General features: G+C 30.3%; 10 protein-coding genes and 1 long non-coding RNA gene across 19 annotated transcripts; 6 read left to right on the top strand and 5 right to left on the bottom strand.

Annotated features, from left to right (window-relative positions):
• Positions 1-36,957: 36,957 nt before the first annotated feature.
• On the top strand, positions 36,958-48,481 carry LOC126839038 (paramyosin, long form). 2 transcript variants are annotated; one of them, XM_050573962.1, is made up of 18 exons: positions 36,958-37,261; positions 37,674-37,730; positions 40,103-40,189; positions 40,282-40,448; positions 40,518-40,596; positions 40,911-41,030; positions 41,092-41,217; positions 41,293-41,489; positions 41,568-41,700; positions 41,789-42,005; positions 42,091-42,218; positions 42,282-42,394; positions 45,789-45,984; positions 46,088-46,216; positions 46,311-46,475; positions 46,559-46,765; positions 46,860-47,060; positions 47,867-48,481. In XM_050573962.1, exons 1-18 carry the CDS (start codon positions 37,145-37,147, stop codon positions 48,068-48,070), a joined length of 2,643 nt encoding a protein of 880 aa, XP_050429919.1. In that variant the 5' UTR covers positions 36,958-37,144; the 3' UTR covers positions 48,071-48,481. The 2 variants fall into 2 exon arrangements, with proteins under 2 accessions (XP_050429919.1, XP_050429930.1); XM_050573973.1 differs by lacking the exon at positions 37,674-37,730.
• On the bottom strand, positions 48,125-51,468 carry LOC126839046 (triosephosphate isomerase). Its single transcript, XM_050573985.1, has 5 exons — positions 51,250-51,468; positions 50,990-51,120; positions 50,712-50,920; positions 49,799-50,017; positions 48,125-49,720 (listed from the first exon to the last, which is right to left on the bottom strand). Exons 2-5 carry the CDS (start codon positions 51,096-51,098, stop codon positions 49,514-49,516), a joined length of 744 nt encoding a protein of 247 aa, XP_050429942.1. The 5' UTR covers positions 51,099-51,120; positions 51,250-51,468; the 3' UTR covers positions 48,125-49,513.
• Positions 51,469-51,569: 101 nt separating this feature from the next.
• On the top strand, positions 51,570-53,794 carry LOC126839054 (INO80 complex subunit C). 2 transcript variants are annotated; one of them, XM_050573997.1, is made up of 5 exons: positions 51,570-51,839; positions 52,388-52,514; positions 53,155-53,254; positions 53,332-53,399; positions 53,539-53,792. In XM_050573997.1, exons 2-5 carry the CDS (start codon positions 52,440-52,442, stop codon positions 53,668-53,670), a joined length of 375 nt encoding a protein of 124 aa, XP_050429954.1. In that variant the 5' UTR covers positions 51,570-51,839; positions 52,388-52,439; the 3' UTR covers positions 53,671-53,792. The 2 variants fall into 2 exon arrangements, with proteins under 2 accessions (XP_050429954.1, XP_050429963.1); XM_050574006.1 differs by lacking the exon at positions 51,570-51,839 and adding an exon at positions 51,857-51,985 and having other exon boundaries at positions 53,539-53,794.
• A 1,450-nt stretch (positions 53,795-55,244) lies between these two features.
• On the top strand, positions 55,245-58,607 carry LOC126840956 (protein DDI1 homolog 2). The gene is made up of 6 exons (XM_050577061.1): positions 55,245-55,681; positions 55,743-55,934; positions 56,246-56,733; positions 56,797-56,986; positions 57,306-57,391; positions 57,467-58,607. Exons 1-6 carry the CDS (start codon positions 55,420-55,422, stop codon positions 57,545-57,547), a joined length of 1,299 nt encoding a protein of 432 aa, XP_050433018.1. The 5' UTR covers positions 55,245-55,419; the 3' UTR covers positions 57,548-58,607.
• Positions 58,608-59,501: 894 nt separating this feature from the next.
• LOC126840964 (uncharacterized protein C34C12.4) lies at positions 59,502-68,242 on the bottom strand. 5 transcript variants are annotated; one of them, XM_050577074.1, is made up of 6 exons: positions 68,108-68,242; positions 68,021-68,037; positions 61,750-61,829; positions 60,564-60,612; positions 60,212-60,390; positions 59,502-59,930 (listed from the first exon to the last, which is right to left on the bottom strand). In XM_050577074.1, the coding sequence occupies exons 3-6, from the start codon at positions 61,816-61,818 to the stop codon at positions 59,892-59,894; spliced, it is 336 nt and encodes a 111-aa protein (XP_050433031.1). In that variant the 5' UTR covers positions 61,819-61,829; positions 68,021-68,037; positions 68,108-68,242; the 3' UTR covers positions 59,502-59,891. The 5 variants fall into 5 exon arrangements, with proteins under 5 accessions (XP_050433031.1, XP_050433056.1, XP_050433047.1 ...); XM_050577099.1 differs by lacking the exons at positions 68,021-68,037; positions 68,108-68,242 and adding an exon at positions 62,244-62,383; XM_050577090.1 differs by lacking the exons at positions 68,021-68,037; positions 68,108-68,242 and adding an exon at positions 61,939-62,223 and having other exon boundaries at positions 61,750-61,864.
• Positions 68,243-68,540: 298 nt separating this feature from the next.
• Positions 68,541-87,818, top strand: LOC126842563 (sodium-dependent dopamine transporter). Its single transcript, XM_050579606.1, has 13 exons — positions 68,541-68,602; positions 72,235-72,496; positions 76,940-77,074; positions 77,827-77,981; positions 78,077-78,171; positions 78,309-78,447; positions 78,523-78,657; positions 80,773-80,876; positions 80,996-81,233; positions 82,627-82,855; positions 84,980-85,080; positions 85,195-85,362; positions 87,204-87,818. The coding sequence occupies exons 2-13, from the start codon at positions 72,304-72,306 to the stop codon at positions 87,333-87,335; spliced, it is 1,824 nt and encodes a 607-aa protein (XP_050435563.1). The 5' UTR covers positions 68,541-68,602; positions 72,235-72,303; the 3' UTR covers positions 87,336-87,818.
• LOC126842574 (uncharacterized) lies at positions 79,622-83,286 on the bottom strand. Its single transcript, XR_007686357.1, has 3 exons — positions 83,043-83,286; positions 82,618-82,929; positions 79,622-79,875 (listed from the first exon to the last, which is right to left on the bottom strand). It is a non-coding gene; the product is annotated as an uncharacterized LOC126842574 (long non-coding RNA).
• A 2,043-nt stretch (positions 87,819-89,861) lies between the features above and the next one.
• On the bottom strand, positions 89,862-95,905 carry LOC126846372 (amyloid protein-binding protein 2). Of its 2 annotated transcripts, none has more exons than XM_050585725.1 (13): positions 95,423-95,905; positions 95,193-95,330; positions 94,928-95,110; positions 94,071-94,178; positions 93,471-93,591; positions 93,265-93,400; positions 93,012-93,183; positions 92,695-92,949; positions 92,498-92,622; positions 92,293-92,423; positions 91,748-91,920; positions 90,939-91,104; positions 89,862-90,864 (listed from the first exon to the last, which is right to left on the bottom strand). In XM_050585725.1, exons 2-13 carry the CDS (start codon positions 95,322-95,324, stop codon positions 90,617-90,619), a joined length of 1,950 nt encoding a protein of 649 aa, XP_050441682.1. In that variant the 5' UTR covers positions 95,325-95,330; positions 95,423-95,905; the 3' UTR covers positions 89,862-90,616. The 2 variants fall into 2 exon arrangements, with proteins under 2 accessions (XP_050441682.1, XP_050441691.1); XM_050585734.1 differs by having other exon boundaries at positions 89,865-90,864; positions 91,748-91,914; positions 95,423-95,903.
• A 294-nt stretch (positions 95,906-96,199) lies between these two features.
• Positions 96,200-97,892, top strand: LOC126846598 (neuferricin). The gene is made up of 4 exons (XM_050586221.1): positions 96,200-96,650; positions 96,949-97,089; positions 97,166-97,355; positions 97,431-97,892. Exons 1-4 carry the CDS (start codon positions 96,344-96,346, stop codon positions 97,615-97,617), a joined length of 825 nt encoding a protein of 274 aa, XP_050442178.1. The 5' UTR covers positions 96,200-96,343; the 3' UTR covers positions 97,618-97,892.
• A 1,366-nt stretch (positions 97,893-99,258) lies between these two features.
• On the top strand, positions 99,259-101,924 carry LOC126846602 (mpv17-like protein). Of its 2 annotated transcripts, none has more exons than XM_050586237.1 (4): positions 99,259-99,700; positions 100,297-100,571; positions 101,141-101,272; positions 101,407-101,923. In XM_050586237.1, exons 2-4 carry the CDS (start codon positions 100,317-100,319, stop codon positions 101,575-101,577), a joined length of 558 nt encoding a protein of 185 aa, XP_050442194.1. In that variant the 5' UTR covers positions 99,259-99,700; positions 100,297-100,316; the 3' UTR covers positions 101,578-101,923. The 2 variants fall into 2 exon arrangements, with proteins under 2 accessions (XP_050442194.1, XP_050442203.1); XM_050586246.1 differs by lacking the exon at positions 99,259-99,700 and adding an exon at positions 99,744-100,148 and having other exon boundaries at positions 101,407-101,924.
• Positions 101,925-105,287: 3,363 nt separating this feature from the next.
• On the bottom strand, positions 105,288-140,839 carry LOC126840515 (uncharacterized). Its single transcript, XM_050576315.1, has 12 exons — positions 140,614-140,839; positions 130,127-130,263; positions 125,376-125,676; positions 120,955-121,232; positions 117,556-117,771; positions 112,296-112,606; positions 111,273-111,473; positions 111,020-111,205; positions 109,331-109,760; positions 109,045-109,260; positions 108,842-108,963; positions 105,288-108,064 (listed from the first exon to the last, which is right to left on the bottom strand). Exons 1-12 carry the CDS (start codon positions 140,837-140,839, stop codon positions 107,737-107,739), a joined length of 2,952 nt encoding a protein of 983 aa, XP_050432272.1. The 3' UTR covers positions 105,288-107,736.
• Positions 140,840-144,179: the final 3,340 nt, after the last annotated feature.

Below are 144,179 nucleotides of genomic sequence, written 5' to 3'. Positions count from 1 at the left end.
TTCTAAAGAAAAATCGATTTTCTTACATTTAAATTAAAATAAATCGTATACTGGTACTGTGATGGAGAAAACAATACATTTTACCTACATATATTACTTATTAGTTAAATATTACTAACGTGTATAGCCACTAGCGGTCGGCTGTTGCCTGTTATTTACAATAACCTTTAATGGAGATTTTAAAAATTTTGTTTTTTTAATAATAGCATAGGAGCAGTATCATGATGTTAAATGCTCACGAGATTTGATCTAGTCATAAAATAAAGTATTATCATTTATGACTTAATTATTATTAAAATTTATCTTAATAGTAATAGTACATAGTAATAAAATAATGAAATATTTTTTACAAAATTAGAGCTACAAGTTGATAAACTAAAAAAATAAAATTAGCACGAAGCAGATTATCTAATATTAGACAGTTTAAACAATCAAGCGTGAATCTCTTTAAATGAATAACAGTATAATTGTGTAATAAAAAAAACATTTTGAGTCGGTATACTGCATAAAAACAAACACTTAATCTGAATCCAAAAAACAACAGTCCTCTTCATTATTTGCAGGTAGTTGGACATTAAATACTCATAGTTAACCTTCGGAAAGGTTATATATCGCAGGCTATAAAATAACGAGATAACGACAGTGGTTTTGTCGTATCAGAATCATTAAGTGTCTTAATAAGTACACGGACAGGTTTTTTTCCCAATAAATCGAGTGTCTACTATAATCAGTTACACAATTTAGTCGCCTGTGATATCATCTAATAAACACAATATTATGATACCGATCATTGGGCCCTAAACTAATATAACACGGATAGACGTTACCAACTGATAGTTTTTAGTGTCTGTTCGTTTCTCACATCTGGTACACTGGGTTTTTAATTAAAAAAAAAAAAAAAACTTAATAGTATCATTCTGCATAGATATAAATAAAATTGTTTTAATGATTTGATCAATTTTTTTTAAAGATTTTAGGCGTTTTTGTTAAAATATACATAATCTGCGAAAACACAGTTTCCCGGCAATTAAAAAAAAACTGTAGTGCCGAATTTTTTTCCCGTTTAATATGTTATGGGTACATATGAGTTTCAACTACTGGCAAATTTTCAACCCAAAAGTTTTAAAATTACGGCTAAAAACCCCGTAAAACAAAAAAACTTGTAAAACTTATGCATATATGTATAGTATATGAGTACTGAAAAATGTATGGTATTATTGAGTTTGCAACAACATGTTTTTATGTGATTCAGAATAATAAACCAACAAGCACCAATGCATACGGTGTGAATTTTTATATATTATATATAATTATAGCACAAAACACTTGTATAACAAACAAATCGTTTTTATGTAAACAACGTTGAACCCTTATTAAAATTAAAGTATAAACCTAAGACTGACTCTTTAAGTGTGAGGGGTAAAAAACAATAATGTGAACAATTGAGATCACATTCTTATTAAACCCTATGAAATATACAGTAATTCACGATAAAATCATTACCCTGAATTGGACATTATTTGACATTGGTCAAACTTTTTTTCCTAAGGGGAAAAAAATCTGAAAATTAATTTTGACGGTAGTAAATTTTAAGTTTAACCAAACCACAACAAAAATTAAAATATCTAGTAATAATTTTTATTTAAAAATTAATTTCGGACTGATGTGTAAGAAAGGTTAAGAATATCATCATTTGATAAAATAAGGCAAAAATAGAGAGAAATAAGGTCCAGTGTTTACAGATACATATACAAGTATCGATAAAATCTTTGTAGCTAATGACAATTATTATTTGATTGAAAATTTTTTTTTAATATTAGGTTGGATTCGTTTAGGGTTAATCGTCTGTCTATGAAAATGTATTACCATAGATACCCATGTATGGTAATTAACAATATGATGACAATATTTTCAATTTCTGTGAGTTCATCACTTTGTCAGTAATACTTAAGTAATCATTTTAGGAGCTCGGGGACGTTACTTGTGGGGTTCATTTTTTCTGAGTTTCAATTTTCTGTGGATAATTTTTAGGTGTATTTTGCCCGGGGATACATTCAGCGTTATAGCAACGTTGTACGTTTATTTACAAAGCTGTTTTTTAGCATCGATACCGAGCTGGTATTCCTATGATGTGTGTTTTTTTTATCTACAAAATTATATGTGATTTTGTAACTTTGGTGGTTCAAAAGTAAAAAAAATCAACTTCTTGAACTCCAGCACCGAAATAACCTACAAAAAGAATTGGCGGTTTTGCAACTTTCAACTTTAACTTTCTATAACTTAATAAAAAACTGTCGAATTAAGTAAAAACTGTAATAGAATGTTTAGCAGGCACATCCCTATACACCAATATCCTCAAATCAAATTTTCAATATTTCTACACTCCCCCACAGGATTTATTTTCTTAAAAATGGTATTTTTAAAGATTTGAGTAATCGAATAGTTGTATAATAATATACACTTCGAATTAGATTGTAATTTCTACTTTTATCATGATCCAATTTAAGGACAATAATTTAAAGATAGAAAATAAAATTATAGAAATAGTAGGAATTGTAAATTATAATGTAGAACAACAAATCGTTAGCAATTTGTAATTACATAAGGTTGAAATAAACTCTATAACGCAAGTTGAATGCATATTATATTAATAATTAAATTTATAAGGGTTCTGCATGCATTTGTATGACTAAAAAGGTGAAATAACATTATTTACACTGGTATGTTATGTGATAGTACAGGGGTGATTAGCTTATCTTAAACCACTCAATATATTACTAGGTTTAATAAGAAATTATATTTTTTCTTTACTAATGTTTTTATGCAATGGGGTCTCAATTTTTCCTTACTTTTTTTTTTGTTTTAACCCCCTTCCAGCTCACGTTTTTCTGATAACAAATTTTAAAATTTAACGCATATATTTCAAAAACTTTTCAAATTGAGAATAATGTACTAACATTTTTCTGAAGTTCAATTTTTTGTGGATTATTTTTAGGTGTATTTTGCCCGGGGATACATTCAGCGTTATAGCAACGTTGACGTTTATTTACAAAGCTGTTTTTTAGCATCGACGCCGAGCTAGTATGGGAATAATGTTTGTTTTTTTTGTATCTACAAAAACGATTACATGTTTTACTATAGCCCGATTTACTTTAGGTATCCAAAATTATATGTGATTCAACATATAATTATACAACATGAATTATGTTGTATAATTCATTGAAAATGTCATACATTGAATGGACAAGCGATACTACTATTTGTTTAGTTATGTTCAATTTATTCAAAATAATATGTTCTGTGCTCAGATAATATCCATGTTAAAAACAGTGCAGTGGGGTCAGGGCATAGTGAGGACGGAGCATAGTTGGTTCGGGAAATAGTGGGGACGGAGAGGTTACAGTTTTACAGGAATTTTTAAATCTGAAAGTGATAAAATCACTTTCGAAAAAACGCTTCGATGCGAATCAGTAATTAATATTTTCAAGCCAGTAAAGTCCAAACCAAGTACATTGTAAACCAGCAAAATTAGAAAGTTTTAAATGAAGGTTCTGTATTTACAAATGAACATCAAAGCGTTTATTTGAAAGTGATTTTATCCGAGAGGACTAGTAGAGTATAGGCATAATGTAATCAAAGCAATGAGGAAACGGGATCTACAGTAATTATTACAAATAAAAGTGATAAAATTGAATAAAATCACTTTCAAATCTCTCAACTGCATTAATGTCACACTGTAATAAGTAAGAGTCATTAATTGATTTAATTGATCCAAGTAATTTGCAATCATCAGCAAAAGAATATAGCTTAGCAAAGTGCTGGTTAAAGGCTATGTCACTTATACAAATATTGAATAAAAGTGAGGGTAGTTATATATATATATATATTTGTGTTTTTATTTTGCAAAAAGAAAATGTTTTTAATTATTGTAATCATATTACATTGTTAGAATTAAATTGTATTCTATTAACATTTCTGTATAACTAAATATTTGACGCTTAAAATTTCATGTTATGTTCGAATAATAGGTTTATTTATCAAGATGGTTTATTGGTTTATAAGGAATACGATACAAATTATTATGACCATAAAAGCTATGATATTGAATGATTAAAATAAACCTTAGTTTAAGTGTTTAATTACACAGTATATAGGTAAGAAAAACTTAAATCAGTGGTTTTTTTTTTGTTTCAAAATTTAGCTGTTCAAATGAATTATTACACTCGATGTTTTGTAAAAAATGCGTGACTAAAAGAATACAAATCTAGCGGTAGGTAAATAATTAAAAGTTAGAAAAAAATTGTTGAAAACAACATTTATGTTTAGTTTTGGCCGAAAAATAAACACTTGAACAAACTAGATGACGACTTGTGCTTAAGATCCGTAGCTTTTCGCATGAAAACAAATAACAACAAAATATGTTTTCGGCCACACAACCATAATGTATTGGTGTTTTTCAGGCCTCTTTACAGCAACTATGTAAACAAAATGAATCCCAGAAATAACGTCACCGAGCTACTAAAATGGTTACTTAAGTATTACACTGAAAAAGTGATTTACACTGTATGCATTGGTGCTTGTTGGTTTATTATTCTGAATCACACAAAAACATGTTGATGCAAAGTTACTGTTGACACAAACTCAGTTATACTCCGCTTTAGAATAATGTAAATATCGAATGTTGCTTGTGTAAATAAATTCGCATAAACAATTTTGAAAAACATTTCTAGATTTTATTTTTTTGGACGACACGATAAAGGCCATTCGGCAAGTCGTAAGTAAACCTTCGCAGCAGCCGGTTTGACTATCGTTGCAGTTTTTTAAGTAAGTAATACTACCAAAATGTCAAAAATGGTAAAACTGTAAACTTTTAATATGTTTTAATAAATTTTAATTATTTTTCCGCATTAGATCTTCGATAACATTTAATCAACTATTCCAAGTAATACTATCAGACTTCAAAAGTTGTAAGTATGCTTTCAAACAGAAATAGATGAATTTTAAACACGTTTGTCTAATAATAATATACAAAATTATAATTTATTCTTGATATATTAAACATGTAAAACAAAATTTCTTTAAATTTTTTTATTTTAAATTAGTTTTAAAACTAAATGCCATTTTTTTTAAAAATTAATCATGTAGGGAGTGCAGAATTATTTAAATTTGGATTTAAGGATATCTGAGAATAGGGACATGCCTGATAAACAATCTATTAAAATGTTGTCTTAATTCGATAGTTTTCCGCTATTTTATAGAAAGCTAACGTCAAAAGTTGAAAAACTAATCATTTTTAGCTTCGATGCAAAGCGAGAAGGTATTGGTTTTACTCTGATGTGGGCTTTTTTTTTCGCTGTATACACTGTAACTTTTTTAATACTTGACCAATTCCTTCGAATAGCAACTCTATAAATCACAAATTTTGTCTAGTTTGTGTTTTGGGGGAGAAAAAGTTGAAAAAGTTTAATTATTTACAGACAAAAGTTGAAAAAACAAAAAAAAAACCGTACGAGTTTTTAAGTTAGAACTTTTAATGGCTATAATTTCGAGAAAAAGAGTCGGATCGAGTTGAAATGTATAAGAAATAATTATTTGGTATGCCCGCACACGTCAGTTGTGTCAAACTTAAACTATACCCATTTTCCGACCCCCTAGGGGGGGTACAAGTTTTTTTGTTTTTCGGGGTTTTTAGCGGTAATTTTAAAACTTTTGGGTTGAAAATTTGCCAGTAGTTGGAACTCATATGTACCCATAACACACTAACGGGAAAAAAATTCGGCACTACAGTTTTTTTTTAATTGCCGGAAAACCGTGTTTTCGCACATTGGTCGCACAGGTTTAATCTTTAAATTGAATTTCCTCAAAAACATGATTCGTACTAATCGTGTGCAATAATTATAGGCTTATTTTAAGTACTTACATTATTGCCTTCACAGTGCTTTTATCAATACCTATTTCTTCATATTTCTACTAAATAAAATATACTATCGGCGGCAACGTCACATTAACATTTTTATGCCTTTTTTATGAATATTATTTTATCAATCAGCAATTGTTAAGTTTAGGTTAGGTTAGGTTAACTGAGGCCCTTTCATGATGTCAATGTGGATTTTGTTCGGTTATCTTAAACACGGTCTATATATTAATTCTAATAGATATTTTAAAACTCCATTTTTTTTGCATAAATCATTTTTGAAAATATACTTACAAGAAGGAATACTTAAGTTGCATGAAATTAAATGATTGTTGGAAAATTTAACCATGTAATTTGCATTTCTCATAAAGAAGAATATAGTATATTAACTACTATATGTAAACTGTAGGATATCTCGAATTTTTGGATGAAATATATTATGTATTTACTTAAACACATAATAGTGATAGGCTGTTTGTCAAAATTCCAAACATCAGTATTGTTACTCTTGTACAAGTTTCTGAACATACTAATGAAATATGTATAAAACAAATTATTTGAGTGTATAATTAGGTTTAGATCCTTCGTACTATGTGCACTATAAAATTCAATTACGTTATACAACGAACTAGAAACTGTGTTAAAACCAATAGATATTTGCACCGATATTGTTACTCATTAGCATAATTATTTTCATTCTGCATACAGGAACAAATTGGTTTCCATGATCAATGCATCAGTAATAATTGTGTCTAGGAAGGGGGGGGGGATTTTTGCTATTTGAAAAATTCCAATTATTCACTCTTAAAAATAGAGACCACCCCTCCCCCCCCCCCAAAAAAAAATGGACTGATCGAGTAGACATTTTATTAGAAATGCCGCTTTTAAAAATTACCCTTAGATCAAAATAATATCTTCCCACTTCTTCCCTAGAAGAGAGATAGAATTTTAGTTTATTTAACGCGTTTTTGAGATTTATGAGCTTAATAATATTTCTACTAAAAATAGGCCATACCACATTTATAAAAATGTATTACATACTATAAAATTAAACTAAAATATAACAACAAATTCATAAATAAATACTAAGGAATTTAATATTTTGTGTGTAACGCTCTCTTATATCCCGAATTTTCGACAGGCGAGAGATGTATGAAATGTACACCACCCCATTTAAACTTTATTTAAGTGCTTTTAAAAATCTTGCGAATAACGCAAGGTCAAGAATTGTATGTATTCTATATCTCGCTGTAGGGAGCGCCTTAGAAGGAAACGTTTAGCTATTGATTTTACTACGATATAATGATTTTATTTTTTTATTTTTTTGCCTGCACTCACGAAGCAGCTAAGACACATAACTAAAAACAGGAGATATTACAGTGTACAGTAATAGTAACAGTATTACAGTATAGTTATACTTTTATAGGTCACTCATTTTACATTATATTTGATTTGGGAAAAAAACAATTATATTTTTATAATCAGGTTTAGCTTTAAACCGAAAACTACTAATTTTGATTATTAACAGTTTTTCTCAAATGAAACCGGCAATATCACTCAATTTTTGTCAAATTATTATTTTAAAAGAAGATTAGCGTAGGACGTTAAAAGAATCACCCGGTATATCTTGAACAAAGTGTTTTTAGCAAAACCGTTGGTACAAACTGTGTAAATGTTTTTCGCTAGAAATGTTAGGACATAATACATGGTTACTAGTCTCCACAAAAGTATATTATTGCATTATTATGAATAATATACTGAAATTCGTTTTATTTTCATTTTGAAAAATACATTGAAAATCATGAAAAACAACTTGTTTTGAAAAAAATCCCTTATGTTAGACAAAGGAAATAGATTATGTTAAATATTTCGATTCAAATAAACCTTTATTTTAACGTATGAATAAAGCAGCAGACATGCTGTTGCTTAATTATAAAAAAATATAGCATATTATATCAAAAACAAAATAAAAATTATCAATTATATGGATATTTTGCCCGCAATGACATTAATATTTATGTCATTTAAGCTAAAAGTTATGAATACAAAAATATAATCGTTAGTATAATAATTAACCTTAATATTTGCGTTTTAACGTGTTGTTAGGAAAAAATAATTTTAAATACTGCTACGAATATCGATGCAAGTTCATCTTTAAAAATTTAAACCATAGGTTAAGTGTAAATGTAGTGCACTCAATTAAGTAAACAGATTTTGGATACAAAAATATAGCTCATGTTTTGTTGTCGTCTAAATGTTTTTGATACGGTAGTATATAACTTGTTTTCGATTTTTAGATCTGTATCTTGTTTTGGACCTATATATATATATCGATATTGGAACAATAAATCTTGTAGCAGTTATTAATGATGGCATTTAAAACAAATTTTATCAGGATGTTTGTATTGTTATTTTTGGTTTTAACAATAGTTACAGGTAATATTATATATTTTGATGTAATTAAAACCTTATTTTTAAATATTTATGTTGTATAACTTTGATCAGTTTCAGTAACCCAACCAGCTGCCGTCAGTAAGTTTACATTTACAAAAGAATAGTTGATAATTTACATAATATTCGTTTTTTTTTTATAAATCATAATTTAAGTGAATTTTGAATTTTTATAAAATTATATAAAAATATACATTACTGTACCTATCCAGAATGAAATCCCTAGATTATTTTAAATGTATTATTTTCTAGAACCACCACTAGGATATCCGGTCGGTATGTATACCTTTCTGTAGATAATTAAATAATAATAATAATTCTAATGTACAATACAAGCACTCATTAAATGATTACCCTCATATTAACGCAAACACATCTCAAAAGCAGACATGCTCAAATGACTTGGAAGTAATCCCTTAAAAAATACAATTTCTGCACCAAAATCGTACATAAATAAAGTCATGACATCCTTTCTTGAAGATCTAAAGTTTCTTATCAATTCTATTACTTCTAAATCATTACTAAAGTAATTAACAATTAATTAGACAAAATATATGGCTAGTCATCCCTCATTATATTTTACAATATAATAAATAGACATTTACATAATAGTTTTAGTCTTTCATCATTCTGGAAACAATTTTTCTAATTTATGTAATATATTTCTATCCATTTTCAAATTAATTCATTATCATATCTTTTTGTACCCAATGTTATTTATTTGGTTTAAATATACATTTATTTTATTTTATTGGTCCTTTTGACCTATTATTAACTTTATTCCTTTTTAGCAACCCCGCCTGCAGCTGTCAGTAAGTTTACATTTATAAAATAATAAATTATAATTAACATAATATTTTTATTTTTTAATAATAATACACTTATTTCGATCATTTTTTAAATTAATTTATAATTCAATGTTGTTATGTAGTGGCGCAACTAGGTGTTCTAGTGACTTGGTGTAATACTAAATATTATGCCTTCAGCTCTTGGAGTTTACATCGTTGTTTTTACAAATGACCATAGAGGGATCACTCGCACATTACTTCTCTAAACAAAATTTATACATACATTTACTACTAGGTACATCCGTACGTATAGGTGATTGATTTTACATGAGCTTTTTATCATTATCATGAATATCATACTTAAAAAAATTCAAACTTTTAGAACAAAATAACAAATTTTTGCTACACTATCTTTAGTAAAGTATAAAAAAATTAATGTAATCAATAAGTCATGTTTACTTATACATGCGGGCGTTACGTTATCTTAATATAGGTACCATAAATATGAAGTCGCTAAAAATATGTACCTCTTAAAATGGGGTGCCCTGTTGTAAGTACCCCCCTATACCCCAGCTAATTGCACCACTGTTGCTCTGTACATTACTATTTATATTGACTAATAGTAACTTTACATTTACATAGATAAGTAAATAAAAATTTAGTTGAATTTTGCATTTATTATAATATTGTAAAATTAAACCTTACTGTCTCCAAAGTTTAATTAATTAAAGGTTTTTACTTCATTATTATCTAGAAATGGAAACTTCCGGTATGTACACGTTTACGTAGATGAATATACATTACTGTATCTATAATTGAATTAACTGAATATTATTTTATAGAATCGGAAACTGGCAGTAAGTATACATTTACGTAAATAAGTTAATAACAATTTAGGCGAATTCTGCATTTCTTTCAATACATTATATATATTCAATAATTTTTAATTCGATGTGGCTATGTACAGTCCTTACTTATTTTGGACTGTAAATATTCTCCTAGAAAATGAGTGTCTTATGTTTAATTGATCACCCTCTATATAAATACAATGTACTCACGGCTAATGAAAATAAATTTCCAGGGAGAGAATTAGAAAATGTAGAAGAAGACATAGAACAGGGGCAAGTAAACCAAGGGGGACCAGTGGCCTTTAAAGCACACAAACTTATAATCAACAATGAGGGACAGCCAGAAGTTATACTCGGAAATCAAGATATAAACATTGAATGGAATGGTAAAGATAGACTAGTGATCAATAACAAATCAGTTACACCACACAATGGATACGAGGATATAAAAATCAAGTACAATCCAATGGGAGGAATAACAGTGAATAAGAGATATATAGAAGGATTCGAAGGGATAAAAGCTACAGGCCAAACTATTTTGAGATTGCCAAGTAATTAATAAAAATATACTATTATTTATATGTCTTAAAAAATTGATTTATAAAAAAGTATTTCTTACAAATATTTTACTATACAGTGTTGGACTAGTAAAAGTTAAATAAATAATCACATAATAAGTTACTGTGTCCAAAATTTAATTAATTGAATATTATTTTCTAGAAATAAAAACTGCTGGTATGTATAAATTTATGGCAGATAATTAAATAATAATTAACCCGACTGTGCCTGGTATTAATTTTATTGATTGTTATAAATTTATCATTTTCTAGCACGTGATGATGAAGGTATGTATACGTTTACACAGATAGGTAAAAAATTATTTAGGTTAATTTTGCAGTTTTCTCAAAATATTTTACGTTATTGTGTTGTATATTTAATTCATCAAATACTTTGACAAACTTTTTAAATAATTTGCTGAACATTTTGAGACTGGTCGCTAACCAGTTTTGGATAATTAGTATAAAAGTTATTAAAGTTTACATGTTAAACTGGAGGGGAAGTGCGGTTAAGTGAATGCGCTCAGATAAAAATATATCTGATCTCTGTCCTTCCTTCCGCCCTAAATTTTAAACTCATATAACTTTGAAGATAATTATCTAAACGGTTATCAACCAATCACAATGTTCAGCAAATTATTCTTAATTTAATAAGTTAATCAAATATATTAGTTGCCTTTAAAAACCCCAAGTTTATATGATTTTAACATATAAGGGATAGGGTTATATTTTTTAAAAATATAATGAATTTGTTCCAACTTATAAACTCATAAAAGTATAAAAAGAATAAAAAAATCTAATTTCTTCTTAGTTATTGACTGGGTCATAGTTAACCAGTCTATATACATTTAGGCATTAAAAATTATTTTAAATTTGGATTTTTTTATAATATGTTGTAAATATTTCATTAGTTATTAAAAAAATGAATTTGTTTTAATTTCAGCTTGTCCGTGTGAGTATACTTAACTTATATTACTTTTATCAAATTTAATAATATACTATCAAAAAATATTTAAAACAAACATTTTGTTTTAATTTCAGGTTTTGTTGTGCGTAAGTATACTAAACTTCTATACTTATATGAAATTTAATAATTGATTATTAAACAAATATTAAAAAAAAAAAAAAAACATTTGTTTAAATTTCAGCTTGCAAAGAATGTGAGTATACTAAAATCGTTGTACTTTTATCAAATTTAATCCTTTATTATTCAAAAATATTATTAAAAAAACATTTCTTTTAATTTCAGGTTGCGAAGGTGAGTACACTAAATTGATTTTATTTTTATCATATTTATTTATTTATAGTTGAAAATTGTTTAAAAACGTTTGTTTTCATTTCAGCTTGTGAAAATTGTGAGTATACTAAAATTGTTTTACTTTTATCAAATTTAATAATTTACTATAAAAAAATTAATTAAAAAACATTTGTTTTAATTTCAGTGGGAAGTTGTGAGTATACTAAAATTATTGTACTTTTATAAAATTTAATCATATTTTATTATAAAAACTATTTTTTATTATCATTACAAAAAAAATTTAAGTAAAAACCTAGCTAAAAGCATTGAAATCAAATTGATACGATATTATTTTTTTAGTGGGCTGTGGCTGTTAAATAGTATAAAATATGTCAGATGTGAATAATTACTTGAAGTCTTGTATAATTAGTTTTGTGCTATAATTTCATACTTTTTAACTACAGTATGCTGATCTGTAATTCATCTTACTCAATTTAAAAAAAAAACATATTTTCACTATGAAATAATACATAATATTATTGTGATTATGATTTTTTTATTTATATCTCACATTTTTATGTTGCTTGTTCAAAATTCTAATTATCTTTTATGCGTTACGCGAATAATTTTTGTTTTAAAATATATATTATGCATAAATTGTTTAAAATCTAGTTTTCACATTTTTGGTTGTGTAATAAATTTCATGCAATTATGTTTTCGTTCAAATGACCATGCACTTAACATTATAAATAATTTTCTTGATTAAAATATTTAATTGATGTCATAACATAATGTATTTATACGTCATATAATTATACCTACTACATATATTAATTTGATTGTGCTTTGATTTTTTAATTCCTATTAAAGTTGACCAGCCAAAAATCAGACATTACTCCCTGACTAAAATAAATGCAAAACAATTAAAACCTATTTGTTCCGAAAAAGCTCCTGTGAGATTAACTCATTAAAAAAAAAGTATTTTATAGTTAAAGCCTTTTTTTGTTTACTTATAATAACTATCCCGTTCTAAATAGTATACTTAATTTTTAAATCATTTATACTCATTTGCGATTTTCATCTTAATAATTATTCTCTCCACCCTATACTTATATTTACCAAAAAATATTTTTCGTCATTTGTCTACAACTTTTAACACTTATAATTCATTTATAAATTAAAAAAAAATTCTTCTATGGGGTACCTATCTATTTTATGTTTCGAAAATTATAAAATATGTGACTTTATTTGTGGTTAAAATTTTTTCCTTTGAAAATTTCAATCATTTAATTTGCAGCATTACTGTAAAATATAAGTATTGTAGGTTAGCTATATGAACTCACACAAAAAAAGCTAATAGTTTTTATAAAAGTTTAAACTACCTATACTTTATTGTAAAATAATTACACATAACTATTTTACTTATTTTTAATCCTGTAGACATGGACGTTATTGAAATATTTTTGGTTTATTTCTTATAAATAAATACTTATAATGTATGCAATTCTGTTTTTTATTTTTAAATATTTTGTAAACAAATATTTAGTTATCTATAAAAAAAAATTAATATATGAATAAATTTAAATAGTTTAATTATTATTAAAATAATCATCAAAAATTTCGATCAAAAATATCTTAAAATTTTTAATTATTTACTCCTCGAGCTACATTGTGTGCTTTAAATTTGTATACATTATTGACAAAAAAATTGTATGTGTTCATTCCTCCCTAAAAAGAAACAACTATACTATATTATCTAGGTAATTTATTTTAATAACATAATACATTACACATGTTGTGCTATTGTAATTATTTCAGTTTTACACCCTGGACTTGTAATACTCATACTTTGATATACCACCACACCTTAAGCACTTGCGCATATTATATACCTTTAATGTTTCATGCCGCGTGTACTTCTAGCGATTAAACTTCAAACACTGAAGCCCGACACTTGGTTATTAACCAAGTCTAACTTCTAGACATTTTATTTGATATTCTTCTCCTTCTTCTTTCCAGAATTTCCATCATTTGTCTAACGGGGAGAGATCTAATTTCTAACGCCAGATTGAAAAGTACAGGGGAAAGCGCATCTCCCTATCCTAGGTCAGCTCTAACTTCGAAACTTTCTGACAGTTTATTCGGAACTTTTACTTTACAGTATGTATCGGTATTGCTCTCTTTTATTAGCTGGAGTAATTTGGTCGGTATACCAAATTCTTCCAGTGCCGACCATAATTTTTTTCTCATAATACTGTCGTACGCCTGTTTAAAGTCCACAAAGCAAAGATGCACTTCTCTACCATACTCATAGTACTCTTCTAACAATTGTCTGATAATAAAAATGGGGTATGTGGCGGATTTCCCTCTCATAAAGCCGCTTTGACAGTCCCCAATTATGCCGTCGGCATAGACTTGCAGCCTCGCAGGACTGCCATCGACAAAACTTTATAACGGGTGTCTTTAAATTGAGAAAAAAAAATTACCATAAATTTCAAACAAGCAGCAACGAACATTAGCTTTTTTTTTAATATTATGTAGAATCGTACTAACTTTTACGAGTGCACACTTATATTACGTATAAGATATGAAGATAAAAATGTTTTAAGTACTGAAAAATATAGTAAAATATGTATCTGCATGTATAATCACCCTGTACTCAATAAAGTAAACAGCTTTTGGATACAAATAATAGGACACGACTTGTTTTCGCGTAAAAGTTTGGTCGGTACAAATAATAAAATTGTTTTCGCGGTTTCTTTCTAATAAATAATATTTCAGTGGCGAATTTCACTGTAAAGTACGTTACACCGTTTTAAGCCGCACTCGAACCGTAGAAGCAAAGTATAATTTTTTCCTCAGAGCAATAGCGGATTTTATGGATGGCGTTCAAAGAAAGTCTTATCAGAATAGTGGTTTTGTCATTTATTGTTTTAGTAATGACTACGGGTAATTTATTATAAATTTTTACAAATATATTATTGTAAATAATGTAACAAACAATCATTTTTTAAATATTTATAATTTTTAGTCTAATACGTATTTATTGTATTATAATTTTAATAATTTTCTTAGTGAAACTACACATGATTTAAATAAATTCAAGCCTTTGGTGTCCAACTATGGGTGTTAATTTAAACGAGTCATAATTTACATAATTTTTCATTCTGCCTCGCAGTGATAATTCTTTATAATTTTCAAACTTAACGTTCACGGTCTTATTAAAGTCCGTAACTTGAGTTTTGTAATTACCAGATTACAGAATGATTTTTCTGAACATGTAAATTAAATTAATTCTAAAGCTATGGGAAACGTGGGATTTTTTTGAAACGTAACTGTTTGTGAATACTATATGTATCCTTGGTAAAATTGGCCCTGACATTTTTGTTCAGTTATTTGAAACACTTTTTAAGTCAGTCTCGAAATTAAATTTAAAAGTACAGAGGCGATCCTGTGCCTAAAAAAAGTTTTTGAAAAATTAAAAAAAAAATTAAAAAATTTCTAGGGTAAAAAAATAAAAATAAAATTATTTTCATAAAATGTGGTTAAAGCACTCTTAATTAGAATTTTAACTGTGCAGGTTTCATGTCTATACCTCTATCGGCGGTTAAATTACAGAGTCGGGAACATGGGGTGTTTTTGGATCATTTTTTTTTTGAAAAATTGACCTACCTAGGTCCAAAAAATAATTTAAAACATTTTTTTTCATTTTTTTTGTTATTAAGGACCTATAAAGAATGTATGATAAAAATTTCAAACATTTTCTAAGTATAGTCGCACACCCATTAGGTGATTTCACGTGGAATGACCCCTAACCGATTCGCGTGACGGAAAATTTTTTAGTGTGACGTGATCTACCGGTGGTTTTTTTACCACTAGATTGCAACCTCTAAAAACATATAAAAATATGATTCAATGTGTTTTTCTGCGGAGTGGAGAAATTTACTGTGTGCGTGTGTGTGTTTTCTTTTAATCATTATTGTTGCTGTTATTATCTTTATTTTTTTTTTTCAGTCATAGCCGGAAGACCCGGAAATCCTGAAGGTGTTTATTAATACATTTTGTTTGCACCAAAACGAGCCTAAATAGAGCCTCACAGAGATAGAATATTTTAAATGTCTTTAGAAATTTGTAATTATTTTGTTTTACTCAATTCGAATAGCTATCTAAACATTTGTTTAAATATAACACCTAAATTAAATGTCCTTATATAAATGACATTAACAGGCTCGTACAGCCATGGATTTCTGCCCAGAGAAGTCAAAAGATCACTAATAGTGTAGTAGAATAGTATAATAGTATAGTACATAGGTCACAGTGTTGGGAAAGTTCCTTTTTAAACGGAACTCGTTCCGTTCCCCGTTCATTTTCTAAAATAAGAACTCGTTCCACTTTTCGTTCCTTTTTGCTAACCAAGTTATTTAAGAAATTATTATTATTATTTTGAATTTGATTATCAGGTTAAAATTATCTTGTGATTTCAAGATATTACGTTTTTCGTCAAATTATTTATTTAATATCATTGGAGGCATTATATTAATATCATTAATACCAGATGAATATATTAAATCATTTTTAATTTTTAATTTTAAATCTAATTCAAAATTATAGGTAGATCAATAAGTCGAAAATATGGGACATTGAAAAATAAAATAAATAACTATTTCCAAAAAAAAAGTAAACATAATTTGTTTTATTAAAATTTAAATATACTAGCATCTATTCAAAAGGCATCAATCTATTATCTATATAATATGTTTTATAACTATATACTATAACATAATAAATAATAAATATCAGTTATAAATATCAATTGCCAGTAGTGGTAATGAGATCATGAAAACGGTCAACAATAATCTTCATCAAAACAAAACAAATTTGTGGTATTCCTTATTTAAAAGTATTGGAAAATAATATTTTAGCAGGCAACTGCTGACGACTTGTGTCAACGCGACCGATGTCTATTGTCTACAAGAAGCAGTTCCAAGACTCCAAGCTTCGTTCCTACAAAAATAACTATACAAAAAAGAAAGATTTTAATATAACGTATTATCAGTTATTTTAAAATATGTCTATTAAATAGTCATTTACATAATATTTTTATTCTTTCACAATGATAAAAACACAAATGTCTCGTTAAACGACGAGTTGTAAACCATTTTCGCCGTTTGATCAAATATTTCTACCTTCTTTTAAATGAATACAATTTAACGTCATGTAGGGTAACAGGGCCAGTGAATAAACAGGTCCATTAAATGAACACTTCTCCAGTTTTCTTGAAATAATAAGGCATACATCGATTTAATACAGTGATGTATTTAGCTTAACACTATTGAACTTATGATAAAGTAACACTGTAAATTATATTATCATAGGTGCATTATTTGATTACTGTTCATTTGCTAGCAAAACTTGTTTTTTTTTTTATAAACATGCTTTGTTTTAACACAATAAATATGTGACTTTAATGTTGCACAACATTTTGATGTATGGTACAAATATATTTTGAGTCTAGAAATTCTCTATTACATAAAGTTATGTAATTAAAAGATTTGAATATCCTTAGGTGTTCATTCACTGGCCCTGTTACCCTACCTATATGTAAAATAAAAAAAAATGTTTAGACTATAATAATTATCATATCTTATATGAACCCAACGTGGTTTTGTTTGATTTAATTGTACATTAAATTTTTTGTATTGATCACTTTGGATTATTTTAACTTGATTTTTTTATTTAGCAAGCCCACCACCAATCCAAGATATGTTTACGTTTACAAAATAATAAACAGTTAACATAATATTTGTATTCGTTTAATAGTAATACTTTTACTTATTTTTTTAATTTTATGTACAATAATAATTTAATTTTGACTAAAATACTTTACGTTCATACGTTTACGTAGATAAGTAAACAATAGTTACTCATTGCTTAGAATATAATATAATTATACGTTACTGTATCTATAATTGAGTTAACTGAATATTATTTTCTAGGATCGAAATCTGTCGGTATGTATTCTTTTACGCATTTAAGTAAATAATAATTCAGATGAATTTTACATTTGTTACAGTATTATAATTATAATTACACGTTATTGTATCTAAAATTTGACTAACTGAATATTATTTTCCAGGATCGGAATCTGTCGGTAAGTATACATTTACGTAGATAAGTAAATAATAATTTTTTATGTTACTTATAGTCTGATAATAATTCATTAAATGTTGTAAATTTAATAATTTTTAGGAAGCAGTGCCGGTATGTATACGTTTACGTAGATAAGTAAATAACAATTTAGGCGAACTCTGCATTTTTTTTTCAATATATAATACGTTACCGTGACAGATATTATTTAATTCAACACATATTTTGATTAAATTTTTAAATAATTTGCTAAACATTTTGACTGGTAATCTAAGACTCATTTTATATATGATTAAAACGTTATTAGTATTTAAAAAAAAAACATAATTCATTCTTACATATTTAAGACCATTACTTTTTTTTTTTTTGGACTGTAATAACTTAACGTTTATACGTATACAAAATAATAAATAATAATTTACATACTATTTTCATTATTTTAATAGTTATAATTATATTTCTATTTTTAATTAAGTTTAATGTACAATACTAACTTGTTTTTGATAAAAATTACGTTCACCTATATAAGTAAAGAACAATTTTGAATTTTTTACAACATTATATAAATATACGTTAATGTATCCAAAAATTAATTAATTGAATATTATTTTCCAGGAAAAAAACCTGCTAGTATGTATTCTTTTACGCATTTAAGTAAATAATAATTCAGATGAATTTTACATTTATTACAGTATTATAACTTTAAGAAAGTTACTTTTTTGTTTAGTCGTTCTTGTTCTTAGCTTAAACTATAGTTAACCGTATTTAATGAAATAGACAATAAAACCATTCCAGATTTATTTAACTATTTACGTTAATTTTGAATTTTTACAATATATAATTATACGTTACTGTGTCCAAAATTAAATTCAATGATTATTATAAATGAATTATTTTCCAGAAAAATTAAATCGTACTCCTTCCGGTATGCATACTTTTAAGTACACATATTTTATTTGCATTTTTACAATACATAATTTGTTCATAATAATATATATGTGTGTTTGTGTGTGTTTCACTGGGAGTATACTAAAATGATTTAACTTATATCAAATTAATTTTTTTTCAGTACTGGAAACCCCAAGAAGTAATACAAATTGTTTTTTTTTATTTTATAATAATCAATCTAATTTTATAAAAACCAAAATTTTGTTTTCAGGAACCTTGGATAAATCTTGGAGGTAATATAAATTATTTTAAATGATGTTATTTGTATTTAATAATATTTTTAACGTTTCATTAGTTTGAGGAATAAAGGGTGTTTTTAATCGTGAGTATATTAAAATTAACTTTTATAAAATTAAATAATGTACAAAAAAAAATATTATCATTCTCATTTTATTTAAAATGATAAATTAAAGATTGAAAAAATGATAATTTAAAGATTAACATTTATTAATCATTATTGTAATAGCTATTTTTATTTAACTACATAAAATGTTTGACCATTTTCATTGAAGTTATTTAAGGAATTCACATTTTTCATTTAAACATATTTTTAGTGCCAGTTAAAAGAAAAACATTGTTTTAATTTTAGTGCTTAGTAGTGAGTATACTATAATGATTGTACTTTTATCAAATTTAATCATTGATTACTAAAAAATATTTAAAATATTTTTTATTATCTGTTAAAAAAAATGAAAGTAAAATAGTAACTAAAAGCATTGCAACTATATTGATACGATATTTTTTTTTAGGTTACGCCATAGTGTGAAAGAGGACAGATGTGAGTAACTAGTTTCTTGTATAAATAAAAATTTTTTTTTTGTTATAATTCCAAATGTTTTAATTACAGAGAATGCTGATCCCTAATTCATTATCACTCGTTTTATTCATACTTTACATACTGATATTGATTGTTTAAAGTGATAATAAAATTTTTGTGTTACAAAAATAACTTATATTATAAAAAATGTATCATCCATTATCCGTGTTTTTTTTTTAAATCAAGTTTTAACAGTTTTCTATGTAATAAAATTTCAAGTTATTAAGTTTCCATTAAAAATGTATTTTCACAAACTATTTTTAATAATTTCATTTATTATAATATTTAATCGATGGCATAACATAATGTATTTATGAATTTTATTATACTACATATATTCATTTAATTATGCTTTGTTTTTTTGATTCCTATTAAAGTAAGCCAGCCAAAAATAACACATAACTTCCTGACTAAAACAAAAGCAGAACAAATAAAATCTGTTTCAATCAGAAAAAATATTATATAGTTTATGCTACTTTTTTAATACTTATAAATGTTGTACTACATCGACTAATACAATTACTCAAATGTTAAGCGTTAAAAAAAAGTGTGCTTTGATAGTTGAATTTGTATAAGCTAATTACATATTATGTACTGCGATTTGATGACTATCAATCGCAATAGTTTATAATTTATGAAATTGAAAATAATATAATAATATTATTACAAACCCTAATGTATAAAATACATTGTCAGAATTTTTCTTTTGCTCTAAGAGTTAAGTGACAAATTAGGTACAGCACAAGGTTCTCGTCCCGGTATGCATACTTTTAAGTACACATGTTTTATTTGCATTTTTACAATACATAATATTTTCAATACCTAAGCTTTAAAAAAACCATATAAGTAGAGAACTTTAAGAAAGTTTTTTTTTGTTTAGTCGTTCTAGTTCTTAGCTTAAACTAGTATACCATAAGTTTTTTCTAGAATGGGGCACATGAAATTTACTTAAAAATCTGTAGTGAAGCTTATTTTATTAGGGAAAAACCAAACTAAAGGGGCGAATTACGATGTTGCGGTAGTAGGCTTGTAAGGTTGCAATGAGTAAGGGTGAATCGACAGACAACAGCTGGTATCTGAAATATATTTGCATTATGGTGTAGGTTTTTTTTTTTGGTCTGTATAGACTGCTACTTTTTTAGGGGTGCAAAGTTTTTTGTGTTTTTAGCCGTATTTATAAGACCTAATAGTTGGAAACATTTTGTGTGATGTATTTATGAATAGTACGTTTTTATTTTTATTTAATAAATAAAAGATAAGGGTATGGTATATTATTCTTGAAAACTTATTTGTCCAAAACATTTGTGCATGTTTTTATATATTCTACGGCTGTTTTTTTTTTGTTGGTTACATCGAGATGCAAAAGTCAAACTACGGTAGCGTATCGCATGTGTTTTGCGTATATTTGATTAAGCCAAGGTTAGACGACAAAAGGTGTTCACACCAACGGTAAAAATAAAATATAGTAGATAGTAAACCTATGTGAAAAAATGTCTTACAGAAATATTTACTTCAAATATTATAATATTTGCAAAACATCCATGATATTCAACATATTTCATCTTGCTTCCATTTAAAGTATTATAACAATTTACCAAAACTCATTTTCTTCATGGCAATAGCAATATAAGTGATTTATTATTTAAATAAGCCGTTGTCCAATTATACTGATTTCATAGTACACCTATATAATATACAGAGTGACTGGTTATTTATGCCCCAAACAATATTATAAAAAATGAAGTACTTTTTTAAATTATTCTTTTTCATACTTTCATAGTTAATACTGTTCACTGTACTAAGAAGTACGGTGAAAACCTAACAAAATACCATAGACCGTTTCCGTTTTCCACTTCTAGACTAAACAAGATTTTAGTTTCGATGCGGAGCGGCGAAGGTGTTGGTTTTACTCTGATGTGGGTTTTTTTTTTTTATCTTTATACACTGTAACTTTTTTAATACTGGACCAATTCAGTCGAATAGCAACTCTATTAATCACAAATTTCATCTAGTTGGTACTATGGAGAGGGGGGGGGGGGTAAAAGTTGAATAAGTTTACTTCTTCACAGTCAACATTTGAAAAAACCATACGAGTTTTTAAGTTAGAACTTTTACTGGCTATAATTTCGAGAAAAAGAGTCGGATCGAGTTGAAATTTATTAGAAATATCTATTTCGTTACAGGGATCACCCTGTATATTATACTATGCCCCGGCCCAACTATGCTCCGTCCACTATGCCCCGACCCCACTGTACTGGTTTTTTTTTTTTTTTTGCAAAAACGTAGTGGATATAAATAACACATATACAATGTCTTGTTATATTTTGTTGGAATAGTCGACGCTTCATGTTTCAATGGTTTGTACTCCATAGTTTAAATTATAATCGCTTATTCTCAATAAAATTAATATTTATGTATTATATACTTCCATTAAAGCAATCTCACACAAACTATTTATACTTCACAGATTATATTATTTCAAAGCTATATTATACTTCTATTTTACTAGATTGACAATGTACAAAATAAAATGCAACTAAAAAAACCTTTTCATAGATCCTTAAAATGTAAAGGGTGGGATAGTGAAACGGGTTTTACCATTTAAATACATTAGAAAATCGCCGTTTTACTGCCTCATCCTGTATAATAATTTCTTGTTATTTTCTAAAGAAAAATCGATTTTCTTACATTTAAATTAAAATAAATCGTATACTGGTACTGTGATGGAGAAAACAATACATTTTACCTACATATATTACTTATTAGTTAAATATTACTAACGTGTATAGCCACTAGCAGTCGGCTGTTGCCTGTTATTTACAATAACCTTTTATGGAGATTTTAAAAATTTTGTTTTTTTAATAATAGCATAGGAGCAGTATCATGATGTTAAATGTTCACGAGATTTGATCTAGTCATAAAATAAAGTATTATCATTTATGACTTAATTATTATTAAAATTTATCTTAATAGTAATAGTACATAGTAATAAAATAATGAAATATTTTTTACAAAATTAGAGCTACAAGTTGATAAACTAAAAAAATAAAATTAGCACGAAGCAGATTATCTAATATTAAACAGTTAAACAATCAAGCGTGAATCTCTTTAAATGAATAACAGTATAACAATATACAAAACATTAGTTTTCCTTTAAAAAAATTGTGTAATAAAAAAAACATTTTGAGTCGGTATACTGCATAAAAACCAACACTTAATCTGAATCCAAAAAACAACAGTCCTCTTCATTATTTGCAGGTAGTTGGACATTAAATACTCATAGTTAACCTTCGGAAAGGTTATATATCGCAGGCTATAAAATAACGAGATAACGACAGTGGTTTTGTCGTATCAGAATCATTAAGTGTCTAAATAAGTACACGGATAGTTTTTTTCCCCAATAAATCGTGTGTCTACTATAATCAGTTACACGATTTAGTCGTCTGTGATATCATGTAATAAACACAATATTATGATACCGACCATTGGGTCCTAACCTTACCTAACAGGGTAGACGTTACCAACTCACAGTGTTTAGCGTCTGTTCTAACTTAAAAACTCGTACGGTTTTTTTTTTTGTTTTTTCAAATTTCGTCTGTGAAGAAGTAAACTTTTTCAACTTTTTCCCCCCCCCACCCTCCTAAAGTATCAACTAGATGGAATTTGCGATTTATAGAGTTGCTATTCGAAGGAATTGATCCAGTATTAAAAAAGTTACAGTGTATACAGATAAAAAAAAAGCCCACATCAGAGTAAAACCAATACCTTCTCGCTTTGCATCGAAGCTAAAAACATGATTTTCTAAAAAATAGTAAAATAACCTTTTTTGTAAATACACTAAATATTTATCTTACACTTTAACATAATATAGAAAACTTTTTTTTAAATAGTTGTAACTTAAATAAGACATTATATTGCAAAAAGGATAATATGTCATTATCTTGTTTTTGCTTAAAAACATCATGGGCTATGGTCTGAATAAATTGGATTTCCGCTTAGCCAGGTGTAAAAACTGACTACCTATGCGGAATGCATCTAAAATAAAGGGTAAACGTCTTCTTAAGGTTTTGTCGATTTAAGGACTTTTTAGCTTTATAACAATCTTAACGTAAAAAATAAAATCTATATTTCAGGTAGTTGTTGTAGTAGCTAAATAGTTTCAGCCTGATCATGGTCAATATCATTTATAAATTATTTATAATGATAATATAATTTTATTTTGTGTTTAGAAGAAACAATTAATTTTTGTATGTATAAAACTTGGGAAAATATTTTTTTTTTATAAAAACCTTAATTAAAAATTGGAAAATAGGTATCTGTACAATTCTTAATATATGTATAATACAAAACGAATTTAATTAGGTTAGGCCTTGGTAATTATTTAAAAACATATTATATAATGAATTTATAATGCACACAAACAAATTTTATATGTGATGTTGTTAAGAATTAAGGTCTTAACTCGAAATACGTGATGTCTGATGATAGTTCGTTTATTTCTGTTTGCTATTTTTTTTCTTCAAAATTCCTTTCTCCATCCATCTACTGACTCATTTAAGCTAATGTTTATGAAGGAGTCAGCGAGAAGTGTTAAAACAAAAAAATTGCAAGTGTAAAGAATAAATTTCATCGAAATTCCAGATGAAAAATGTTAACGTTGATCTAAGATGTTATAAATTATATACTAGTCGGCGAAAGGATTTATTTATAATAAAAAGTTAGGTTATACACATTATTATCCAACAAATTATTGTAATTTTAAATATTCCATAAGAGATGAAATGTATTTTGTTAGTCCTAAAATATATTTTTTTTCTATACATTTATAAAACTAAATTCGGAAAACTGACAATTGCCCTACAATTTTAATTACTCAAGTAAAAAATTATCGGACCCAAAATATAATAATTATCAAAATCGTTTTAACGTTGGAGAGTTCAAATACGTATTTGAATAATACGTAATACGTAAAAACGCATTTAATAGTGCGAGAAATCTGAGTACATCTCCCATAAAGGAGCTTTTGTATGTGTATTATTATGACTCATAATTTTTTCATACCGATACGAATTTAAGGTAAATAAAACGCAAAAAAAAAAATTACTAACCGTGTGTTGTTTACGCATTTATAACATACAACGGAAGTTAAGAGCATAAAATAAAACCTTACATATTATGTTGGAACCCTTTAAACGCTTTTTTGGTAACACTTTTTACGGTTATGTGCCAGAGCTAAATCCCCCCCCCAACCCCATTCTCGCCCCCTATCTTCTATCCCTATCTCCTTCCCCTATATACTACCCCTATCTTCCACCCAACCCCATCCCATCCCCATTCCCCCCCAATCCCATCTCCATGTGGTAATTTTTCGTTACGCTTTTTTCGGTTATGTGCCATAGCTAAGACGTGAAAATGTCAAAAAGAAAGCAGAGTTTAAACATTATGTTATCTTTATAAATTGGTCACAAATATAAAATAGGTTCTCTCTATGTAAATGTATTGTTATAATAACCCATCGTTATTAACAATATAATGAAATATTTTTATTGTTTATTTACACACTCACACATAGCAACCTGGAAATTGACTACGGTAAAAGTGTAATTTTCCCCTTTTTTTCGGGGGGTGTCTTTAATATAAAATAAGTTTGATCACAGTTTTTATTTTTTTATGAGAAAATTGTATATGTTATAGTTCCATTCTAGATAATATACCTTCGGTCTAATTTTCACGACCTAAATCCCTAAAACTTTGCTTCAAAAAGTGAAATAAGAAAAAAATTCTATCTTTTCTAATGGAAACTGTACGATAATATGATCTCACTGTATTCAATTAATAAAAAAAATATATTAAATAATTTTAAATCGCTTCGTAATTATCACGTATTATGGATTAAATTTTCAAAATTAAGCGCCGTCTTATATTATATTAAATTCACTTTTAAGCAAAGCATATTTGTTTTGAAAAATAGTGGGATTAATTAATGTTTTTTTTCTTTATTTCTAGTTTTAGGAATTAATTTTATACTTAAAGTAGAGGTTACCAAGGTATACTGTATTGTGTAAATCTATTTGGTCTATGAAAATTGCTTTTATATGTATTCGAACAAAAAAATAATACGCAGGGACAAAAAATACTTTGGAATGTTGAAAACAACAATTCGCATAAAAATATAAAAACTTATAGTAACGACCTATGTAGACAAAAAAAAACAAGCTGTTTTTCAGTGAATGAAACATTTGTACAAATAAGAACAGTTACAACGACAACAACAGCAGAAAACACAATAACAATTTCGTTTTAACAGCAAATGAATAGATTTTTATTTGAAACGCTCGATAAAATATCTGTTTATATTTTGCATTGCCAATTGAGAACAATTTAGAAAACAGCCCGCTAGGTTAGGTTAGGGGCTGATGCAATGGTTGAAATTATTATTATACTTGCTGGAATTCGAAAAAAGAACATACTATGCAAAAGCTTTTTTACGATATTCATATATATATATATATATATATATATATGTATATATGAGAGTTTTTATACTAAAGATTGAAAATAATACATGGACAATCTTGATTGAACGTGTATTGGGAACAGCATGCTTACTTATTAGACATTGAAGAAAATGCTCGTAAGTCAGAATTCAATTGTAGCCAAAAACTGTTGTGAAATGTATAAATTTGATTCCAGTGAACCAATATGTGTTGACCCATTTTAAGGAGGTTGAAGTGGCCTGTTTGTTGGACATTTTAGGCCAACTCAGGATGGTTAGATAAAAATTATGTAAAAATATTTGACTAAATCGGCCACTTTTCTAGGCTAATGTAGAAATCGATTAATGGTATTTCATTTAAAATTATGTTCAAGTCCTATTTTTATTTGCTCAAATTTGTCTTTTCGAAGTAAATGAATCAGTTATTCAACAATCGACTTCCACAATAACACGCATTCCTGCATTCAATCCCTTTAATGTAATCGTTGAGCAATTTATTTATTTATTTTATTTTTAAACGGGTTAATACCCAATTACAAATAAGTGAAAAATAGCAACATAAACATTGAATTTACACAAAAATAAAAGTAAAAAGATTAACAAAACAGCTGACAAATACAATGGATTAACAACAAAAAATAATAGATAAAGATCAACAATATTTACACAATTGGACTATTTAAATAATTAACAAAAGCTTCTAACGAATTTTTAACAAATAAATCAATATTATTTTTATTTACTAGTCGCATTATGCGATTTAAAGGGGCCTCATGACAATAGTTCGAGAAAGGTCAACAGTCTTCTCAATGCAGTAAATTATTTAAATGAAAAAAACGACAATAGATAAATTGTTACAAAAGTTATATTACTAATTATTATCTAATTTTCCAAATTATGAAAATATCCAAAAGACACATAAGCCTTACATCTACTTTTTCCAACGAATATTTTCTATGGATATTTTAAAATTGGAAATATTGTTGTAAGTGTAAAATCTAACGACCAATAACCACTTTTTCCAATCTATTATTTTTCTGTTTGGAACAAGTGCTTAACAGAAAAACAGGTCTTTCGAAAATAATGTTGATTAGGAAAAGTGTACCATGGAATAACATGGTTTTTGGTAAAAGTGGTGTCATCCCCATTCAAAATAGTATGCCATCACAATGGCAACAGTTGGGCGTCATGTGTTGCTTATCAACTAATTTTACCGTGATAACCGATTTTTGATTTAAACTGTTACTTATTGTTTTTTATTATTGTAGTTTGAAAATATTTAGGTATTTATAAGTATTATGTCACGAAAACGAATCCGTGATCATGACATTTGGAATTGCTTGGTAACGGCCGTGACTCAGATTTTTGTTTTGTACCCCAACCGTTGTTGCCGATTGCCATCCTAATAGCATCACAAAAGTTAACCTTTAACGCCAATTGCCATTACAACGGCATGTCTCAGTACTGAGCTAACAAACAAATTTTGTAAATCTCTTAGTTTGAATAGTATTTAAATGAATCCGTGGGCAAACCTTTTTTTTTTTCATTTGGATCATAATTCGGGTCTGGAAGGGTTGAGGACTGAGGGCATAATAATATTTAGTCTTACACTTGGGCACCTGAACATCTTGATGCACTCAAGTATGACGTGATCGTGGTTTCTCGAAGCTGAAATATGTTAAACCATGTTAAGGAGTACCTTGTCACTTCACCTTGTCAAAACTAATTAGACAGTTGTACGATTATGTTTATCGAGAAAGCGTTGTTCAACGGTGTAGACTTGAATGAAATAATCCATAAGGCGGCTAATAAAGTTAAGTGGCGTCCAAAATTGTTATTTAAAAAAAAATATATAATGATTTACATATTTATATAATTTTTTTTTTTTTAACAAGATGATTTGTATTATTATTACTGTATAAAGTTTCTCATATTTAATTTATTTTTTAAGTTTTAAGTTAAATGGCTGTATTATAACGGATAGGAACTAATAGGAAAAAAATGTAAATTCTACACACAAAAAATAAGAAGATAAATATTGCTTGTCTTAGCTTTTTATTATAAGAAAATAATATATAAGTAGTTAGGATTTCATACAAATGCGGTATAAAGTCAGCGCGTTTAGATTTTATAACGCTTAATTTTCAATTTTTTCTTATCTCTTTCATGCACAAGAGATTTCAAATTTCTGTACCCAAGATGCACGGATACTTAAATTTAAATTTTAAATTTTTTTTTATCGTTGATTTGTACTTAAATATGCATTAAAAATAATATTAAAAAAAAAAAAAATTAGTGGCAAAGTCTAGGAGTTACAGTATGTGGGATTACGTATTTCCCACCGCACATACTGTGCGCACAACATTCGCATCAAGTATTTTTTTTTCATATCAATATACTTTTATACCATTAATTATAAACATAACCTAATATGGAAACGAACAAAAAAAAGAACATTTAAATCGGTTGATTATTTCCCTCACATAAACAAAATAAGTTTTGAAAATTTTCTGGGAAAAAAAATATGTGTATATGCCGATGCCTTTTGTTCAATACAGACAGGACAAATCGGCGTTACTTTTTAATATTCTATAGACACACGGTCGTATGAAAAATGCTAAAAATAAACCAAAACGAGATAAATAAAATTTAGAAAAATAATATAATAATGTGGTATATTATTTGTCCCACCATGCCGCAAAGGTGAATTTTTATGTGGACAACTGTAATCCCACCATGCCGGAAAGTCGATTCTAAGCTCGTTAGAATGAGTTTGTCAAGAAGATAGAAATTAAGAAAAATTAATTTTTTAAAAACAGCTTTCTTTAATTAGGCGCAAGTCAGTAAATCAGAAATCTTCTTACGACTTGAAATAGAACTTTATTGGACCACCAACTATATTTTACCCTTTTCCCAAGAAGGGTTGGAAACTTTTTCTTTCTTTCATTTTTTTTTTAGATGTAGTTTTAGGGCTTGAGTCTTGTACTCTTTTGTACATGACAAATTTAAGTTACGCTTATATAAACAGAAACGGACCGTTTTAAACGGTTAGGTCTAACTAAACCAGCAGTGTTAGAAAGTTTTTAATTAAGGTTCTGTATTTACAAAAGAGCATCAAAGCGTTTATTTGATAGTGATTTTATCCGAGAGGCCTAGTACAGTAGAATCTATATTCTACTATATTTTCCATTATGCCTATGCATAATGGAATCAAAGCAACGAGGCGACGGAGTGGTCACAGGTCTACAGGAATTATTATAAATAAAAGTGATCAAATTGAATAAAATCACTTTCAAATAAACGCTTTGATGCTCATTTGTAAATACAGAACCTCAATGCTGTAAAAAAAAACCAATGATAAACGCCAAATAAGTTTATTTTCTCAAAAACGCCTTACTCGTTAAGTATGTATGCAACTTAATACACACAAACGTTTATATCTTGGCTTTACAAATCGTATAACAACATTCAATACACATATAATAAACAATAAACAATATAATAATTTAAGGTTGAAATTTAAAAAAAAAAAGTATTTTTTTAATACAACTATCATTAATCCTCCGTTGTTGGTCGTTTTACATGATAAATCATTGACCGACATGGACAACAGCGTTCTGGAAAATGTAAGAAAATAATAAATAATTTTTTCACCATTACCGAGTAATTATTATTTTTATTTTCAAGTACGAGAGAGCCAAAACGGAAGAACACAAAATCTTAATGACCATGCCGGAACGTCTGGGTGACTATCTGATCGACGGGTGTCATAATATTAACAAAAACAGCAAACAGCCGTCAAAGTTATCGCCGGACAACCGACCAAGAGTCAAGTTGGCAGCGACCAAAACTGACCTGTACAATCCTGTGCAGAGCACTCTGAGAAAATACCAAATCGACGATTCCCAAGGAAAACTCAGCGACGAACACTGCAGGAGCACGTTACCGCCCGAATTAGGTTTGCAATATGTTCAGAAAATAATTTTGATAAGTATTTTCTACCGTGGAACACGCATTAGCCTTGGGTCCCGGCTCGAAAACGACACGAATAGCGTCACGAAAGTAGCGCGAAAGTGACGTGATCTAGCGGATGCTTTTTAAACAGCGTATAAACTGTCACAACTGTGATACCCAATTTAAGTGTAAGTGTTTAACTTATAAATAAGTATAAAATAATATCTCAAGTACTTGCTGTGGTTTGTTTGGCGGCGGCGGTGTCCCATAATATATTACATAATATTATTTAATGTGTGTTATGTCGCCTAAACGTTGACGGTAAGGCGTTAATGATACAACTGTTTATTAACGAGAATTAATAAAAAAACGCGTAAACCGGTCAAAGTACAACATTTTTTTAATTGTTATATTATTACAATAGACATTCCACTAGATTGGCTGTATTTTCCTCGTAGAGTTATATCCCATTTGTAAACGTTAACAAATTTGCAAAACAATATCATATTACTTATATTATTTTACTAGCTGCTTTTAAATACATCTTTACATTTTTTTTTTTATTCTTAAATAAAAAAACAATGTTTAAGTGCGTCAATAAATTATATTAAAACTAAAAAAAAAATAATAAGAACAAGTAAAATATTTGAAAATAAAACTAAAGTAATATTAAACGACTAGCAATTGATTTGGTTTGTTCTAAAGACAGACTTAGGTGGTATACCTTAATAATTTTAGTTTTTTAATGTATATACGGTTAATCAGTTTCCAAAATTCTAGACAGTTTGCCAACAAGTAAAAAACCTATGTTCGAACCACCTCAAGTTGTTTTCCCAGGATTTGACCTATTGCCTTTGCCCCATTACAAGTGGTATCAAGAGAGAACTGTTGACGAACTGTCATTCCTCAGAAACAAGGACCTATCGGATTCGTGGAAGAAATTCATACACAGCGTGCCTTTGTCCGAAATAAGAATTATCCAACTGCCAAAAAACAGGTAAAGTTGAGTTAAAAAATGTGGGCTTTGTACATACTAATACAAATATTATGAGCATAAATCATTATGTTATAAATAGTAAAAATTACACTCATTTCGAAATAGGCACTCGATATAATAATTATTATTAATTTTTTGCATTTATTATGTTGTTTGCTGTGTTAGTTTACAAATTATTATATACTACCATAATATAAAAAAAAATGCTACAAATAAACTAATTAGTTAGGATAATAGTCAATTAAAATTTTTATTGTGAACTTTGAGTATCAGATTTTTTATCTACTAATAAAACTGTTGGTAAAATTAAAGGTAACATTGATGTTAAATGTTATAGTTATCTGTTTATATGTTGTTTCAGAGATTTTCGTTTTCACAATTATGTAGTGAAATATATGAAAAAAGATGAACCGGTATCGAGACCAGAATGTAAACGGAAGTAAACTTAAATTTTTGCATATTTTAATTACAGAAAAATATAAATAGTAATAACAACAACTACAAATTATTATTATCACATTAATATTATATAGCTTATTGTACTGGGAATTATCTAGATTTCATTTTTTTTTATTTACTACTTCCACTTATCACTATACTAAACAGAGATTAAATTTGGCAAATAACCAATATTATGAAATAGTTTCATAATAATAATAAAATATTATTATTACTACTTTTTAATAATAGTAGTATTATTATGTATCCCAGCAAACCTTATTATTCTGAAAATAGATATTACTTTGTTAACGTCATAAAAGTTGCTGTTTGAGCGAAAAAAAAATTCTTAATAATAAACATTAAATATTTTTCACAATACTTTGAACATTACAAAATTAGCTTAATGTAACAGACAACTGAGATTATTTTTGGAAAAAAAAGCATACTCATAAAATATTGAAGAAAGCAAAGAAATGAAATTCTGATATTGTTAATGTGCTTTTTTTAATATTAAACTAATAAAATACAACTATAATTAAAGTGAAAACAAAATATGTTTTTTATTTTAGAACATAAGTAACATTTTTTTTTCAGATGATATTTGTTTTGATATTTTAATAAAAATGACTCATTTTGAATACAATAATAAAACATTTTCTGTTTAGTCGAACATATTATTATTATAATGTAATACCCCCATAAACCATTTTAATGTATGAAATATTCTAAAAAAAAAATCCTCCACTTTAGAAGATTAGTCACGAAAAACAAGCGACTTAATGGATCGTTTCCAAGTTATTTATGCTACATAATAATAGTAACTAGACGAGATTGCTGGGCGCTGAATAATCATTACAAATGTATTTAATTGAAATATCAATGTTTTTGATGGGAAAAAAAACTACTAAATAATAACCAACTTTTAAATTATTATCACATACTCTATAGATCTAAAATGTTTAATGTATACTATATAGTACAACTGTGGTTTAGAATGACAAAATTATTATTTTTAGAAACGACCCAAGCTCTACAGTATTACCTGACGTTCCTTTTTATTATATTTTTATACGGGTGTTCTATATAAAACAGCCATTACTCATCAAGTCGGTCGCATGTCAACGTTTGGCCTATGATCTATACGCGTTAATATGATATAATACTACATTGCATATATTTTATATTATTTACACAATAAATAATATACAGTATTTATATTTTTTTCAATTCGGTTATCACTAGAAATTTACACGCAAGTCATATATAAATACATGTTTTTTTGTATCTAATAAGGTGGTAAGATTTATATCACAGTTTATAAAGATACATTGCAGTGTAATGTACACACTGATTGTTTATCACTTGAAACTAGTTAGCCAACTTGTAAGCCAAGTTAATGGAAAAGAAAATTTCACAAATAGTTTAAAAATGTCGATTAAATAAAAAATAAATGTCTTTAAAACCCTAGGTAACTGTCGGATTGTTTGCAATTAAATTGTGCTGAAAAATTGGAATAACAAATTGAAATAGTATGTAATACTATCAAGCACTAGCATGTTTAAAATTAATTTAACATTAAAAAGATATGACTTTTTCAGACCTTTAGAACATCTCAGATTTGATCAGGATGTCATCAATTAAAACATAATATAAATAATATAGGAAAAAGGGTACATTTTGGATATAATCACATACACATATCTAACTTAATATTAAGAAAAATCAGTTTTAACGCTGTACATCATTTTGGAACATTGAGAAAAATATATTTTCTTTAAACACATTTTTTCGCTAAATCCAATGAATACAGCTTCAGATTTTTTCTAAATAATGACAATTTTTACGCATAATTCGTACACCACATCACCTTTTTACTAGAAGTAAATTATAGGCAATTATTTAAAAACATGGCATTAAGCTAACATTTTTATTCATGTATTGATGTAGCAAAATTATATTCATATTTAATTATGTTACATATTTGTAACCAAATCTAACAGTTTTAACAGAACTTAGCAGTTTTAACGCTAAAAGAATAACTATACAAATTAGATAGATAGATGATAGATAGATAAATGATAAATAATTTTGAATAATTTTTGTTTTTAAATTTCAAATTATATTCGACCTTTTACAATTATAACCTTTTATTAGAAATACTTGTTTAAATCAAATTTGATTCGACATTATTATTTAAGCTGTTACTAAAAATTATTTTTTTTATTTTTATTTGTTACTTAAATTCGTCTAGATAGAATTTGTTTGAAATTATTATTTGGATATATTTTGTTCAAATAAAAAATACAATTTAATATTTTATCAACCGAGTTTTTTTTTAATTTTTGAAATTTTTATTCTTAAACTATGCCCAGGTACCAGGATAATCTATGTGCCATTTGTTATGTACAATATTATAACATGTAAAGCGAACGCGTCTAGTGGGTACTATACATATAGTTAACGATTAACGGTCTATATTATGATGTTTATTGCTCGTATATAAGAGAATTCCAGTACCAATGAAACGGTAATATACGTATGTATGTATTTAATAACTAATATAATATGCTGTTTTCTCGGCACATTAGTAAGCGCGACACGGTCGGATAACAGAGAAAACCGTAAAATTATAAAATGCACCGACAATAATAACACACAGCCTTACGGTTAGGTCGAGCTAGACGCCAGTTATATAGTGTGTTGTTCTAACTAGAAAAAAAAAATGCAAGGATTTGCCAAATGGGCGTGTACTACTCGAATCCGCGGCCGTCCACTCTCCAGACGGTTGTGTGTGTGCAGGCCAGGAGTGACGGGAGAGACCGGGACCGCGTTGAGCCGAGATCCCGAAATAATATTCTTGTGTGGACTACTCTACTCGGCCGGGTTCGTGTTACCTCGAGCCTTTTATAGACACCGCCCAATTGGCTGACCGCGTCCCCACCTATGCTGGCGCCGCTCCAGACCCACGGGAGTAGAGTACCCAGGGCAAGGGGGAGCTTTTTTAATAAATTATAAAATATAATAATCCCATTTCTCGGCCCGTGTAAACATTGTGGTTTTTCGAATAAACCCAAAAGGAGGACTCGGTGGTCCTGTCGTTCCTCCTCTCCCCCCCCCCCCACCAGGGCACAGAAGATATTGTGCATCGGATGAGTTACACGCGGATACTTTTCCAAAAAAAAATCACACAAAAAGCACACGAAAATGCAGAGAAAAATGTATAAAAATAATTGTGCACGGCTGTGGTGCGCGTCCCTCCCATGTTGGCGCACGGGACTTTAGTGTTGTAGAATATTATCTTAACGCCGCCTACGGTTGTCTGTCTCAAGCCAGATTAGGCCCTTTGCTCGCCCCACTCCGGTTTGTTCTATTTCTAGAGATGATGACAATGCCGGACTCGTACAATATTTCTGGAATTCTTTTATGATTGTCGCGTTTATTTTTAACGAGCACCGCAATCGTTTTTTGTTTTTTCCACCCATTACTAACCACTCGAGTACAGGTACTACCTACCCCTGTACATGTGGCGGGGTACTAACAGCCGCTGCGCGGTTTACTAACTAGGCTATTTGTCGGTCGATTTGATTTCCACCATCTCTAATTTGTCTCTCTAGCAGGCACGCGGATCACAGATGGTCTGTAACCGAGTCAAGATCAAATTACCCGTGTATACATAATATATGTGTGTTTCTTATGTGCATTTTTCGTGTATCTACTTAAATGGAGCGCTATTAACTAACTTAACCGTTAAGACGTGTAAACAAACCTAACCAATACACCTAGTTCCGGCAGTGATGAAATGTAAACCTGGGCCATAAATGACTTAGCATAAGCTAACATGTTCACTTAGCCAGCCTCAACATTCCCACGCTGAATGCTGATACCGTCTTACCTAATCAAATCAGAAAAGTAAACCGTGTTGGTGCGTTTTAGGTATAGTCCAGACCTATCTGTTCAGTCATGTCTGATATAATCCTCATCCTTGGTGGAGTTCCTCGAGGTGCACGACTAACCATATATTTACCTGCAGTTGACAAAGCTCTCTTGGTCAGAATAAAACTGTTTTATTATATTACATTATACTTATTATATTAATATTATATTATTACACATTCAGACCCCGGAATAACCTCAGACTTGCTCCACTCACACCTAACTTACTCCAAACCTGGTATAAAAATATCACTTTCACGCTCAGACCAAAAGTTTACCCCACTATAACTTTCAATAGCTTACACATCCCTCTGGAGCTCAGCCAAACCCTCAAACACAATCTTAACGTTCCAATCGAAATGCCTCTGTCAATTGACCTTAGCTCCAACAAGATGTTTAAGACAATATCGTGTAATTTTTTTTGATATTTTTCCCAATTTCAAGGAATTACTGATATACCTACCTTATATGCTTGAATTAGAAACAAAATCCCAACAGCATCTACAGGTTTGTCAAATATTGACTTGCAGCTAGACAACGTCGAAGAAAACGGTCAGACAGACAAATATAGGCTTTATCATATCCAACAACTTCTTTTTAACCAAAAAAGGTACATTTTTGGATGAAAAAAACTAATTATACAAATAAAGTAAAGTTAAAACTTTTACCACATATTCCGCCAACTCTGATTATCTAATTATTTAAAAAAGTAGAGTGCTAATGAAAAGCGATTCGACTTTAGTTCTAAGCTGTACAAGTGTTAGTTTTACAATGATGTGTGTATTTAAACATAATGTGTTAGATACAATTTAAAAATACAAAGCTACACGTTAATGTATTTTTCCTTATTGTAACTTCCACGAAGTTAACTTCCACGGTGGTATTTTATTGGTCGTAATCAAGGAAATAACTCGGTCCAGCACCGACACATTTTGTGCATCTTAAAATAAAATTATAATCAAGACAAAACAAAAAATATGTTTACAGCGCTGTGTTAACTATTTGGAATTGTATTACTCATTTATTTTTTTTTTGTTTAAATTGTAATTTTTGTTTTGTTAACGTTTGTCTGACGCCAAACTCTATTTTTAGCACGGTAGTATTTTGTGAAAAATTATCCCTTCGCGTCAGACTTTTTTAAAAAAAATATCAGACTTTAAAAAAACGCTATAGATTTTTTTTTTCGATTTTTTTTTTAACTAAAACTCTTTATCTCGATCGTGACTAGTGGCAGCAGCAGTACATTCAGCATTTTGTATCCCTTTCAAGGACACACACACACACCAGCAAGGCTGACCTCAAATTCGTTCAAGTTCGTTACTCTCCAGCCCTGTCAGAAGTAAACAAAATCCCCATGTAGGTACGTGGTGGGGCCAACTCTGCGCGGTGAGTGGGCGTGAAAACCGCGGGGCTCGCGCCGGCCGGGCGCACAGCCTTCATCAGTTAAGTACGACAGCTCAACTCGGTCCGTTCTGTGAGCGCTTAAGAAGGTGTTCTAAAAATACAATAATATATACCAGCTCTATATTGGTGTGGTTTCATCCCGCGGCGTGCAGTGATAATATATAATATACACACCGACCACCTAGTCGTTTTTTTATCCAGTGCCAAACATCATGTCGAGTTTATCCAAGACTTCCAAGTCTTACGTTTACCGGTCGTCCGGAGGAGGCGGAAACGCCGACATAAACATTGACTACAGCCACGACCTGAGCGCTTTGTCGCGGCTCGAAGTAAGTAAAAACACATTATGATTGTCTCTTTTAGAGATTCGTTGTATGATACAAAAAACCAATCCAATAGCTATATATTTTTATCCACGTACAATAGTAACAAAAAAACCAACACCAACACCACTAATGTCCCTGCTGTCAGGCCCCTGTAAAAATAGAACTCGTCACCTTTTAGTCACAAGTATAGTACAACAGCTACAAATATTCAGCTGCCAGAAGAACAAGGAATGTCAATCCGTCTTCTCCTTTTTCTCCTGGGCAGACTGTGTACAGAGCACGGTGTGAAGCCGCACTATAAATTAATGTCATTTTCTATATCCATAAAACAAACAAAATTATTAAAAGTACATTAATGGTTTTTTGACTTGATTAACCGAACCCTGCATATTTGTTTTTTTTTTGTCCCGTTTAGGATAAGATCAGACTTCTCCAAGAAGATTTAGAATCAGAACGCGAACTCCGACAACGCGTAAGTACACAAAAATACAATGTCTTTGGTTCTAGAAAAAAAAAAAAAAATACTAAAAGCATGCCGTTAAAACTCTTTTTGCAATTTGTAACCTACTGCATATTGTAAATTGTGTGATAATATGCAATATGGTCCAATAGGTTTTGTAAAAATATATATTGTTACAAATTAATGTTCAACTCCAGTGAAATAGAACCAATTATAAAATCAATAATCAAATTTTTTTTACTACAATTCCTCGAATGCCAAATGTTGTACACCTAAATCATGTTGATCCACGTTTAAGTGTAATTGTTGTCCGTTAAAGTTGGAAAAACGTTTGAAATCTGTTTATAATAGATAATTATCGCCTCGTCTACCTCTATCTATCAGCTGCTGGAATCTAAAGATTGTTGTGGGGGGGTTTTGTTTTGCCGAATTCCAGCAGCAGTAATCCGATCCCCAACATATATTGTATGTGTGTGGTGCAAAGTGTGATGAAATACACGAATTCCTTTAAATAAGTCAACACGGCGTTATAAATAACTGCGGCACATCTTAATTACCATAGTCGGCTGAGGAAAGGGCGGCGAGGAAACGTTTTTCTTTGCAGTTGCCAGAATTATGAGACAGTTCAAATCTATTTTCCCGCTGCTGTTTGACATGGCAAGTGACCAAAATATAAAAAAAAAAAATATATGCAAAAGAAATATTAACAGATCGTCGAAAGTTGGCAGTGGCGGTTCCGTTACAACTTTTAAATAGGCATTTTTATGGGAAATTCTGTGATGATCTCATTTCTAACACATTTCACAGCTTTTCTGAAATATATTTCAATTTTGAAATTTTTTTTTTTTTGAAAACCAATCGTATACCCAAGTTTCAACAACGCAGTGTTAGGTATTAAGGTAAATGTTATTAATAATTCTAAAATAACAACGTCTGAACATTTTTGTACACAAAAAAACATATCATTAGATTTCAAGATTATTCACTGAAAATCTACTTGTTATTTTTCCTCAGACACTATAAATTATAATTATTACAGTTGTACAGAACGATAAAACCTATTATATTATGCATACCTTACTATTTATTATTCCTAACCGAGTTGACAAAATATGGTTGTACACAAGTTATCAAGTACTATAAGGATGTATCCAGATATGTTCAGCTGATGTTCGAATTTGGATTTATCAAATTATTCGGATTTACTATGGATTTTTGTTAAATATTCATACATTTTTTAACTTTAATTTGTTTGATACAAAATGAAATATTCAACTAAAAAATCATTCGATAAATCCAAGTAACAAAATCATCTATTAAATCTGTTATTATCTTAGTGTGAAAATTATTCATATATATTTAAGTATACTTATATTGATAATAATTAACACTGATAAATACCACCAAAAAAGAAGCGTTTCACCCTGTAAAGTTACGGTGTACAAAGTCTTTACTAATATAATATTGATCTGTCATTTAAAACTCATCAAAGCTAAAAAAAAATGTATTCAGCTTATTTAAAATCTTATCTTAATTTTGCACTAGAAAACAATGTTTGAAATATTACAAACAAAATGTAAGATTTTTTTATGGGCAGAACGCTATATTTTATACTACACATATATTATACCATTGATGTAGGTCAAATTTAAAAATAGCATACTGTAAACCAACAAAAAATAAAAACACCTGTTTTATTTTATGACAAGCCTGTTTAGTTAAATTTATTAATAAAATAAAGTGATATATCATATATTATTATTGTCTCATAATTTATGACTAATATTATTAATGTGTTTTAAAAAAATACATTTTAATAATGTCTATTAATAAAATATAGAATAATTTATTGCGGTAGATGATTTTTTGAACTGAAATTTGACAGATTAATTTTCATCAATTGACATAACATTATAAACAGACGAGCTAACACGATAATTTAAATTTAAAAAAAATTGTATTGCGACCAATATTTTGTCTCTTTTTCTCTGTCCATCATAATTTACACATCATTGGCACAGAACTTCTCAAGAGGCACCTACTCTAAAAATAAGTGTATGGAAAGTGATGCCATATAGCCGACGACGAACGAGGTGTGAACGGCCACTAAGCGGACCGACTGGTTATATTTGTACAAATGGAATTTAGCCTGGTTTCATTGTCTCGTGTCAATCGACACTTTTTTATTCGCCTAACCTAACTTAAACGTTTATTTTTGAGTTTTGGCGAGTACCTGAGACGCAGAGCAATTAATGATCTCTACCAAATTTCCCTTTGACCTACACCGAATCGAACACACTGTGCATTAAGAAGCACTGCAGCGATATTATTATAATAATTATATTACATTTATAGCGTTTTTATCTAGCTTTTTATACTTGTAGATCGAAAGAGAAAAATCCGATCTCAGTGTGCAATTAATATCGCTGTCCGAACGTTTGGAAGAAGCCGAGGGTGGAGCCGAAAGCCAAGTAAATCTTTATAAACATTATATGAATATAATAAATCTTAGTTCTGGTAAACAAACAAAATGCTTCAATATTTTTGTTTTTGTTTTTTATAGTTTGAAATCAACAAAAAACGCGATACCGAGCTGACTAAACTGCGCAGATTATTGGAAGATGTCAACATCGAATCCGAAGAAACAGCGCATCTGTTGCGCAAGAAACACCAAGAAGTCGTCGCCGATTTCCAAGAGCAACTCGATCAATTGGCCAAGTCGAAAGCCAGGTATCTAGTCATCGTTTCACCTTAATCAACACACAGTGTCGAGCAATACACATTTGAACTTTTTTACAGAGTGGAAAAAGAAAAGGGCAAATTCCAACAAGAAGTATACGAGCTGTTATCCCAGATCGAAAACGCCAACAAGGAAAAAGTAAGACTGAATCCCCATAGTGATCTACACTCTTTCTTTCCTCGGATCCACCCTGACTAGTGTAAATTCTACACTACACTGATACAGGGTGTTTCAAACGGCTGTAGGTCGTGAAGTATTGTACCTACAGCGCTCTGGCAGGACTTAAATGAAAGACGGAGCTGTCAAGTTTCCAATGACTGCCTACAGCCGTTTGAAACCCCACCGTTATTTTTTGATACACCCTGTATGCAACTCTGCCTTGACCATCTCAATATAGTCCATCTAGTCGTATGTGGACGTTGTACTAATGTGATTGTAATTGTTGATTGCAGTTAACCTCGGTCAAAACAATCGAAAGACTCGAGATCACCATTCACGAGCTTCACATTCGCATTGAAGAAATCACAAGAACCATCACTGACATTACATCCATCAAAACCCGTCTGTCCTCGGTAAGTGTTTGCGGTGTACTTTGCAACTGCAAACATTGGCTAACTCGGTGCGTCGTTTTAGGAAAACATTGAGTTGATCAAAGAAGTGCAAGATTTAAAAGTGTCCATTGAAAACACTACTTATCTGAAATCGCAAATCGCCGGCCAACTGGAAGACGCTCGCAGGAGACTGGAAGACGACGAAAGAGTATGTAGTAAAGATGATGCTGTATGGTGTTTTTTTTTTTTTTTATTAAATACTCGTGTGTCAATTGCACCGTAGAGGCGTTCACTTTTGGAAGCTAACTTACACTCTGTGGAAGTTGAATTGGAATCCGTACGCGTTCAACTGGAAGAAGAATCTGAAGCCCGTTTGGATCTCGAGAGACAATTGATCAAGGCCAATGGCGATGCTCAAGCGTGGAAATCCAAGTACGACGCCGAATCAGCTGCCAGGGCTGAAGAAGTCGAAGAACTTAGGTATTTGACATTTTTTTTTGGACCCACTTTAACCAATTTAAACGTGCTTTAATTTTACCCGTGTCTACAAATCGACAGACGCAAGTACTCTGCCCGTATCCAAGAACAAGAGGAGCACATCGAAACCCTTTTGGTCAAAGTCAACAATCTGGAAAAACAAAAGTCTAGGCTTCAAAGTGAAGTGGAAGTTTTGATCATCGATTTAGAAAAGGTATACCTACATTTTTTTGTACATGCTTACTAAATAATTGCGAAATCCCTCAAAGCTCTAACACATATTCATATTCAATCGAAATTAGGCTAACAACACGGCCAGAGATTTGCAAAAGCGTTGCGAACATTTGGAGAAAATCAACATTGACTTGAAGAGCCGACTGGACGAGACCACACAGTTGTTCGAACAAGCACAGAGAGACTTGAGAAACAAGCAGAACGAAATTCAACGATTGACCCACGAATTGGACAAGACCAGAGAACAAAAAGACCAACTCACGCGCGAAAACAAGAAACTGGCCGGTACATATCATTGTTTTTTTTTTTTTTAATTAGTTTAATAAGACAAATCGATCAATATTTTTTATTTTACTTTTTACCCTTACAGACGACTTGCACGACGCCAAGAACACCATTTCCGAGTACAACAGACGGTTACACGAACTGGAATTGGAACTCAGACGGTTGGAGAACGAGCGCGATGAACTTAGCGCCGCATACAAAGAAGCTGAAGCAGTAAGTCGTTTACAATTATTAGTAATATATTACAAGATTTAACCGTTTTCCCGCGTTTTTTAGGGAAGAAAAGCCGAGGAAGGAAGAGCTTTCCGTTTGTCGGCTGAACTTACACAATTCAGACACGAGGCTGAAAAACGTCTGGCAGAAAAGGACGAAGAAATCGAATCAATCCGGTAAGCTTTAAACAATAACTTTTATCGTACCGGGTAGTCCTATAGTTGCTGACTTGAATAACTTCAATTCGGACCTATTCACCACAATAATTCATTCCAATTTTAAATTCCTATAAAACGGCTCGCTTTGTAAATATATTAGGGATGATACTCTAATAGTTAATAATAAAAATAAAACCATCCACGAGTATTCAATTTTACAGGAACAAATTTGTAAGGACAAATAATTTAATAAAATACCTTATTTCATGTGTAATAGAAACGAAGTACCAATAATTAGTAGTGTTGGTCAAATATTGCCAGGTATGGTTCCAAATAGCTATAAGTTATCGAGTTCTACTTCCATCTAATATTTATACAAAGCAGACACATAAATAATTTGATTTATATCAATGTACAATCGCTTACAAAGCCTCAAAATAAAGGAAAAAAGATAAAGTTGGTTAGAAAACCCCACAAATAACAAACTTGAGCATTAAATTGATTCTCCTGTTTCATTATCATTTTATTTTCAGTATAGTTATCCCTTATCAAGTCTAAATTTTAAAATATTTAAAAAAATAAGATTACATAGGTGTTGTCGCTGGATTCTTGAACGGTTTAAGTCCTAATATTATTCATTTTTTAGTTCTTTTAATGTAAATAAGAGTTAAGAAAATGTAAGTATAGGAAAAAATTGAGGTAGTGTTTTTCTTTTATCTGACTGCGGAAGAAGAAGAGAAAGTGTTGACATTCGAAGAGAGTTTTTTTTTAGGAAAACATAGCAAATAGAATCCCTCATTATTATGCTGATATATACAAACAAAAACTGTATCTAAATATAGCTTTTTTTTGTGGAAATTGTCACCTTGAGAAGCAGTAAATGTTTCGTCCTCTTAATAGGGCCTGCTACACCTGCTAATTATTTTTTAAATTTATTATTAAGAGGTCGGTGTAGGCAAATTTTATCACAATTTTAGTTTAAAAAAAAGTTGTTGTGTACTTTTATGTTAACACAGCAATCAGAGAAGTCTGTGTGTGGATATTTCTTTTTTTTTAATTATTAGATTATTATACAGTCTGTTTCTCACGTTTTTCACTATTTTTCTTTATTATGTTATTGATCAGTCTAGTGATTATTTGATTCTAACATTTTAGTGGCACCCATATTATCCACCAAAATAGGATACTTAAGTGTCTTTAGAGTTTCATGGTAAAACTGGACTTTTGATAATTCTCAGGAAACATTGGAACACTGGGGGTGGGTTGGCTCTATGATGAAAATATATTGCAATAAATATATATATTTTTTCAAATTAAAATTGCATTTATACGAGAAATGTAGTGTAGCTATTTTTATTTTTTACCAAATACACGTTATGTCACCACCGACGTTTTCTAAAATTAGCATTTCACGAATGAGTGGTTGTTCTTTTTTTAGCTCTGATGCGAATCCGACTAGATGATATTTTTAAACGTAACGCATCTATTATTCAAAAGCTTAGATTAGACAATAAGATGATGTTGAAGGACCACAGAGTACACATTATGTGTACTATTAATGATATATTTATTTCATGTGTCATTCATGTGGCATTACAATTTGCTATAAGAAATTATTATGATATTAACACCAACCTTTTATTTATTTCTAAATGACAATATACACTGTCAAGTGAATAGTTTTGAATAATTTTTTCTCAAGTTATTGGAATTTAAAAGTTTAAGCGGAAAGTACTGTGCAGTTGCGTATAATAGTAGGTGAGCAAATAAAAAATAATAGCACGTGCTGCCCTCTTCGTCCGTTTAAGATTTTAAGGTCTTATAACCAATGGAAATGAATTGTTTAAAACTGGATATCATAACAGTCTTTATATTTGAATGTATAAATTATATAAATTCACTTCTAAACACTATGCCTACACATGTGTTTCAATAAATTACATTTTCAATAAGTCAGGGGCTGAAACAATAGTAAAATTAATTTTTTTTCTTCAGCTATTATTCATAAGGCTTGGCTCTTGTTATAATTAGTTGCCTTCGACTGACATTGACCTGATTGTCAATTTCGAAATAGTATTGTACTGTGCAAAAATTACATTGTATACTACTAGTTGAATTTTTTTCATTTAATCCTTAAAATAATAAAAACAAACCACTACACTTGGGACATTATGGGTAAAATAATAAATAGGTAATAGTAAATTTGGTAAGACTCTTAGATGTACTATAAGATTATAACAGTGATAAATGGGTGGAACATAATATGGAAGCAGTACTCAAAACCGTACTTAAGTTACTTTATATTTTTTGGAAACGTAAAATTACCATACTAGAAAAAATGTGTTAAAACGTTTTAGGTGGGCTATGACACTGATTGGAATATTCATGGTTTAGCTACCTCTTGAAATAATAAAGTATTGCCATTTTGAATTTGTTTAACTATGCTGAATTTCACAGAACTTTATTGGATCCATAAACCCTTATTGATCCCTTATTGACCTTAAGTGATCGATTCAAACACGGTTTATGGTGAACCATTAAAGTCGAGGGCAACCGCACAAACCAGAGGGATAGAAAGTGCAAAATATAGTTTTAAAATAATTAAACAGTGTAAAATGTTTACTAGATTTTTTTTCAAATGACCAAAAATAAAATCGAAGGATAATTTTACAAAATAATATTTTTAATACAGACAAAGGATTTTCCCTTTATCGGTTAAGCGTCAATTGCATTTAAGGCACGAGCACTTAAGGTCTGACATGGCATAAGCTTCTTTTTTTTTTTTCTATCAAAATCGACATTGGCTCACACCGAACAAGAAGACCTTCGATCCGTTTTATAAATACCCACCGATCGACATGATGGCAATGCGTTTATAAAAATAAATCAGTTATTGTCTTCGATCGCCAGTGAACGTTACTTACATATTATATTATATTCTGTGCCGAGCATAGCTGTAGTCGATTTCAAGTTAACAACCACAATGGCGACAAACTTTCGGGGTAGATCGGCAAAGAGCATCGAAGCTTCTCTGTTGAAAACCGCGTTTGCCCACATTGCCGAAGACACGATGATAACTACCAGGCAAATGCAAACGCAAGAAAACCGCAGTGTCAAGTTAAAGAAAAAGACCGTCTACGACTTGACTCACACGTACAACGAGCTGGACGAGAAAAAAATATTGAAACCCCTGAACGACATATCCAGTGAACTCCGGAAGTTTGAAGCCAAAAGTTCTAGTTACTTCCAAGACGGAAGGTACCGCCACCAACCATTGTCACCCTTGTGACACATTGTTTTTGCGCAGCGCACCGTTATTCTATAATACAGAAATATTATGCATTGCACACACTGACATTTTGTGGGGTCAGATGATTAATGATCAATTGTTTTTTTTTTTTCCATTTTTCAGCAAACAGACGAGCATTGAAATCGAACAGTTGAACGCCCGCGTCGTGGAGGCCGAGACCAAGCTGAAGACCGAAGTGACCAGAATCAAGAAGAAGATGCAAATCCAGATCACCGAATTGGAAATGTCTCTGGACGTGGCCAACAAGAACAACATTGAGCTGCAAAAGACAATCAAAAAGCAATCGCTACATTTGACGGTAATGCCAGAATTGAACGGTCGGGTGTCAAGCGGATGTACCGTTTGAAACCACGCCATTCTTTTCGATACACCCTGTACATTGTTTCTGTTATTTCTCATAGGAATTGCAAGCTCATTACGACGAAGGACAAAGACAGCTGGCCGTGACGTTGGATCAGTTGGCCATTGCTCATCGCAAATTGCAATCCATGACCGGCGAATTGGAAGAACTCCGAGGCAACTACGACTCTGTGAGTAACCCGTGACATATGTTATTTCTGTATTTTATTCCCCTTTTACCCGTTATCTTATCCCGCCGTTTTGTCTACCTTGTTATTATCAAAGGCGTTGCGCAACAAACGGGCCGTCGAACAAATGTACGAAGAATCGCAGAGCCGCGTCAACGAGCTGACCACCATCAACGTGAACCTGTCGGCGTCCAGGGCAAAGATTGAACAGGAATTGCACCAATTGGCCGGTGACTTCGAGGAAGCATCCAAAGAACTGAGAGTAATATTAAATGCATGCCCCCGTCAATCTCCAAATCACAATTAGTTCACAATCCCCCCGGTGGTTGTCTTTTGTGTCAATAGATATCGGACGAACGCTACCAGCGCGTGCAAATCGAGCTGAAACACACGGTGGAGGTGTTGCACGAAGAACAAGAGCGAGTGATCAAGATCGAGACGATCAAGAAGTCACTGGAGATCGAAGTCAAGAATCTGTCGGTCCGCCTCGAAGAGGTCGAAGCCAACGCCATTGTCGGTGGCAAACGCATCATCAGCAAACTGGAAGCCAGGGTAAGTCAGGTCACAGAGCCACGCAGCACCTTTCATGACCACACAACTGGTGTGATGGAGATAGGACACTAACTAAGGCGTATTATCTTTATAGATCCGCGATTTAGAATTGGAAATCGACGAGGAGAAACGTCGCCATGCGGAAAGCGTGAAAATCCTGCGCAAGAAGGAACGTTCGCTGAAGGAGATTGTCATCCAGAGCGAAGAAGATCACAAGAACGTGCAAATATTGCAAGACCATTTGGAAAAACTCAACCAGAAGGTGAACATCTACAAGAGGCAACTACAAGAACAAGTACGTACAAAAATCCTTTGCAAGTGTTCAAATCCTTCTAACCTCTTTTTTGGGGCTTTGGGGGGAGGGTCTATTTTCGAATGGTAGTATGCTAAAGCTTTTGTATTCGTGCACTAAAGTTTTAGATAAACTTATCAGAGTATGGTATCTACCACACTAATCGTGATTTTAGCACAATATTAATTAGGTACTGTTATCATTGTTTTTCTTGTGAAAACGTGCTTTAAATTTAAACAAAAATATCCTTAACTTTAATTACGTCCGAGTATTTAACTTGTTAAATATATATTTTTCGCTTTAGTGCTTACCAGTGCTGCCAAGTTAGCTATTTTATAGCTAGACCTAACATATTTCAAACCACAGATAGCACAGTGAAAATACCATTTAGCATATTACTATGATTTATGATAAAACCTAGCAATTTTTAAACGATTCAAACTAAGAGCTCCCGCCAAAATTATTTTCAAAATGGCGGCTCAAAAAAGTACTCCGTACGTCGTTATTTATGTACGTATTTCGGTCTTTAAAAAATTAAAAAACAATAAGTATTTGATTGTTTATCCAAATCCGTGATTATATTTAATAGTTTTTAAGTTTAAAACACCGAAAATACGTATATAAAATATAACGGAGTACTTTTTCGAGCCGCCATTTTGTAAATTACTTTGGCGGGAACTTACAAAATTTGAATCGCCTATAGCATATTTTTTCACTGGTACTTACAGCAATCGTCAGGTCCAGTCCAAGTGGGCTACTTATCGAGAATACCTGTCTAATATGTACCTGTATTTATGTGTGGTTTACAGGAAGGCATGAGCACCCAGAGCGTGACACGGGTAAGGCGATTCCAGAGGGAATTGGAAGCGGCCGAAGACAGGGCTGACACTGCCGAAAGCAATCTGTCGTTGATCAGAGCCAAGCACAGGAGCTTCGTGACCACTACCTCTCATCCGGGCTCTCAGGTGTACGTGGTCCAGGAGTCTAGAACTTCGACATCAGAAAATTATTAATATTGATCATATATTATTTAATAACACACAAAACTTATCTGTTTTTATTAATGTAAAAGTTTATTTATTTTTTTTTTTTTAAATAATAATAATTGACAGAAATAGGCTACCTACATCTTATCTTATTCCACCAGAAAAAAAAATTAAAAGTTTATATAGCTTTCGCCGCTCTCGCAGAAAAATATTATTATAAAACGCGTTGGCACATATTATTATAATATTGTTGTTCGTTTATAATAATATGATATATGTTCATTTATTTAATATATATATGTATTAACACCCATCGCGGGGTATTAAATAAGTACACACATAGCTGTAAACGCAGTATACATTTTTAATTAAAATAATTATAAAATGTAATCTTAGACGACTTAAGAAGAAACAATGTTTTAAAGAAAAAAAAAATAATGAATTATGTCACTTAATACTAATTATCGAAACATTGTATTTTTTATAACATCCAACGTTATGCAATTAAAAATCCTCAATGTGTACTATTTTGCATATCTACCTATTTTATAAAGAAATTATTCCACAACAACACTGTTGTACAAAACAACAGTTTATTTACTACAGTAAGACAAAAGTTTCATCGACAAGTATTTTATAGGATTTTGGATAAAAAGTAAGAAATTGTAGTCAACCAAATGTTGTATTAAAATGTTTAATTTCCCCCCCCCCCAAATTTTTAATAATTCAATATAAATAAAATAATTGTACAGGTAATATAAATTTGAAAAAATTGGGCATTGAAGGATTGGGTGTGGTTTTTGGACTTCAGTTTATGTTCTCATTTTAAAAAGCTTATAATATACATACATGTGTTACCAATTAAGTTTCAAATGTTGGAAGGCTTCTAAAAAATAGACATTAAAAAGGTAAACATTTAGAGATTGTAAAATAACAATTTGTAATGGCTCTTATTTTTTTTTTTATCGAGGAAAACCCAAAAAGCCGAATAAAAAGATTTTATCGCAAAACGTTTTATTGTCTACAAAATGGTTTATAATATATTAATACATTTTTACGGTCTACAGTTTAGGTTATTAACAGAATAAATGTATAAATCACTATTTTTTTATAATAAATCCTAATTATTGTACTTACATTATAATATTGCCAGACCTACATAAAAACATACATTAATAACATAATATTATATTACTTTTATATTCAACGAATTAAATAATTCACAAAAAAAAAAATTGTGTGTACCTCTCATTCAAGATAACATTTAAAAAAAGTGTACTTAATAATTATTTTGTACAAATAAAAAAGAAAATAAACAATAATAAGTAAGCTCACGACAATTTTTTGTAGATATAAATTTATTTAACTTTTTAGTTATTTAACAATCATCGTGTGTGTAGACTAGTTTTTTTGAAACACAACAAGTACAGTCACGGTTTTATTATTTTTTTATCATAATTATATAATAAACTATTTTTTGGCATTAACAATGTCCACAAATTCCGGTTTCAACGAGGCACCGCCGACCAAAAATCCATCGATGTCACTCTCTTTGGCTATTTCTTTGCTGTTGGCTCCAGTTACCGAACCGCCGTAAATGATACGAGTGCTCTGAGAGACGGCCTCGCTCACTTCATCGGCCAACCATTTACGCAACACTTTATGCACCTCTTGGGCCTAAATTATAATTATAATTACAACAAAACATTAAAATACAATGTATTTTAAACTGCACAAATAACATTAACAACGCACCTGTTGTGGGCTAGCGGTTTTTCCTGTTCCGATCGCCCAAACCGGTTCGTAGGCGACCACGACATTGTCCCAGTTGCATATTTTCTCTTTGATAGCTGCAATCTGCTTGGCCACAACACATTCGGTTCGTCCGGCTTCTCGTTCTTCTAGAGTTTCTCCAATACAAGCCACAACAGACAGACCCGATTCGAGAGCGTGTTTAACTTTATCAGCGATCAACTGTGTAAAATAAACAATTCGTTTTGTTGTTAGTACTTAACAAATATAATATTAGATTTATATTAGAGTAAAAAAAAATTAAAACAATATAACATTGAAAGTAATACAACATATGGAAGAATGTTAGTTACAAAACAAATTTTTTTTTCATCAATTTGATGAAAGATGTTTAGTCCAAAAAGTGTAACTTCAGGGAAATTCAAAATAACTGTTTTTTTACATACAAGTTCTTGAAGAAAATAAATAAAAAATATTTTTATGATAATTTAATTGTGTGAATACCAATTATTCAAATCTTTTAACCAACAGTAATGGTTTTAAATGAACGAATTTGACCCTTTTTCATAAACAAATGAGTTACTTAATTCTTATCATAAGTAAAATTACCTAGTCGTAAACATGATTTTATGCAATAAAATTATGTAAACTAAAACCACTTTACCAATATGACTTTTTAAACAAACGCTTATAAAAATATACAAATCATTAATAGGAACTTTTGTTGTAAATGTTTGAATCGCCATGATAAAATTAACTATCATAATATGAATTTGAATCCTTTCCAAAGTATACGATCCATCTATAGCCGTATAGTTGTTAAAAAAATTAATTTTCAACAAAATCGTCACAACTTATAACCAGTTAATTGTTTTTCTATCTGTTTTGAAGGTGAAATTCATTTTAAATATCTTACTTCGTCCGATTCTTGAAAAATCTGACGACGTTCTGAATGTCCCAAGATGACCCAGTCGATCCCAATGTCCTTGAGCATAGCCGGGCTAACCTCTCCGGTGAATGCACCTTTTTCTACTTTGTAACAGTTTTGGGCAGAAACGAGAATGTTGGACGGCACTTTTTCTTTGACGTAGTCCAAGTATAAGGAGGGCACTCCAATCAATACGTCTATAATAACACGAGTTGAAATCAATAAAAAAAAAAGACACTACAATGTCTATATTTTGGTTCACGTGCCTACGTTAGGGTCCAACGGTCCTTTGATGAGGTTGGCGAGAAGATCGTCGGCTACCTTTTTTGTTCCGTTCATTTTCCAATTTCCTCCGACGAAAAATTTGCGCGACATTTTGGAAGTGGCGAAAAGTGCTCTATAGTAAAAAAAAAAAAAAAAACAAGTATTTTATCATACAAGTTTTTCGGTTATGTGCCAGAGCTTCTAATACATGAAAATGTCAAAAACCGTTTAAAAAATAACCGTTTGTTATGCAGTAACTTACAAGTATCAGCTGCGAGTTAAGTAAATGAAGTTACACCGGTGTATGTTTCGAGGTAGAATTGATGTAGAATTACTATAATATTTTAGTGTAATATATTGTGAAAAATTTTACAAAAGTGCAAAGTAATATTAACCACAGGGAAGAAACTGTTGCGACTTGTGAGTAGATTCCATCAGCAGCGATGACACGGACAGTCACTTACCACTGACAACCACACGCCCGTGTTTGACCTTTATAGAGGTTACATAGAGGTAGTTGTTATCATTATCCCAATTGATAGGGGTCAATATGATAAGGAAATAAAAACAACAAACTGTAATCAAGATAACAATCGGCGAGTTTGTCAGTAGTTTGAACTTTAATTTTTAAATATTCTAAACAATTAAACAAATAACAAGTGAAAAAAAACCGGTACCAAGTCTACTAGTCCTACTTGTGATTATTACTGTTATACTATTATCCAATAATCGTAGTTAATAAATTATATTATTATGCTATAATTAAATTGTTCACCGGCATACGAATAAACAACTTTGGACATTGGCAACGTTAAACATAAAACCTACAGATCAAGTTTACCCATTCGAACAGTACGTAGTAATTAATTATTACCGAATTAGTGCCAATAACCTAAAAATAGTACATTTAGCTTTTATCGTGTCGACTATTTAATAAAAAAACATATATTGTTGCCTGTCTTTCAATAGAAATGAACAAATTATGGTCTTAGAGAAAAGTAAAAACATTCACCTCTCATTTAAACGCTCATAATAAACTAATTTTAGCTTTTTCCCCAATTATCCTTTGGGTAACACGTAATAAATCTAATCGCATAACTTATGCTTCCTATCGGTCTCTTCAATTGTATGCTCTAAACAAGTGTGTAGAAATGTTTTAATACAATTTACATTGACTGTCCTGATGGCCTTTAAACAAATTAGCAATAAATATATTCTTACTTTTGCATCAGACGAATGTAAGAGTGCGACATTGTTTTTATTTTGTACGTTTATAAAGACTTAACAGTTTTATATTTTGATTTTACAAAATTGCTACATATAAGTATACAACAATAATTTGAAACTGAATAATAGTATATTTATTTATTTGTTTTTTTTTTATGTACATTTGTCAACAGCCAGTATATAAAATATAGATCACCTACAATTGAAAAATATATTGTCAAATTCATGGCTAACGATACCACTGAAGATTCAGTTCATAAAGATGAAAAAAAATATTTGTTTAAAAATCCTGAATTTGACGTAAGTTTTTATCAAATTTATATTTATTCGTTGTAATTACAACTGTAAGAAAATGTATAGTTTTTCTTCATTACAAAACATTTCAAAAGTGGGTTGATTTCTACTTTTTTTTTTTTTGTAATAGGTTTAAAAATAATTGATCTTTTTATTTATTAAATACAAATATCTGTAAATACATTTTATAACAGTCTTATTTTGTCAGTATTTGAACACATTTACAACACTATATTTTTTATGATAATTATGTTCCTTCCCTAAATCTAATTTAAATAATTTATAATGAAGCGTTGGCCTACAGACAAATTATTACTATACTTATCTTTTATTATTCCACATATTATGCATGTGGTAAATTGTTAATTAAGTTGGTAGTTAATAATGTAAAATAAATATCTTGTTTTTTATTTACTGTTCTTATAGTGTTCTACTATTCAATTGTTAACTAATAAAATACAGTAAAACTGAATATTTTTAAACATTAATTCAAACAAATTAAAATAGTTTTTTTTTTATAAGTTGGCCATGTTACTATTGATTAAGCTATGTGTATTTACGTTTACCAATAATAATTTTCGTTTAATGAAAATTATACTCATTAATTATACGTTGTTGTATTTATTTAATCATTTTTATATTATAGAGCAACAAAACGGTAAATGGTAAAAAAAAAATGTGGCGATCTCTAAAACAAATAATGTCTCAAGAAAGAAACCTGCCGTGGCCTGACAATACAATTAATTGTAACAGTTATTATTTACCTATGCATGTGGTTTGTTAATTTGTTAACAATATCTTTGTTACGGGTTTTTTTTTTTAGATAGCAGTATTACTGCTCCGCCGTCGTTCAAGCCAGCGAAAAAGTATTCTGATATTAGTGGATTAATCGTAAGTCTTACAGAGTTGGCCATAACCCAATTTTTTTTTTAAAAGCTCAACCCAGTGGAGTTATTTGGTGTTTCTATCTGCCAACTGAAGTAATACTTAACTATATTATTCTCAACCGTACAATGTATAATTATTGTAGGCCAAGTATAAAGATCCACAAACGTCGTTATATTATGCCGGTCACGAAGAATTCAGTACCGTTAGGAGTTTGCCGAGTGATATAATTACAGGATATTTGACGTTACGAGGATCATACAATCCTATAGGATAGGATTTATGGAGAATTTAAAAAATGCAACTGAATTATGAAAAAAAGAAAACATTGGTTCGTATTAATAGTAAAGCGTCTTGAAATGTACTATTGAACTGTACGAATTCACAATAAAGATCTTTTTGTTGTGTATAAATCAATTTTTATTTCATGTTTGTATGATTTAACCATCTTATCCTATGCTCGAACATAATTTTACTCTACTTAAAACAATATTTTTATAATAAACACATACAACGACGACCGATTTAAACTTGGGGATCGACTTTGGGTTCATCGAATTTGATCGGGGGGAATTTGGTTGGATCATCGTTGGGGCTGATGTTGAACTGCTTGCCAATTTTTTCCAAATCGGCCTTGTAACCTTTGTCGATGGAAGGGTCGAACGACTTGGAGTCAAATTTTCCTTTGTAATCGCGAATTTTGTCCAAGAACAACTGTTGAATTGGGTCGGACACGTTGGCCATTAGAACCGACGATGCGGAAATGTTACGCCTCATGAAAGTTGACGCTTTTGAAGCGACGTTCAAGCTTCGCAGAGAGTTGAAAGACAACATTTTTTTAACCTAACAACAGTACGCGTTAAGTATAGCAAAAATAATTTTACCGAAAAACATTATAATTTATTAATTTTAATGTTTTTCGGTTTATTTATAATGTTTGTAAATATATTTACTTACAGCGTCTTGTAGTGTTTGTGTGACTTGTTTTATTTTTCGGTGTAGCACCACCAAAGTTGTAAAAAGGTCGGCGAAGGGGATCGACGTTGGTTTAACTTTGATTGTAGAATTTTGGTTAAAATAATATCATATGACTTCCTTCCTTTAACGAGTCGAATTTACCAATGATAAAATAATCAGTGCGTACACTCACTACACTCTCGACTGTCAAATTGAATATTTAAAATTTTCCATAAACGTTTAAATATTATCGTGTTGACATTTTGTAATTTCATTAAACTGTATGTATTTAAAACCAACTAATAAATATAGTAACGCGTCTGTAATAAAATGATTTATTATTAAATTAAAAATATATTTTCAAAAAACCGTCAAAAAGCTAATGGGATATTTAGTATTATTTCTAATGCGATGGAAGCAGTTCTTCCAAAAATTGATAACGTGTGATAACAAATGATACTGTTGTATTCCACAGTAGACAGTGGTACCAACAGCGACTTTACCAAAAACGCGCCAAGAGAAATGTAGTATTTTAAAATCGAAAACGTTGCCTTCAGTTAGGTTGTTGTAGACCTAATAATTATTAAATGGAATTAAAGAACGTTTTCCCTTATGGTAATAATTTTTATATGATATATTAGACATCCTAGTGAGTAATGGCCAATGACGATTTTACTGAAAATGTATGTGCAGAGCAGATACATTGAGTTATTTAACTTACATAAGTTAATTCAGTTTCAAAACCTTACTGGTATTTCGACTTGCCTGCCTATATGTATAAAAAATGTATGCTAGAGTTCACCGTTGTTTGCAATTCTGTTTTAATGTTGTCAGCACTGATTTTTATCAGTTATCCGCCGCAAAACTTTATTCGTGATAAGCGTGTGGCCATGACAACAAAAACAAAGAATGACTGAGTGGTTTTCTTTATTAAAATTTTGTTATCCTTCAAATAAAATATATTCATGTTCTAAATAATTACATTTCTAACAATTATATTATAAACACCAAAACTTATATATATATATTATTCTTCTACACAACACACGAATTTGGTGAACGAGTCAAAATGAAAATCACTGTCACAACGCACGATGATAATTTATTTGTACTCGACGTCAGTGAAGACTTGGAACTGATCAATTTCAAAGCACTATGCGAAATGGAAACGGGAATCCAATCGCAACAAATCGGTCTCAGCCACAACGGTCAGCTGATGATAGACGACTTCAAAACTATGAAAACGTTGGGCGTTCGCGATGGGGACGTTATCGTAATCCAAAAGCTAACCAACAACGGAATGGGCAGCGATTTCAGCAACTCGAGTACTAGTGAGTAATATACGAGATTGGAGGTTTTTTTTCCTTCTATTTAATCTTTTGTCACTTTTAGATATCCTGCCGCAATTCGATTTCAGTCGTATTCAAGTGCCCGGAACCTCTAACGGAAATCAGCCTGCCAGACAAAATCAAATGCAAGACGCAGAATACGTAAGGAAATTGTTTCTCTCGAGCCCCGATCAGATGGCTCTCCTGAAACAAAATAATCCGAGGTTGGCTGATGCTCTTTCTTCGAATAATTTAGGTACGTGTAGTATGCTATTGTTACTAAATACTATACTTTCTTTTGTGATTTTTTGTATACCTATTTTTTTATGTTAAGATAATACGTTTAAATTTAAATACAATAAAACCAGACTAAAACTGAATCGATACTAGACAAAAAAAAATAAATCTCGTATGAAACAGTTTGCCGTCTTATTCATTTGAAGACAGGTTTTACGTCTTATTATATTTTCACGTATGATAATTGAAAAAACTGTCAAACTGATCGGTTGAAATTAACTTAAAAAAAACTAAGCTAAACCTTTGATGGACGATTAATTTGTATTGCAGAGGAATTTGCAAAAGTCATGGCCGAACAAGTGGAAGACCGCAATAGACGTGAAAACCAGAGGATTAGAATGATGAAGGCGCATCCTTTCGACTCGGAGGCACAAAAACTAATTGCTGAAGAAATACGGCAAAAAAACATAGAAGCCAACATGGAAGCCGCAATGGAATACAATCCGGAGATGTTCGGAACAGTCGTCATGTTGTATATTAACTGTAAAGTGGACGGACACCCCGTCAAAGCGTTTATCGATTCTGGAGCTCAAACTACGATCATGTCGTCGGCGTGTGCTGAAAGATGCAACATAATGAGATTGGTCGACGTCAGATGGGCGGGTATAGCTAAAGGTGTTGGCATACAAAAAATTATCGGCAGGATACACATGGTCCAAGTAGCGATTGAAAACGATTTTTTGACTACTAGTTTCTCCGTGCTCGAGGAACAACCCATGGACATGCTTCTAGGATTAGATATGTTGAAAAGACATCAAGTAATACTGAAAAAAAAAACAATAATTAAATATTAACAACCTTAAAACGTACTCTTTTTTTAGTGTTGTATAGACTTAAAAAATAATGTTTTGAGAATCGGAACGACCGGAACAGAAACGCCTTTCTTGCCCGAAAACGAGCTACCGGATTGTGCACGTTTGACCACGTCCAGCGATTACGATGTGGACAAAAAAGAAGACAAAGAGTTGAAGAAGGCGATGGAAGAAAGCAAAAAGATGTACCAAAGTGGTGGTTGGTAATCTCATATTAAGTTTACACCTTTACGATAAATTGGTTTTTAAGTGATTCCTCCAGTGATCGATAAATTTGTAATAGGAAAACGAAGAAGAGACGCTTACTTCTTTGAAATCGGCTATTATCCTTCTTCAATCAGAGGTACCTTTTCGATTCCATACTACCGTTATTCCTGTTCTTTGTGTGTTGTGCACTCTCCTTACAAGTATACTCGAGAGAGTTACAATAGTGTCGTTAAAATAAACATATATCAAAAAAAGCTTTATTATATATTTTGTTTACCATTTAAACCGTTTATCGTTGGCATGTGTTGTAGAATCTAGCAGTAGTTCTTCTCCTAGTCATTCGTACAAAGAATCCGATATCAAGGAACTAATTAATATAGGATTTTCTCGGGAACAGGTAATCATCAATATTATAGATAACTTTAAAAAAAAAAGAAGATAGTAATTTGTTTTTTTCATCTACACTTTCTAGGTAATACAAGAACTCGATCGGTTCAACGGAAATAAAAATCAAGCGATGGCATCTTTATTTGCCAAAATATTGAAATTTTGACATTTGATCGAAATCGATAATGTCGTAAATTTAACATACTCGTCACTATTAAATGTTTTTAGCCAAAAACAATTGTATTTTAAATGGAATGATAGATTTAAAGTAGCTCTAGGTAAATTTGCAAAAAAAAGAGTCCTATATATATAAGATAAGTTGTGTCTGCCTCAATAAATTTGTCATTTAAAATTGTTCTTTTTTTGCAAAAACAAAATATTGTATCCGTAAAACGGACGTTAATGTTAGTTTCGTTTATGACTTGTTTTACAAATACTAAATTTAATTTAAAAAGTTTTTTTTTTTTTTTTGATTAGGAAATTATAGTTTATTTTTATTTAATAGCGTTACATAATAGTTCTATTATCATCTTTTGTGTAAAATGTTAACTTTTTTTATACTCGCCTTCTTCATATTGTATAAATTTAGAAACTTTTATTAATTATCGTAGTAATGTCGCAGAATGAACGGTCAACTACTCTCTTTGGATGGTCCAAAGTGAAAACTTATTTCTAAATATTAATTAGATACATTGTATAAAGGTTCGGTCTAGTAATATTAAAGAGCAATATTCGAGTGTATTAACCAAATACTAATTCAATACATCTCGATTATTTATTTGTAATGAAAACGAGGTGTTCAAAATACAATTCTAATACATGATTATGTGAAAGACAAAAACTTTTTCATTTAAAACTGTTATTATTTTAGTACAATTTATTTTCTGCATTAACATAACATATTAATAGACTGTATTTATATTTAAAAAACAATGACTATAATATTGTAATACAAATTTTGGTATTTATTGTTATGATAATTCGAGGGCTATTGAATATTGTAGTTTTAGTAAAATACCAAAAAAGATATATATATATATACTGTGTAATAATAATAATGTATTAGTGTGCTAACGCAAATGAATAGGTGAATGTATTATATAAATATTTAATATATTGGATTTATCCGTTTGGTATGTAAATTACCGTAGTTATTCGACAGATGTATGTATTGGAGTAAGGACCTATTTTACTTACGTGTAAACCGAGTTTAACTCTATTAAACAATTAATTTGACAGTACTAAATTCACTTTTCAAAAAAAAAAACAGTTTTCTGCAATATTACATCTAAAAATGAGAAAGTTCCTACTTTAGCTGGAAATTAAATTGTGAAAAACAATAATTAAAATTTTTATCATCAATGCTAATTTGTGCAATAGCTTTACGACGATTTATGTGGTAATATCAAATATTTAGACTTGAACAATTTTAAATTCTTTATTATTATTATTGGTGGAATTCTGTATTAACCTAACAACTTATTTTAAATTAAAAATTGTTTAAGACATTATTCCTTGAACTTCCATTCACTACTGGCTGACCAAATGCAGACTTACAAAAATACTGCTAAACAATGTAAAGGGGGAAAACTAACTAGAAAACAGTTGTTTTTGGGTGGAAAGTATATCTTTATTATTTATATTCGATATATATATTGCATAGAATTACGCTAGACAATTATAATAAAATGCAGCTTACAGTCTAATATTAAAGTTAATACATTATAATATATCAAAGACGTACGTAAAAGATGTTAAAGAAGAAAACAAGAAACCCAATAAAAAAAATTGGTCGCGACAACAAATAAAAGATAAATAAATCACATTAAAATAACAGTAAAATAACATACGTATTATGAAAAAAAAAAAAAAAGAAATTATTTAAATTAACCCGAAACATATTCAAAATATTAAACCCCTTTTGACCATTGAAGTTTTTTTTATCGAAATGTTTGCTGTTTAAGTCAATTTATTGATTTAATGTTGTGAAATTTTTAATCGACAATATTATGTGAATATAAATTAAAAGTGTAAAGTATTACTTTACAAAAACAACAAAAAATAAAGTATTAAATGTACTATCTTAAAATTGTGTGAATAGTAATAATGAAACAAGAACGTCTTTACGCTACGTGTCACAATGTGTACATTTATATTTCTGTACAAAACAATAAGATGTATAATATTTTAACAACATTTTCTACTCGACGAATGATGGTAGAGTTTAAAATAACGTCGTAAGATTAAAAAAAAAAGTCTCCAAGTATGGATGACGATGTCTTGATTTTTGAATACAAGAAAACCGGTTTTTTTTTTATTCAATTCTGGAGCATACAGTTATTACGTCAGTCAAGTATTTAAAAACTTTGATAGGTCTTAACATCTATGAGATTATAATGATGATTTTTTTTAATGGAATAATGGAAGGGAATTTCAAAGTGAACGAGCTTAAAATAAATGCTCGGAGAATGTAAATTTTTTTTTTTTTTTATATATATAAAAATTCTGAATTATTGAGCTCCCATCGACGGCGGCGGCGGCGGTGGGTCCTAAAAACAGATATCCAACAAAATTTTACAGAAAAATAATAGGTAAAAAATTCTAAAAACGACTCGACACGCGCAAACTGCAACACAAAACGGGTTACAGCAAAACGTTACAAGACGATTTGACGTTTTGAAGACTTAGGGCCGTAGTTATAGTCAGTTCTTAAGCAATGCTTATTCTTAAGAACTAACTATAAATATGGCCCTTAATGATTTAGCCGTGACATGTTTGTGTTGCAATCAGTGCTACATCTCGTCAGTGTGGACGTCGCTTTTGCACATACATTCGATCCGCCGTTATCGGTTCCGCCAAACTGCAATTTTTTGGTTTCCTCTTCTTGTGTACGAGCCCGATTGGGACGCATGAAGTACAACACCAAAGCGACAATCACCCATACGCCTGTCAGTAGAATGAAGTTAGTGTCTTCGCCGTTCGACGCTCCTGGAGTGTCCAATCTCTGCACTGTAAAATCAAAATATGTCTCCGATCAATTACCAACTAGTAAGTCTAGTCATAATTCAAATTATCCAGTGTTCACATATTATGTCCGTTGTTTCTGATAAAATTGTTTTTTCTATGGCTCAACCTACCGATTTGAGATTAAAAATTAACATTAAAATATTCTTTGAAATTACCTGGATCCAAACAGTCGATATCGGTGCACGCCGACTGCGACTGACGAAGCTACAACAAAAAAATTAATGAACAAATTAAAAATGTTGAAAAACATACCGTAATACTATTATAACACAATGAAATCAAATATCTCGTGCGTTCATCTAATACCAGTTCTAAGAAACAATTAATATGACATTATAAAATGTTCTGACATATTTACATGTTTCCTTTAAGCAATTAAAAAATAGTCAACGTATCACAAAATATTTATATTTTTAGAACATGATTAAATTTAAGAAACTCTTCCAAGATACGTTTTATTATACTTAAGTCTAACAAAGGAATCTAACAAGGACCGAATAAAATTTGGTAATAAGCCATGTTTCATCTTATTAGGAAAAAATGTAAAATATATTTTATAAACTTTGTGGTTTACACGGTTATGCGCTTTAGTAATAATAATTATTAACGTATGGTTAAAAAAATTATGCAAGACTTACAAACTAAGCATAAATCAGGTTTACTAATGATCCTTCTATATTTCGGTTTTTACAATGATAATTATTTAAAACAAATATTATATTATAAGTGATTAAAAGTACATCATCATCAATAGGGGCAGAATTATAATTTTTTTGTTAAAATGTGCCTTAATGATTTTGTTTTTTAGAGACAAGACTTAAAAATTCCAAAACGGCAATATCAAATATCAACTTACTATACATGGGCGCCAGTTACATTGTGTTTTGTTAGGTTCGACGTTGGTTTTAAATAGGTCAAAACTATTACTTTTAATTGTAAACATGAAATTGATTAGTTTTTTGCCATTAAACAGATGCAAATACACTACTACTATAAGTAAGGCAAATGAATCAAATTAGTTTTGATAACGGCGGTTGATATAACATTTCTAAATTATATTTTTGATTTAAATGAATATCAAACACGTATAGGAACATGCAATTTTTTAGTTTTCATTTTGAAAACCATTAAAACTGCGGTCTTTAAAGATTTTCTAAAGCAGGTAATCGAGAAACTTCACGTTATATTACAAACTTTCTCTTTTGTTACCAATTATGATAGTACTATCGAGCTTGTAGTGATTAGTAACTTTTACACACTAATAATGTGTGTATGTTTAGATGATCTAGGTACTTAAAACAAAATAATAACTAAGGTTAAAATAAAATGATGGTACGTTACCAGCGATATCAGACGTTGCATCGACAACTCGTGATTCCAGAAGCATTCGCACGGATCGTTGTCGCTCATCTTCAACCGTTCTAAAGACAAACCAAAATATGTTTAAGTGCAAAACCTGACACGGATATTATTATTATTATTATTAACGTCCGGTGTGTGTGTGTCGAAAAACATCTGGATGTTACGCACCTTCTTAAGTAGGTACCGTGACGACAATATGGGTTCAGCGAACAAGTGCCGATTAGCGGATATGAACAAATTGTGGAAATAAAAATTACACTAAACGTACCTACTATAACCAATGTAATTATATTATACTTGACGGCGGGTCGATTGCAAAAAAGTAAATGTCTAAAAAAATTGTCGGTTGAAAAAAAAAACCGTAGAAATTATGCGAATACTAACGGACTAGAAACGACAATCACAACAACAACAACAATAATAATAACAATAACAACAACAACTGTAGGTAAAATATTAAGTTTTGAGTGTACCTGCCAAGTTAAAATATATTATAATATTATTATTATTATTATTATTATTTGTTGTGAGTTGGAACGGAGTACAGTGAACGTCCAACGTTGATAACGCGATAATAGTGGCAAAACGACAGAGCGGACAGCAGCTACTGTATAATGTTTGAATACACACATATAGGTGTAGTATTTATATAGTATACAGTAATAATGATTGTGGCACTGAGCACAGCAGCTGATAAAGCGACATCCACCTCCTATCTGTGCAATATTCTTATTATATGATAATATATAAAACGGTTTACGTGTCCTCTCTCCACTCGGTGTTAATTTGCGATAATAATACTGATCCAAGCCCGCGATTATTTACAAATATTCAAAATATACATACTGATGTATAATATGTAGGTCGATTATCTGTAAAAGTGGTGTAACTCGAAATTTTCAAAAACATACATATGGGGTCTATCGTCGAAATTTAAACTTATTAAACTTCTATTGGTCTAATATTATAAGCATAGGCGCAATTTCAATTTTTAACTTGGGGGGCTGGAATTTGTTTTAAATTATATATATATAAGTAAATATAATTTTGTATTTTAAAATTGTAGGTATGCATAACCTATTTTTTTTTGGTGGGGCTATGTCTAGCATTGGGAGGGCTAAGCCCACCTTAGCCCCCCGTATTTGCACCTATGATTATAAGACCTTGATTTTTTCAAAAATTTCATCACTCGTTTTTATCCCAAAAACAGAGCTTTTGTTTAATGTTATTTTTCACGAAAAATCTATTTCGACCCGTTTTAAAATACTGAAATTTTTATCATAAAATCAGATACACAAATCAAATCTTTTGGTCTAACAACAGGAGTATGAGCCGAGATTTATTTCTATTTTTTTTTTTAAATCCGAAAAAAAATGTATAATTTTGGTTTTTTTATTTAAAAAACTAAATTAAAATAAAACATGTCTCGGTATAATTTGATTTTTTGCATATTATGGGAGTAAACAAATGATAAATGCGACTTATACATTTTTTTCAGGTTTAAAAAACAAAAAATTTTCATTGTTGAAAAAAATATATAAATAAATCTCGGCCCATTCCCGTTATTAGACCAAAAGACTTGATTCGAGTCTCTGGTTTTATGATAAAAATTTCAGAATCAGATTTTTTTTTAAAAATTACTTAAAAACCTCTATTTTTGGGGCAAAAATTAGGGTTACAAATTTCACAAAAATAATAGCCTCACATTAGACCCAATGAAGTTTAAATGCAAAAATATAGAACACGCCGAATGAATATTTGAATATTGTTTTTCGTACACATTAATTCAATTCAAAAAGGTTGTTATTTCAAAATGCAATTATTACAAGCAGACAATTGGCTTATACAATGAACGACGCATAATATTACATTACTATTATTATTGATAATATTATTACACACACACTAGATACGCCTGATTTTGGCCGTTTTGTCGATGACGTTAGACAAAATAATAAAGACCCCTTGTGTTGTTGTTCTGTTAGGTTTAAATCTAATTTTAATGCATTTGCGCACTACTTCAAAAAAAAATAATAACTCGGCCAGCTCTTTCTTTGTCGGTATTTACTGTCCGAATTTAACGGATGTGTGCAATTTATACCTAAATATATATATATATATATATATACGGATATACTCACAAAGGACTGAGACCTACACGAGTATACGACGTAGAAAATATATTATATAAATAATAAAATATGTTCACATGAAAACAATATATATAAACAAACAAACCGCGTCGTATTAACGTCCAATTTTAATTATGCGTTATTATGCCAATTTTTCCAACACACGTTTTATTCATTTCCGCCAGTTTGATAACCAACAGCGCATAGGTTACCAACAGTAACCAACCAAGTATAAATAGTAACTAATATTTTAAATAATTATATTATTTAAATTCACCTGACAACGCAGTACCATAAGTAACCAGTAACCATGTATCTACCAGTGTTACCGCAAATGGGAGGAACCTTTCAAAGGGAACTGAGTCCAGCCCTCCCTTAGAAAATATTTCAGGCCACAGTGATATTTACAGCAAAAAATTTAACTTTTTTAAGGAACAAAAGCCCTATTACAATTATATTTATTTATTTTTAGTTGAATCCAAATCTGGTCTCGAAATTATTTCTCTGGCACGTTTCATCTTAAATGTACTTCAAATAGAGTAAACTCCAAAAAAAATATAATAAGAAAATAAGCGTATCTTTTCCTCTCTGAACATATAATTATTAATGTAGAATTTGTAAAGTTTTTTTTTTTACACAAAAGAGAATTTTAAATTTCTGATTTCTGTTTTGTTAGTTGTAATTTTGGAGTTGATTATGAAAATAATAATTGCGTGTGCTAAAGAAAAATCGAATTCAGATTACAATTCAGCGATTAAAGTCCAAAAAAATATAAATTTTAAATTTAAATATTATTATTTCATTAAATGGACATGTTATGTTCAACATTTTTCTCTTTAAATTGTTTTTTTAGCTAGAAATTAAGCTTGTACAATTATTTAGAAACAAAAAATTGTTTATTCTTTTTATTTAGGTTTTTTTATAAATTTTTACTTTGCTTGTTTAATCGACAGTTTTTAATTTGATGTAATAATTTATGCTATAATTAAAGAGCTTGGACCAACAACCTTACAAGTCCATTGTTTTTTTTTATGGAAAAATTATCTAAACTTTGGTGTAACATACAGTGGAATTGGATTATTACTATAAAAATACAAAACGCATTCCCCCCCCCCCCAAAATGGAAGTAAATCAGGTAAAGAGATTTATTTTAATCTACTTAAACAATTTTAGAAACTGGACTTATCTGGTTGTTTCTTTACTAATTTTTGTATTTCATAGCAACAAAAATGTATGCAACAATATACACTCAGGTAGTTATAAATATTATAATTGTCGGCATAAATCTTGATACATTTTTTTTATACTTAGTGAATATTTTTTTACTTGGATATTATAAGGGTTTTACATGTTTTTTCAGTTATCGTTACAATCAACTACTCAGTGTTGTTTTTCAAAATGAAATAACTGTTTAAAACTTATTTTACCCCCCCCCCTCTTCTCCAAAAAAAATGTATGTTATGTTTTGTGCTTAAGATGCTGCTGACACAAGAATCTTACAACAAAAAACTAGCAAAAAATACAATTCAACTAAAAATGTATTCCTATGTTATTATATTACATTGTTAGCACTTTTGAAACTAATGGGGAAAAATAGGTCATGTTTAGACAAGTGCAGTGTCTTAAGCTTAAAAATCTCATATGCGAAAAAATGTACATCCATTTTCCAAACATATACCTACTTAGTTTATACACATTTGAAATAAAAAACAACTTTTTAAGTAGTCTTTGTTGAATTTCGAGGTTTAATTAATTATTATTTAGTAGTTTTAGAATTAATTTTAAGCTAGTGTGACCAGAAAAATCTGAAGATAACACTGCTTAGTAAAAAAAAAAAAATATATATATATATATAAATACTTGAGGGAAAAATTAAAAACAAATTGTTTAGCCTACAAAATAAATTTGTTTAAAAACTAAGTATTATTATTATTAATATATATATTTTTTTTATAAATCTGGGAACGAACAAGTGTCCTTTATAAGGAAAGGAGGATAAAATGACTTATAGAGTGAACAAAGCATTGGAAGTATATCTTTTATAAAAGGAACGATAAAAACACTGTCATTTACCAAATAATTTGCAAACCAACTGAACCTATACTAAACCAGCAACACTCAAGTCCTTTGTTTAAGTAGGTACTATATGCCATCAAAAATAAATAGTCGTTGGTATTAATATTATACCTATTAGTACCCAGGGCTTATACAAACTACAATTTATGTGATTACTAGATACATCTTGAAATCTAGAGACATTATGTTTTATTACTTTTGTCAAGGCTGGACATTAACGTATATGTTGAATAATAGTTCTTTCCGACATTGACATGAACTAGTCACTGTCAATTGACATTTGATGTATTGTTCCATGTAAAAAGAAAAAATTATAATTTGTCTGAAACCGCAGAGGAAACCAATTGAATATTGATAAAACAATATCAAAAAAATTGTATTCTTGTGTAAACCCTGTCAGTCAGTGCGGTCTGATCGTTTATTGAAATTATTCATAAATCATACCTACTAGTTATTTTCATGGCCATAGTAAAAAGTAGGAAATTCAAAACATTATTCGACAAATTTTAAACGAAAAAAATAATATATATATTTTGTCATAAGTATTAATTAATTATACGTCTACCATTGTATCAATGATCATTATAATTTTACTAAAATGAAAATAATAAGTTTATGTGTGAGCTTATTTAATCGGACCAAATTAGTTTAAATATGTACCTAATCCGTTTTTAAATATTTGTGACTTGTAATACTAATTTAAATCAACTATCTATCTAACCTTAAAGTGTGGCTATAACTGTATTATATGTTTTCTATAAATATAATGTAATGCCACAGACTTAATGACTAACTATTTTCATATAGTGTGTGATGATACTCATACTAGCGCAAAACAATCTAATATATATATTTTTTTTATATAAAATATAATAAAATAATGTGATAACAATTATTAGTAATGTATTTTTTTTTATAAAGCAAGCAGGAGACGACACCACCGCCTTTTAAGACATTTTTCGGGGTTACCGCAGGAATATGATTAGAAGAGATTAATGGTATTTTTATTCTAATGTTGCTACTTAGTTTACAAAAAAAGTTTTTTAAATCTGTAATGGTATCATTTGATACATAAAAGGGTGTATTTATTATTTAGGTAGGTACGCAAGACTTTTGATAGAGTACAGTTTAACTATCTATATAAGAAACGTATGTAAGAAATCGATTTGGGACTAAAAGCTGGTCAAACAATTCTTTGTATAACATTAAAGACTAGGAAATGTTATTGTAGTAGATTATTTGTGTAATATGGTATACTACATTATAGAATTTTTCACCTTGAAATTTCAACTCAAAAACAACCGTTTCACCAACAAATACACGTCACCAAAAAAACGGTACCGTGTCTATGCTATGTTATATTTGTTGTTTAATTAAATACAACTTTTAAATGATTATTTTACTGGTCGACTAAACCTCAGTCGTGTTACTTATAAGATAATACAATATAATAGATCTTATAATATTAAAGCTAGTGTAATTAATATATTGATTTTGTTTGTTTATCAACCTATACAATATGGTACTTGTATTGTTGCTACAGATTTTTTTTGTTGATTAAACCGTACAATTAAAAATTGTGATGTAACTGATAATGTTGGCAAATAAAATGATTAAAATCATTTTCCCCATTACAAGACATCCAAGTATATTGCCCACACGACACTATAATGGTTGATCCATTAATAATACATTTTTATATTTTCCATAATATCTCATTAAGTTATCTAAACGTATAACAGCTAATGATCGCATTTCGGAATTTATAATATATTATTAATAAGAAAAATTGTAGTATTCAAATATATGAAGTGTTCTAAATTGTGCGGACCGAAAATTATGGATTCGCATAAAGTCACTGATTTGTATATTGTAATATTGTTTTAATACGAGTTAACGATTAAAACTAAAGCTTATATTATGCACATATACCTATATCTAATTAATTGTGTATAGGTATATGTCTAGACTATACTTTACCGAATATGTTATTCCAAGTGCACGTTATTTATTCGATATAATTATAAAAATATATTAATTACCTCGACCCCGGTGGATACTGTCAACAAAAATAATCGTTTCAATATAATGTATATTATTATTATATTAATACAAGTAGGTATACCTACATATCAATGTGTACCGCCGTTAGTAGAGTCTGATTCCAAAGCGCTCAAGTTCTAAACTGAACGTATATGGTTGCTGTACTAGGTGGACTTTTTACAGTGCGTTTAATAGGAGGTAGTACCCAACAGTACTATGTTGAATAATTTACATTATACACATATACATGCATGCATGTTTGTGCCGTTTTTTTGAATACGTGTACTTTACTTTAATAAAAAAATAATAAAAAAAACCGACCGATGCAGCTGTGGTGGTCCTGTCCGTGTAATATTATTGTTGTACCTAATGGTTGGGCCGTAACACGCAAGCGTCGCGCCGTGATGATGATTTGCACCGATCCGATTGGTCGGCTTGAAACGAACATGCACAAAGCCTGGTGACGGAAACAATAATAATTTTGCCCATCTCGCGCCTTATTTGATCTTGACGCGGCCACCGATCTACGCGGGTGTGCTAATGCTCCGGAGGCGAGTATCCAGCAAGCCGCGAGGCACCAGGTATGCAATTTTTTTAACCGTTAAAAAACAAAAACAAAATGTTGTTTTTTTTACAATCACAGTTGTGCGGATCGTTCTATCGTTCCGATAAAATATTTAAATTTGAATAATAATTCTTCGACCAACAGTCGATTTTACATTCGGTTAAGAGAGCGTCGCACCGCCTATTTTTAAGGAGTAAAGTATAGGCAATTTTTCACAAAATTAATTTAATTTAAAGGTTACACTGTGATGTGTAATTATTTGTTCAATAACTAGGTCTCTATTTTGGTAGGTAGTTCGTTTATTTTTCGGACTATCACAGCATGCTTGAAAGCGTTTTTAAAATGTTTTTTCATCTCTACATGTTTAAGCAGACTGAAAATAACTCGCTTAATTTTGGATTTAGAGTAAAAGCACCCATTATAGAATTAAAAGAAAACAATATTCCAGAGGGCAATACGGTGCGTTTTTTTTCATTATTCCAAGTATAACAGTCAATACATAGTTCAGAAATAACGACTATTTTAACATATTTAAATGACTGTAACTTTTCAAAAAAATAATTTTTTTTAAAAAACGTACCGTTTCGCCCTTCAAAATATTGTTTTCTTTTAATTTTATAATGGGTGCTTTTACTCTAAAACCAAAATTAAGCGAGTTATTTTCAGTTGGCGTAAACATGTTTTTACCACTGAAAATCACCGGTGCGACGCCCTCTTAACATTAATTGAGTTATGAATAATGTGTTATTGAATTCATGATGGTTATTTAGATAACGTTTTATTCGAATGATGCACGACTCTCTCTAGTTCATTATTTTTGTTTTTTTTTTTTTATGTATTTGTGTCCGAATCTTACCTACCAGAATAATGACATTATTGGGCTCTAAACATTAAAAAAAATTCACCACTTTCACTTAAAAATTTCCCCCTGGCTCTCTTGAGTGTAAATCTTACCCTCGTGGCCTGACCAATAATTATGTTTATTTAAATAAGCACAACAGTTTGTTTATCTACATTGTATATGTTGTTTTCGAGTTTCAATTGGACAAAATGTATTTTGTATCTATTTATAAAAAAGTCGAATCATCGAGAAAACCCAAGGCTTTTAAAAAAAAAAACAGTTTGTTAGGTGAAAAAAAAATAAAGTTTAAGTTCCTATTTATTAGTTTTAATAGTATTACACTTTACTTAATATTATAATGAAACGTTCTCTTGTTTTGGGGGGACATTTCATCCTTGTTCCAGGTCAACAAAAATAATTTTATGTTTAACATTTCGATATAGTTAATATTATATTTATAAAAATTAAAGTTGAAAAATAGTAGAATTATTTCCAAATTTGTGTGGGATGTTATTTAGATAATATATTATATTATAGTACTACCGATGAACAATGAAAACCCAAGTAAATATCATAGGCCCTGAGCGTAGATTGTGGAGGTAAGAACTGAAAATTAGATTGCAGGTAAATCTAGACAGACAAACTCCAACACTAAAAATACCATTATGGGTGTGAGTGCTACACATAAAAGCAAAAACAAAATCCTAATCTGCAACAGAGTGCATACAGCACGGTGACTTGTATATTTTTTATTTAGTGGTTTTATCACTACGGGTAAAAACATAGTTCTCGAAACCAGGTGACTTCACTGTTGTATTTTTCTTTGTAAAATTTCCCTAAGAAAAAATCCGACACCGTTCGAATAGGTAAATCCGTTTCTCCAATACAATCGTCGTTGTGCAAATATTGTATGCAGGCCATTTATCATTGATGGGTTTTTAGATTTTGATTTGTTTGAAAGTTTATTAGTCAAACAATGTAGACCCCACAATGTTTCCTACTTGGAACGTTTCTATTGTTGTTTATAATTGCTTAATAATTAACACCATGCCCGTCGCACTTATCCAGTAGACAGTAACCGCGTGTTGTGTTGACAGTTGAATGAAACGTGTACAGCTTAGTCAAGTGTTCCCTCTTTAGGGCTTTAACCGTCTCCTGAAAACATTTTTTTTTTTTTAAAAATGTGAATGACATTTTATATAGGTAATATTCAATAATAATTGCCGCACATGTTTGACGGGCAACAACTTCTGAGCCAATTTTCCTTTTTTGTAATTTTTTGGTAAATGAGGTTTACAAAACTATAAGTTATTCGATTTTTGCCTCGACGGTGACATATTAGCTTTGATGCGATAGCTGAGAAGAGGTATTGTATTTACAATGATGTGTTTTTATTTATATTATATTTTTGTGTTTGCACCCACGATATCCGTTTAAGCCACTGAACCGATTTTTTTGTGTGGCAGCTTCGTGTGGGGACGTCGCACCTCAAAATAGTACTTTTGTATTTCCAATGGTATTAAGTCTACAATGCACACAGGGATATAAATTATAAATTGTTTGAAACATGATAACTTTAAATATGCTCTGTTGGAATTAGATTTTCATTTTAAGATACATACATTTGAATAATTAAAAATATGCCCTTTCTTTATGTCATATTGTTCCATATCTAAACCCCAACTATTTATAATTGGTTTTTTCAACAAAACATAGAAATAGTTCTCACCTACAACATTTATAATTGGAACTTTTACTCTAAAACCACCCAGTAGGCCGTGTTTTTGGAATAAGCAAACTATGTTTAAATGGAAAAAAATATTCAAAATCGATGACAAAGACGCTGCGATATTCTGAAAAATAAATTAACTACCTAAAAAGAATTATTATTACTAATCTAATAATTACAATTTACAATTTAAGTACAGTTTGTACAATTCGTGGTTTTAAGGTACTTTATTAGACGGGAACTTTGAAAAAATTCATCCCTTTCCCTTTAAAAATCGAGAAAAAACACCGGAAAATGTACATTTTTTTCAACTTAGCACGAAAGGTAGCAATGGATCTAAACATGTTATATACAATTTTCTTAAAAATCTGAAGTCAAACATTTTTTTATTTTTATTAAGGAGCTTCTATACTAGCTAAGGTGCATTGTATATAGGCAATTTTCGCTAAAACTTAACATAAAGCTAACATTTTTAAACATACATAGTACCGTCCTTGAGAATACAATTTTTAAAAAAACATTTGAATTCTTCACAACATTTTCAAGGCATAGGTCGTGGCACAACTTTAAAATTATTTTCAGTTAATTAATTATTTCAGTTGAAAAAAGTTAAAAATTGCATTTTTTTATATTGAAATAATTAATCAACTGAAAATAATTTTAAATAAACTATTCGATGCGAATCTTTAGGTAGTATGTACCACACATACAACCTAAAAACCAAATACGGTCAAAATGTAATTTTCCCCTATTTTTTGGTTTTTCCTTAAGGGGCCTCTAGTTCAAACTGTACTGTTCCTAAGAATACTCAATTTAAGTTTTGAACAAATATTTGAATTCTTCAAAACATTTTCAAGGCTTCGGTCGTGGCACAATTTTAAAAGTGATTTTGACCTGTGACCTATCTCCATCCCCACTATGGCCCGACCCCACTGTACTAGGCTTTTTTTTTTGTTTACAGTGTATTAAGTATGAGTTAATTTTTCGTGTCTAGCGGATCGACTTGGGTACAATGACAGTGGGGTTTTTTTTTTGCATCCAAATGGGTACAGAATTATTAATAATAAACGTTTGACAGGCGAGCCGGAGGATAGGTGCTGGTGCTGGCGCTACTGCTTCGGGGCAGATAGCTGTGCAAGTGGCGGCCATGGACGAAGAGGATGGTGGCGGAGATGGGGAAATGGCCGAAGTGCCTGTGGTCAAGTCGGCGGAACGTCGTCGGCGACCCGGCCGGGAACAGTGGTCGAACAAAACGGATTTTCTCATGTCGGTGATTGGATTCGCCGTGGACTTGGCCAACGTGTGGAGATTCCCGTATCTATGTTACAAAAACGGAGGAGGTAAGCAAGTGTTACCTATATAATTGATTTATCTATGAGATATATACTTGTTTAAATTAATTCAGATACCAAATCTGTAGTCTTAGAATGAAAAAAAAAAGATACTTAAAATAGGCGTTGAGTATCCTGAAATAAATCATATAAATGTCCAACATGGACAATTTACAGGCATACATTTTGATAAAAATGGGTTTATTTATTAAAATAACATCAATCATTTTCACAATATAGTTATACTTTTTAAAACTATGATGATTGCAAGCAAAGTTTGGTATTATTCTGGTAATGTTTTGCACAAATGAAGCGATAAATAAAAATATATATTTTAATTAATCATCTGTTATTCCCATATTTATAGCAAAAATGTATTTTTCTTCGTTTCAAATTATTTATCATTTGTTATTCGTCAGTATAATTTATTCAATATTTACGAATATGTTTTTTTACATAAGATGTAAATATTAAATTACTACATAAGATGTAATGGCCGAAAATTCTCATAAAAAAAATTATTAAATAATAAAAAAACCTTTACTTAACAAGTACAAAACCGGTTATATTCCATAATTAAAACTATAAGTTAAAAAACAATGATAGCTGTCTGATTTGTATATTATAGTAAAAATGTACAAGTGATAAAATTAATTGAGTCTATAAACGCTTTAGGAAAATCTGCAACTGGTGAAATTACTGGCAAATAATAATTTGTGGCCGTAACGCTAGTTAAAAATACATTATAATTTTCTTATTTCTCGTTAAAATGGATTTGGAAAATTGAACGGAATCACTTTTTTTTTCTTTTGTGGGTACTTTTTTCAGTCTAAAGGACGTTCTATTGTAAGCTTCTTTGCGGACCTCTCGTTGGAGTTAAGTATACAATAAATGTGAAGGGGAAAAAAAGATAAACCGTTTAAAACGTAAAAAAAAGAGAATCGAAGAATAAAATAAGGAAGATGAGTGCACCGGAACTGATGACAATTTTCTTACTCAATCTCCGACGATGTGCGCGATGCAGTAAAAAGGTTTTTTAAAACGTATATAGCTTAGTTCGCATTGTCAAAAAAAAAAAAGGATTTAAAATAATGGACATCCATAAAGAACCAATTTGCTAAGAAAAAAAAAATTATACATCACAATGTATATTCAAAAAGTAACAAGCGATAGTAATGCAAAGTATAATACAGTTGCAGGTTTGTGTAAATGTTAAAAATGTTTCCAGTATTATACTATAATAATTGTACATAGAATTTAAAAAATGGTCAGTAAAACCTAGTAAGTTAAGTAATACCTTAAGATCAACGTTTAGAAGAATAATTCGAATAAACCGAAACGCTAAAAATAATATGTGAAATCAATGTCTTCTTGGTGTTGTGCATCGACGCTAAAAAACATAAAACAGTAGGCAGTTGTGAATAGTATCAATCATTGTACATGTATTTGATTAAGTATGATATTTCTGACACGTTATAACGGTATTGTTTTTAAAAGTACGCGGTACTTAATTATTATAATAACATGGCGTCGAGTGAATATTCACCCTTGCAGTTATTTTCAAGAGCACATTACACAGCAGAAATGTTGGTTTTTCAATTTTCAATAGGACACATTAATTAGAGTATACACCTTCCCCTTTTGAAAAATATGGCTAATAACCCGAAGTGAGTTAATGCGTGTTGCGTTTTAAAACAATAGATACTCAAAAAGTACACAAGTGACAAAAGTGATTTATCAACACGGTTACACGGCATATCCATAAAGTGCTCGACGGACCATGGCCGGCCGGTCACGGTTCTACCTTAACCGTGTTCCACTGATACTTTGGAGTATGAAATATAAATAAATATATAATATATATTATATAAGTATACATTTTTTTTTAGCACATTTTATTACGTTATAAATAATATTATTTTGATAAATATCGCAACGGCCACATTGTGTTCGGGTGATATTTTTGCCTATAGCCAATAAACAAAATATAACAAATATTAAAAGGGAGACATTTTTGGGATTTTTTTTTTTTTTTTATGAATCTTTTAAACTATTGTACTGGGAAAAAGGCGCACTGCACACATTATATTAGCATGTCTAGAAGGACGCCTGTGTTCCTGGCGCTCGGTATAGAGATGGGTGGTTCGGAGTTGATCAAAGGACTTCCTACGGGAAATGAGGAAATTGTGTTAGTGGCCGGAAATAATGTTCGAACATACGGAAATGATTCATTATATAGATATGGCCTCCAGAAATTCTACCTTTCAGCTGGTTATCACCGCTATCAAAAGGTGTGTGTGTGTGTGGACATAAATCGTCGAATTCGTATGATCTTTGTTGTGATATTTAATTAAACCCTCCTGGCTTTAAGGGAGAAAAAATAGCTTTAGATCTGCACTGTCCCTAATAGTGAATATTTTTAACTAAAATATCTAAGTATAAGGGAAAAACAATCGCCATAATTTCATTTCCAACTATTCTAAATTTTGTAAGCTCATAAATACATAATCGGCCAAACTAATTGAAGCTTTCTTTCAATTACAACAACTCTTGTTTTTTCAATGGTTAAACGCATTGTAGGATTTTAATAACAGCCATAATAGACAATTATAATGCAGGAAATGTATATTTTGTAGTAGGTACATATTGTAATAATTTTTAGATAGGAACTATACAACATATTGGTAATTAAAAAAACGTTTATTCGCACTTAAATAACAAACTATTTATTATTTCTATGCCTTTGTTTGAAAGTATAATATTCTAAACCATTTCAGACAGTAAATCAAAAGCACTTAGATGCGTTTTAACAGCGTTATCTTAAACAAATCGTGTACTTAGAAATAATAATATCTGAGCCAACTATGTTTAGTCCTAAGAAAATAGCTTAACTCGTTGTTAAATAGAAACCCTATAATCGGGGTTTAACCCTAAAATGTTTTTGAGATGGTGGAACCTATTGGCAAGTGCTGTAATACACGATGCAATAATAAAACCATTCTTCTAAGTCATATCTGCTGAGCGATTATTGTTCAATTACCTATAATATACCGTTCAACCGTGATTCTTTAGTATTGTCCTTTATTCAATAGTTATTTCGTTAAACGCGATAAACCTCTTACACGAAGTTCTTTCTTTTATTTTCATTCCAATAAATTGGATAAATCTCCTTAGCAAGTGGTATAGTCTCTACAAAATATAATATGATTCTACTCGGATTTATTAAAAAAAAAAAATTATTGGTTTTACGCTTTTACAGTATTATATTATCCTACTTATATCTTTATTCTGTGTCGATTTATTGAAACAATAATCAAAATAATTTCAAACATATTTTTTCCCCCAAAACACCATAGTTTCTTTCAAGTATAAATCTAGAATTTGGCGTAAAACAGCCAAAGCTAGTAGTATTTTGACTTATACTCGCTGATGATATACGATGTAAATAATAATGTCACGCGCTTCTCTTGGAAGGATATTGTACTTAAAATCTACAAAAGCCAACTGAATGGTTTTAATTACAAAGTGGCAGCAGTTTATTGCGCGTAAAAGAGCAGGTGCCGCGATAATGCTGCGGAAATTATTTTAACTTGATATTCGCAAAAGCCCTTTGTCACCTTTTGGTTTTACTTTATACCGATTCGCCTTCAATAATTATAAGGTGTATTTAACTTTGTTCACGAGTCGCACCCCCGATATACCGTCCAACGTAATATTACAATAGCTTTATAGCAGCGATGCATGCACGGTGTTTATTCAATTTAAAATCACTTTGTCACATCACACACACTACAGAATCGAAATATACCATGCAGCGTCGTTCTAGCTTATTAAATATTATCAACCGGCTGTTAATGAAACTCACACTCGGCACTCAAGCTATTATGATTTTAACATTTTGCAACTCTATACTTTACAAGCTTATGATTATATACACCCATAGTTTTCAACTGTCTTATAACATCATTACAGTCTACACGGGTCAATGATTAAAATTTTCAACTTTGTTGGCTACAGTAATGAAAGTCATATGATAATATGTATATATTATCATATGACTATTAGTATGGTCTCTTATAAAATAAATATTAATATTACTATTTCTGGTCACTTTTAATAAACTCTCGTTTGTGGCTTAAACATACATTTAATCATATTATTAGTGTTTCATGTGACAATATTTTGAATAATAAACCAATAAAAATTGACATGTTACTTGTCTTTTTCAAATGTCTTATATAAATAGGTTTTATAAATCAAAATATAATTACCACTCATGTAGAAAAATTGTCGAAGGGATTGCATTATAATATTATTCATAATATTTTATAGTATTTTCTATGCCCAACTGTATCGATATTGCCTATTTGATACGCCGTCCAAGAAAATAGTATCGTTTTGCGTTTGATATCTCTTCTCGAGCGTATCATTGCATCAAATATATATTTCTAGGGGCCTTTTTAATACCATATTGTACGATGTTGCTGGTCGGCGGAATTCCTTTGTTTTACATGGAACTTGCACTTGGACAATTCTATCAAACGGGCGCTATAACCTGCTGGGGCAGACTTGTTCCTCTGTTCAAAGGTGAGTACCCATATTTTATACAGTAGCCTATATTTTCCAAAACTTAATATCAACACTGTTTAAAATTACTTGAACAATTATTTTATTTTATTTTATTTCAATACGGGCCGCAGCCCAAAGTACAGAATATCAAATTAACTATAAACTAATATTTATGAAAAAAGATAATAAGACAAAAGAAAAATATATTACAGATATAGATATAACATGCAATTTTTTGCTCTATACTCCAAGTTATTATTGTAACTAGTAACTACCTATGCTTTAAGTCAAGTGAAAATATCGAAGAAAAAATATTCGGATTTAAGTTGGTTATTTCTGGAAAAAAAATCATTACGGTTTTATTCATAACGAATTTTGTATTTTCGTTTTTAATTTTAAAACAAACTTGGTAAACAATAAATAATTTACCGTTTTCGTTTAACATATTAAAACTGTTTCTAACCTTAGTATTAAAATATAGACAATTACTACCTATATGAAAACCGGTATGTAGATAACAAGCGGTTAATATTACCTATAAGTGTATTACTGCAAATAATAACTTTTGGCAATAAACGTGTTCATATATTATATTAATTAAGGAATTAAATTACCGTCAAATCCGATAAAATAGATAATTCAATTTGTAAATGAGGCTACATATAAAGTATATGGTTTACAGGGGAAATAATGAGTTTTAGAAAATGATTTCAAGACAAAACTGAAGCAAAACGTTTTAAATATTAATATCAATGTTAATATTTTCTTAGGCATTGGTTATTCGGTGGTTTTAATAGCGTTTTACGTGGACTTCTACTACAATGTGATTATAGCATGGGCTCTGAGATTTCTGTTGGCTTCGTTTACCGACATCCTTCCGTGGACCACGTGCGACAACGACTGGAATACCGTGTTCTGTCAGCCTGTAATAATAACCATATTATTATCATTATACCAACATATTATTAATGACAAAGCACTTGGCGCCTCTTTATTACTATCGTGTGCGGTTTTCTTTAGATGACAATATGGTCAAACGAAACAAACTATGTGGACAACGTTACACTGTTGGCAAACGATTCGCGGTTAGCGTCTGCTTCTTCGGAATACTGGTTGTGAGTAATCAAGCAAATAAACACGCTACTGGCTGGCAAACATAATCAAATAAAATACCGTTATAATATAATATTGTGTATAGTGTTTGATTAAATTACAACCGTTACTCAACCCCCCCCCCCCCTTGTATTTTCAGACGCAAAGTATTGGAGTTAAATCACAGCGAAGGGATTCACGACTTGGGATACATCAAATGGGACATGGCGGGCTGTTTGTTCTTGGTGTACTTGATATGTTACTTTAGTCTGTGGAAAGGCATCTCGACATCGGGAAAAGTCAGTAACAACGGTGGTAGACCGTGGTTGTTTTGAATTGAATGTGTCTAAAACATAGCACATTGCTTTGTACAGGTTGTCTGGTTTACCGCGTTGTTTCCGTATGTGGTGTTGATATTTTTACTGATCAGAGGAATTACATTACCTGGTTCCGCCCAAGGCGTTAGATACTACCTTTATCCGAACTTTTCCATGATTGCCAAACCTGAGGTAAGATATAATTATGTTATTATAGAAACGTATTGACTATTTGAAATACTAATAACTGTTTAATATAATATATTTTCTTGTTGGTGTATAGTTATTAAATTAAAACAATTAGTCAATAGACAGGTATACCTACTGATATACATCTAAAGAATGTACTTATTTTAATCATTTAATATGTGTAGCTAGGTATTTACATTTTTATTTAACTAACCAAAACAAAATTGATATTAAATAGTGGAGTGAGAAAGGTCACAGACCTTGAGTAATTATTTTAACTGAAAGTGGTAAAATCACTTTCTAATAAAACCCTTCGATGCGAAGCTACAGATGGTAAAAAGTACAAAGTATAAATAATGTTGTACACAATAAGTGTGTACAATAACACATTGACGTTGTTAGTTTTTTAGTATGAAAATAATTGATTTTAGTTTTTTTCTTATTAAAAATAAATGTTCTGAATACAGATTTTTTGAAAATATTTTATATAATATTCTAAAGCTTACCCTAAAACAGCGCTATTATGAAAATATTATCGTTATGTTCGCATTAATTCATTAGTGTTTCGCTAAAATATTAGAAATTAACAACACTTGTCAATTAAGTCTTCAAGCAAACTTATCTGCCATTTTTGTATTTGTTTCTAAATTACATCAGTTATGATTATTGTACAAAAATAAACCCAGTATAGTACCGGTGTATCATTTTCCGAATACATGTTTAAATAAAATGTCGGATTATATTGTTCACTTAAGGTATTATTAAGGATAATTTTACAATTTATAATATGTTACCTTTTTTTTTTATTGGTTATGACAAACCGCGTTCATGGTTATAATATGATATTAAAAAGATCCGTTTAATATATTGGTTTTTTATGGCAATCCAAGTGCAGGTCTCCTACTCAGAGAGTAATAGGTGCTATAATAATAATAATAATATTTTCGCACAGCAACAGTATGTTAGATATACATATATTTATTATTTATATATATATATATTTTTTTTGTATTGTGTGGGAGAATGGGGATATATGTACAGTGCCTGCTTATGTATTCCTTTGGCATTACGACTTATAAAGCAGTGTCCATTACGAGCACCCATCGAGGAAATGGAATTGTCGTGTCCAAATGAGATTTTCATTTTCGTGTGGAATTTCATATTGACCACTCAACGGTGGTCTAAGCATACGTGTACTTTATATTTTCTTTCACAACTAATCTGAAAAATATTACATCCGTACGCGTGATATCATACACTCCTTGAATTCCATAACACATTATGACGGTGTATAATATAATGTACATAATATTTTACATTTATATATAATATTATGCGCATTATATTATACACATGTCAGAATTTTTTAAAGAATATATAGTATTCTATATTTTATTGTTTCTTATGCGCCTACCACACAACTGCTCGGTACAACTGTAGGTGCTCGGTAAAAATATCCAAAAAAAAAAATATTGTCCAAAGTGATTTACAATAATATTCTCAAACACATTTAATTTGGTTATTCCGTTAACAATCAGTATTTTTCCATGTACACAAGAGGTTGAATTTAACTCAAGAACGTTATTTTTAAATAAAAGTAATCTTGTAATTTTTTTTTTTTAATATATTCGTTAGGTAGTTTTTAATACAATATAATGAATTTCCGAAAGGTCGAAATGTTAAGTGTTTATCTTGAAAAGCCTTTAAAACACATAATATCTACGTTATGGTTAGAAAAAAAATCTGTAGCCACACATTTTTTATTGAGAAAAAGTAAAAAAAAAAAATATAACGCCATAATAAAAACGTACGTTAGACACGTTAAGTGTCTAACCATTAATTTCAATTTCAATTTAATATTTTTTCATTATCTATAGTCGTACATCGAAGCGTTCATTTTAAAGTGTACGTTTCACTTTTAGTTGTAATATAAACCTGGAGACATAATATGTGACCTCTCCTTTTCCATTGTGCTGTTTTTTTTTTTTTTAAATAAAAAAGCTCAAATTAAAATAAAGAACGATCGCTGACAAAATATCTTCATTATCATTTTTTTTTTGCGCGCTAAATAGGTAATTTTTTCCAATATTAATATGGCCAAAAATGTTGCTTTTAAAGGTTTGGGTCGATGCGGCTACACAAGTGTTTTTCTCACTCGGCCCCGGTTTCGGTGTGCTGTTGGCTTACGCCTCGTACAATAAATACCACAACAACGTACTAAGGTAAATGCACAAAGCTCGCTGCAGTTATACCGTTTGAATAACAGCTAATAATCTAATAAAATGTGTTTATTGTTATTTTTTTTTTTTTGCAATTTTTCTGTGGTTCGTCGTCCACACAGAGACGCGTACTTGGCGATCATGTGCAATTCCGTCACCAGCTTCTTGTCGGGTTTTGTGATTTTCACCGTTTTGGGTTATATGTCTCACGTGTCCGGTCGGCTAATTCAAAACGTGGCCACCGAAGGACCTGGTCTGGTGTTCATCGTTTACCCCGCTGCCATCGCCGCCATGCCCGGATCGGTGTTCTGGGCTCTGATATTTTTCATGATGTTGCTGAACTTGGGTCTGGACAGTTCGGTGAGTACCCCTCATATTTATTTGTATTTATTTATTTTAGGTATAAACGCTATTCAGCTTTTTGACAAAAAATAGACATAAAACACACCTACATATATACTTATAAAAAGATATAAATTAATTACTACTAATAGTATAAATACTACTAACTACACTCCTCACTGTTTGATAGGCTATTAACTAAAGACATGGCTCTTATTAAAGGGTCACCCTCTAAATAAATTGTACTTACAGGTTCTAAGTAGTAGGGTTCCTGTAATATTAAATAGCAAAACTATTTAAACCGATTGACAAAACAAATTAATAAGATTTAACATGATAATTTGTTTATAAATAAAAAACCGTTCAAAACAACTTTACATCTGACACGAACCAAAGAATAGGTATTTTTTAATTTATCATTTATGGAACTGAAATTGAATAAAATTGAAAAATAATTGTATTCAACTGTAAATAATAAACAACCTTAATTATATTGTCTTTTATTCACCGAGTTACAAAAAGTGTTTATCGAGAATAAAAATATATCCGTCTTAAGGATATGATAATGACACACTTAATATTATTCACAAACATTTATCTAGTTCATAATATAATGTAAAATGCAGAATGCTCATCCTTTTTCTTAACATTATTATTGTATTTTTTGCTAACTTAATTTTTTAACTATTGCAACTAATTTTGTCTGATATACAGGAGGATTTTTTTTTATCATGGACCACTCTATTGAGTGAGATATTTATTTATTTATTTATGAGATAGTTATCATAGGGTATAATAAGAAATTAAACTGTTTTTATACAATGGATCTCAACTTTTTTTGTTTTTTTACCTCCCTTCCAACTAAGTTTTTTTGACAGCAACTTGCGAATTTTTAACGGTTTAATACATTTTATTAACTTTTTAAATTGAGAATAATATACTAACAATTTTCAAGTTTAGGGCAGGAGAAAAGATGGAGTGCAATAGATATAATTTTTATCTGCGCGCATTTCCCAGCCGCACTTCCCCTCCCATCCTAACTTTTAAACTCTTATAACTTTAAAAATAATTGTCCAAAACTGGTTATCGACCTGTCAACATTTTTAGTACAAATTTTAAAAGTTAACGACATATATGCGTTACCATTTAATTTTCAAAAGTTTCTATCAAAAAAACCAAGTTGGGGAGGGTGGTAAAAACAATAAAATTTGAAGAAAAAAAAATGTAATTTCTTAGTAAACCCTATGAGATATCGAGTGGCCCATGATAAAGGAATCACCCTGTATATACTGTGTCATTTGGACTGGAACTTCTTTAGCCCCCCCCTCCCCTCTAGTAGATGCGCCAATGAACGTGCCCTCCTTTTAAATCTATTAACTCACACAATTATCATTGTACTTACCAATTTTAGTTTGGCGGATCCGAAGCAATTATAACGGCCATGAGCGACGAATTCCCGTTGATCAGGCGCAACAGGGAAATATTCATCGCTTTGCTGTTCTTGCTGTACTTCGTCGTCGGTCTGGCTTCGTGTGCCCAAGGTGGATTCTACTTCTTCAACTTGCTCGATCGCTACGCTGCCGGATACTCAATGCTCGTGGCCGTGTTGTTCGAGACCATAGCCGTGTCTTGGATTTACGGTTTGTATAAAAAAAAAATAGTGCGTTTCGCTCCCAATATTGGTGTAAAAGAAAATGTCGTCCCCGGCGCGGGTCTGCAAAGATTAAAAAAAAGAAAAGCAAACCGATTATGCCGAAAACAAATTCTACGCACTGACTATAATATATGTGTCACACACACTTCACGCGCAACATCAATAAATCTTACCCAAATATTTGTTTCAACGCTTCAAGACAAGTCCGTTCTGAGAACAATTCGCACGAAGGCACACGGCTGAACGGTTTTCCAATTGGGGTGCACCAACGACCCCTTGACTTCCACGAAGTTTCAATAATGATATTCCGAATCCCTTGCCGGTTTAAACGTACACACGGTTTATTCGAATAAAACATCAAGTGTGCGGTAATTATTTTGCAAACCAATGAGATCAGCATACGGATTTAACCCTAGGGCTTAGACCCATTACTGAAAAATATACAAGGTCCTATATACAATCATGTCAGCATAACAGGCAGCCAATCAAAATCAAGTATATAAGTACGCGATAACATATATAGTAATGGTTAAAGTAGGTATATGGTAAAATTGATAACCCGTCACGCTGTCATTGTATTTCTGAAGATAACATTTCGAGACGAAGCGCCATACCTGGTAATAGGTTATTACCTGTATATTTCAACCATGGTTAGATGTACAATTTTATTAGACACAAATAGCTCAAAATCATCTACATTTTTTTCTCTGCGTTTCTTAATTTGTTCAAGCACTTTAACTAGAAATCAAATATAATTTAAGTACTAAATTTAGTTTTAAAACCAATTATGATTTGTGTTTTTCAGCTTAAGTTATAATATAAAAGTTTCTTAACTTTTTAAGAACATTCAATAAGGGTTCTTATGGAATTTATATTCCACATAGAGCTTAAATATTACATTTTTTTTAGATTCTGTTAGAACTGAGAATTAACTCTTCTGGACTCGGCTTTAGCCATGACAATCGTTTCCTTTTTTTACAGTGTTTTTTTTTTTACAAAATTTACATGAATATATAACCCTTTACAACTAATTGTGGTCATAATATTTGCTAAACCATACACAGTAAAAAGAGTAATTTTCAAAAGCATCTTGTTACAGCTTGTCAAGTTGTACATGTTTATTACTATTAAATTGTATCCCCTGTAGCGCATTATTAAATATATACTCAATAAAACTTGGTAGGTACCTAATTTAAAATAATAAAATGCAGTTTTGAGTTTTCTATTATTATTTCCCTGATACCGTTGGTAGGTACCGTTTGTGTCTATACAATATTTAAGAACGTTTGTAACGGTATATTTTCAACTAAAAATAATAATAATAATAATAATGTAAATAAAAATATAGTGCTTCGGTAGATAAACGTTATTTCGACTTGAACGTTTAATTCGATTTAGCGCCAACGCATAAAACATCTTAAACTTAATATTCCATTCATATGGTGCACAAAATGGTTAAGTGCAAGATGCTTTTTTTCACGTCTACATAAGCCATTTTGATTGTAAATTGTATACAAGTAGATACACATACACTTTTAACTGTACACGCACTTAGACATAGGTTCAGAGTTTGGCATTATTCGATATTTTATTCGAATGAGACATGTTTAATTTTAATTTTTATTCTGGTTAAATATTTCCCAACTCTGCTAATGTTTAATTTATATGCAGAACACGACTAATAATTTTTTTTTAAAAACCTCAACTTTTCTTCCTTTATAAATTTACTAAAATTAAATGTTTTAATAGTTTTTATGTCGATTTAGTTAGTATCCATTCATGTAGAATCTATAAAAATTGTTCGATGTCTAAAAAAGTAATTATATATCTACTGGCCAATAAAAGAAATAGGTAAGCATAGTTTTGACAAAGCAAAGTCATAAACATGCAAACATTATAACGCCTGTCTACATGCAAACATTATAACGCCGAGGTACATCCTTGCTGTTATGAGGGTCAAGCTAAGGTTTAGAAAAGGGAAGGCAAAAATCGGTTTCTCGTTTAGTCACGTTTGGAAACAATTTTTACAAACGTATATATAATATGATACTACCGCCAACAACAGAGGTCTAAAACGATATTCATTTTTTTTTTTTTTTTTTTTTTTTAGGTGTGGACAGATTTTGCGATGATATTAAAGACATGATGGGTCATTTGCCCGGCGTGTACTGGAAATTCTGTTGGCGTTTTGCGGCACCGCTCTTTTTGATAGTAAGTTTCAATACCGGTACATAACATAGCTGTGATGTTTTATTATATTTTGTAATAAGGGAAAAAAACATAGTGAACAAAATAGTGAACATGTTTTATTTCGTGTGTGTTTAGTTCATTATCGTGTACGGACTTATCGGTTATGAACCGCTGACTTACGAGGGATATGTGTATCCAGCTTGGGCTAACGTTTTGGGATGGATCATTGCCGGCAGTAGCGTGGCAATGATACCGACAGTAGCGGTTTACCAGTTTTTGATAACCCCTGGAACTACCACACAGGTAATATTTATTTGCCAAAAACAATGTTACAATGAATAAATGAACAGGGGAGGAATATACTACCTGATAATAATTAATTTACCGATATACAGGGTGTCCCATTTTAAAATACTAATCGATTTTTCTCCAAAAATACTAATCCAATCAAAATGTTGCTTATTAGAGATTTTTAGAGTACAAAGGGGGGAAGTTAAAATAATTTAAAAAAATAAGGTCCAAAATTCAAAAATGGCTGACTTACGGTCAAAAATATGTTTTTTTTAAATGGAAACCATGTATTTTTTGTTAACCAAACAAATGTTCTTATCAAAACTAACAACTTTTGTAGGAAACATTTTTCGGTAAAACCCATAACTTGTAAATTAAGTATCTTTAGCTACCTATTTTTAGTTTTGTTATTTTATTTTGATGCACATGGTAACTGTGCCATGTGTGGTAACCTTAGTATGTGTGGTGACTTTTATTGATGTATTTATTAATTTAAAAAAAAATTGTTGTATAATTTTGTTATCCATATATATATATATATATATATTTATAATTATTAGCATAAGCAGAAAATGTACACCCAATATTTTTATTTTGCTTAAGGTTTTAAAAGCCCATTTAATATAAATAAATAAATAAAGATAATTTATAAACTATGGGTTTTACCGAAAAATGTATCCTACAAAAGTTGTTTGTTTTGAAAAGAACATTGGTTTGGTTAACAAAAAATACACGGTTTCCATTTAAAAAAAAAATGTTTTTGACCGTAAGTCGGCCATTTTGAATTTTGGTCCCTATTTTTTTAATTTTTATAACGCCCCCCTTTGTACTCTAAAAGTCTCTAAGTAGCAACTTTTTGATTGGATTAGTATTTTTGGAGAAAAATCGATTAGTATTTTAAAATAGGACACCCTGGATACCTGAAATTGGCAAAGGTGTATAAGTTGTGGCGTCACCAAAAGTCTCTAAATTACAAGCCTACGCTTATAATTTGCATTTTTTTAATATCGTCTGTCCATTTTAAATTCACAACGAAACAGTAATTAAACGTATTTGGGTTTTTTTTCTTCTAATTTCGTTTTTACCGTTTTAAATCGGTCAAAGGCGCGCCATTGAATAATGGATGAAATTGAATTTGTGATCATATTGTATATTCGCCGGACAAAGAAAGTGTAATAATATGTAATCAAAGAACGATCATTAGTCATAACTATTAAAAAAAAAACCACAGTTTTTTAAAAAATAGAAAAATAAATAGTACAACATAAATTGATATTTTGTCAGATCAATAAGAAGGGGAAAAGGGTCGACGTTTATTTTGTTAGAATAACATTTATTTTATTTGTGGTTTTCTAAAAAAAAAAATTATTATATTTTTACAATTTATAAATAAGTATTATGTAGGTATTTAAATAATTTTTTTTTCATTAAACCATTTTTTTTAAATTCTTAAATGCATATTAGAGACTTTTTTAGTACGTTTTAGTGCACATTTCGGTTGTTTAAAAACAAAAAATCCGGTTAGGGCCTGATTAATGAAATTATCTAACTTATAAGCAGATATGCTGTACATTTCCCAACCCTGGGCATTGTCTTACCAACTTTGTATTTAAATAGAAATTCTAATAAACGTTTTACTGCAATTTTTTTTAAAACACGATCTCGACTAATAAACACAATTTTATTTGTATTACCTAAAACATCAGGTTAGGCGTTTAAATGAACCCCGTTTTTACTAAATTACTATTTTTTTTTGTAAAAATGACCAGGTTCGAGTCATTGCCTGTGGCCTATAGAATATGTATTATATATATACCTATTAAAAAAAATATTGGTTTACTATATTATTGTAGAGATTGAAAATTCTGACTACACCTTGGCGCGATGAACACGACGACGATCCGATTTCTATTAACGGTTTGCACATACTCACGGATCCGGCACAAGTGAGACTCACAAGTCCCATGGCCTCTGTTGATGTTTAGTGAGAACAGTTAAACTAAAAAAAAAAGTAGTAAAGAAAATGTAGTGACGAGTAAAAAGTAGACTATTAATTTATATTATTGGCTGACACTTAGTTATTAAGTATATAATATTTTAAGGTATTATATAGATTAGAGAGTGATGTTCAATACATTATAATATTATTATCGACCAAAGTAGTATTGCTTAGGTACTTGTAACGGTAAAAACTTTATATAGTTTATATAAAGTTATATAAACTATATTTAATACCCTATTTAAACAATTTTAGTTAATTAAAAAAAAAAAAAAATTGTACCTAGTACTAGTTGAAGTTATCTATACTACATACACTCATAGCTATAAATAAGCATAATATAATCGATTTGAGTTGTCGTGAGTAAATTATACAAATTTAACCACGTTTTAAATATTAGGTGTATAATAATATAATATCGCAATTAGATCAAATTGATCTCATGATTAAATATTTCGTCGTTAACTATTAAGAGAATACTTACTATATGTTATAAAGTGTGTTTTTGTGTGTTTGTGCAATGTAAAACATGTGTTTCATATATTTATAAGCAATAATATTGTAACGATATAATAATTATACTTACTATTATAATATATTAGTCACATATATAATTAGTCACATACACCCAAAGTCGGGTTTACATTTATAGATATCCTAGTTTTAAATACATATATAATATTGTACTTAATTATGTGTATTTTAATATTAATCCAAGTAGAGTGTAATCACAGTTAGTAGATAGTCGGATTTCGGTAGCAGTCTGTGCTTTTCAACAATATAAATAGTACATTTTCTTCAAAAACCAAAACGGCATTTTCTGGGGGGTTTTTTTTTAAAGTAAAAAATGTGTGGTACTCGTTTTTTTTTTTTGGTGCACTCAAAAAATATAACGCTATCGTTTTACCAAATGTTTTCTTGTCTAAACTATACTTGATCGTTTTTCTTCTGCTTTATCCATTACAAAACACTTTTTTCAGCGCCTTGTACACACTTCTTAATGTCCTCCACATTCTTCCTGTTTCTTACTATATGTATGTTGTTATATTATAGTAGTACAGGTACATTCTACGCTTTCTGCTTGGGTTATGTTGAAACATTTTTCATTTTGCTTTTTTACACCTTATAAATATACTTATTACTTTATTGCATTTCTGCACAATACTCTAATTACCTACCCACCGACGTTGTACCCGGTCGATAGAAAAGTTTTAAATATTTAAAAAATGTTTTCTCATCGGTTTTGGGCCAGAAATTAAATATACTACATATAATATACTACTTAAATATTATTAAAACGTTGAAAAATGTAGTGTGTACTTTTTCTAATTATACATTTAAAACAAAAAAAACTAGTAATTAAACAGCATTGGTCTGACATTATTAAGCGCTTCAATTAGAACGGGTAGAGCATAAAATGTAGGTATGCTGTACAAGTACAATACTAGCAGGTATAATTATTATAGTAGTACTTAGTTCAACCTAATGGATTTTTGAATACGTAGTCACATGTAGTTATAGTGTGGAATTTTTGTCGATTTTGAGATACTTTAAATTTTACCGCTAAAAGCGTTCATTAAATAGTCAAATTAAATTAATCAATTTTTTTTTTATTAAAAATTATAACAATAAAATTAATTCTTTTACGTACACTTTGTGGTATCTGCGATACATGTTTTTCGTAGTTTGCGCATTATAGCTGGCAGCCGTTGAGCCGTTAAGTGAATATAATATTATAAGTCAAGTCAATGTCACAACTTTATTTTTTTTTTATTGCTGTTACAGTGAAATCTTTACTAGGATGCAGCTATAAATAAAATTTAAAAATCAGGTATCGGAAATGTAAAACGTTTATTAGATTACTACTGTTTAAACTACATTAGTGGATTAAGATATAATATGTTATAATTATTATGATAAGTAATGTACTATTGTGTATTTTATACTTTTTATAAACAGTCTTAATCAACAAAATGTCATTGATTTGTGAGCATTAAAATATGTGTACATAATAATATATAATTACTATTACATATGTAAACTTAAAGTTAATATTATGCTGTTTTTTGGAATGTAGTTACGTAGTCATTCATTAATATATATATATATAAATATATAAATTATCCAATCGGTTTTGCTTATTGTTTTCCTTAAAGTACTTTTAACATATTAGTAGATAATTAACAATTTATATAACGATTAATATAAATTTAAAAGTCTGTATTGTACTTTTTAAATAATCAGTAAAATTTCTAGTTATAAATTTTAAATATTTTGGTTCAACGATATTGTTTGACTAGATATATTATAATATAATTACTCTTATAATAACAATTATTGAAATAAACAATATAATTACCTAACAATAAATATTTATTTAACAGTATAATTTATTCTAAAATATTATTTCTAATAACTTTTACAGAAACAAAGATTTATTTTGGAAAACATGTCGTCAAGCTTAACAATCTAAAAAAGGCTAAAAATACCCAGGAATCAGGATGGGTACAAATCGGAATAAAATAATATAAACCCAATGGTTTTATAATTACTTTATACACTTAAGTAATAATAATAATTGATAAGTTCAAAAAACATTAAAACAGTTATTTGAAACAATTTGTTTTTTAATAACCTAAAGATAAAAATCATCTAGTTAACGTCAAATAAGTATTTTTATACTATTAACGAGTATAATTACTATATGATAGTGTATACCTATATAATTTATTTATTTTTCCTTATGCTATCCATAAACACAAGAAACAGTTACCACTACCCTTAAATTTTACTTTTAAAAAAAGTTTGCAAGAAATAGGACACTTAAATATAAAAAAAACAAAAAAAATTATTTTTTCAAAAGATTTATCGTTAACATAAATTACAAGTAAAAAAAAAAAACACATTTAATGACACCTATACAGTTCGAAATAGAATAAATTATAGATAAAAATAATCGTAACAAGACATAAAATATAAAAACTAATAAATATTTTTTGCGTTTAACGATTTTGGCCGAATAAAAGTAACATAGCGGAGATTACAAGATAAGACCTAGTCCGATTACATTTATTACGTCCTACTATGATTAGTAAAAATTACAATATTCATAAATGATCATCTTACTAAACCACAATAGGATAACATGGGTCGAGTAACTTAATAAATAAATGACGATAGATGATAGCTAAATGTTAAGCAATTCCTTTTTTTTTCTTTATGCATATTATACTACACTTACTTAAATATAATTATCTATAATGCTTTTCACAGAAAACCGTCATCGAGTATGGATTTTATGGCGTCCATATTACAACTGGTAGATCTGTCGCTGACGGTCGATACCTCTGACGATGCTAATCTTTCGAGCCACGCTTCACGATTAGCGTGGAATTGTCGAATAGATGTTAAGCACTGTGAGTACCTGGGCAAATTGTAACGTTTCTCATAAACCCGTGCTAACCCTTGAAGATCGTACAATATTCCCGTGTATTGGTTACCGAAACTAGTTTCATCTAGATAACAAAAAAACCGTCATTAACAGTAGCTTATCGTGGAAAAAATAACAAAAAAATACCCATCGACTTACAAATGGCTTTTGATCGCAAGTAGAGGTGTTCGGCTTCTAGATAATTTTCCAATTGGTAAGTATACAAACTAGCGAGGTGGCCTAACGACAGGGCCACTTCGGGATTGTCTCTGCCCAATATGGATTCTTTGATCGCTATAGCCCTTTTGTGCATTTCTTCAGAGAGCTGTAAAAAATTATAATTGTACATAAAATACAATAAATAGGTATGCGTTTTCATTAAAAAGTAAGATTTCGATTTGAATACTTTTTAAATCGAATTTTTTGCATAATCAAAGAATTTTATTGTCAGGCCATATTTTAAAGTTCAATAATTAACAGAATTTAAAATCTGGTACTATGGAGATCCACTTACGTATTAAATTTAATTTATATTTAAGTAGACTTTAACTTGTCATGGAAAAATGAAAACAGAATTCACAAAAATTGCATAGAGGTAATAATTGTGGATTTTTTACCATAAATACATTTTTTATTACTTGAAATTTGGCTTAACGGACTATTAACATATACACTATACCATATTGATTGTCACCAGACTGCCACCTTATCCTCTCAGCCGTTCGTCCTGATTTTTAATATTATTTTTATTAAATAGCAAGTATAAATGATTGCTAATAGAAAAAAAAAGGATAAATTCAAAACATAATAGATAAAACTAAAATAATTGTCATTTCACCATTTTTTTTCTTCAAATTTCGCCTAAATTTTATACCCATATAACAAATATAACCATATACATGTCCTTTGAGCTAAAATTCAATTGTAGAGAAATTATAATAGATAATAGTTTATTAAAAAAAACTCACATTGTAATCTTCTTTAGTCTGATAAAGTCTGCCCAAATTACAATAATGTTTGGCTGTAAGAAGATTTGATTCTCCGACTGCTCTCAACGATGTGTTTAAAGCATTATTGTGAAGGGTCTCAGCTTCATTTAGCATATCTTGTTTTACTCGTCTCGAAATATCATTGTCTAATTCTAAATTTAGAAAAAATCACAAAAAATCGAATATTTTTCAATTGTGCACATTAGACTGGCCGTTAAAAAAAAAAAAAATAGTAAAGTTGACCTCAAAAAATAAACATCCTGAAAGTTTCAACGCTTTACCTCAATATTATCGAGTACCGGTGAATTGTTTTTGTTTTTTCATAAAATACTATTTCAATGAGATAGACCTCGATTTTTGTGACAGTAAAAAAAAAAAAATAAAGTTACAGGTCTTAATAATGGATCATTCCACATTTTTCACTCGCTTATCATTTTTTTACAGACTTATGTCTGGGTTACATTTTTTTAACTGCCAGTCTAGTGTACATTTTTTTAAATTTAAATTTTACATATACAGTTTACCGAGATCAATTATTGACAATGCTTTTTCTTCCAAAATTAGAGCCTTTACTCGGCCAGCGTTTACTACCAACATATGATCGTCTGGCAAACCGATAACCTCCATAATATAAATGCCTTGCAACACGCAACACCTGAAATGACAATTTTTTTTTTTTTTTAGTATAATAACTTATGGTATATGTAGAATATAGTTTATTTATATTACATAGCTTCTTCAAAATCACACGTTTCATAATCACAAACGTAACGAGCATACGCATAGTCGACAAAAACTGTTGCTGTTTGCAAGTTGAAATAACCAAACAAGTTTCTTCGACAGTCTAGCGCCATCTGAAATTTTAGAACTCAAACAGCTGTAATAACTATTGACTAAAATGAAATACTAGTGTTTTTTTGCTTTACATAGTAACTGTCTATACTGGTTTTAGCCAAATCAGCCCTCAACGTGTAGCAGGCTTCATTGAGTAGCATATCAACGCAAATATACTGCTCGATGTAACCGTCGATCTTGTGAACTTCCTGGATCAATTCTTTAGCCGTGTTCAACTTGTTTGCGGCAGAGCAAACCCGTATGGCATGACTGATAACTTGAAGTTTCAGCACTTCGCTGCTCCTCTCTGTGAGTCCATAAACAGCTTTGACTGCCCACAACCAAGCCTGGAAATCAGATATAGAAAATAAAATACACTCACATCGCGTATTAATTACACAATTTTAACCTCTCCAAACTCCATTAGTTGATAATAGTACTGTGAGACAGCAACATAAGAATAAGCGATACACAATTTTTTTTTATCACTGTTTTCAACGATGTCAATCATAATCAAAATATGTTGTAGCACTTCTTTGGCTTCGTCCAAATCGTAGAAATTCGATGTCACCAGTAACCATCTAAGAAAGAACAAAACAATTATTACTAAAAACTAACATTTGTTTAAAACAAAATAGTCTAATAATAATAATAATAATAACTTGGTCAGGCATTGTAGAGTCTTAGTCAACACCAAAGTTTGGCTAGAGCAATCCCAGTTTTTAGAAATCAATTCATATGTGCAGGACAAAACAAGAGCACTCTCTTTAAACCAACCGCTATCGCCGAGAAATATACCTGGAATATAATCGAGTATTAAAACAGTTGCCATCCATAAATCAAAAGTACAATTCACAGCAATACAGACCGAGTTGAAGGCCTTGATCAATATGATGCAAACAGTTTGCACTTTCTTGTTCGACATTGTCACTTATCCATTGCATAGCAAACTTCATAGGAAATTCAAAGCCTTTTTTTTGTATACAAATCTAAATGAAACATATTACAAACATATTAAACGGTTGATACAGTTTTAAAAATATTATAAATAGTGGTTTGTTAACAACTCGTTTATAAACATTATCAAACTAACTTTTATTATGCAGTCCTGTACATAAGTTAAACAATTTGTTACAGGTTAAAGCCAAATAAAATATTATGTAAAATTATAAATAAAAAATAATTTGGTCAGCTAAATAAAAATATATACACTATTGAATATTCATTATTATTGTTTAAAAATACAATTTTAGTGAAAAATAATTAAATTTAGGTAAGTAATTTCAAAGATAAATACAGGTACTAAATCTTAGGTGAAAAAAATAGGTGTTTATATATTTTAAACATTATTCAACAATTATAAGTCAACACATTTTTATAAAGCTCTTAAAAAGAAAGTTTAAAAAAAAAAACGTATACAACTTTTATATCTTGAAACACATTAGCTAGTAAATTAACATACAATTACCTGAAATATTGTATAGAGTCGACATCTATGAGCAGTATCCTTAAGTAATTTGAAAAACAAATTTAAATCAAAATGATTACAGAAATTAAGTTTGTCTTTAAATTTCGTCTGAAAAAAAAAAAATTATAAATAAAATAAAAAGTTTGACATGAAAAGATTGTTTGCAAGACGACGAAAACTTAAAGTAGGCGCGCTACTTTAGTATCGCAATTTAGTGTAGTTTTCGGGCTGGGGGGCCGAGGCTAAAATAACTTGACATAGGTAATAAAAATTCAAAATTTGCCTAAAGACTTTTCAATTTTCGGCACCTGAACTTTTAAGAGTTTTAAAAAGATTTCATTGATAAAGTTTTCTAAATGAGAAGACAAAAAGGTAAAATGTTTGTATGATACGAGCAGAGGAGGACTCTGGGAGATAATATCTTCTTGGGCCAATACAAAATGATAAGAATATAGGTCAGTAACTTGTATGTTGTATAAATGCAGGTACTACTTTATAACTGAATACATATATTTTAATATATGTATCTCAACTTTTTTTTAATAGGCCATCATTTTGTTTGCCATCAATATTATATGTTGCCGTCGATACGCCACAGATTTATAAACAATCTTAAAAATGATTTTGAACATGTTATTTTGTTATTTTTTCTAATAATCTTTATAATAACCATACATGGTTAATTCATACAGCAATTATACAGTAGGCAAATTATTATTGAGCTAATAAAAATTGAAATAATAAATAAGATCATAATTTATAGTTAATTAAATTCTATCACAGGAATAAACTGTTTTTGACAATAAATTTATGACCTATTTATTTATTTTAACAATTTGCAAAACTATCAAACATACTTGTTTGTGTCTGATATCATTTCGATTCAGCACCGTTACGCGTGGAGGGAACAAGGTCCTTGGTGGGTATGGATTGGTCGGTTGAACAAGTGCACGGCCTCGATGAACTGTTACTAAATTTTCATTAGGAGATCTATAGCTAACTAAGCCATTTAGATCAAAGTCGTCCTTTACTCCCAAAACCTTTGCACAAACAATTCTTCATTATAGTAACATACACTGGTACACTAGTTTAAATTAAAATACAAAAGTAATACAAATTTACCTTCCAAACAACTTGTAGTGTTATATACGGTGAGCAACTGTTCAAAACATTGTGTAAATCATCTTCATTCATAGAAGCACATAGTTTGTGTAATGACAAGTCAAACAATGAATTCGAACAAAGTTGATTCATAACTGACTAAATAACAGAAAAAAAAAAATTATGAAAATTTTTCACAATTACACAATTTGACGACAAACCTTATAAATTATATTAATTTATAAATTTACCTAGTAAATAGAAATTTGTATGGGTATAGGTGATATTCGGCTGTTAAGTTAATATAACACAGGTCACATAATATCAAACAACGAGACTCGAATTAAAAAGGACGAAAAGTATCGATGGCGAAATCTTTTCAACTATTGCTAGTGTTATTATTATTATGTATTAATTAAATCTTAATAACAATGTAAAACGTAATTGTCACTAAGATTATTTCACGATGAAGTCTGAAGACGAGTGACGACAGACTTCATCTATGACTAATGACTATCACTATACACTCTTCGTCTTGTTGTTTGCCTAATGCTTATCACTTAAATACTGTCCGATTGTTCGACTGAGCTGAGCCTTGAGAAATGGGACATTTCTTCATTTATTGATCCATCAGCAACCGACCAACCAATCGAGCAAGGTGCAAAACAAAATCCATACACATTACACCTGCTGTGTCGACTGCTGTCTACCGGAATTATTCCACAGCTGCAGATCGTCCAGGTTGTGATCAAAAACAAATAGGTATGTCTGCAAATGGAGTTTGCAATTTTTCCAATATGGTAGACGATGTTCTCTGTTCAGTAATACACGGCCGCCAGGGACACCAGCAGCCATGTTTTGGTTATCAAGCGTTGCTGATATACCTGTTTGCTTTCTTTTTTTTTTTTATCAATTCATGCTGACAATAATAATTGATAATAATAGTAGATTAATATTTTGTCTTCCAATTTCCAACTCTCAAGAGATAAAAACCATAGACATAATATTATTATTATAATAGTCTATGATAAAAATTAAAAACAATATACTATATTTCATCACATTCTATTTTGTAGCAATTATTGTTAGCCGTTGTTCAATATTATGTAATTTTAACATGTTTTAATTTGTTTTTGATAAAAAAAAAATTATAAAAACCTTGAACCTAATGAATGACCCGAGAAATGGAATCGTTGAGTATTAAAAATGTGATATTTTCTTTAATTTCAATCATCGTGTTGATTTTATCAATTTTATTTTTGTACGAACCTACACAAGACGCGTTGTGTAGTTATGCTATTTTCCAACGATTCTTAACTCACACTCCTTCGGTGTGTTCTTTGTTTGACACGGCTCGGTTGAGTAGGTACAACGGGGTCGACGGTGGCAAAATATATTTGTCCTTCTTAGGCATAGTGTTTGATGTTACAATGGGCAGAAAATTCTACGGACCCGGTGGTTCTTACCATTCATTTGCCGGTATTTAAATTTTAAACAATTCAAAACATCAGTCTAAAATCAGAAGGGACGTATCGTTTACATGATTTTTGTTTTTGTTTAATTTATATTGTGATTAAAATTGGAAGGATTATTTATTTAAACAATTTTAAGATGAATATATCTTACATGCATTCAAATGTGTGAGATTTGTCCCTCTTATTCTGGACTGACAATATTTTATCAAACTAAAATGAAATGTATCAACATTTCACTTTTTAATTTGCAATTTATAAAAAAGAAAAACATGATATATATTAATGTCGTTAACACATTTAAGGTCGTGATGCTAGCCGCTCGTACATAACAGGATTATTTGACAAAGAACATATAACTGACCACGTACTTGATATGAAACCCGATGATTTTATTGCATTAGATACGTGGACGTCTACTTATAAAAAAAAATATTCAGAAATTGGTAACTATAATTTCATAATAAATCAGATCTTTTCAGATTATACATATATATTTTTTTATTATATCATTTAAAAAAGGTAAACTCGTTGGCCGTTATTACGATTCATCTGGCAAAGAAACCGACTACAATAAGTTGTTACAAGAAAAGATTAAGTTGGCTAAAGATGCTAAACAGGCGGAAAAACAAAAAATGAATATTTACCCAAATTGTAATCTGGAATATAGTAATGAAACAAAAATGAGCAAAGTATGGTGTACTACATTGAGGTGAGATAAATCATAAATATATTAAAATATAATTTTAAATCAATTTAAATTTTACTGAATAATCGTTTATTCTAGTGGCGGAGTAAAAAGAAATTGGACTGGAGTACCTCGTAAATTTCAAACAATCAGCACTAACGGAAAGTTAACAGTACGCTGTGCTTGTGTACAATTAGAAAAATTAAGTAATAATGAATTATCTCATATTGCCCAATATGAAAATTGTGATAGTAATTCAACAACTTGTTTTGTCAAAGTTGATTAATTAGTTTAAGCTATTTTGGTAAATTTTACAAAAAAAAATTGGATTATAACATGGTCGAAGAATTAGTAAACTATGCTAATATTAGAAAGAAAAATATAAATTAGTTTTTTTATATTATACAAAAGTAACTACTTAAATTTTATGTTTTTTAATTATCATTTGTTTGCCAGAATATTAATTACTCATTAAGTATTATTTGAATATTTTGAAAATACAACAAATATGTATAATATTTATAAAATGTTCACACAAAATATTGTAAATAATATTTGTAGGGCATTAAATTTTTAGCCAAACAAATATATTAATTTTTTCTCGACTGCTGTTTTGGATGTAAACATTGTTTTAAAAAAAATTTGCTTGCACGATAAATATTTTTTTATTTATGTATATGTATATTTTTTAATGTTGAAGTATTGGTACAAATTAATATTTTTCTATTGTTAATAATTAAAGTTAAAATTATATGGTTATATCTTTTTAAATGTTTTATTTTAATAAGTAAGTTATTGCTTATTTTTTACTAGGTATGTACTATACATTTTTTTTATGTACACAAAAACTATTTTTTTCGAATTGTTATGTTATTTTACATTTATAAAATCTTAATTTTACCCTTGTCTGAACAGTGTTATTCAAAATGTATATTAAAAAAAAAAAATGTATTTCAATATTTGTATGTACTCTACTAATATTTAAAATATGTACTTAAACTACTTGTATTTCGTATTTAAAATTGGTTTCTAATATATTTATCGATTAAAGAATGAACAACAATAAATGTTTTTATTTTTTTTCTGTTATAAAGATGACTTTTTTCCTACTAAAATTTGTCTAATAATTTTGTATTTTAAATAATATGTTGTCATACTATTTTGTAATTTAGTTTAAAAAAATACCTAGTATTATTATCCCCACATATTTTGCGCTTAAGGATTTTTTTTTGTATTTTTACCTGTTTCATTTGGATTTTAACATTGACAAAGTCTATTCTGTGAATATATAGAATTATGGGTCTAGTCTGTGGGTTTGAAGTGTGATTAGTCACTATAGCGATTTATGTTCTCTGTCGTGTCACACCATATGGCATATCGCATCAGGTCTGACGCATGATATCTAAAAAATAAAGAATAATGTACTTCAATATTTTTATGTACCTACTCTACTAATATTTAAAATATGCACTTTAAATACTTGTATTTTTTAAATTAAAAATTGGTTTCTAATATATATAATATACATATATATCTTTATTCTTAATTCAATTACTATACTAATGTATTATTAGTATTTAAACACATTTTTCTAATTATCTTTCACAATTTAGGTGATTTTTAATTATAATTGAAATTGTCAGTAAGAAAAATAATATAATAAAATCTGCTTGTGTTGAAAATTGTTTCATGAAAGAATACCAATAATTAATTTAAATAAGAACAATCAACAGTTATTTGATTATTAAAGCATGGTTTTTTAAAATTTAAAATTGTTTTATGTGTGTGGGGGGGGGAAGGCAATTCATAATTTTATCATAGACCTTTTACCAGGTAAATGGTCTATGAATTTTATACACGGAGAACAAATTCTTATCAATTATCGAACGGGTTGACTGTTCGTTGATAAGAGACGAACAGATTATATTTTACGTTCCTACCTATTATTTATTATTGTAAAATTAACATTCAACGTCTTGACAGTTGTCTTTGAACACTGGCAGCTGCCTTGAGAGTTGAGAGATTAGTGCCTACTCGCTAGTCAGGTAGTCGCTACTAGTTTCAGTTCGTCGCGGTCTGCAAATTACCCGCAGAGCAACACGATTTGATTTTTACAATATGGAAAAAAAATGAAACGAAATCCAGCCTGGAATATATTTTTTTCAATAATGACTTTTAGTAATTTATTACAGTAAACTAATTTGTGATCGTATTACTTTTCTAAAATTAGTTTTAATTTTTTCACCTTAGTCAATAAAATTTTTGTTTTCCACAATTTATTATTAAAATATTGCATTATTTAATTTTAATTTTTACTTTAAAACTTACCGACTTTCACTTCAAACTTTACATTTCCAAGTAATACCCGTGTAAGTAATTTTTTTCTATACATTTTTTTAAAAATTTATTGGCCGAGTATACTGAGACGACGGTACATGAAGTGACCAATATTGTAGATTTATATTAATAGTGTAGACGGATAACGCACGTAAACTAGTTTATAGCTCAATTCTCAATTGAAAATCCATTATTAGATTTGAAAATTGTTTTAATATGATAAAATACAGAATTTGCGGGTAAATAGTAGCGTTACCTGCCGTTGTGTTAGTGTTGGCCAGCTGTGGTGTAGCGTCATAGGAGACGGCAAGACAATGTCTACTCACTTTTATTTAAATTAAACCACACATATCTGTTTACAAATTGAAGGAGTTATTTGAATGGAAGATTTGTTCGCGGTTCTTAGTTTGATTCATTAGGCTAGCTGACATTCAAGTTTTGCAGAACACGTTAGGCGCGATTACAAAGACGTATAATTGGGTAACAACTAGTTTTTAACAGCTTGTTTTTCAACATATGTGATAAGCAGATGTATACTATTGTATTTTGTATTTTTAAAAAAACATTAATGTATTCTATAACTAAATACTTTGTTGAATTTACAATTTTTTTTTAATGTTTTATGCAGAAGACTGTTTGTGTTAGAAAATGTGGTCAAAAATTTACCGAGCATCGGTAAACCACGGACTAGTCCGAGGCATGGCAATTTACTCGGTCACCTGGCCGGCTAGCAGTATAATACAACAGACATTGGACCCATCATGGAACAAAGAAATTGATTTCAAACGAGCAGCTAAATTTGGCCTGTACGGTACATTATTCGTAGTACCGACTTTGTATGGTTGGATGAGATTTGCTGGTTTTATATGGCCTTCACAAACAATTACCGGCAACATAACAAAGGTACACTATATTAAGCTTGTTTGTATTTTTATGTATATTGTAAGCTAATGATTAAACGTTTTCTTCAATAGATGAATTAAGCAGTAGATATTTATAATTTATGCACGTTGCTTGACATTGCTGCTCTTATTTGAAGAATTTTTATTTTATTTTTCACATTTACCTAAAGTTTAAAGATTTGATGAAAACATTGTCGTTAAAAAGTAATATTTTGTATTAAACACTTTGATGCTTAGGGTATGATGTATGTCTAGGTTCCCAAACACCTTGCATTTAATATTACATAACTTGATGGGTATTTTTATGAAATGTCATTATATAATATATGACTAAACTCGATATGAACACTAACCCTTCAATATACACAATGTTGCACTGGTATCATTAACTTTAACAGAGTTTGCTTACAATAAACCAAACAAGAAGCCTTATTAATGCTGAATCAATTTTCACAATGTGTCACAAAAAATTTAATAATACAATCTAAAATGTAAATTAACATCGATTCTAATAATATTTTATTATTTCAGATGGTTTTTTTAATGCATTTTGTTTTTTTTATTTTACAGGCAGTCGTTGAGCAGTTTACCTATGGGCCGTTCGCTACGGCAAGCTTTTTTTTCTTTATGACTTTACTCGACGGGGGATCTGTCGAAGACGCCAAATTGGAAGTTCAAAAGAAGTTCTTTCCAACATGGAAGGTAAACAAACAAGCCTGACTCAATTATTATTTTTGATATGCCTGCTGTTGTCTTCTTTATGTAAAAAAAATTTCAAATTCAATACATTTGATAACTAATGAAAAATCTTACCTGATTTTTGTTTACAACTTTAGGTTGCTGTTACCGTGTGGCCACTTCTGCAATCTATAAACTATTGTGTCGTTCCTCCCAAAAACCGTTTGATTTTCGTCAGTTTTGCTAGCCTGGCGTGGACTGTGTTTTTAGCCTATATTAAATACGAAACAAGTAAAACACTGCCCGTAGCTGATAAAATCGAACAATGAATACTTGGAATTAATAACTTAATTAAGTGTAACGATAATTGTTGTTTGAACACGTGATAACTCAATTTTTAGAGTGCTTACCATGTTTTGTTTTATTGTTATTAGTTTTTTAACCGTTTTTAACTATTAGTATAACAGTATTGAATTGTTATATATTTTTTTTTTTTTATAATATATGAGATTATTGATTAATTGTTTTTGAAAATTGCTCTTATAATTAATTAAGAGCACCCAAAAAGCAGTTGGTTTAAAACTAGCTTATATATTATAATGTAATAGAATAAATTTATTTATCTTTTATTTATCGCTAGTCACAAAAGTCGCCTCTTTATTAAAATAATTAGTTAATTAGTTATAGTATAATATAAAACAATTTGTAAATAATTAATATACAGACACATTTTAATAGAATGTGTAAAGTAATAATTTTTATTTAATTTTTGCCGGGTTAACTAATGTGATTACTTGTTAAACAAATTAGTTGTTAAATTACTTTTTAGTCTGACTGATATGTATAACACTTCAATAAATCAGAAACCAAATCCAATTTTTTTTTTTATATATCATTTTATATTAAGTGTTCAATACCAAACCAAGCGTTTCCATTAAGATTAAGTTTAATGTAAACTGTTTTATTTTTTGAGTGAAGTATTATCAATATACTTATCTTTTTATTAATATTTTATTTTTATTTTGTATCAAACACATTCCATTAATTACACGGTATGATTTTATTTAGTATAATATGTTGATTAGGTTGTATTATATTATAATGTAATTCAAATATTTCACTATGTTGTTGTGATGATTTAAATTTATACAATCTAAAAATAGCATAGTTACCCTTGTTTTTTGCATAAATTATAATGTATAAAACAAATTGTTTTTAATTTTTTTTTTTTATGAAAATTCAAATATTTCCATTGTTCCGTAAATGTAATATTATAGACTCATTTTGTTGTAAACAAGATTTAAAATAGATCGATGACCACAATTACCATATTATGTTGACTGTTCAAAGTAAAGTGGTTATAATTATGTTTCTAGTCAAAATAAGTAATTGAAATTTTTGTGTTATGAAAATAAAAATGCTTTTAAATCAGTCTTCATAAATATATTTTTTTTTAATAACTACATAACGCTATTACTGCGTTATCATAATTATACGGAATACCAAATTATATTAAATATATACTAACTGATGATAAGCATATAATTTGGCTATATGTAATAATATCAATATACAGAGTGACTAAAGTGTCGGTTTAATAGATTTAGTATTTATGATAATCGGGGTGATTTTTTTATTTAGGTGAAGCAATAAATTAAAAAAAATATATTTAATTATTCCATTTATTTGTTTGATTTTATTATTGAAGACAAAAATTTGTTTGGTGTTTTTTAATTACTATTACAAATTATTTTATATTATTTAAATTCGTTTAGTAATTTCTATTTATTATTTGTATAGGAATTCCTAAACAATGGTAAGTAAGTACAATTATTTTAACTATCTGAGATTGAAAAAAAAGCACAATTTAACATATACGAATATTATAGTGTAAAACACATTTTTATTAATTACAAAAATAATAAATCGTCTTTTATTTATCGGGTTAAAAGTAATGTTAAGCAGGAATGAAACAAAAGTAATCTATTTTCGATTAAATTATCTATTATTTTTAATCTTATATACATTTTGTTCAATTCGATTTCAATACATTTTATGGTAAAAATCAAAATCAAATCAAATTCCAATTATTATTTTTGTAGATTTTTTTTTTTTAAACAATTAACACCGATAATAATTTACATTAAGAAGTCTTACTCGTGGTGTCGGTGTAGTATTGTAATCATATATGTATTGTACCTATAACATAATATTAGGTTGGTATATATTATACTACAACCGGTGTAATTCAAGTGCATGCGGTCGTTTGGTAAGGTCAAATATATTCAATCACGTTTGTCCTTCGTGTCACTACAACGATTATTACAGATAATATAATTGTTAAATATTTACAATGGCAATTCTCGAATAGTTACATATTATTTGATATGCTTTAAACGTTATAAGTTTTGGCGGGCATCGAATTCACGAGATAAACTTTTATTTTATAAAATAAAAAACTTCAGTTAAACTTGAGTTTTATAACTGTTGCTTTTTAAACAAGACAATCGTTACTACATACTTATTTTTTAAAATAACAGGGTTTTTTTTTTAAATTATCTCTAGTCCTTTTAGGTTTTTGTAGAATTATTGTTATGTTGCCGCCCTGCAAATTGGTTTTTAATGAGTAAAACAAAAATAATCCAATTCGTTGAGATTTATATTTGAGTTAATAATTATTTTCATGAAATTAATTTTTTATGTTAAAAATTACGGCAACGTAGTTAAACTTAATTTTGAAGTTACTTCATCAATAAAAATTCAAAAGCTTTGTCAAAACTAGCGAAATTATTTTCAAAAAAATTGTTTTAATCGTATGTACATAACATCATACTTGATTTTACAATTATTAAGCACAATAAATGAATTTGCATACCTATTTCTTTTTAAATGCAATAACTTAAATAAAAATTAGTAATTTGCTATTTTTTTTTAGATTTTTTTACACCAAAGTTTTTGGCGAAGAAAAAATTCGCCTAACACTTATCCTTTTAAAGTTATGAATCAGACAAAAAATGTTTAAGTATCTGTTTTTTATAAATTTTATTTATATACATTCAAGTACCTACATTATCATTTATACAAGTATTTTTGCTGAAAAATTTATCACAAGTGATATTAAATACCAGTTTATATCATACTGAGAATAACTTACTGCGTAAACTGGGGATTTAAGAATCTTGAAGAAATTAGTGTATTTTCTTAATTGTTTGGCATTGTTAAAATGTAACCTTAACTGCCTTTGCTTCACAGATTTGATTTATAACCAACTTAATCATAATTGCCATTAATAATAACTATATATTATTATTCAATTAAAATATATCGGCTATTGGCTTATATTAAAGCAGAAATTAAATATGTGATTATTTTTCGTTTTAAAATATTCTTGTTGAATCATGTGTTTGACCTAACCCTATCTAACTTTAATGCTATATATTTTATACAGACCATGAAGTTATTACGAACAATTAAACTTATTTTAGACAATTAAAATAAGACAATACCTATTATATTTGTTCTTTAACCAACAATAATACGACGCAAAAATAAATCTACCAAGGCCAACGCAGTTGCATAATTTAAATTTGTTATTACAATATATTTAAACTATATTTTTTTATTATTATTAAAATACCTTTTGTTTATAGATATTAAACATGACTGATACTATTACGGTATTATTTGTTCTAGAAAATATACATACAGCAATAAATATTAACACATTTAATAATAATAGTAAATACACGAAACTAGTACAATATTTGACTTAGGTACTATGAGTATGCCTACTTAAGTTTTGATAATAAAATATTACATTGTCTGTGAACCAACAATTAGATAACATAATTAATTACAACTATTTATCACGTTAATTACGTCCCTATATTCTAAACATGTATATTATAATTCATATATAATAAACTATTTTTAAAACGAAACATAATATTATATTTTAACATTGTAGATAATTAATATTTAAAAATCTATGTATATATCTATCAAACCATTTGTATAGTATAACAAGTATTTCGGTTACAATCACAACAATAATTAAGTATTTCTAAAAAATATAAAACAATTAATAATAATTATTAGTCCTCGGGTTGTTTGTGATATCACTATATAGGTAGATAAAATACTGTAATATATAGATGTATCTATCTAACTCGAATTGGTATATGTTTTGAAACACATCCATAATAATAATATGGATACTTAGTTAAGTAAATATACATAACAATATTAATAATACTGTACTTGGAAGCACTCGGGATTAAACATTATAATATAATATAGTAAACAAAATAAGTAATAACAACGTACATATTAATTATACAATACAGCTATATAAGTCAATACAATATCATTAAATAAGTTTTAAATATTTTGAACTTTTACGTAATTTTTCAATAAAGTAATTTTAATTTAAAAAAAAACAATTATATTATTTAGTACAGTATAATATTTCAATTTTATACATTTAATAGATTGTAATTTTTTTTTTTTATTCTCATTTGTTTACCCTGAATCACAACTAATTAGGATTGCTGGATCAGTCGTACCCGATTATTATATTGCTAAATGCTAATATTATATAACAATAATATTAATAATAATAGCTATTAATGAACAAGGATAATTATTTTAAATTTCCAAATACAGTAAATTAATCAAGAATTAATGTAATAGGTATTGGATATATATTTTATGTTTTTACACTAAGAGTTGGGCAAAAAATAAATTACCACTAAAACAAATGGAATAACTGTGTATTAATATTGAAAATAAAATGCATTTCAAATCAGACTAGTTATATTATTTGTGGCACATTTGAATAAATCGCCATTTCGAGTAATTAGTATTATAATATTTTCAATCAATAACAAAGAATTTATTCAAATAATGCCCCAACACTAAATTTTGCAGTCTAAATACTCATACTTTATTAAGTACTGTAATACTTATAGTACTAATCACAGGAATAATATTTTTTTAACTAGGAATAGCTATAAATGTATAAAACCGACGGCTTTATTGCCATTCATATTGCTCTGTGAAGACTTGTTTCATTTTTAAACTACCTTCTTAAATGTTAATACGTCCAAATAAATAAAACATTTAACGTCCGTCGTGAGAAAATATTTTAAACGTTTTATTAATTATCATATCCGACTAATTAGATTCTAAAAAACGTGTGATGTAAGATTTTCAATATATTGCCAGTCACAATTTAATATAAACTAAATAACCAAAACGGAGACATTTGGAAAGAATAATTATATAAATATTATAAGCAACATTTTTTTTGTACTCAAATGCTGTTTTTTTATAATAATCTATTGATATTGATTTCAACAGAAAGTAATACTTGTGGTAATAATGTTTGTTTTAAAACCCCCAAAAAATAGTATATTAAATCATTATTTTCTATCTGTACTTGTGAGTGTAATTATTGGGATTTCCTTAAATGGCCCCTGTTTACTGTTATTATAATTTAAATTATTATAAACTCTTCAAATCGTTAGGCACTTAATTAGTGTAACAGTCGGGGTCTATATTATAACAATAATTTTGAATTTTGTCAATGGAACAGTATTATAGAAACAAAAATAAATCAAGAAGCCTTTCATTTTTTTTATTTAGGTACTTTCTACAGCAATGTAGGTAATTAAAGAGTTCCCTCCTTGAGTCTCCCTTGACTCAAAATAACTTACTATTTTTTTACAATAATCTTAAAACACTCAAAACACGTGTACAGTGTGTTCAAGAATGATAGCTTTGATAATTTAATAAAATTTATAACCTTTTTTTATTTTATCAAGCACAGCTTACATGGATAGTGTTATCATTAGAGATGGGCAGTGTTTTTTTAAATATTTATTATACGTTTTAAATCATTAATGCATTTTTCTAATTAGTAAATTTTAGTTATAATTCAAATTTGTCAGTACACAATATATTTATCAGTACTGTTGGGTGTACTAAACTCAGAGGTGTTGATTATTATTGCTATTAACGGATGAAAATTTATTTGAACGTGTAAATTTGAATAAGGGCATAATATTATATTGAAACGATACTTCCACATTTGACAATACGTTTTTAGAATAATGACTGTAGGATTTAATTTTTGAAATTTTCAATACTTATCTGTTCAACTTTATCTACAAGCTATTCTATAGTATTATTATATGATCGTTGAAGGTGGTTTTATTATCGAATAGAACGACAAAAAAAAACCTATCGCCGTCCAGTTTATTGCCATTATAATATTAAGTAGTAAAACGTGACAGTCAAACGTCTTCCTTTTGGCAATAAAGAAAAGGCAACTCGAGTGTTGACCAATCCGGTCGTTATCGGTTTTTACTATGCTCCGTCTCACCAGAGAATGGTACTGCGCACAAACCAAAACGCACACATCCACAACTTCAGACTGTGGTCACCCGGTCGTATTCGACGTAGTGCACTACGTCGTTAGGCGTATGTCAGTAAATCACGTCACAAGGGGCGACCATGGCTTCCGTGTCGGAGTTTTTCACCATCGCCCTTGTAACCGCCGCCGCCGCCGTACCGTCACTCTTGCACCGGCGAAACCACAGTATGGTCAATGCCGCCGACAAGGCCACGATGGCCACGGCCACGGTCAGACCGATGGTGTACACCAGATGTGTGTAGAGCAGGTGCATGCAGTAGCTGAACGATTCGTCGTAGCCCGACGGACAGTGCTCGATGCCGTCGCACCACAGCGATTCGTTGATGCAAGCGTTCAGCTCTGGACACTGACTCAGGCAGTACGGACCGTCACTCCTAATCCTTGAGAACAGAAAAAAAAAGGTTAAGGGCAACCACACTTCTTCTTGCAGATACATCAATACATGGATATGTCCTGCAATCTAGTATCTCTAATCCACTATCTCTATTAATTAGACCCACCCCTACAAACTATTAACATATGAAATCGGCGCAGAAAGATATGGGTCGGTTTTATTTCTGAATGAAGGAGACAAGACTTACAATTAGATTTAATTTTAAAAAATGAGTGTCATTCGAAATTTGAAGTGAAAGTATACTTTTCAAAGATTAAGATAAAAGCTGTTGTAAACAACCATTTTAATTTACACTATTTACATGACTTGAGGTTACTCCCACTTGGATGTCTTGATTAGTTCGCCAACGTTTCAGAACAATTGCACGTTCCATCTTCAGGGCTGTGGTTCGATGTTGCTCGTACCGCGCTCTCCTGCAGACTGACCGATTTGCTTCCATGGGCGTAGGTTATATACCATACCCCCACCGTATTCTCCGCTTCCTCTTGCCGCTGCTAGCTGTTTTCTACGGCCACTCCCCTTCACCTTGGCCGGCTGTCGCATGACTACACCCACGGAAGCGAATCGGTCAGTCTGCAGGAGAGCGCGGTACGAGCAACATGGAACCACAGCCCTGAAGATGGAACGTGCAATTGTTCCGAAACGTTGGCGAACTAGTCAAGACATCCAAGTGGCAGTAACCTCAAGTCATGTAAATAGTGTAAATATAATACCCCACTCAAGTTTTAACAATTTTTCAACCATGTTAATGTTTTGTACTTACCTGGATGAAAGTTGTATCCAAGACACGATGTACGATCCCGGATCCATAGGTATAAATTCGATGACGATGTCTCGGGAAGTGTTAGTCATGACGTTTTTGGTGTGCCATCCGTCGGAGAAGACCTGCGCGAAAATCGGCATTATAGTTGTACAGGGATGTAAGTCCACCGGCCAACGTTAATAAATCATTACATTATTACAAACCTCCACCGTGTAGTAAGGGTCCGGACACACTACAGTGTGCATCACGTTGCCGGCGTGCACTATGAATCGATTCTTTGTGGGACAATGTACGTGCTCAGAATTTTTGGCTACCGCGTGCGAAGAGTCCGGCATCACCAGACCGGGCAATTTTGCGTACAGATAACTATTCGTGTACTGTTGTAGGGTGAGTATGACGAAATGAGATTCGCACGAAGTCTGAAACAGAAAATCATTTTTGAAACACCCTGTAAATTAAGTTTGTTTGCCGGCAAACGCCACCACTCACGTTGTAATAAGAATGGAATGTGAAATGGCCCCCGGGTCCGGACAGTAGGTTGCTCTTGACTTCGCAGCGTTTCGGTACCACTTCCTTACGAATAAACTGCACCGTGGCTTCGAAATAATGCAGCCGGAAGTCCTCGGTGGAGTTCATGTTGAACACTTGCCATTTGATCGAAGCCTTCGGGCCCAGAGTGACGACAGTGAATGGCAACAGGGACGCGTTAGTGGAGCACAAACAATGCCGGGGCACTAACATTGTCTTGGGACCGTTGATTTCGTCCAAAAGGCTCAGCGACGAGCTAGTGTCTCCCACGCATTGTAATGTCCCTCTGTCATTGTTTACTCTACTGTGACAGCCTCGGTCCCCGGAATTCATTTTCAATATAGTCACTTGGGCCACGTCGCCGGGTTGTCCTTCCAACCTAAATACACAGCTACGGGAGACAAAATTCAATTAGACGTTTCACAACAACGCCAACGATAATAATATTTGTCTCTAACATGTGGAAATTATCTCCAAGATAATAAAATATAATACCAGAGATGGAAAAAATAAACCCCAGCTGGTATTCTTTGTTTGTTTAATCCCAGCAAATGTTTTAGGCCGAAACTTTACCAATGTTTGGAGTTAATAAAAGAAATTTTCTTAACTTCAGTTGTCTTTTTACTTCCTAGTTCCATATTTCTTTCATATGCCTCACTCTTCTTGTGTTGCTTCTTTAACTGAATTATTTTCTTCAATTTGTTTTAAATATTTCTTGTCATAATTCCTAATCTCTTTAATAATACTCGTTCATTTTGTATGCCTGTTATTTATGTTATTATTTTCTTTTTGAACTCGACATAATGCCCGTGAGATTTTATAATAAATAATAATTTAATGGGTTAAATTGTATACTCGCCCTGGCCTATATTTTACCCAAGTTTGTTCCAATTCACAGTGCAATTACCGTATTGTCCATTATTTACAATAGTCAATGTATTCAAACAGATGGAAATTTAACGTTAAAAAAGTTTTATGTATTTTAGACCATTTATATTTGAACGCCAAAAGTTGTTGAAAACAAATTAGCTGATTTAAAACAGAGAATAATTGTTATTAGGAGGGTGTCCTTTTATCGTCGCTCATTTAATATAGAAAATATTAAGCATACAATTATCGTTCAATGTAATAATTTTGATTAAATTACAAAATAGGTTTGTAAAAATAATTAAGTAATCAAAAAGAGTATTTTTGTGATTTTAAATAGGTTAAAAAGTTGTTTTAAAAAAAAGTTTTGGTCATTTTTTTGCATTATTTAAATTTTTAGTTCATTAATACTCATTAATTACCATTATCAAGTCATTTTTCAGCGCAATTTTTGTTGATTTTTTAAGTCATTTTTGCATTTTTTTAAAGTCATTTTTATAGGGTTTTCGGGTCATCAACTTCCGAGCCCTATGTATTATCATATTTTAACGTTGCTATCGTTTAACGGACGGTTTCAAGAAAACTAAGTAAACACAATCCTTCTTCCGATTCATTTTTTGATATTATTAACCCGACTTTCAAAATTTATAATTTTATTCTGACATTTTTTTTACTTTTTTAAGTGCTCGTATTTGAGTTTTCTACAAAAAATACCGTCGAGAGAACCCAACAGAAAGTTGTTTGTCTTTTCGATAAACAGAGCTTAATAAGCTCGTTGCTTACCTAAGGTTTTTGTTGCCGCCTCGGCCGTAGAGAAAGACGTTCTTCGGCGAACGGATGGCCATTACGCTCGAAGGACTGTGCTTGGGCCGGTAGAAAATTCTGGAGCATTTATTTTTGCCTTCGGGCCAAGCGTTGCCGTCCTGGTGCAAGTCGACGAATTCGTACAGAGCTTTGAACGACACCGGTCTGAAATGCAAGCAAAATATGTAGGGTTATTCACCGTTTAGACCGACCGACGCCGAACACACGGTACTTTAGAGCCGTGGCGTGCTGTATGTTAAGTTGAACGGTTAGCGACCGGGACGTGGACAGAAAACTCTCGGACAGGGTGCACGGCCGCTGTTGTCTGGTCAACAAGAAATGATCGCAAGACCTGGGCGTCTGACCCGGGCAGTAGTTTGCCAACAGCGTGGCGTTGTTGTGGCCGTACGCCAAAGTAGAATTTCTCGAATCGCTGGAGGGCAAAAACAAGCAAACAATGAACTTCAAACTTTGTTGGCACACGTGTATACTGGCAGTGTTGGGCAAATTGTGTAATCTGATTAATGATAACGATTAATAATTATTGTAATCGGTAATCATACTGTTAGATTGATGTAATCATAATCAGAAATGTAATCGTGTAGGTATGATTACTGTAATTATATAATCATAATTACATTCGATTGTAATCGTGAAATGATTAACGATTATATTTTTATAACCGCCTTGGGCTCAGTGGTGAAACTAGTGGGGGGAGGGAGGCTGAGGGCTTATCCCTTTGACTAAAACGTAGCCCCCTCCTAAAAAAATATTCCTTGTTGACTTGACTATCAGTTTAAAATTGTCGTTTAAAAATTGAAAAGTAACGATTAATGAACGTTATCAAAACTCAAAATGTTTTTCAAGTAAAATTATTATTATATTCCAAAAAATAAATTACTTGTTGGCTAACAAAATATTTAGAAAAAGCAGAGTTAAAAAAATGATTTTTTCCAAGAGATATTACCAAAGAGGTCAGACCATCGTGGAACACTCTGTATATATTATATTTATATATAATATATTTTAGAGAAAGCTTAGGGCGGTTAAACAATTTTTTAAAATTTATTTCATGATTACAATTGAATGATTAACGTAATTATATTTTCGATAATTAATGATTACAATCATGATTACTGATTACTTTTACAAAACGATTTAATGATTAATGATTAATTTAATCATTGTTGTAATCGGTTACGTCCGACACTGGCGTATAATAGTATACCACCTACACGAGTTGCGCACAACTTACCAAAACGGATGACACGCCAAGGTTCCGTCCCAGATCAGCAAGTTTGTCGAACAGTCCGCGGGTTGCGTGCCGGACACGTAGAACTTGAGCACGGACACCCATACCTTGTACCTGGAAGAATGGACACCGCCGCCGATTTCACGGACGCCCGTCGGCTCGGCCGGCGTGGCCTGCAGATGGTACCAGCAAGTGGTGTTCTCCGGCAGCGAATGGTACGGCGGGTGCAGCCATCCGCGTCCCGTGTCCCGTATCCAAAATTCACACCGTTTGTTTCTCGTGTATTTGATCGATTCGGTTTCCACGAAATGCACCTAAATAAAATCAGATCACTTTTGCTGTTGAACCTAACCGATTCTCAGTCAGTTCTTATGTTTCAATAACTCACTGTGAAGTGATCGAAAATGAATTAGGCCGATCAAGTTAAAAGGACCAAAAGTCACAACATAAATTCAACGCCACTTAAGATTTTGATGACAATAAAAAAAAAATATAAAATCAAGAAACTTAAGAGTATCTACACTTTATGCAGATTCATCAATACATGGATATGTCCTGCAATCTAGTTTCTCTATTAATTCACCGCCATACTCCTCCAAACTCCTCCTCCATAATCCCTCTATTATTCACCTACATACTCCTCCATAATCCATAATGACGCCAGCACATAAGACATATCCGTGTTAAAATAAATTAAGGCAAGAAATTATGTTTTTTAATGAATTTTCTAATTGGATAAATAAAATAGTAGTGTTCAGTTTGGTATTTTTCACCATATCTTTATAGTAAATCAGAACGACACAGAAGATATTGCGAATAAATGTATCATTTTACACCTTGATTAAACAAATCGTAAACGAATTTGGCAAAATTAACTGTTAACAAATAAATTAGAAATCCATTTTCACCGGTAAATTAACACAGTGTGGGTGTATCGTATTTGGTAACTAATATCCGACGGTAATTGATCAGTGTCAAAATACCGATGTAGAACATTCATGCAATAATAATAACAATCAGTTATGATTACCATATCATAATCATAGCGTTTACATAACACCAGTTCATGGAAGAATGTACAGAGCTTTGTTTTTGTTGAAGTACCTACAATGGCAATTTTAATACACTTTTTATTTAATTTATAATTTTAAATTGACACAGTTTTATAATATTGTCAAACACAGATGAATAAAGATTACATTTTTTTTTACTAGATTTTTCACTGTTTTTTTAAATATGTCTTAACGCTCCAAAAATGATCCATTAAATATTATATTAAAATTTTCACTATTCATTTTATTACTGTTTAAAATGTTTTGGATTGGGAAAGGGCAACGGTAGTACTATGTTCTTGTTTTAAAAATATTACTATACTTGGATATTTTATAAGAAATCAAATAGTTTTTACGGTACAATAAGGGTACATGTTTTAAAAGTTTACTGCAGAAAGGAGGAGGAATCGTCCTCGACTTAAAACAATGATTAAAAAAAAACTATTGGATTTATTTTTCTAATTAGGTAGACATTTTGATATAACCTAATAAAAATGCATGCTAAATTTTCAAAATTATATCCTTATTTATTCATTTGATATTTAGTTATTTGTCTATCATAAACAATTTTTAAAAATAGACTTGTCCCTTTTCTGCAGTTTGCAATTCATATATTTGTGTAATGAAGGTTTTTGTTGTTGTACCATTTACATATTGAATGAAATTCCTGATTTGACGACCCTTTTGTAATGTAATGCGGGCTTAGGAGTTTTTGGCTATTAAGAACACCTAGTTGCTGTAATATGGGTCGGGTCACGTCGGATGTGGTTAAGTTAGCGCCGGTGACAATTACTGGCCACGTTCGAAAAGTTTAATTAGTCAGACTAACCATCAGAGTAGCAATGGTCAGGGTTAAGCTCAGGTCGACCGCAGTGATACGTTGTGTGCTAAGTATTAAAGTCTGAATAATATATGCAAATAATGCTTTTATTTTACACAAAAACATGTGTTCTTGAAAAAGCGTAGTGTGCAGTTTAATATTGATCTGACGCTTTTTTTTGATTCTATATTTTCATTGAAGTCTTATAATAATTATTTACTACTTTGGTATCCAGAAATGTAAGTATTATATCAAAGTGTATTTCTAATTCATCATAATTAGTGTTGGAATGGTGATTAGCGCTGATAAAAAATTGCTTATTAAACTTATAAATAAACAAAATTTCAACAAAGCTACTAGAATTAGAAAAAAATACCAATTATAATCAATTTTTCCATATATTAGTATTATAATTAGGTACTAACTGTAGTTAGTGTATACTCTATTTCAAAAATGTCATCAGTACTACTTGGGCTAAGTAATGCATGTTTTTCACTATGAATTGACAATTTTTTTCTGTGGCAATTGCAACCATGTACTTTATAATTTGTCTACATTTAAATATCTTTTCATGCTTATTTTTTAGTGAACAGTATTAGAAGTTGCTGTTAGTTGACATTATTCAAATCTTGTAACAAATTGAAATCAGTGTGCATACCATTTTAAAGCTCCAGAGAAATGAAAATGGCTCATCATGACGTGTAAGCAATACTAATGTATTGTGTGCGGTTTCCTTATAAACCGGCAATGCTTTTCTTCGATCGAGTTTTCATATCTGGCATGTATTTAATTACGATCTGGCGTTCCATTGTCATAAGGGATTTATTGTCTTTCCGTACGAGACCGACTCGTCTCATATTACAATATATAGTATCAAGATATTTCTGATATTCTGAGAGAAGCTCCCTTAAAACTCTCTTTAGCTTATATATTCAGTCTCTGATGTTCAGACGAGCGTGTATTCCATTAAATACACAGTTACTCGTTGAATATGCGTTTTGAACTTTTGACCCTAAAGCAATTTTGGAAGTTATTTTGTCCAACTAAAATCTAAATGTATAGTTCCAACTGTATATAGTTCGCTGTAATATATGTGCAACATGTTGCAAGACGTTTGAAACAATAAGAAAACATGTCTAATACCCGTTACAATATACTACAATACTATAATATTATCTCCACTCTAGTTTGCAGCTCCAAAATTGTTGGCATACTTTAAAAAAAAAACCTAGCTGAAGTGTATATTTATTTTGTTCTTATATCTATTGCTAGCTAAAATCAATCTTAAATCTCGTTTGAACGGGCGCAAAATATTTATTCAAGAGAGATTTTTTTTTTTTCTATCGACTACAGCTACTATAATGAAATCTGTTTGTAAAAAAAATCTGTGCTGTCGACCAAGAAACGCGGTATCTGCTCACGCATAAACTCAGCCTCAAAGGTTTTAAGTATTTTTTTCCAAAAGAAAAAGAAGAAGAAATTTCCATTAGATTCCCGTGTTTACACAAAACCCCTATCTTGAATATTTCGGATGAACTATTTCATATCTGAATAAATGCGGCATGCATCTATTCAACATTATAGCCGTTTGAGTACCATTTCTTTTGTACTATGTACCACTATAATATTTTGAATATATATAAAAAAAACACAGAAAAGATTTCCTGTTTTTTTTTTTTTTATATTTGAACAATGATTTTTTTTTTTGAACATCATATTCTCTTTTTTATTTATAAAACTGCCTAAAGAAAAAATCTTTAATTTAGGTTTACAAAAAAAATGAAACATTTCATCTTTAATACTGTAACCACATACACTGTGTCTTGTTTGTTGTGTGGATCAAGATTAACAAACAACGATACTCACAAAAATGTTGTAAGTATTATTAAAACACATTCATAAGTTCAGTAAAAAGTACTATTATAATACTATTAATGAAAATGTGAAAATAAGGAAATAAGAAATTACATTGTTTAAAAGGAAATGCAATAGTGTTAAAGAGGTAACTTGAAGTGGCAAGAAGTCAAATTTAAGTTTTTGTGAACTCTCAAATTGACACTATAATTAATATAAAGCACGAAAACGCTTCTATTAAAGTTTGTTGTTTTTTCTGCAATAAATTTAGTATTATTTCGGGGTACGTTTATTTTGAACCGCAAGTATTATAATTATTTTAGTCTTAAGAATGTATTTTATCGCCTTTAATCGAGTTAGGCACTCATAATTATCTCAAGCAATTATTTTTACATTGAACGCAATACCTTGGTTGTTTTTAAATACCTTTTTAATCTAACTATTAAAGTATATCATGTTATAAATCCATCCGTTATTGATTACTTTCAATAAACTCATTTTATTTTAATGTGTTTTATACTGTCATATGAAATTTGTTAATTCATTTTGTTTACATATAAAATTGTTCATGATAAATTTACAAACAACGGTGTATAAAAAAACCATAATATTTGTTTTACCAGCCCCGCCAATTCTGGAGAGTCTAGTTTTTCACATTTCATTTTCCCCATAGTATATATTTTATTTATTTATTTATCAAGCGTATGGCTTACAGAACATTCATTAAATTATCACAAAAATTACCTATACAATTAATTATAATAAAACATAACCGACATCATATATTGACCTACCTAATATTTATGTGCATTATTTGTGAATTCTTACAACACTAATTATGAGTATTCTTTCCAAACCACGTATGTTGTTTATTTAAACTATAACAAATTCTTTTGTATACCACTTAGCCGAGTGAAATGTAAATAATTATTACACACAGTACTTGGGCGCGGTGCTTAAGTATACTCAAGGTTGTTAAAATTAGCTTTTAGGCTTCTGGATTGTTTTTAATTGTGTCTTTTGAGGGTCCACTTGAAAAGCTGCATTAGGCAAGTAAACCACAATGAACAATAAAACAATTGACTACCGTCTTAACAACCATCGTCTTATTTCAAGTTCGCGCCTAATTAGGGTTAATTAAAAAAAAATCCCTTTGTTTTTACCGGTTATTAACTATTATACCATTAGTACATTCTACAAGAACTAATTAAAACAAACTGTTAAACTACTATTAATTCGATTATTATGCAATTTGAGTTTTGGTGCTTTGAAGTTGGCTATTTAGAATAATGTATTAGCTTTACAGTTTTGTGTTTTATATTTAAATTTACTATCTTTTTAATCTCTTCAGCCACTTGTAATTAAACCAGCAATGTATTAACTCCACTATGCCCATAACACGAGCCACAGAATTAGGCAAATGTTGAATATTATACAATTTAAACGCACGCTTATTACACTTGAATCTTAGTCCTACATAATTTAAATGAGATTGAGCTAATTTTAATTTGACGTACACAAAAAACACAGCATTTACCTGTACTTGTAATTGAAATCCGTGTAACGGGCCAAATGGATACATCAAAGTACCGTATGGAGACGTTGAAAACTGCACTAATAACTCAGGACCACTGGACGTAGTCAATGGGACAGTCTCACCAGATCCACAAAATCTTAGCAAAATCGGATCTCTAGTGGTGTAACCATCGTAGACAGTTACATAATCAGGTACGTTATCGCACTTGCTCCAGTCCTGCACAGTTAAAACGATTGTCGTTAATAATTATTGTATGCACTATGAACATATAAAAACTGAGTAGAAACAAAAACAGAATTTGCAAAAACTGCACTTACAATTATTTATTTCCCATTATTTTTTTTTTTTTTGGTAATATATTAACTTTGTTGTGGGACATGTTTTGGATTTATACTTTGCCATGATTAATACTGTTCGAAATTCGTTAGTAATAATGCCATACAAGTAATAAAGTAATGGAAGTAAATAAGTATAAAGTATAGCAATATATAAGATCAGTGCCATAATTAAGCACGAGTAATCGACGGACGATCGCCAAAGTTTTCGTTGAAAACTTTCTCAAGGTCTTTGTTGTTTGAGAAAAGTTAAAAACGTGTAATACAATTTTTGTTTTAACATAAACTTAATACCTAGTACATACTTAATTTTAACGACTATGCGCAATATAGACAAAGCTCAATCAAAGTGCTTCAGATGGGGTCTTTTTACTTTTTAGTACTTAACAGAACAAACTAAAATTTTCAATATTTTAAGGCGACATCCCCTAATTTCAGCTGATTTTAGTGAAATGAGAAATGTATAAATAACACTAAATTTAGACGACTAAATTCCAAGAAAAACTGGGACACAATAAACTGGTGTGATTTTATACATTTTATTTTCATACTAATTTCAAGCTTAACATATTGAGTCAACATTGTTGACTTATCTTCATAGTGTTTTAATTATTTACCCATACAACAATAATATTTAATATGTATATTTTAAATGTTTCAACCCTATTAGAAATATATATTGTAGTTGTGCATGAAATAGTAGAGAAATTTTAGATTTTGAATTTGTAACGCGGCACTCTGGGTATGCAATATTAATACTTCTGTGAATTTTGGAGCGTGCAACTTTTTTTTAGTATTTGTTTTTTTACAGGAGACACTGAATTGGCATGCGCGTATTGATTTTATGAACGAAAAAGTTAAATTTGTTTTTAATAGATTTAAAAATAGTTTGAGTATAATTTAATGTACTACTTGCAAAAGTAAATAAAAGGCCTGACTACTTTATTTTACTCCAAAGTGAAGTTACTCGTTAGTTACTATTGTGGGATAATATAGTTATTGATTAGTGTTGGTTACTGTAATTGGCAATATACGAAGCAATAATTTATTATGGTAGAAAGAATCCTAAAAACCCAATAAACTAAAACCGAAAACACATTCGATATATTTTCAATGTTTAACAAAAAACAATTTTTTAATTTATTGTGATAGCCAATAATAAGTGGTAAATTATTGTTGACAGAAAACTGTAATCACAACGTTGTTATCTTGAATAAAAGTATCTATGATAACGAAATAGTGAAAAAAAATTTTGATAACTGAAGTTTACATATTAATTTTCAAAAAATATACGTTTTTTAATTAAAATCAATGAAAATTGATGAATTATTATTGCAAAGAGCGTTAAACTACATGACCGCTAAAATGATGTATTTATTAAAATTACTGTAGGGTTACGCTGTGGCTTACACTAACTGACAACGTACAAATTATTTTTCCTTAAAATAATTGATATTATGTAGTGGCTTACATCGTTTGGCATTTTATAAACTGATTTTGTCACTGTGGGTCACATAAAAAAAAAGCCTTTTTCAGCCGAGTTCTGCGACCACGAAAGAGAGCATTGTTATGTATATTAGGAGGCTAGTAAACATATCAAGTTTCTGGCTAATATTTTAGTGTTTAATATCTGGCTTAAAAAAACAATTCATAGAGAATTTGGGCCCTTAAACTATTTTGAATTTATCATTTAGTTCTGATTTAAACGTTGAACGTACAACATATCTCTTATCTCTTATCAGATAACAGCGTAACGCTTTTTTGGTAACACGTTTTTCGGTCATGTGCCAGAGCTAAAACATTCCCATTCCCATTCCCACCCTAACCACATACCTCATCTCTAATCTCTAATCTCTTATCTCTTATCAGATAACAACGTAACAAGTTTTTGGCAACGTCAGTTTTCACGACAGTTTTTTCGGTTATGTGCCAGAGCTAAGACGCCTGAAAATGTCAAAAATTAAATGTTAAATTTTGATCAGAATAAAGTAATGCGAGGGTTACAACAATTTGGCCAAAGTGTGTATTTTTATCTGTACAATCGATTTCAATCATAACCTCAAAATCGAAAAAAGCGAGGGTTACATCTATTGAGACCATAGAGTAATATAGAGGGGCCGTTGTTTTCATAAATTGAAGCCGGAACTTCGACTCCTTTTTCAGAACTATCATTTTATCAAAATAAAATATTGTACTGTTTGGTTCATATGTACCAACCTACGAAATACAGATAAAATATTATTTGCCAATAAACATTTTACATATAGACGATAAATATATTGTAATCACGGCCGTATATATGACCGTGATTGTAATGTATATCAAGGGCGTCCGCAGGGGGAGGGGAAAAGTAGGGGCAGTTGCCCTCCCCCTTTGGCTTTTTCTGGGTCAATTACTCAATTATTATAATCATTGTTGATGATTTTAATGTCCTAAAATACTTTTAAAATTCCCTAAAAATTCTGAATAATGCACTAAATTATTTTTATTTTTAATAATATCGATATGAATTTGGTAAAAATTGTAATATACATTTTAAACTTATAAACGATTGAAAAAAGTTATGTACTGATACTTATCAAGTATTTATCTCAACAATATAATCTATAGTTAATTATTAACAAAATGCATGAATTACGTCAATTACGAGTACTGTACAATAAAAACCAAAGGTGAAAATCAAGCATGAACATAATGTTTCGTTTTGTAAATGTTTTGTAAGTAGTTGTATGTAACTGACAAAATCCGTGATATCATTTGTTGATAAAATACAGTGCACCAGCATATCATATATTGACATTTTACAATATTTTAAACTATACAAAACGGTAGTTCTGAAAAATGAGTCTAAGTTCTGACTTCAATTTAGTTATACAGGCATTATAGGGGACCTCTATATTACTCTATGATTGAGACCTATCAACCATCGGTATGATATTGTTTGCGCAGCCGGATCGAAATTTATATATGAAAATGGACTCGTCCCGGGATTTGTTCAGTTGGCATATTACCATATTATATTTATAAGCGATTTGTTTTCCAGTTATTATTATTATTATTATACCTTTCGTTCGACAGGATTCAAATCCGCGCCTTCCTGATCGGTTTTGTCCGTTTTGATCGACACCAATCGACTGTAAGGCTGAGTGATGGACACCAGGGCTTGATGACCGTGCGGTATGTGGTGCTGTCGAATGGCATAGTAACAGGTCAGGTTCCGGGGATACAGTCCCGGATAGTTGGGCGATTGTAGCACACACCGTTTCTTATCGCAATTGCTAAATATCCGGGAACAGTACGTGCCTTCCATCAGATCGCCCATGTCGAACGTTTCATTGGACACTATTTGATAAATAAATAAATGAAAAAAAAAAAACGACAAAATAATTTCATTATAACGGTCGTCACAATTCGATTCAATTCTCAAACGCCTAGCGCATATCGATTAAACCTTTGAAATAAAACACAACTTGACTGATTTTTTTTTTCGGTTGAAAAACCCAACAAAGAGAATAATAAACAATCGAAATCAAAACAATGTTCTCCGTGGCGTTGTATAATTCATGTTTAAAGTGAACAATTTTAAGCTGCTATTATCATTTATTAAAGTGACGCAAACAATGCGCGTATTATATTATACATTTTTACATAAACCTATTATCGTTATTCGTGCACAAAAGTAGGTACCTTTATAAATTATTCCATTGTGTTTTTTTAATTTATTCTGTAAAGTTTTATTTTTTTTTATGTATGAAATCATTGCTGGATTTATTTTATTTGTTTAAATGTAAGATTCACGATCATTGTAAAACAAACGTACCGTTTAAAAGTTGTCAATAATTAGTATAATAACAATAATATAGTTGATTAAAAAAACTAGATTTCGCTTTAGAATAAATTTAAAATGGTATAAATTATAAATAATTTTTTTTCTTATTAAAACTTTGGCTTACAATACCTTGTGTTTTTTCTTTTATGTATTTATCTAGTTTAATTTTCTAAATTTGCATATAACTTATAGTCAGAAGGCTATGCGTTTTAAACTGTATTAGACAAGTCCTTCTTAAGTTATGCCTAATAGGATTATCATAATGATAAGTCCTATAAAAGCGGATGCGCAATTTTAAGTTGAAATTAAAAAAGTAAAAATACATTAATGTGTTTAATAAATTATATATTGTTTTAATTTTTTATACTGTTTCAAAAATATCCGCGTTAAGTTTGTTAAGTTTGAATAAACAGTATTAAATTGTTCAACTTTTTTTTATTAGGATAAACAAATTAATCAGTGGAAATTATACACAGGAATGTGTATAACTGCCCATTGAGCGTTTAAATTGAAAAGGTTTTCTTTAAAGACTATGTCATAAATTATATTTTACATTTTTAAATTAGAAAAGTAAACAATGACTTCATTATATAAACTCTATCGCCACTCGTGAAAATCCCTTGGGATTATTTTAGACAAGATTTTAATAACTATGGATTATGTCAGACCGTTCGGGTCTAAAGTAAACACTCTACACAGTAAGATGCCCAAGATCTAAGACAATGAAGGAGTGTATATACATATAAGCCGGATGCTACAATAAGGTCTGATATTATAATGAACACAAAACTAGCTTCCTTTAATAAACGCTGTGCCACTGTGGTTGCAACGAAAAACCTCAAATGTCTTATGTCTACAACAAAATATGTACTTTTGAGACATAACATTAATCAATGTGTTAATCGTAAAATACGGAATACCTAATAGTAATAACAGGTCTTAGCTGATATTGTAAATTACTTGTGTTCTTTAAAACTTACTAAAGAGAGCTGTTTTTTTAATTACTACCGGTAGGTAGATGGTCGGTAGTTATGTATAAATATAATAAACAAGACTCATTCGTTACACAATTTCAGATATTCAACATTTTTCATTAAGCAACCATATACTTAATTAGATGTCAGTAAATACCGTACGGGAATATTAATCAAAGTGTTGTCTAGAATAATATTATCTTATAAAACCGCATTGCAACGTTAAGCTGTGTTTCTACAGCCCATAGGTAAGATATTTTCTTCATTAATTCAGTGTAACATTTTATTTTTTAAGAAAATAATATATAAATATATTGACGAGCTTACTGTTGTTCTATTATTTATCCAAAGGTTAAAATAATGTTTATTAATTATTATCAATGAAATTATTTTTTTTATAAACCTTAGAATTGTGTATATCAAATAATAATAATAACATTGTTTTATAAACTTAAGTATTTTACAAAAAAAAAAAGGAACTAAAAACGGTTCAAACACAACCGGAAACAATTCTAGTTATTTATTTTAAAGTGAACAATATTAAAGTAAGCTTAGTATAAATTCATACGATAACTTCCACAATGAACTTTTAAAAAAAAACGCTTTAAAGCTTTAGAGTATATTTTACTTTATATTTTATCTCTTGTGAAAACTTTTGTTTTTTAAAAATATTTGTATTAATAAAAAAAAAAAATGGCAACCGTAACTTTAAGTTTAAGAATTTCAAAGTAGAACTTGTATAATGTTTTATATACATACTCATTCACTGAGTTTGTACGTTAAAATCAAATTTAAAAAACTTTGACACTTTGTTTTGGTTTATTTTAAATGTTCCACGCCCTAAAATACATAAACGATAAATTACATTGTTTAATTTGATATTCATATCCTACCGTGAACTTGGAACAATAGCCAATCAAAATCAATTCAGTTTTCCAGAAAATGTCAGTTTTTTTTATTGCTATACGCTTTTTTGAAAACGGCCTAATACAAAAATGTAAATCTAAAGATATATTATGTATTTTTCGTAATATTTCATTTGTTTTTTTATTTAACCATTAAAAAACCCCCGTTATTTTACAACAACTGTTACACCTTTTTTTTACACTTTATACGACAGCAGCAACGTTTACAAAGTCGGAATTTTGTTTAAACGGCGTTGAGTTTTGTTAAGAAGAAAAATAATAATATGCAAATTACAACGGCATTACCACTAAAAGGCACTTAAGCTCTTCGCTCTGCAAACACGACGTTTTACTGAAACGTCTTAACGTCGGCGGCATCTCCTAATTGTATTTAAGACAAATTCAACGTCTGCACCATTCGCAAGGACACAATGACATAAACACATTATTTTCCGTTCGGTCAACCGACGGAATACAAATATATATTTTACGTGACGTCAACACTGAAGAAAAAAATCGAGAATAAAAAAAAGCTGTTATTCTTTTACTGTCATGATGATCCTAACGAATAGCCATCGCATAACCTGTATAACCTGACGGTGGTAGAGTTTGGCACATTTCTCCTGACGGGTTTCCACAATATTTAATAGGTATCTTGTACACTACAAGGTGTTCCAGCATAAAACACAAGTAATAGGTGATTGGACATCTGGGGGACCCCCAAATAAGCCCCAGTTTTCATTTTTACGATAAGTAAAAAATTAAAGATTTTAAGTAAAAAAATAATGACTTAAAAAAAAATATATATACATATATTTCCTGTTATTCAGTGCAAAAAGCTCACCTTAAAAGAGAGGTCACGTCATTTTCCGTCTCTTTTCGGCCCCTAACTCGAAAAATGATAAGAAAAAAATAATAATTATTATTTTCTTATTGGAGACAAGTGATGAGAAATAAATGATAAGAGATAAACTATGAGAGATTAGAGGTAAATGATAAGAGATAGGCACAGATGTATATAATAAACTAGATTGCTAACTGTACATGCCACCAATAGAGAAGATTGAAGCAGCCACTTTTCGCCATCTTAGGAATTAGAACCTTATCACGTAAGAATAATATATGTTCATAACAATCACAGATATATATAATATGCATTGATAACACACATTAATCCCACTAGAATGGCGGACCGTCGGCTTCAATTATTCTTATCGCTAGTTGGGAATCTAGTTCATTATATATAAATATGTGGTGATAAATGATAAGAGATAAATAATTAGAAACAATAGATAAGAAATAAATGATAATATATTAGCGATAAGAGGTAATGATTAGAGACTAGAGGTAAGAAATAAATGATAAGATAAGCGATAAGAAAAAATACATTTTGAATTAGGGGCCGAATGGGATTTGAATAGAAAATGATGTGACCCCTCTTTTAAGGTGAGCTTTTCGCACTGAATTACAGGACATCTATACATTTTTTTAAGTTATTTACTTTTTTAACTAACTGTCGAACCTTTCATTTTTGACTTATCGAAAAAATGAAAATGGGGGACTTATTTGGGGGTCCCCGGATTTCCCGGATCACCTATTTACTCACCTTTCAAGCTGGAACACCCTGTATAAAAAAATATATATATGTTCACATTTACTCTGAGATTGGCGCTGTTTGAATCAGCCACCAGTCCTGTATATTGATTACTTACAATCGTACGAATAAAGAAACGTATTAAAATGTTCATAGACAATATTGGAAAGAGAAAATATTTACTTGTGGTCTGCTGTAGTTGGTCGCCGTAACGGACAACTGCGCGGTTTCGGTTGAGCATTTTGTAGCCCAGCCGAAAGTCAAAGTTGTAGCCGGCGTTGTCCAGGCTTGATAACGTATACAACCGCACCAGCAGTGTAATCGAGTTGGTCTCGCTGTAATAATGTGCAGGAGCCCAAGACGTTCCACACCACCCACCCGACACAGCTGGCCTGTCCGATTCGGTAATGTGTAGGTCGCCATCCGGACAACCGGCGTTTGTGTATGATGCAAACCGTCCTATGGTGAAACTATCCAGCGTTACCTGCAAACAAAAAAGTCAACCGTTTTGGGTTTTAGTCCCAAGTCAGTAGTTCAAAAACACAATGCAAAGCCGTCTGATCTTATCCCAAGAACTTATAATAGCTCTTTGGTGTACAAGTTACTACAAAAAATGTACAACACGCCAATGCCAATAATATTATACCAAAATCTACGAATCTAATATTACTGAACAAGTAAAAATCACATTCACACAATACATTTTTTTCGCAAATTATACTAAACAATTACACACAAAAAAAAAACCCATATAAGAGGAGTGTATTAAGACACCAAATTTAATTTATAGAAGACAATTGATCATTTTTAATTCAAAAAAATGTGTCATAATACTGAACTCCTAAAGCGGTTTTCCTAAACCGGAAAACTACATTACAGGTTTGGCAATGGTTGGAATAATTTGGGTTACACACAAATATTTTTAAATTATAAACATAAACAGTTACTTTAACACATTTTGATTGAACTGTATTATGTTCGAACAGAAACTATATAAGTACAGAAACTTCAGTAAATTCTAATCATCTTTTAATGGGTAGACAAAATATTGAATAATATAAAAACTTTTACAAAATAATTACATCGAATAATTGTTTTTAAGCAGTTCTATAATTAAGTACTCCTCATCCAATATTTACTTTTTTAAAAATCGGAAGATACTGTGATAGCAATATTTTTTGTTCAAAACAAATATAATGTAAAATATATAACATTTTTACTAAAAAAAAAATTGTAGGAAAAATAAATAGAAAAATGCTTCCTTCACGCATTGTATAAACGTGCAACGCTTTGTAAAAATAATAACAACTATTATTTAAGATATGGATTTTAAACATACTTTAAGGTTCAAAATGGAATGAGCTTTGTTCATTCGAAAAAATATTAGAAATAACTTAATTGATTTCCTGGTAATTAAATTCTTGTGCACTTCATACGTCGATTAACACACAGTATTTTTTAATCTTTGGGAGTATTAAAAATATTTCTACAAAATACTAAGAAGAGTTTGAAAGTATTACAGACATTATGTCTGTATATTTTCTACGCAGAGTCATATACACAGTATAACTTATTATTGAATATAATTGTTTAAAACTTCAGTTTGTAAAAAACTATAAAGTTTATCTTTATTGAGAGAAGCTAGAATTTTAGAAAACTATTATTCTAAGTATATATTTTTTATAAATTATAGGTACTTAAAAAAAATAATAAAAATCCAATAAAAGTAACAAATAATGTCTACTAAAATCCTAAAACAACAAAATACTTTTATCGCATGGCTTCAATCTTATCTGTAATCTTATGGCTCTAAAAACAATATTGTTTTTGAACTTTTTAATTTCTATTAACTTAGGCTAATTTCGGGCCAATTAATTTTTTATTTGAATGGCAATTGAACAAATCCTCTTTTCTTTGGCATTTTGACCAAAGTATTCATGAAGATTGATAAATTAGAATAGTGTAAATTAAAAAAAAAAAGTGAAACTTTTATTTATCAAGTGTAATTGTATTTATGTTATAAACATAAATAAATATTTGTGTTTGAATTAACAATTTAAAAAAAAAAAAAGGAAAACGATTTCTACTTCCGCAAAAATTGTTTGTAAAACATAAACACATATTAATTGATTAATTTACAAAGTTTGTTTTCAGTCTCATTATACAGTCATGGAATGTTCTAGTAATATTGTTACACGAATTACCATACTTAAACAAAAGGTTTAATTTTATTATTAAGAATACAACTTGAAGTTAATTGTCCAGTGCTTTCTGAATGCAAAATATACAGCTATACCGTTTAAGCATCTGTGTTGTAAATTAAAATATTGTAGGTTTCCCTAATTGTACTACATACTATGTTTTGTTACAATGCAAAAATACAGAATTGAGCACATTTTTTTTTTTTTTAGAGGTTTAACAATATCTAAACTATCCGTTCTTCCAGTCATTTGTCGGTTTTTGAGTCGGTTAAGTTTCAAGTTTACGCTAATGCTAGGTTGGGTTTATGGACCGGTGTTAAAGTTTTGTGCAACTTGGCAATTAATTTAATGTGTTATAACCATACATTCAGCAGTGCTAGTCTCAGAATATTTTTTGTATTATTTTTGCATTATTTTTTGTACACAAAAGAAAACTCTGATTTTTCCAAATCGTTTACAAATTCGTGCTAGATGAAAATTTCACATTTTTGTATGGACTTTTTTGTGCAGATGACTGTTGTGTCGGGTGGAAACTAACCGAATTTCAAGCACATTGAAGAGTATTGAAGTCAGAAAAGCGGAAACCACAGCGTCATCACCTCACCACCACCTCCCTTTGTGGGCTGAGCAGAAACGGTTGGCGTCAGGCTTTTAGGGATAAGTCGACCGTAATAATGCACATGCTCGTGATACTTGATACGAGCTAAAAATCGTGGTTAGCGAAATCCTTTGTTCTCAACAGCTGCGTAGTGCCGCCCTATACCTAATTTAATAATATTCAGGGCAAACGAGATACCATGGCTGGCGTTGATTAAATTAACGTTTCCCCATTTCGGTGACAATACCGAGTTAGATAATATAATAATATCACACAATAGTTTCACGTCCAAGTGCACTTACCAAGTCATAAAAAAACGTTACTTGGGATGCACTAAAATAAATAAAATAATACTACATTGATTTTCATCTTTCCCAAAATTCATGTGGTTTCATATTTTAATCAATCAAAGTTAAGAAAGTCCTCTTTGAAATCGAGCAGAGCTTTAAAAAGCTTTATAAGCTAAATGAGTTTTAAACTCATAATTCAAAAGGATTACATGAAAAATCATACGATTGAACGAATCCTATTTTTTTTGGGAGGATTTTCTTAGGAAAGCTCTTATCAGGCCTCTGGGGGGAAATATATAATCCGGCAATATCTTACCGTTCCGCAGAGAAGAAAATAGTATACAGAACAGAAAGACTAATATGATAGCACTAATGATTAAAAATAAAAACACACAAAAAGTTATAAGGTCGAAAACATTTTTTCTGGTTTCTCTCGACTTTTATAACAGTATTTAAATGTTTACCAAGGTAGCTGCCACAAATATCACTTTGCAGTATGTACTATATTATTGAACTTAGCAAACTGTAATGAAATTGTGTACTCAAATGACAGGTAACGTTTGAAACGTGTCCGAAAATAGGATTACAAGGGTTGACACCTCATTTGTTACAATTATATAGTAATCTCAATTCTAATAATTTAGACAAGTCGCTTGAAAATTAGATAATCCAGTGGAAACATACCTATCCTTATTTGCTGTTATTATTAGTTAGTAAACATTGCTGATTGCTGTGGCCTCCATTCGGTCATAAGCAAAATCAACTCTATATTCACATTGTACAGTTGAAATCAACAACTTTGTGTTGTACTTGGTTAAATGAATTTGACAGCCGTGCTAGTCTCTCCTTTGCTCGTTTACCTTCAGCAGAATAATAATTAAATATTTGTTCATATTATAACTCAGATAAGTCCGTGCAAAAACATCTAATCCCAAGTTGACTCATCTTGTCGACACCACACGTCCGTTCTAACATCATCACATCTGCTCTACGGTAATTATTCATAGCGCCGTTAACAATAACTTGAAACAACATAAGCGTAGGGTATTTGTATATTTAAATTTTATGGAAATTAATGTACGATAAACATTTATAGCAGCCCAGATTTATCTTCCAATTCACATCCCATTTCATCCTTTTGGTTATTTTTCGTTATTATGCAAATTAGATAGTCCCACGAGAAGTTTATCAGATTTTCAGCTACTAAATAAATAAACTACTTTTTCGGTCCTCCGAGCAAAATAATTTCCAGTAACATTGTATGGTTTCTTATTTTCAATATTTTTGTAATCTAGTTTCACAAAAAAAATATGCTAATAAAATACATTAAGATAATATTAAGTATAATAAAGCAAAGTTCAAAATATCACAGTTGGGCAAAATTTAATTAAATAACTTAAAACACCTAAAAAACTTGAAGTATAAGACTACCATGGACAATAGTTTGAAAAATGAAACATTTTAAAGGAAATATTAACTACACTGAATAACTAAAAAGCTATACAATATTATTGTATAGCAATTAATTTGAAACCCTTCAATAAAAATACTAGTAGTAACTAAGTAGTATGAGTACTAATAGTAAAGTATAACTATTAAATTTGGAAAGAACGAGCCATGCACATTAAAAAAAATAATAATACAAATCTCGGTCGAGTAGCTATTTGGCCCAATTCCTTTAAGTTTTAAACCGTGTTTAAGTCATATAACTTATCTACTCCAAACTCGGTTTAAAACTTGATGAAATAGGACATTATATCAAATCAAAAAAACTACACAAAACCAAATGGAATGATCATTATAATTTTCTACGGTTAAAATAATATTAATAGTTGTTTAACTCACTTGTATGAGATCTCCTAGATGTTGTCCTGGAGCGACGAGTTTTATAAAGCAGATGAAAGGTAACTTGTCTGGTTTAGGCCGGTGTAATTCAAATTCATAAGTTTTGCCAACGTCCCCGTAATACGTCCTATTGCACGCTATAAAAAAATAATTTAATGCATTAATATAAAAAATGTACTTATATTCGACCAAAAATATAAACAAACTGATGGCCATTTTTTCAAATATTATTTTTTCAATATAGTTATAAAAAACCGTTTCCAGGTATATTCAGCCTGTTCTGTAAAGTTTTTTTAATGTATGGTTTTTCTTTGCTAAAACCAGAACTTGTCTCAGAATACAGGGTGATTCATTAAAGATAAGACACTCAATACCTAATTATTTATTTAAGTAATTAATATTAAATGGTGTATGGTAACAAAATATATAACATTTATTATTATGTCAATTAATATAAAAGTTATGGCGGTGTACCTTATACAGGTGTGTGTTGGTATTTGTAAGTTCTGCTTCCTAATTAGATGTCGTGATCCGTGTACAGTCAATTAAAAACTATCAATAAATTAACAATTATGTGCAATGTACATAATATAACTGTTGAAATGTAATAATAATAATAATTTATCATAGTTAAAATTCACCGTCACTTCGATAATTTATCGTCACAGCTAGTTATAAAAGTTTATTGTGTTTTAGCCAAATGCAAACAGACGGATTGAATACATTTATAAAATATTATTTCGCTGGTTGTCGCGTTGTGCGATTAATGTTGACAGAATTTATTTAGCCCGTCGCTTTCATTAATAATAATAATCAAACAAAGTTGTTTGTGTTTGATTGGCCATTTGTTCCACCCAAATCACACACACAATGTTTTGCTGCGCTTTTAATTTGCCATGAATAAATAATAATTGTTTTCAGTTAGGTACCTAAATCTGACAAATTAAATGCATTAAAGACTAGCTGTTATCCCAAAGGTGCAGTCTCAAAGGGTTATAACAATTAACCTAGAACTTAGAGGGACTGAATAAATGATGAGCAAAATGAATATGTGCACATCTACAACATGCGCTACCCCGGATTGACCGTTTTGGTAGTTGTATTTAAAAATAAATATGAAAAGTATAAATGTCAATGAAAGTAAAGTTTTTTTTTTTAAAGAAACACATGTTACAACTTTTTGTGAAAGTTGCACTGCGGACGATAAGGTTAATCCGATTCGACTGTCAAAAAAGTTTTGTCCATTCGGTATTGTAGCTTATAATATATTCATAAACTGCGGTAACAATGTAAATAAATTATAGTTTATTGTCATTTTATATAACCCAACCGTTTTCTGTTTATAGAGAAATAATTTCCCTAATAGTATTTCCCATAACCACACCCCGGTGAGGTTGCATTTTCAGATTTTTTATTTAAAAAACAAAAAACAGGGCAGCTGTCTCAATCATTAGCTTACTTTTAATGTGTAATGTGTAAACAGACAAACAGATAAAAGTGTTCTATTAACATGATTTTGCTATCTAATATAATGTAATTTAAATCATAGACCGACGGATAAAAGTAAATATTCTTAAATAATGTCTATAATAATATTTATATTCAATGATTATGCAGCAATAAATAGTTTACATAAATCCAGTTTGTAGTTCATTTTATCAAAATAAAAGTAAAATTCTTCATTTGCAAATAGTCCATCATTTAATTACAAAATCAAATAGATAACTGCAATTGAACTAAACCAACTGTACATAGAGTAGTATTGAATAAGTAATGAGACAAATCAGAAAAAAAGCAATTTCAAGGAATGCGCTTGAATAAAAAATATAATATTACATTGTGAATACTATTTTGTCTTCCGCCATTTAAATGCTTGCAAACACAACTTCAACAGTAAATATTTTAAAAACTCCTAAAATATAATACAAACCTTTTAGTGTTCAACATTTGCAAGATACTTTTTATGATGATTTTATAGTTTTATTTATACTGTATATATTTTTTTACTAGTTTTCTTAATTTGTATACATTGTTTATTAAATTTATTTGCATATTTGAATCGTTTGAATTTAATTTAAGAGTGGATGGGTGCCATAAAACCTATTATTCGTGATTCGTATGTTTCTCCTTAATGAGAAGGACAACATTTTTTATCAAACGTTGTTTACGCTGTTCTTTTTAAACATACAATTAGGAAAATATGTAATTTGATAATAACACGTTTATTTGCCTGACAATATTGATAGCCGCGTTTGAAATAGGTGTAACATAGAACCATTAAACATAAATATAGTGTCCGAACATCATTTCCATAATCACTAACCGGCTTCCATTATACATTGCGTGACGAGTACGCCCTCTAATTGACTTGCCACAACAACACTAATTGTTTTCGACGTTTTTCGCTTTTATCATGTGTGTATGATCGTGACTTCGGTTGACTTTAGACACGCCATGTGTATGATGAGCTCACTCGCCTCTCTTTTATTTGCACCTTTATATAAGTTTAATGCCGGTCGTTAAACGCGTATCCAACGTGACAATATAGAAAATATAACGATGGGAGATCATGTGGAAATTTGATCGTCTCGTCGATCGCTTAGGAAGTTAACGAGTAAAATATATGTAGCAAAGACACAATCAATAGTAGCTGTTATAATCTAGTCATCCACTAAATTCTATCGGTTGTAAATAAAATAAAACCGTGTGTTAGGTTCATCCAAGTCCCTTTTTCACTCTTTTTTAATTTTCTGTACGTTGGTGCTTTACAATATAATATATTATATTTTATTTAAAAGTCTGGAAAATCTGCTTTATCAGAATCGTTGCGACCATCGCATTCAATTGTTTCCTCGGAAAACACTTCAAAGTTACTCGTGTCCGAAGGACCATTGAAACTAGGCGGAAACGGTGCTTCCGCAGTCCGGTTAAACAACGCTAACCAATCGGTTGTTCTGAACCATCTAAGACAAAAATTGAAAAATGTAAACAGTAGAAAATAGTTGGATAAAATTTTAAACATTTATCTAGAGGTGTTAAGAGTATATATAAGTAGGATTTTTCTAGTACCTAGAATATACCTATATCGCCTATGCAAATAATAATGATGTAAAATGAACAAGAGGTGTTTTTTCTTCGCTTTACGCTCCATCGAATACTACCTATAGGGTGTACTGTGTACGAACAACAAATAAAGATGGTAAAAAACAACTTGGCTTCCAACAGTTGAGCTTGCTCGGTTAACGGGATTCCACTAAATTTAGCCGTTTATTACACCTACTCGCTATAAATCATTTAGCTGTTGGTGATCTACCGGTGGTTTTTGATGTCGTCGGCTCCGTTTTTCAAGTTGCCATACCGTTTGGTCAAGTCGGGCTGTAACAAATTCTCTATCAGGTCCACGAGGTCGGGCGAAAGGTCGGTGGGCATGTTGTATTGGCCGTCCGTGATCTTCTTGTACGTTTGCTGGTCGTTTTCCGAGTCGAACGGTAGACTGCCGACGACCATTTCATAGACGACCACGCCCAGAGCCCACCAATCCACCGGTTTGCCATAACCCTTGTGCAAAATGATCTCTGGCGCCAAATACTGTGGAGTGCCACACACTGTGTAAGCCCGGTCGACCTGGCGCTTGCAATTGCCCGGAACCGTCAGCTTTATGTAACCGTTGCCGTCGATCAACACGTTCTCGGGTTTCAGATCTCTAAACACAGAAATACACAAAGCCCATCGTCGTATGTCATCCTACTCAGCTGTCCCGCGAGAGAACGGATCCACACGATATGTGTGTATTAAGCACACCTGTAGAGTATGTCCAACAAGTGCAAGTACTCCAACGCCAACGCCAACTGACCCGAGTAAAATTTCGAGTTGTGTTCGCCCAGCCCGGACACGTTCTTCTTGAGCAAACCAAACAGATCTCCGCCAACGGCGAACGGCATGACCAGATACAAGTTGCACCGGTCTTTGGCGAAATACACCATGTGCATGACGAACGGATGGCGTAGGGCGGCCAAAAATTGTTTTTCACTCAAAGCGTGCACGTTGTTTTTGCGCAAAACGTGATCTTTCTTCATTACCTTTTGGAAAAATTAAAAAAGAAAAATTTGCAATCGAGTCAATTTATAATTTTTTTGGCACCCTCTTAAACCCTTCTCGACACTGCGCATCTCTGCAGAAAACTTCCGGCGACCAACCTAAGAAGCACTATTATTTTCTTTACTTTAAAACCGACTCTTACCTAACCTAACCTAAACAAACCTAACCTAACCAAACCTACCCAAACCTAACTAAACCTAACCTTACCGAGTGAAGGGTTTAAAAGTAATACCGAAGAAATGTGATATTACTACTATCAGTATTATTATCACTCATTGCCTGTTATAAAATTATTGTGCTGTCAACAAAGTGTTATAGCAATATTGTATTCACTTTGATTTCACTCACTTTCATAGCCAGAAACGTATTCAGATCGGATTTATGGTTGGCCAACACGACACGACAAAAAGCGCCTTTGCCGATAGTTTTGATCAAGTTAAAGTCGTCCAACTTGGATTCTGCGATTTTTTCGTTTTCCAGCCGGTTTTCGAACAGCTGTTTGGCACAAGCCAAATACTCGGAGACGTTTGTTAATGATTTTTGTAGACATTTTTCGTCGCTGTCCATCATATACAGTTTGATAGTTAATTTTTCAGTTTATTTAAGCACAAAAAACGCACATTGAAAACGCTATTTGTCCGTTTTCAAATAGAAACATATTTTGTTTATTATATTATTATATATTCGGAAATTTTTCAAGTCATTCGGCCAGCATGCGTTTGACATCATTAAAACAATATCCATTATATATTAGTTATAAACAATGTATATTATCGTCAGCTGATTGGAGATTTATTGCATTTATAAAAACATTAAATACATTTATTTCACTATTAGTTGTTAAACTTGTTTAACGGTTTAAAACTGTACAAAAACTACATATAAAAATGGAAAACATAACATACCAAATATCCACCCCGTCACGAAAAACAAGTTTGATATATTTTTAAAATTGTTAACTTTATTTTTGAAACTTATGAGAATATTTTTCGGCAAATTGTAGTGTAATTGAAAAAAATGTACTCTCACATTTTTAGGGTGTCATTCGATGGGGAATAATCTAGCAGTGAAAGTACATCATTATTCACACCCAATTATAGTATAATGCCTTCTCAGCAGCTCCTTATCGAAATAAGATATATAAAGGTCTGAGTTAAAAAAAAAAAAAGACAGCCCTAGGCGATGAGAAAGGTGATTGTAATATAATAGATGTACATTAAAAAAAAAAACCTAAATTATCTCCACAACCATACTGCCGAATTAAGTGCGTTAACCGTCCGGACCAAGAAGGTAAATGTAATTTGCGCCTTACGAACATTAACTACAAACGGGTTCAATCTGTATCAGCTGTAATTCATCATCGTTTAGACCATTTGATATAATAGAAACCATAACTCACTACCCAGGATATAGTTGATGTGGTTAGTGTCTCTCGTTTGTTACTATATATCTGTTACCGGGAAAATTAATGGTTTTTATAATCACTTGACCCGTCCTACAAATTAGTTTTTAACAAACCTGCACAACCCTGAATACCGTCATACTGCACTAGTAATTACTTTTATATTTGATACCTTTTGGGTTTTATTTTTTTTCCAGTATATAAGAAATATAATTCAGAATTTCATGATGCAATTTTACATAAAACCTTTAGTTGTGTAAAAAAGTATTATGTTTAACTACAATATATGTTTTGTTTACAAACAATTTTCTTCATAAACATTGTACCTACAATTTTTAATAATAATTCAACTCATCATATATTGTATACTGTACAACTTACACAATACTGTATTATTTGCTGATGTGGTAACTGAAACAGTTCACAAACTATTTCCTGTAATAAATACAACTCCTCAACGACGTTATAATAATTTAATATTATTATTGTAATTAAATATTGCTTTTATATGGTTACTTTTTTAGACATTTTTTCATACATATGTACATAATTCATTAACGGGTTATTTTATTTTGTTTAATATTTTATAGTAACTACAACATTGTCATTAATTGTTAACCAACAACTATTACTTAAATAATCTTGTCTGAGAAATATGTTTAGACCACCAACTCTTTAACGGTACGTCATGTGGTTGATTGATGTCATGACTTCATCGCCCAATGATTAATAAAATAAAACGTATCGGTAAGACTTTGATCAAATGCAAAGTCAAACATACTTGGCTTTATTTAAAACGAATAATCATCAAATGTTTAATTTATATTTATCTATTTATATAATTTAATGCTAAAAGAAGTTGATATTTTTTTTCTGTCAAGTTTACTTGGTAAGAACTCTTTTAAGAATAATCAGTATGATAATTATTACTAGATTAAATTATTTTTTCTATGACCGAGTTTGCCTAAGAATGTTCAAAAAGCGGTTACGATTTAGAATACGACCCATTTCTGCCTAGAACCCGACCAGTTGATCCAAAAGGAATTATACTTGTAAATCCTATAAAATTAATCACGGACTGATGAAAAGACAACCTTTGGTATACAAATAAAGCAATGGTATATAATAAATAATATAATATACATAAAATCTATAAACGTCAAGACAATTTTTTTTTTGTATGAATTTTGATAATACCATTTTTTTATAATTGGGCAAAATTTGAGTTTGTCTAAAAGCTTTGTCTTTTATTAAATTGTTTAGTGTACATACTTTATAGTACTAGTAAAAAAAACATCAAGTTGCTTCAAACAAAACAATTTTCATTTTTATAGAATTTTTTTGACTAATTACTGTAATTTAATTGGCTCTATAATAAATATGTTAATTAATTATGATTGAGGTTATAAACAAGTAATATAGACCTCGTTTTAATCAATGTACTACATATTAGAATACTGTGGACTAAGCTTTTATACAACAAGCCAATAACCTTTTTTTATACGCATGTGTTCACCTACATTGTGGAGAATATTAAATTGGGCACGTTTAAGTGTGCCTCGCTAGTAAGTACTAGATGAATGTACAACAACTATACATAGGTACTGGTTATACTGTTTGTTTTTACAGTATTTTTCATAGTATTTTAGTTGGAATAAGTGTTCAGAACTGCCCTACAGGTACCTCTAAGATAATGTAAAAGCTAAAATGAAAACGGTAAAACGCGTACAAACCCAAGTCGAATCGTTTGGCCTTTTTTCTTTACACGGTTTTGATTTCCCAAGATGGCCATTTCTTGGAAAACGATTGTTCCCCAAGGATACAATAATAATAATAATAATAATATGTATAAAATATACTGTTTGTCTTTTGATTTTTAGCGTTTCCCCAAACGTACCTACCTACCTCGTTTTTGCGCTAAATGTATTTTCCCAATTAGATTGTTTTCACTGAGCACTGTACGGCGGCATAGCTGGTTTTTAATTAGTCAAATAGGTTCATTAATGTCCCTATTAAAACAGAGAGAGAGAGAGATAGTAGACATTGTAGTTAGGCGTGCATTCACACCACCACCAATTGCTGTTGCCAAATCTGTTGGCGTTACAACGACCCCAACAAATGTAAACACTGCAATGCTGTTTGCTGTACGATAGGGCAAAACGGTCAACAAAATTACAAACAGCCTCCCCAACACGGTACAGGGCGGTTTTTAATATAATGAGTTAGCTTAAGGGTACTCTGTATCATAATCAGACATAATAAATAACCTGTAATCTAAGTAATCAAAGAACCGTTTGTCTATCATTATTTCAAAATCTTTTAGGTATAGGTATACTTCCTAGTTGTTAGAATGTTATCGCCAATAATATTGGACATAAATATGAATTTTATGTGCTATACCGGTTTTGGAAAACTGAAGAAATATGATAATAATTATTAAGAAGAAATGTAGTATTTTTACAGATAAGTGAAAATAAAAAATTCAAACGCTAATGTATTTTTTAATTTTTTTGTCTACAAATGTATGTAATTAAAAACATATGTTGCCATTTAACAAAAAAATCCCTTTATGGCTTATAAAGATTGGCGATAAAAATTGTCAAAATATTGAAAAATGCAGTAAAATATGTACCTAAAAATTCTGAAAATGAGTGTCTCACGTTAGTTGGATCACCTGTAGGTATAAGAACATTATGAAAAAAAAAAATGTAACTGTTAATTAAACCCATTAAAGTATTGACTGGCTCACGATAAAAAAAAAAATCTCACTGTTAAGTTATACCTACTAAATTTAACAGACTTTATGGTACAAAATTACAATTAAAATATGGGGAGAAAGACTTAAAAACATGTTTTGCCTGTAAACATATTTTTGAAACGTTTAAAAGCTGATATTATAATAATTGTTGTTAAATTGGAGTTGTTTAACATAATCCAATAAAAACCGTGTTAACAATAATAATATTGTATTTGTTATAAAAAAAAAAAAATCCGTTTCCAAAAAGTAAAACTACACAAAAATACAAAAAATATACATTTTTTTTATAACGGTTAGTGTTTTTTTTTTCAAGTATAAAACGCACTACACAACAGATTGATAAATGGTTTGCTTTGATTGCTTGTTAAAAAAATCCAACCGTAAAATTAATTTCCAGCTAAAATCGAGCGATTATTAATTAAACGTAACGGTTTATTAGGATTATTTTTTTTTCATTTCATTTTAGTTTTTTTAATGTCTGTTAATCGATTGCTGTTTTTTTTTTATTATGTCCGATTACAATCGGCGTTGACAAAGTATTACTAAAAAAAAAAAAAAAAATTAATTACACTAACATAACGATATAACCTATAAAAAACAACGGTTAACGTTTTAATGGCCGCCATTAATACACAATATAATTATTGTTCCTGATAAGTTTTTGCACATTAAACAGTTAATTTATAACACGATAATAATATAATATATAATCAAATTATACAAGAAACCGATTTGCAAAGGGTAAATATTTACCCGACGGGCGAGACTTTGTATTTATTTATGTACAAACTTCGAGGAAGCACGACGACCCCGCGTACCCAAAACGATATATTATTATATGTATACTTACTTGGTGGGGTAATATTATTAGCGTTTTGTTCGAAACTTCCAAGGCGATTGTAAGCAAAAGTGCGCAGACGGCTCGACGGTTTGTATAATTAGTATACTTACTTGCGGGATTTACGAGACAACGTTGTACTTGTTTTTAATTGACTAAATTAACGACAAACAAAAGGAAAACCAGAAAAATAAAAGAAAAATTATTATTTCAAAATGAGAAAACATTTTTTTTTTTACCCTCAAAATTACACTCGGCATCATAGTTTTTGCTGCTCCCTCTGGGGAACTTTCGTCGCAAACCGACCTGACCTACTTGGGTATAGGTACAAAAGGGCTTTTGCACAATGTCCACACACACACACATTTATTTTCACTCTTCGGTGTCGTCACTACTGTGTGATAAAAAACAAATACATGAAACGATATAACCGTATACTTACACCTACCGGGTACACACATTGTTCATGTATTAACAGATTTTTCTTTACAAGACAAATTATGAAAAAAATAAATACATTATTTTCATATGTTACCCCTTTTGGACGCGTTTGTTAGTAATAAAAAAAGTAAATAACATTTTTTTTTAAATTATAATTTTACAGTAAAATGTGTTTGTTATGAGCAACCTGTACTTGTACGGTTTAACCACAGTGGCTATTAACCAAAGTTACAAATTGTATTCATTGTCAAATCTATATAGCCACTAATGCTATCCAACTCGGTCTTAATAGTGTATCACAATTAATATAATCTTGAAAAAGTGCCTATATATAAGAAAAAAATGTATTTTAACTCTTTTTTTTCAAATTATTTTTATTATTCTGAGACATATTCGTGGTGTTGGTTAATTGATTAATGGCATCATTTTTTAACATATTTTTAAAAAATTTTCCAAGTATGGTATGAACGGTAATAAATATTTAAATATAATGGAATTTTTTTTTTAATTACCACCAAAGTAAGACTAATAGTTTTTCTACTATGCAATACAAAATGCGGATATTCAAATATAGTATTGCCTACATAGTTAACATTATTATAGACTATATTATGATGGAAATTTTAACGAATAAAGTAAGTTGATTGATAAAGATATTTTGGGTTTGGAGACTAAGTTGCTAACCCTTTGAGAGGGCCAACAATTAAGTACCAACAAATAATCAAAAAAATTATATTTATCAATCAAATAATTATTGAACATTAATCAAGCTAAAACATTAATTGCCAAAGTTAAATTGATAAACCCACAGTTGACGTACGTTGTATTTAATAATTTTATATTACTTTATAATTAACTCTATAAACGTCGGATAAAATTAATTTTATCAACAAAATTACAATTTACCATTAATTTACAACGAACCGTTTACTTTGACAATATGTACTCACGTGTGCAGTACTGCGGCTCGTCGGACCCGTCCGGACAATCCCGGCGGTTGTCGCAGTACCTGATGGCCGGCACGCATTTCGTCCGGTGTCCGCCACCGCCGCACGCGAATTCCGACAGCGAACAGGACGACCGCTGGCGTTCGGATTGGCCGTCGTCGTGGCCACCGGTACCGGTGGACGCCACGACGGCGGCCACGAACGCGACTGCCAAAGCGATTGACGGCATATCGCGACGGTCTTCACGGTGGGCAAAAACGTCCGAAAAAAAAAAAAAAATTATAACAACGCCGTCGGTTTATTATTATTTGATTTTTTTTCTGGAAAAATATTAAGGCCCCCGCGGTGGGCCCGCTGACGATATCAATTAACGCACGTGCGTTGGCGATGACGACGGCGACCGCAAAGCTCGGACGTCGTTTTGTCACGACGCGCGCCAGCAGGGTGACCGCGGTACTCGCGATCGCCGACGGATCGCGCGACGGCGGCACGGCGGACAAACCCTCTGACCCGCTTCGGTACGGTGCGCGCCGGTACAATCAATACTGCCTAAAGTGAAACGCCTATACGCCCCCGCATACCGGTCTCATTCAACGAGTCTTGTCCGCGTACCGCCGGCGTGAAGCGGTCCCGACGACATCTGTCGCGCGACCGCCGACAATCTTACGCACACCGTCCGACCGGCCGACCTGTCCACCCGTCCATTTAAATTATACATATATATATACAAATATATTTATCGCCCCCCCCCCCCCCCCATTCGTATGTCAATGATCCCACGGTAGGTTCGTCCCACTCGTCGGCCACCGTCGACGCTGGACCATGTGCGTTTAGCGATTGTGCATACCACAAACATGGTGCACTGCAATAACAGTACGTCACCGTCGCATGGCACCTGTATAATAAACACCGTGCATATATTATGCATGGCGTACCTAACCGACGGCCGACACGGCGTTGACAGGCCGCTTTAAGCGGTTACACGCCAAACGGCTGTCACTTGTAAAACGTTAATTTTTATGGCACACTCGACCGCAAAGGCGCACAGCCATAAATTCCGGCGTAAACTAACCGTATCTTGAACGCTCCTGTTTGTATTGTTTTTTGTAAAAACCATAAAGTTGTTGGAATTGTTAATAACATATAAACAAAAATGTTATGTTATACCTACAAGTCTGTATGTCGACGGTTTTTGTTGAACAGCTTAATTTTCATGAATTGTTCAATAAAATCTCAACAATGTACATCTTTTTTATTTATGGTATCTACTCGGATTGTTATTTGTTTTATTTACATGTAATATGCAACAGTTGTTTAAGGCTATACACGCGAGTTTTCGAGTCGGCTCGTTTGATACTTAAAACAAAAAAATTATTAATAAAATTTGAAATAAATATTTCTTATTATACAAAATATGTTATATTTTACTATGGTACTAAAATAGCCTTTATACAAAAACTAAAATTGTGATGTTAAACAAATTTAATTTGATTTTCAATATATTATATAATATTATAATTGTTTTAATAGAACATTTACAATCTATGCTACGAAGCATAATATGAGCAAATAGTTACATTAATATATAAAATAAAATGGTGAAATCTATTCTATCCAGTGATAAAACATAATATTTTCAATATTTTAAGCTTTATGTATTATAATTTTACATTTGCATTTCTGATGTACATCGACCAATGTGTCGAATAACGTTTTAGTTTTAATAGCGTCTATGGTAGATCGATGTAAAATTATTGATTGAACCGTTTTGGGATATTTCCTACATTAATACGGTTTTATTGACTCGGCATAGTAGACAACTGGTTTAAACTGTACTGATTTGGACGGTGTTAGGTTATAATGTATAATACAGATTCGCATCGTAGATTTCGAAAGTGATTAAATCACTTTCAAATAAAATTCCCTCCTTGAACCACTACCTATGACTCTTAAGCACAAGTCGATATTTATTTTGTTCGAGTTATGCTTTTGCCAAAGATACACATATTATATGTTTTTTTTTAACCACTTTTGTCTAACGGTAAATTATTTACCGCTCGACATTATTTTTTTAGGTCGCACATTTTAAATTTACACCGAGTGTAATATTTTATTTGAACAGGTACAGTTTGAAAAAATAAAATACAGAAAGTACCTTGAAAATAATACACAAGAGGTGATTGTAACCGTAAAAAAATACACCATACAATTTTAGTGCAAGTAAATGAATGTATATATTGCAATAATAATCCTATATATTAACTACAAGCAAATTGAAATGATTAGGTTAATATAGACGAAATGGTGCAAGGAAAACAAAAAAAATATGGATATGATAAAAGTGTTTTGCTATTATTTGTCTGCTAATCCCAATCCGGAGAATCTTTGCCGCCTTCTTTTTTTTGTATATATTTTTATAAAGTATTTGTATGCATGCGTTCGGCATATCCTAATTTGTTTACCCACGTCGATGGAATGATATTTCTATAAGACGATATAAAATAAAAATCGGAACAGTGGAAATATTTGCGTATAAATTTAATAAGAATCTGGCCTCTCAGAACGTTCTCTTCTAGTGGTGTGCAACGGTTAAAATTTATTATCATTTCATATCGTTTTGCCGCCTCAAGAATGTGTACACTAGGCGTAATTGGATAATGAGGCATAACAATTGAAACTACCTTGTTAAACTTTATCGAGGAAGATAGTTCGAAAGGTAGGTCCTTCTTGATATCACCCAACAAACTGGCGGTGTGTTTGAACAGATCATTGACTTTATTTATGTCAATAGCGAGTCTATTGTCATCATCCAAGCTTAAAAACGCTGCAATGATTTTGGACATGACCGTGTCGTTATGGGCAGCCAAATTTAAATATTTAAAGAAATCTGAAAGTATACGGTACAGTGTCCCTGTCAGAGACGCAGAGATAGCGAGAGCCCAAGCGTGATGAAATATAGTCTTCAAGTACCTTAAGTGTTGGCGCGCTATACGCAACGCGACCACCTTGAGCACGTCAATAAACATTTTTTGAACCCGTCCGAGAACCTCCATTTGCCTGTATAGCGGTGCCGTAGTGCCCGTGGCAAATTTAAACGAGGTCCTCAATTCGTTTACAAATGATTTTTGTGACTTTTCGTCGAACATACCCAAATGTTGTATCAGCAGAGTCATGTCGTCGTCTGACTCGTGCACGTTGTTTAGGTGCATGCATGGCATTTTCAGATTGCTTTTACATTTGTCGTGCAAGGGTATGATAAGTTCTTTGTTGTTGTCGACTTGTTGTTTGAAATCCTTTTTATTTTCACCGATCAACGTTATCTTGGAATCCGGTTCTACGGCCGTACTTACGCGATCATTGATTTTGTCCAAAAACGAAACTTCCTCCAACGGCAAGCCAGAGATCTGATCGTAAACTATGCAATCTTTGGAATACTCCTCCAACAGTCCCGTCACCGCAGTGTGTATGATGGTCAGCGATTTGTTTGCTTCTTCGTTGTCTGCAAAGTCCTCGGCTGTGTACTTTTGCACCCTTTCGGTGTACATGACGAATATCCAAAATATGCTGAG

This window comes from Adelges cooleyi, unplaced genomic scaffold (genome assembly GCF_023614345.1).
Source record: "Adelges cooleyi isolate 19-005CV unplaced genomic scaffold, UGA_ACOO_1.1 ACOO_flye_CR_arks_rails_tigmint_CR_PRNA_108, whole genome shotgun sequence".
In the NCBI taxonomy this organism is placed as follows: Eukaryota; Metazoa; Arthropoda; class Insecta; order Hemiptera; family Adelgidae; genus Adelges; species Adelges cooleyi.
The sequence above is the reverse complement of the archived record's forward strand: the minus strand, read 5'-3'. Positions and strand labels throughout refer to the sequence as shown.

Excerpts from the sequence above, each read along its gene's own strand:
- LOC126839038 (XM_050573962.1), top strand. The coding sequence starts at position 37,145 with ATGTCGAGTTTATCCAAGACTTCCAAGTCTTACGTTTACCGGTCGTCC. Across the intron at positions 41,031-41,091 it reads TCAAAACCCGTCTGTCCTCG|GAAAACATTGAGTTGATCAA; the intron begins GTAAGTGTTTGC and ends GCGTCGTTTTAG. Across the intron at positions 42,395-45,788 it reads GAAGAAATCGAATCAATCCG|CAAACAGACGAGCATTGAAA; the intron begins GTAAGCTTTAAA and ends TCCATTTTTCAG.
- LOC126839046 (XM_050573985.1), bottom strand. The coding sequence starts at position 51,098 with ATGTCGCGCAAATTTTTCGTCGGAGGAAATTGGAAAATGAACGGAACA. Across the intron at positions 50,921-50,989 it reads ACCGTTGGACCCTAACGTAG|ACGTATTGATTGGAGTGCCC; the intron begins GCACGTGAACCA and ends GTGTTATTATAG. Across the intron at positions 49,721-49,798 it reads AAACCGCTAGCCCACAACAG|GCCCAAGAGGTGCATAAAGT; the intron begins GTGCGTTGTTAA and ends ATTATAATTTAG.
- LOC126839054 (XM_050574006.1), top strand. The coding sequence starts at position 52,440 with ATGGCTAACGATACCACTGAAGATTCAGTTCATAAAGATGAAAAAAAA. Across the intron at positions 53,255-53,331 it reads GCCTGACAATACAATTAATT|ATAGCAGTATTACTGCTCCG; the intron begins GTAACAGTTATT and ends TTTTTTTTTTAG. Across the intron at positions 53,400-53,538 it reads CTGATATTAGTGGATTAATC|GCCAAGTATAAAGATCCACA; the intron begins GTAAGTCTTACA and ends TAATTATTGTAG.
- LOC126840956 (XM_050577061.1), top strand. The coding sequence starts at position 55,420 with ATGAAAATCACTGTCACAACGCACGATGATAATTTATTTGTACTCGAC. Across the intron at positions 55,935-56,245 it reads TCTTTCTTCGAATAATTTAG|AGGAATTTGCAAAAGTCATG; the intron begins GTACGTGTAGTA and ends TTTGTATTGCAG. Across the intron at positions 57,392-57,466 it reads TAGGATTTTCTCGGGAACAG|GTAATACAAGAACTCGATCG; the intron begins GTAATCATCAAT and ends TACACTTTCTAG.
- LOC126840964 (XM_050577074.1), bottom strand. The coding sequence starts at position 61,818 with ATGAGCGACAACGATCCGTGCGAATGCTTCTGGAATCACGAGTTGTCG. Across the intron at positions 60,613-61,749 it reads TGCAACGTCTGATATCGCTG|CTTCGTCAGTCGCAGTCGGC; the intron begins GTAACGTACCAT and ends TTTTTGTTGTAG. Across the intron at positions 59,931-60,211 it reads CCGATAACGGCGGATCGAAT|GACCCACCGCCGCCGCCGCC; the intron begins GTATGTGCAAAA and ends ATCTGTTTTTAG.
- LOC126842563 (XM_050579606.1), top strand. The coding sequence starts at position 72,304 with ATGGACGAAGAGGATGGTGGCGGAGATGGGGAAATGGCCGAAGTGCCT. Across the intron at positions 77,075-77,826 it reads ACTTGTTCCTCTGTTCAAAG|GCATTGGTTATTCGGTGGTT; the intron begins GTGAGTACCCAT and ends ATATTTTCTTAG. Across the intron at positions 82,856-84,979 it reads AGCCGTGTCTTGGATTTACG|GTGTGGACAGATTTTGCGAT; the intron begins GTTTGTATAAAA and ends TTTTTTTTTTAG.
- LOC126846372 (XM_050585725.1), bottom strand. The coding sequence starts at position 95,324 with ATGAATCAACTTTGTTCGAATTCATTGTTTGACTTGTCATTACACAAA. Across the intron at positions 92,623-92,694 it reads CCAGTATAGACAGTTACTAT|ATGGCGCTAGACTGTCGAAG; the intron begins GTAAAGCAAAAA and ends CTAAAATTTCAG. Across the intron at positions 92,424-92,497 it reads TGTGATTTTGAAGAAGCTAT|GTGTTGCGTGTTGCAAGGCA; the intron begins GTAATATAAATA and ends TTGTCATTTCAG.
- LOC126846598 (XM_050586221.1), top strand. The coding sequence starts at position 96,344 with ATGACCCGAGAAATGGAATCGTTGAGTATTAAAAATGTGATATTTTCT. Across the intron at positions 96,651-96,948 it reads TTCTTACCATTCATTTGCCG|GTCGTGATGCTAGCCGCTCG; the intron begins GTATTTAAATTT and ends AACACATTTAAG. Across the intron at positions 97,090-97,165 it reads AAAAAAATATTCAGAAATTG|GTAAACTCGTTGGCCGTTAT; the intron begins GTAACTATAATT and ends CATTTAAAAAAG.
- LOC126846602 (XM_050586246.1), top strand. The coding sequence starts at position 100,317 with ATGTGGTCAAAAATTTACCGAGCATCGGTAAACCACGGACTAGTCCGA. Across the intron at positions 100,572-101,140 it reads TTACCGGCAACATAACAAAG|GCAGTCGTTGAGCAGTTTAC; the intron begins GTACACTATATT and ends TTTATTTTACAG. Across the intron at positions 101,273-101,406 it reads AGTTCTTTCCAACATGGAAG|GTTGCTGTTACCGTGTGGCC; the intron begins GTAAACAAACAA and ends TTACAACTTTAG.
- LOC126840515 (XM_050576315.1), bottom strand. The coding sequence starts at position 140,839 with ATGCCGTCAATCGCTTTGGCAGTCGCGTTCGTGGCCGCCGTCGTGGCG. Across the intron at positions 121,233-125,375 it reads CCAACTACAGCAGACCACAA|TGTCCAATGAAACGTTCGAC; the intron begins GTAAATATTTTC and ends TTTATCAAATAG. Across the intron at positions 109,761-111,019 it reads GGCGGCAACAAAAACCTTAG|CTGTGTATTTAGGTTGGAAG; the intron begins GTAAGCAACGAG and ends TGTCTCCCGTAG.